This window comes from Anastrepha ludens, chromosome 6, assembly GCF_028408465.1.
Source record: "Anastrepha ludens isolate Willacy chromosome 6, idAnaLude1.1, whole genome shotgun sequence".
Lineage (NCBI taxonomy): Eukaryota > Metazoa > Arthropoda > Insecta > Diptera > Tephritidae > Anastrepha > Anastrepha ludens.
The window spans coordinates 11,210,582-11,353,718 of NC_071502.1; the positions used below are offsets into that span (position 1 = coordinate 11,210,582).

At 38.0% G+C, this 143,137-nt stretch overlaps 3 protein-coding genes across 4 annotated transcripts; 2 read left to right on the top strand and 1 right to left on the bottom strand.

Moving 5' to 3' along the window:
• The first annotated feature begins 51,968 nt into the window (after window positions 1-51,968).
• Window positions 51,969-83,078, top strand: LOC128867338 (endoplasmic reticulum metallopeptidase 1). 2 transcript variants are annotated; one of them, XM_054108472.1, is made up of 15 exons: window positions 51,969-52,355; window positions 70,648-71,134; window positions 71,235-71,284; window positions 74,317-74,441; window positions 74,830-74,914; window positions 75,025-75,145; window positions 78,963-79,117; window positions 79,216-79,599; window positions 79,688-79,868; window positions 79,930-80,114; window positions 80,180-80,323; window positions 80,415-80,514; window positions 80,579-80,681; window positions 80,745-81,027; window positions 82,691-83,078. In XM_054108472.1, the coding sequence occupies exons 1-15, from the start codon at window positions 52,323-52,325 to the stop codon at window positions 82,856-82,858; spliced, it is 2,604 nt and encodes an 867-aa protein (XP_053964447.1). In that variant the 5' UTR covers window positions 51,969-52,322; the 3' UTR covers window positions 82,859-83,078. The 2 variants fall into 2 exon arrangements, with proteins under 2 accessions (XP_053964447.1, XP_053964446.1); XM_054108471.1 differs by lacking the exon at window positions 51,969-52,355 and adding an exon at window positions 57,332-57,722.
• A 1,583-nt stretch (window positions 83,079-84,661) lies between these two features.
• On the top strand, window positions 84,662-106,244 carry LOC128866710 (endoplasmic reticulum metallopeptidase 1). The gene is made up of 10 exons (XM_054107625.1): window positions 84,662-84,795; window positions 89,525-90,206; window positions 90,306-90,666; window positions 95,025-95,414; window positions 95,518-95,698; window positions 95,762-95,946; window positions 102,235-102,378; window positions 105,315-105,520; window positions 105,652-105,934; window positions 106,000-106,244. Exons 2-10 carry the CDS (start codon window positions 89,527-89,529, stop codon window positions 106,165-106,167), a joined length of 2,598 nt encoding a protein of 865 aa, XP_053963600.1. The 5' UTR covers window positions 84,662-84,795; window positions 89,525-89,526; the 3' UTR covers window positions 106,168-106,244.
• A 655-nt stretch (window positions 106,245-106,899) lies between these two features.
• Window positions 106,900-119,732, bottom strand: LOC128866286 (endoplasmic reticulum metallopeptidase 1). The gene is made up of 10 exons (XM_054106888.1): window positions 118,995-119,732; window positions 118,724-118,929; window positions 114,618-114,772; window positions 114,106-114,489; window positions 113,855-114,035; window positions 113,592-113,776; window positions 113,388-113,531; window positions 113,099-113,313; window positions 112,733-113,015; window positions 106,900-107,527 (listed from the first exon to the last, which is right to left on the bottom strand). The coding sequence occupies exons 1-10, from the start codon at window positions 119,678-119,680 to the stop codon at window positions 107,360-107,362; spliced, it is 2,607 nt and encodes an 868-aa protein (XP_053962863.1). The 5' UTR covers window positions 119,681-119,732; the 3' UTR covers window positions 106,900-107,359.
• Between the last annotated feature and the right edge of the window lie 23,405 nt (window positions 119,733-143,137).

The following is a 143,137-nucleotide window of genomic DNA, read 5'->3' on the forward strand; positions in this document are numbered from 1 at the left end:
CAAATGCGCCGTTTCAGAACGTATTCTATGCAGTACCAGCTGGTGGTAGCAGAGGAAAACGAAGGCCTCCACTACGTTCAGGTAGAGAAGGACTTGGCTTCTTTAGGTGTATCCGACTGGTACCAACAAGCACGCAAAAGAAACAACTAACGCGATTTATTAAGTTCGGCAAAAATCTCTTAAACGGTTATACTTGTAGTGCCAATCAAGAAGAAGAAGGAACCGAATAAAATAAAAAATTTTGTGATTTATTAAATATTGGAAAATTTGGTGTGGAGTTTTTTGAAGTGAAATATTTACTAATAACCATTTTTAGTTAAATAATTTTATTAAAATTTTTGAAAGAAAATACCCTCCAAAGCGTTACTACCCTAGCATGCGTACTTTTATAAAATATTATAAGCCCAGTTACAAATCGATCGAGACATCGCTAGCTACATAAATAAGCAAATAATGTCATTCCCATGGCAACCGGTTCTACGTGCTGGAATGACTCGGGTTTTTTCTGACCAGGAGCTGCCGCCACCCCTGTCTAGTGCGCTGAACTTCACCTCTCGCCTATCGTCACTTGAACCGATCAAGCACTATAAACAGAACCTCTACAGCTCCTCGGGGCTCACCAGAGCAATATTAATCCTCCCTTTTCTTAACTCAATTCCTATCCCCAAATCACTGCAATTCCCGTAAGAGTTCCAACTGGCAAGAGCTCTTGATACTTCACATTGTCTGTTCTGTGTGTCAAACCAGAGTATCTCGGAACCTGACATCGGTCACATGCAATGCTTACACTTGGCTGGTAACATCTTGGAAGATGATCTGGCCTGCGCACCAGGCTACGCAAGTGACTACATTGTCCCTGTTGTAGTATTTTGTTGCACCCGCAATTACCCGGTTTTGGCGAAGGCGCCTTCAAAAATAGGGCTTTTCTTCTCCGAGAAATCCTAATCTCTTATAATTTAACTGCAATGGGCTCTCGAGCAAGACTGCCGAGAAAGCCAGTTTTATGAGATGGCATGGAATTTTGATAACTGTGCTCCAAGACACAAAACTGCTCTATAGTGCCGCCCTGTTTACCAGTGAGGGTTACAATGAGCACCCTTATGATCGCGAGCGAGACCGTGGTGGCGGCCTAGCGTTTATATTTCTCCATATTGTCTTATCGATGTAAACATCGACTGCAGGAAGAACATTAAGGTGTAGCTATTCGGTCAGGCGATGCGGAGCTCGAAGAGCCTTGTAGAGCCTTGCGTGCTGCCTGACCTTCCAGGCGAGTCTGGAGGCGTTTCTTTAACTGCACTGACGAGATCCAGTACCGGTCATCTAATGAACCAGGCAGTACTAATACGTATGTAAAGCAGGCATTGAACGACATTCAACGGGAGTCTCTCCTAAGCTCCCATTCTCGAAAGCCGTCAACCGAGGCCAACCATCACCAATCGCAATTCCGCTGTCTCGTAAGACTCGCTTTATCTTGGTACAATCGCGTTCAGAGTATTGTAGTAGGTTAAACTCAGCCTTGAAATGCAACGGATAATCTTTCTTGCCAACAAGTGCTATTTGGATTAAGTAGGCAATTTAGTAGTAAAGTCCTCTGTCGACGAACAAAACTGACACTCTAAAGGATCTCATTATACCCGTCCTAACGTATGGCGCAGATGCGTGGACGACGACAACATCCGATGAAGCGACGCTTGGAGTGTTCGGAAGAAAGATTCTGCGGAAGATTTTTGGACCTTTGCACGTTGGCAGCGGCGAATATCGCAGGCGACGGAACGATGAGCTGTATGAGCTTTACGACGACATAGACATAGCGCAGCGATTAAAGATCCAGCGGCCACACTGGCTGGGTCATGCCGTCCGAATGGATACAAGCGCTCCGGCTATGAAAGTATTTGATGCGGTATCAGCTGGTGGTAGCTGAGGAAGAGGAAGGCTTCCTCTACGTTGGAAAGATCGGGTGGAGAAGGACTTGGCTTCACTTGATGTGTCCAATTGGCGCTGGTTAGCACGAGAATGAAACTACTGGCACGCCTTGTTAAACTCGGCCAAAATTGTGTAAGCGGTTATCGTGCCAATCAAAAAGAAATACTTTTACGACAACATCCACCAACCAGCCGGGAAGAGCTATCATCCCCATTAAGTCTGCAGACATTCGTTAATCAATCTTAGTTCTTAAAATGATTTCATCGCAGTTCTGTTGCCACTATTCATTGGAAATTAATTTTAGTCAAATTGTCTTATTTAATTTGACTTATTTTAAAGCCAACACTGTAGTAGTTGTAGTGTAGTTATATGTCGCTTACTCATGACTAATGCCTGCTTGCAGGGACCTGATGATCCTTCAAACCAAGTATAACAGAGTGGCTCCACCACTTTGTCGCTCTCTGATTTTAACCCGTCCCCAAGTCGGTGTTTGGTTGTTACCTACAACCTATTTTCCTGAAAATTTCGGAAATAGTGCGGGTTGCAATATTGCATATCTGATCGCTTTTAGATGAATAGTGGTCCAAAACTAACACCAGTCAAAAATTCGCAGGGGAATCACACTTTCTATAAAATAATGGTGACACCAATTTCTGTCGACCTCTATTTATGCATGTAAAGGGAGCCTCTGTTCTTTCCAGCGAAGCTCTGCTTTGTAATGAAATTTTTATAAAGCAATAAATAAAAAGCCCTTTACAAATTCTCTGGATTTTGCGCGGGCTGCATATTCTTCCATTAGCATTTTTAAATTGAGTTTTGTACATTTTACATCAATATTCTTGGCGAAAAAAAAATGCAATCACAACTCTTAAACTTTCTCTATGCTAGGTCGCAGCAACAAAATTGGAATATCGTAAGCGACTATTACAAAGTACAGGCAGCACTTCAACTGACCTTCTACGTTCTTGCGCTGCTTAGTAGTTTATGGAAATTTCACTACATTTGCGCTGATTGCCCACTTCCACAAATGTGCATTGCTACTTTTACATTTTTTTCCATTCTTAATGTTCCCTTATCATCGTACTACACGTACATATACATAAATATTCTTAGTGCAGCAGCTCATCGCAAATTTGTACAAGCGTATAGATGACCCTTTTGCCCTCGCCCTCGCGCTCACGGCAATCCGCTTTTGAGGTTAAGTGCAACTGTTGCCACAACCGTTGACCCTGCCCCGATTGCAGTGGCTACAATAAGTAGCTATTTCGATGCTCAAAGCATACAAGTTGAAAAGTAGAAAAAAATGATTGACTGCTTTCGCTGGCGCAACAAGTTTTACTATAAGAATTGTAACTGAATATAATTTAAAATTTGCTGCGGCATTGACTTTGTAATTTCATTGAGTATCAAAAGGAATAAAGAGAACAAAAAAGTTATAAAATTATGAAATGCTTTTAGAACAGCGTGATTCTTCATCCTTTTGTCATTTACCAAAAGAAAAAATGCAACCTTTATTCAATCACTCAATGCTCGTTTCGATCTACGTAAATGAAATTTCCAACAGCATTTTGGCAACAGCATTTCTGTTAATTACAACCAAACGCCAATATTGATAATTTTTGTGTACTCGCCAATCCTCGCTAAAATTGTCTGGGAAATATTTGTATGGAACATTTCAATCTACAATCAACGTAAAATTTTTGGTATTAACATCAGCGTTTTGTTCAGTACTGTGAATGCGATATCTGGTAGTCCTACTTCCGTTAAAACAGCTTTTGTTGGAGCTGTGGGGAAAGCCCGGATACATCTTCTAGCGGCTGTGTGATATGGTGTTTGCAGTAGCGCTAGATGATTTTTGGCGCAGTGACCATATGCGAAATCAAATTGTGATAATATCTTACGGGGGGAGCCTGCTTTAGAGGCTTCAAACAATCGAGTTTTTCCTGAATTTTTTTAGGAAGGAAAGAAATATTCGATTGAAACAAACCTTTCAGATTCTATTGTTATATATTTCAACAGTCTTCTCAAATTTTTTCATTAAAATATATGTCATATTATGCCAGATACAAGCATTTTGCCGAGGCGCCTCGAGTGTGCATGTGTCGTGCGGCGGGAAAGATGCAGGTCACAATTTTCATCAGAAACCAAAAACCCAAAAAAAATTTTTTTTTAGTGTAGTATAGCTTCTAGTTAAACCAAGAAAATTAAACAAAAAGTGAGAAATTCAACAATTTTCGCTAATTAAAAAAAATACCAGTCTAACGGTTAGACGCGATAGAAGTGAAACCTTCCGTAAAACAAACTGAGAGAGAATGAGACGAAAGCAGCATTAGGAGAGGGATAATTATAGGTTCATTATAATATTGCTATAAAGTTCATATTTTATTTTCTTCATTTTATGATTATTCATCCTCAATGTTTTCAATTTCAACAAATGATACGAGTGGCTTCCCAACGATTCTAAAGAAGTTTTCACTTCAAAATACGGACGCAATACAGCACACGCGGTTGCTATTATGAGCGTCGTAACGCGTATATTACACAGACGTACTAACATACACACAAACATTCGTAGGACGCTTGGTCTAAGCAAGTATTAGGTAGTGTAGTATAGGTATACATAATGCCTTCTCGCTCACCGCGGCTCCGTAATACGCAGGCGCGCACACATACGTATATCAACATATAACGCTTCGTAACTAAGAGTAGTGTCGTTTTTTCGTTTCATCGAGTCTTAAATCACTCCCAACGATTCTAAAGAAGTTTTAACTTCAAAAAAAATCATTTTTTGGAAAAACAAATTTCTCTTTAGTTTGTTTAAAATGTGGGTTAATCATAACTTTCTTAAGGTTTTTTAGGTTCAACTAGAAGAGAATTTAATTCCGAGTACAATCAATGCTATCTCGTTTCGATAGGAAAAATCGTAAAAATAAAAAATCGAGAAATTGCACTTCGAGCGATCCGGCCGCTCGTGTACCTGCTCGACGCTTGCTCACAATTTCTTCTGTAACTCCGAAAATATTTTGAATTTGCTTCTGAAATTTTGAGGGCACATTCTTGGATAATTTGGGAAGACATTTATGCAAAAAAAAAAAAAAAACAATCGATTTTTTGAAGCCTATAAAGCAGGCTCCCCCCTTAAGCAAATAATCTAAGATTATCATAGAGAAAGTTTAAGAGTTGTGATTGAAATTTTTTGTACTAAGAAAAAATTTAAATTGCTAATGGAAGAATATGCAGCCCGTGCAAAATCCAGATAATTTGTAAAGGGCTTTTTATTTATTGCTTTATAAAAATCTCAGTAAAAAGCAGAGTTTCGCTGTAACGAATAGAGGCTCTCTTTGCATTCATAAATAGAGATCGACAGAGATTGCCGTCACCATTATAAAAAGTTTTCCAATAATAGGTGTTATTTTGAAAGTGATTGCGCTATCGACCAACTATTACCAACTTCACACTGGTTGTATCTGTAAAACAGCTCATGACATCAACGTCAAAATTGTTCTAATGACAGTTCAAAATATTGTTTATAAGCCATCAAAAGCATTTGCGTCTCAGTTTTGTTGAATTTTTTTTTCTGTGATGGAATTCAAACGTACTAGTGTGATTGCGTTAGATTTGGCTGGAAAATAACAACCAGCCATTGTTCGTGAGCTCAGTCACCTCAAAGTGAATAAAGCGTTTGTGTATCGCACTACAAAACATTACAATGATACTGGCAGCATTGCAAAATGCTATGGAGGTGGACCAAAAAAACCGCAACAACGCCAGAAAGGGTTCGGAAAGTGAAGGCTCGACTTGAACGAAATCCACGTCTAAACATTGTGTTTTCTGATGAAAAAAATTTCCCAATTGAGCAGTTCACAGAATTTGAGCCTACGTATGGCCACTCTAAGCAATTTCCCATCGCAACTAATGGTTAGGGCCGCAGTGACCGCTGATTGGCGCCCTCCAATCGTTTTTATCGAGCCTGGTGTTAAAGTGAATGCAACTTGTTATCGAAAAAATGTTTCAGAAACTGCTTTAGAGCCGTGGACACGCAAACATTTCGGTCGCAGACCATAGACGTTCCAACAGGACTCGGCACTGTCTCATAAAGCTCGTGTGAACCACACTTCATTGCGTCCACACAATGGCTTTCGAATTCGCCAGACATAAATCCTATGGACTATTCAATCTGGTCCGTTTTGGAGAGCAAGATGAGGACTAAAAAATATACCAGTATGAATGCGCTGAAAAAAGCGATTATACGAGAATGGGCCAAAATACCTCAAGATCACATTCGTGCAGCATGCAACTCATTTTTTGACCGTTTGAAGGCTATAGTCACGGCAAAAGAGGGTTATATAGAGCTAAAGTGAATATATGTTAAAATTGTAATCATTTTTGAACAATTTTGTCTTTGAAATTAATAAAAACTAATTTCACACAAAAAAGTTATGGTGTTTTGAACACTTCATATCGTCCACCCTGTATATACGAAAAATATGTTGCATGGAAAACATTGCGAATATTTTAAAAAAGTATTTGACTTAAGCGCTTGTTTTTATATATAGTTCCTACAACAAAATAAAAAACAAATTATTAAATTTCTGAAAAAATTTCTAAATCTTTAATTTTTGGTTTTTTTCCTGGTATGCAGGTTTACAGGTATAGCTCATTTATGTTAATTGTAGTGTAACAAAGTGCAAGCTGGTTTTTTAATGTTTTGTTTTTTTGTTGCTGGCGACCTTGCACATGCCCTTCCGTACAACGCTTGAACTCCTGAAAAATCAAATGGACTCGATGAAATGAGCTGTAAAACATTGAAAAATTTTGATGAAATGCTGATTTCGTCGTGTTTTTTTTTTTTACAAAGTTTGAAACTTCGATTTATATGGCCTCTCGATTTATATGTGTCATTAAAGGCTTTATGGATATTGTATATTAAAAAACGAAAATCACCAACCTTCTTTTATTAACTGTAGCGCGCGATTTCAAATTGCAATTACTTTGGTAGGCGCATTATAACCAACATCACACACACATGCACACTAATCATGCCATTAATATTTCATTAAATTCAGCGCAAAAGCCTGCTTAAAAAATCAATCCATGGTAGATATTAAATAAACAGCGAGAATAAACGAAAACCTTTTTTTAATATTGTAATATATTTTTTACTCATAATTTCATGAATATTTTACTCACTGTTTGCTCATCAGCCTGCGCTCATAAACGGCAGCCTACGAGGTGTTAATATTTGAAAAGCACAGAAGCTTATTATGCCACTTTTGTGGCAAAATAAATATAAAGTTATTAATAAAAAAAAATAATAATAATAATTGCTTTTACGTACTCAATCAATTGCCTGTTGAGCAGCAGTTCCACCTCTGTCTGGCGTATTAAATTTTCCTCAAGCTCTGTAAATCGATGCCGCCTTTATTCATTTTTTATTATCAGTCACTTTATGTACTCAATCAAGTGCTTCCTGCCTCCGCGTCCACCAATTCATCTCACAAAAGCGGCCATTTATTATGCAAAACGAACAAAAACCATAACCATAAACACTGCCACTCTCACCAATGCGTAGGTGCATAAATTCACATGCATATGCATATGTAGTAATGTGTGTGTGTGTGTGTGTAAACAGGTGAGTATGTTTGCTCATTGCATTGGTTTTAAACTTTTTAATTTAGTTGTTAAACTAGCAGCTATCAATTCCAGCGAAGTGCTTATTTGAAAAAGCCATACAAATATGAAAATTATTTATCACCTCGATTTCTCTACCATATTTTCTCTTACCAATTTTTAAAAGTGAGTTGATCCTGTATTGCATTTTATTATTTAATAACACTTAATAAATGCAAATCATCGGCTATCGTACGGCATTTAAAAGACAAAAACCACATTAATCGCATTTCAAATAAAGCTGCGTATTTTTATTTTTAATGAAATAAAAAGAAAAAATTTTCCATACTAATCAAAATTCATACCCGATTGGCATAAGCTTTAAGCACAGCTAACGCCAATTACTCAATTTGAACATTAATTGACATTAACAACTGACTAAATTGAATCAGGTGAAGGGCCAGAAGGAGAATGGTTCCATGTATAGAAGTACACGCAAGTGGGGAAAGTTACTGATCGCCATTCACTTGGGAGTGGCCAGGACGATTCTTCTGCATATGGTTCAAGCAGCTCGCAACGTCCGGGTTTAGCCCACGTATCCTCTGGGTAGCTTCCGAACACCCGTTCGGGAGTGAGCTAACGTGAGAAGGCGAAGCATTCCAGGATAGCTGGTTGTGCGCTGGGTTTGGGACCCGCCACTTAAAAACAGCAATAAAGCCTCGGATGAGAACTTCCAACACTGATGACGACCCCTGCAAACGAAATAAGGAATACGATTTGAGGGCGTGCACCTGAATGTCCGGTCCCTTAATGGGGAAGGTGCCGCTGCCCGGCTGGTTGATGTCCTCGTGAGAGTAAAGGCTGACATCACTGCCATCCAAGAGATGCGATGGACGGGGCAAGGCAAGAAAACCATAGGACCTTGCGACGTCTACTACAGCTGCCAAGTAAAGGAGCGCAAATTCGGTGTCGGATTTATTGTGGGAGAGAGACTTCATTGCCAAGTACTGTCGTTCACTTCGGTGGACGAACGTCTCGCAATAATACGCATCAAAGCGCGATTTTTTAACATCTCGCTAATTTGCGCCCACGCCCCGACGGAAGAGAAGGACGATGGGACCAAAGATTCCTTCTATGAGCGCTTGGAACGTTCCTATGAGCGCTGGCCCCGCCACGACATAACAATCAAGCTGGGCGACTTCAACGTCAGGGTGGGCAAGGAGGGAATTTTTGGTCCCACAGTCGGAAAATTCAGCCTGCACAACGAAACATCCGGTAACGGACAAAGGCATCGGTTAGCATGAGAAAGAAACTACTGACGCGCTTTGTTAAACTCGGCCAAAATCGCGTAAGCGGTTATCGCGCCAATTAAGAAGAAGAAGAAGAAGAAGGGTCAGAAGCGGCCAAATTGGAGAAGAAGAAGGACTTTTAACAGTGCGCGGCAAACTCCGAGAGTTTGATAGAGATGTTCCATCACATACACGGCAAAGATCACACCTAAATCTAGGCCGGTCCTTACTATCCTTTGAAGGATTTTTGAAATTTTGGCCTCGAGGGAGGTTTGCGAAAATGAGGATTTTAAGATCCGATTACCAATGGGGACAGGGACTTCTTCAATCGTTAGATAAGATGAACAATGACGACCGGTGACTACATCGTTTTGGCAGAGCTTGAGGAAATGCTACAACAACAACAACAAAAACTACTTCGACCGCGTGATAATGAAATTCACTGCAAAATGGATGAGAGAAAAATACAACTTTATTCTGAAAAAATAGTTAAAAGTGAATCATTGCAGGTATTCCCCCTTCGCTGGCTACTACTTTTTCCCATCTTTCTGGTAGCTCTCGTATACCGTCGAGGTAAAACTGTTCAACTTTTGAGGTTATCCACGGATCAAACCATTTTTTGTTGTCTTCGTATGAATGGAACTGCTGGTCAGCTAGACGATTTGCCATCGATCGGAACAGGTGCTAATTGGGCGACGCAATATCTGGAGAATATGGCGGGTGGGGTAGGATTTCCCATTTCAGTGCTTCCAGATAGGTTTTAACGGGTTTGGCAATGTGAGGCCGAGCGTTGTCATGCAATAGAATCACTTTTTCATGCCTCTCCGGGTATTGCGGCCATTTATCGCGCAGTGTTGGGGCCAATCGCATCAATTGACTTAGATACCGATCACCAGTGATGGTTACGCTTGGTTTTAACAGTTCATAATAAATAACACCAACATGGTCCCACCAAATACATAGCATAACCTTCGCAGCGTGAATACTCGGCCGAGGCGGCGACGTAGAAGCATGACCGGGCAGTCCCCATGACTTCCTTTTCTTTGGATTGCTGTAATGAATCCATTTTTCATCACCCGTCAAGATGCGATGAAGAAAACCCTTCCCTTTTTGCCACTGGAGCAGTTGTTCACAGGCGAAAAAACGACGTTCAACATCCCTTGGTCTTAACTCATAAGGAACCCAAGTCCCCTGTTTCTCTTTTGAGCAAAAAATTTATTAAGACCCTGAGTTATCGGAGAATAAAAGAAATATGTATGAATGTAACAAGGCTTAGGTTAGAGTAAATGGTCGCCCAAGCAACGACCCCTTGGACAAAGAATCAAATTCGTCCACTGTGATGCCATACAGAGGAAGAAAAACAAAACAAAAACCGAACAGGCGAGAAGAAGAAAGAAGGGGCTTCAAGCTGCTGATCAAATTCACCAGGTGTGTAATGTGTAAACCGAGATATCTGAATCTTGGCGCGACGAAAGCAGGGCTGCTGCGAAGAAGGTGCTGAGTTGATTCCATCTGAATGGGTGTAACAAACTATAGGAATAAAATTCATATATTTCATCGATCTCAAAAAGTATTTCTTTTTATTTCCTAACACCGGAATATTAAATAATAAATAATAATAAGCAACACCGTGTTAGTTATGACTGTTGTTGTGATCTATTAGTGTCCTTAGTCAACATTTTCGCAGCTCACAATAAATACAAAGAAAAAATATCCGTTTTCAGGTTGAGAACCTCATAAAAATGTCAGAACAAAAGCATTCACGACAACAATTGCCTTTGTCCAACGTCTAATAAGCGAGGACAAAAATGATAACAAAATACAACCACAAGAAGGAGTGTTGCACTGCAACAAAATGTACATGAGCATGCATACATACAAACATACATACACACACACATGAATGCATGTTTTCGTATTTCGCGGGCAGCACAATGACATTTTGTCTAGCAGCAAAGGGCAAAGTGTGCAACAAAATGCGGTGCATAATTGGAATTTTTTCCATTACAAATAATGTTTTTTCCTTCGACTTTTTTCGCTCACTACTATTTATCGCTTGCTTGGCATCAACCTACCACCACTACTTTGTGTGTGAGTGACTTTTCGCCCTTCATTGTTGCAAAGCATTTAGTTCTTTCATGTATAAAAACAAAAACAGAAAACATAGTGCTACTTGATTTTGTTCCTTTTTGCTGGCAGCTTTCACAACGCCCCTCTGCCACAAATGCTGCTACTTCACCAGACATTATGCGGTGCATTCACTTCGGTCTGCACTAACCTTTGGCGCCATTGTGACGCTACGCTTGTCGTAAAACGGCCAGTGAACTAACAGACACCGGAAGCGTCAAATATGCAATTGACTGGAGTGCTTGACTTGAGTACTTAAATGGAAATGAATACATATAAAAATGGCATTTATTTGTGGAACAATTGCCAGAATAATTGGCGTTTTGTGGAGGAAATTACGATTTATAGCAGTATTAAAAAATAACCAATAAATATAAAAAGCACTGCATTTCAATATCCATGACCACTTTTAAAATTCATTAAGAAATTTAGTTTCACTAATGATACAATAATTTCAATTAGTTGCACTTCTTCTCCTTGACCGACATTGTCGCCATTTGGCATAAACTGCGCTTTGAATTTTCCTTTGGACTTAATTTATTTCTGCATTCATTGCGCATCAACAAATGTTTCACAACTCACTCCAACACATTTTGCATAAAGAAAGAAACAAAAACGCGGATAGGCGTAGTTGCAGTTCTAATACTTATAAATATTTTTTAATCAGAGGTTTAATGCAGTGTGCATAGGTTATTTAAATAGTAGATAGAGTGTTTCCCACACACCCGATACTGTGCGAGGACCAAGACCCCCAAGGTGACGAGATACTCCCATCCTTTACTAAGGAAGAGTTCGAAACCGCGGCAAGAATCTTCAAAAAGAACAAAGCTGCAGGCCCGTGATGGCATCCCAGCTAAAACTCTTAAACTTGTGGCTAAAAGCCGACCAGATGTGATGCTTGAGGTCTACAATGCATGCATTGCTCGAAGCATCTTCCCCAAGCTGTGGCAAATACAATAGCTGACGTTGATCAGTAAGGATAAAGGCGAACTAGCGCAACCGTCAGCCTGGCGTGCGCTTGGCATAAGGGACAGCGCAGGAAACTACTTGAGAAACTGGTACAGCGCAGGCTGTATGAGATTTCAGGAGGATTTTTAGCAAGGCTTTTTCCGACAAGGACAATAATAAAGGAGACAATAAAGAAAGTCGTAATTAGCACTCAATGTAGACGCCACTTCCCGTACCGCATCACTGGCAATGCTTGATGCACGAAATGTCTTTAACAACCTACGATGGATAAACATTATAAAGGCACTACGACAAAGGAGCATAAACTGCTGTACGACACATCAACTGACCTGGAAACAAAAACGGTAACATCTGGCGCGGCCAAAGAATCTATTATCGACCCTGATATCTGGAATCTGAGCCGTGACAAGATCTTGAGCATAGAAATACCAGAAGATACATATCTCGTGAATACGCGGACGATATAACGGCAATCATACCAGCCCGGGACACTGAGGGCGTTAGGATTAAGCTGAACGAAATTATGATAATGACCCAAATATGACTTGAGGACCATGACCTAGAACTCAACCAACATACGACTGAAGTCATCCTGATGATACAAGGTCACATACCACTTGAGTTTACCATACACATAGACGGCACCTCTATAATGACTCAAAAAACAGTAAAATACCTAGGGATTCAACATAAGTTCGAAAAGCAAAGGTCATCCGCTGAACAGATGATTTTTAGTTGTGACAGATGGCCACGAAAAGGGATGCTCTGAGGAAGCAGATTGGCGACATTACGCCGAGCAACATAATCAGCAAAATGCTTGAACGCGAGACCGGCTAAAGAGATAATTGAGAACGGAAAAACAGATAGACCTGCACACAGTGACGAGACGAGACACAAGAAGACGAGAATATAGCATGAAAGCTGGCAACAAATACAGTGAACCCAGACGTTGGGGAATAAAATTCGTTGCTTAAGGATACCGTTCTGAGCCCTCCCGAAGAAATGCAGAAAGTAGTCCCGCGAAGGGAGTCTCCGCAGAAGGAGAGGAGGTCTTGTTTTAGTGGTCACACCACTCAAAGCAGTAGACGACGGTCGCTGTAAGTGGGAAGGCATTTTGAACTCTACCTCACCCACCAAAGGGCAAAAGAAAACAGATATTTAAGAAAAACCATAGTTTATTATGAGCATAGTCCAGTTCATACCTCGATTTAACTTAGAACCAGGTTTAATTTTATAGCTGGTTGGTTTGAAGCAAATTAAAATCAAATGGCATTTACGGCTGTCTGTACACCTAGAAAAATTCTTTATTTTCAAGATATTAAAACTGATTTTGATATAAGAAAAAAGTAAAAACAAATGATGCAAAATTTTAAGATACGCTAAGCCATTGCAGTTAGATGAAAATGTTTTCAATCAACAAAACAAACACTATTAAAAATAAACACGAATTTTTAACGTCTGTCACCTTAGGCTAGCTAAGCAAAATGGCAACCTAAACTAGGACCCATATAAAAAGAAAAATTCGAGCATTCGTTATATGGAACAAAACTAATTAACACAACACAAGGGTCGTTTGAAAAGTCTGTGTATAACTTTTTTGCCTTTTCGATCTTAGTCTCCTTCGATAAATTACTTTTTTCATTCATTAATCCTGTGCTTTGGAAAAATCAGGGGGAGAAGGACTTGGCTTCATTTGGTATTTCCAACTGGCTTCGATTAGCAAGAGAATGAAATGATTGGCGTGACAACCGCTTAAGCGATCGCGATAACAAATTTAATATCCCGAACGCGGTGAAAATCACTTAATCGGTTGTCGCGCTAATCAAGACGAAAAATAAATCCATTATAGATTTAATTCCACATAACCATTTTTAACAATCAAATATTGTGAGGGACCTTTGAAAATCCCGTACAAAAAGAAAAACCACTTGATTATTTAGGGTAAACCTTTTTTCTTATTTTTCACCTTAGTCTCTTTTTAGACTCATACACTTCGTCCAATGCTATTCTCGTATTTTTTATCCCTTCCGAATAATAGGATTTATCCAAGTCTGAAAAATAACCACTCGTTTCTGCAATCACCTACTCGTTTAAATAAAATCTTTTCCCCGCCAGTCTTGAAATTGGGAACGAATAGTAGTTCGAGGGAGCCAAATCTGAAGAAAAAGGAAGATGTGAAACGGGTTGGAACGAATGAATGAATTAAATTTGAAAAGGCCGACCCATGGAGCACCAGGAGATTTGGCGACTCCTAAAACACTCAGGCTAAAAAGCCCATTGTATTTAAAGCTCTGGAAATGGGGTAGATAGTCAAGGAGGGAAGGAGAAAAGTATCAGAGAAAGAGAAAGGAAAGAATAGAGACAGAGACAGAGGTAGTTAGTCCTGTGAGAATTTTGCAGACTCTTTAGCAAATCTGTAAATATCCTCCAGTTTTAGAGAACGAATATTACTCATTCTCATGACATTGGAACCCAAAACTCGTAGCCGTGCTCTAGCAAAGGCAGGACACTCACAGAGAAAGTGCTCAGAGCTATGCGCCTCCTCCAAGGTGGTCATATGCTGATACCGACCATCAACCGAACGTATTTCCTTCTAAGTTTTAGTAGAAAGTTTGACAGTTTTCTGTTCGGACTTGTCACAAAACACTTTGCAGTTCTGCAACATTCTAGACCGGACCATAGCTCTTTATGTAGATTGCCTACTTAATCGCTGATCCAATTAAATATTCCTGCGGAACTGATTCCGATTATTGGCTCTGGTCCTTGTGGAGGAACCGGTGATCCACGGTTAACCAATTCGTCGGCAATTTCGTTTCCTTCCTTCGAGTTGGAACACTATTTTCATGAATTTTGCGACCACCATTGCTGAGGCGTGAATTGGTGCGTTGTCGTGATGCAAAAGGAAAATCACTCAACCTCATCGATTCAAACGAATGCCAAAAACTAAGAAGTAGACTCATTCGGCTGAAACTTGGTGTGCGTTCTTCTAAGAGACTAGTCTGTGTTATTCTTAAATAGACTAGATTAGGTTCTATAGGAGGCTTGCACTTTAACCTTATGGTCTTTTGTACCTCTACTCATCACAGTATCTCATCCATTCCTTATTAAACTTGGGTTGGATTGAGCGTAAGTACCCTTCCTCTAGCTGCATTTGGCCAAGATGAAGAGATGCTACTAACTGAACATAACCTCGGTACGCGCCAGTAGTGCGATCTTTCTGACTATGCACGAACTTTTTAAACGACCTTCGTATTATAATAAAATTTAATGAGCTTTAGATAAATGCAAGCCAAGAATTTTTCTCAACAAAATTTCAAACTTTGATGAAAATATTTTTAATTTTTTTTTTTTATTAATTTTTATAGTGATTACTTTTGCTTCCCTTTGTGTAAGGGCTGGTATTGTTTGTAGCACTTTTTATTTGGGATTAATTTCAAGTGTTTTCTTTATTTCGCATTGATTACCTTAAAAAGGTTACCACAATAAAAGACTCTCCAGCACATTTTCAGGGGGGGCCATTGAATTGAAAGCGACCACATTTGACTGATCCACCATAACAATGCACCGTTGAGCCATCGGAATAGGGTAAAATATTGAATAAATGAATGATTCCTCCAGCCAACGCATAGCTTAAGCTACGTGCGTGCCGACCAACAAAAGGATTTATAATACATATAAAAAGAAATCTGCCCAATAAGAGTACACAGTACCTTTGCTCATCTAATCCACAGTGTAAACTAGAGTTGCCACAAACTTCGACCGAAGAACACCTAACCCTTTGCATGTCGACTGCAATACTCAGCAAACTGCTCACATTTCAAATAACAAATTTAATATCCCGAATGCATTACAGCTGAGTAATAAACATATTAAATTACTAAACTATTTATTTTTGCTTGCGCGCATGCAATTGAGATACCAAAAGACAGCGACGACAACGCGAATGCACGACAAGTACAGCAATAGCAAAAGCAACAATGACGGAGGCGAGAAAGTATGTCGTAGAGGGAATTCGATAAAGGTGGTTGAGTAGAAACGCAACAGCAGCCACAGCAGCAGCATCGGACAGACAGATGGAGGATTTGCACACCACGTTGGCATTGTGAAGAGTGAAAGAAATACAAATCTAATTTTCAAACCAACTGACACCAACTGACACCGATTGCAGCTGCGAGGCTACATGGCAATGACAGCGGAAAAGCGCAGTACTCTATACAGTAGTACTGGTGCATATTTACACTGCGGCGCTCGAACGCCATTGGCATGGATGCTGAATGCGAATTGCTTTTCTTCCGTGCAAATGTAAATTCATTTTCTCTGCTTTTCAACGAGGTAAGTTAAAATTTCAAGTTGGCTTTAAGTGTACGCGTAGCAGGCAATGCACAACTGTGACTAAAGTTGCAGACAACTCAAATTGTGTCAAAGCAAACAAGTTTGTTGATAAATGATGATGGCATTAAATATGCGTGGCAAGCAGCAAATTGACTATGTTCAAGCAACTAAGTGCAAGTGGCGCAGCGTTTGAAGTGCTGTGCGCAACTGGTAAATGGCAACTGGTTATAAATAGTTTTGAAGAGTCGGTAAGAGAGCAAAAACGTTTGGAGTGAATTGGAGTAGCAGAAACAAAATGTGCAATTAAAGGCTAATAAACGAGAAATCGGTAATAGATATATAAGAAAACAAGTCTCACACATGAATCATTGAAAATCGCCAAATTACCTCAAATGATAGAAGAGGTTAAGCTTAAAAGTTATGCTAAAAATATTAAAAAAATTTCATCAAGGGAACCAAAATAATGAAAATCTTTACGCTATTTGTTACTTTTTTGGATGAAAAATTTAAGAAAAACTGAAAATATTTTTCCTAAAAATCGCCTCAAATGATAGAAGAATTTAAGCTTAAAAATTGTGCTAAAAATATTAAAAAACGGAATGAAAGTACTGAACTTGTTTACGCTATTTTTAACTTTTTTTTTATTTGGATAACAAGTTTAAGAAAGTCTGTAAACATTTTTCCTAAAAATCACCTCAAACGGTGGAACAGTTAAGCTTAAAAGTTATGACAAAAATATTTAAACATTTAACCAAAGTAAGAAAATATTTTTCATAAAAATCACCTCAAATGCTGGAAGAGTTTAAACGTAAAAGTTAATGCTAAAAATATTAACAAAATTTCATCAAGGTAATCAAAATAATGACAATTTTAAAACTATTTTTTATTTATTTTTTTTTTTTTTTTTTGGTAAAAAGTTTAAGAAAATCCCAAAATATTTTTCCTAAAAATCACTTCAAATGATGGAAAAGTTTAAGGTTAAAAGTTGTGCTAAAAATATTAAAAAAATTTCATGAAGGGAATCAAAATAATGAAAATTTTGAAACTTTTTTTTATATTTTTAGATAAAAAGTTTACGAAAATCTGAAAATATTCTTCTTAAAAATTACCTCAAGTGATAGAAGAGTTTAAGCTTAAGCTTTTTTTTGGTGAAAAGTTAAAAAAAAACTTAAAATAATTTTCCTAAAAATCGCCTCAAATGATAGAAGAATTAAGAGTAAAAAATTTGCTAAAAATTTTAAAAATTTTAACAACAGAATCAAAATAATGAAAATTTTGAAATTATTTTTATTTATTTTTTGTTTTTGTTTATGTTTAAGAAAATCTGTAAATATTTTTCCAAAAAATCACCTCAAAAGATAGAAGAGTTGGAGCTTAAAAGTTATGCTAAAAATGCTTAAAAATTTCATCAAGGTAATCAAAATAATGAAAATTTTCAAACTATTTTTTATTAATTTTTTTTTTTTTTTGATAAAAAGTTTGAGAAAATCTGAAAATTTTTTTGCCAAAAATCACCTCAAATGAAAATTTTTAAGCTATTTTTGACTTTTTTTTTTTTTTTTTCAAATGACAGAAGAGTTTAAGCGTAAAAGATTTGCTAGAAGTAATTAAATTTTTCACGCTATTTTGTGCTTTTTTTTTAGATAAAAAGTTGAAGAAAAACTGAAATAACCCAGGACAATTCTTTTGGAAAGGTATTTCTTTGCTTTTCATGGAAAATGAATCAATTGATATCCCAAAATATTGTTCTCAAATATTAGCACAGCTCTGTTCCGTTGATCCTGTTGATATAGTTTTTAAACATTTTCATGTAGACCTTTTAGGCTTACACACTTCCAGCATCTGAGGTGGTTTGTTGAAAAAAAAAACAAATTTTACCCAATTTCCTTTATAAAAACTTAATTTTTAGAGGAATTTTCAAATCCGTCCAGCTCACGTCAGCTTTTACATTTTCCCGAAATTTTTATGTCGCAAGTCTCGGAATATATCACTTTTTATAATGCCCATAGGAAAACCGCAACTTTTTTCGCTAAGCCCACTAATACATAAACATGCACACATCTCACACACCAACGCAGTAAGAACTGTCGCTTTAAGTAAAAGGTCATTCCACTTTTATTTCACTCATTACACGCATATTCGCATAGCGCTCTACGAACGCATTCATAATAGTAAGCACACACACACGCACATATAAATATGTAGTATACTCGTATAGCGCAATTGGCTGTCGTTATTCAAATCCATTGCTGAGGCAATATTAATTGACAAACATGCTAATGTCACAATTCATTATGAAACACATTTTTTTCTTTTTTTTCCTTTTCTTATTGCCTCAAGTCGCTGTCGCTATTGAGGCGCCATTGTGGCTGCGCTATGGCCTAAATATTATATTAATGCGCTTTGCTTATTATTTGCTTGCCAGATCGCCTGCTTCCTGCCGGTCTACTTGCAAGTCCATATCTCAGCTACGCGGTCGTCCTTAATATGTCACTCAAATGCCTGCCGGCATATTATTATACTTTATTTCATTACTGGCATGAATTCAAGTGAACATGAATGCCTATTGTACTCGGTGGAAATCCATCCGCAAGTCATTGCGGCACGGAAATGGCACAACTTCACAGGCGAGTTAACACATACAAACACATTTCCTCTTCGGGGGATCTTGTTTTAAACAACGTGCAGTAGTGCGGCATAATTTGTTACTTATATTTTTTTATTTGGCATATTTGTCCTTACTCTACTTTGTTTTTTGTACCCTTTCTTCGGAAAAATGTTTCTTTTGTATTTAATATTATTTTTTCTTTCTATTGTTTTTAATTTTCTTTCTTGGTTTTTTTCCATTTTTTTCACTTTTCTCTTCTTTTATTTTCAATATTTGAAAATTCTGTTAGCGAGTTTGTTAGCGATATGTAAACGTACAACACGTGATGCGAAACGTGCTTTGTTAGCTAAAGCATGCCATATGCCATATTCTACGCGCCTTGATGTATACTACAATTTTTAAGTTTCGCATGTTTGTTGAGTAAATATGGCTGACAAAGAGCTCAACGCACATAGAATTCTATAAAAAGCACAAATACAAAAGTGACACACTTTTTCTTCATAATGCACGTATGCACGCCATATATTTTCGGGGGTATAAGCATCGGAATAAAAAGAATGTAGCAGTTTCATAATATTCTAGTCCCATTCCATACACTCCGTGATTTGCTCCAAGCTAGTGCGAAACGGAGGCAGTGCTTGGACTTTGCGCTATCAAAGCCAAAGGTTGCTTGCTGAGAAGCAAGAGCGCAGAATTCATCTTCTCTTGCTTGACGAGTGCGTGACATGAGTTGGGTATGACTTCTGATATAGTAGCGGGCGTTTATATTACAATGAAATCGGAGTTCATACTTAGACGCTAGCTGCAAACGTATGAATTCTCGAATTACACCAACCAGGTTCGATCATATCAAGTGATCCAAGTATTTTAATATGTTTCCTAATTTCTTCTAAGCCTTGATTTATGAGTAAAATACAAAGTGAAGTGGTGTAAAGTTTGGCAACTAATTGTGGATGCGACTTAACCCCTACTAACTGGGCAAAGAAGAGGCCCCGATAAAACTGAACTGATTCTCATTACAAGGAAACATCGACTGCCTATAGTCTCCACGCAAATTTTCAAGGAAAGTGCTAAAGAGAGTGTTAAAAGAGAGTGTTAAATACATACTTAGCACTCATATTAGGCAGTAAACTTACATGAAAGTCTAATTTTAAGAGTAGGATTTAAAAGGTCAACATTGCATTGCAAATATTCTGGCCAAACACCATCAATAACAATACACTGTACAGATTAACGAACGAGAAACCCATCCTTAGGCAAATCAAACGCAGAAAGTGGCTACGGATAGGTCACACATTGAGATAGCATCACACACCAGATAGCATCACGAGAAGGGCACTGGACTGAGACCCGTAAAAGAGCAGAGGTCGCGGTCGACCAAAAACTACTTGAAGAAGGTCGATGTTGCACGAACTAGCAGATGCCGACATCTCATGGGGCGGTGTAAAAACAGCAGCACAGAACCGTGTACGATGGAAGAGTCTTGCCGAGGCCTTATGCTCCCGAGAGGAGTGAAAAATGAAAACAAATAAAGTTGCATTACACACATGCAAAAAAGGGGTCGGAATCAAATGGGGATTAACAACTCGTATCACACACTGGCTTTACACTTCTTATATGGAAAACATGTTGGGGTGGCCATCAACTCGAATCTGCTCGAGTTCAAATCACTGCGTCTTTAAGCCTCATCGGGGATTTAAGAACTATCTCTAATGAAGCGCTCGAGGCGCTAGTCGACTTACCTGCTTTAAAGCTGGTAGGAAAACACGTGTCCGCCGCCTTAGCGCATAAACTTAATATTATGGCGCTTTGGAAGACCCGGCGGTTTGGCCACGCTGCTATACTACATACTACGAGTAGTTATAATCAAAAAATCGTCTACTCTTTCACTAAACCCACCTTACACAGGCTCTTCAAGACTAGCTTCCCATCGAAAAGAGAGTGACAAACTCGAAGATCATAGAGAAGAAAGGAAATAAATTAAAAAAAGCTAGAAAATAAAGTAGGCTGTGCAGTTTTTTTTTACCTTAACACACACACCTTGAATATCATCTCGGACAGCCAGGAAGTCATCAAATCTTTAGAGGCTGTTATACTATATTAAGATCAAAGTTTACTCAGGTATGCCTGGCAGCTCTAATTGATATTAGCACCGTATTCAAGGTCAGTTTTAAATGGGTTCCGGTGCATAGAGCTATTGGAGGATATTGCAAAGCAGTTGAGCTAGCCAGAAAGGGTACTAATCGTGCACTGAATGGAAACAGAGGCAATATTGGAATTCCTATGGTGGCTTGTAAATTAAGGATAAAAATTATCCAGGAGATCAATAGGTCATACAAAGAAGAAAATGCTTGTGTTAGAACCAAGCCAATTTGGCCGCAAATAAACAAGAAAAGGTCAGGCTCAACAGAGAACATCTCGAAGATGCTCGATTATTGCCTGTTAAGTACCAGCACTCTCCTATGTTGGGGGTATTTCCGCATAAATACTACAAAAGTTTTAGAGACGAGGAACAAGAAGAGGAGGAAACAGTAGAACACTTCCTCGGTAAGTGTCCAGCCTTAGCTGGGAGTAGAGCAAGATTATTAGGAAAATACTCTTTTTACTCTTTTACAGAAGTGTCCGGTGTTGGTGTGAAACCTACCCTAGGCTTCATAGGAGCGTCTAAACGTTTCCATGAAAAACAAATAGTAAGGTTTCCGTGTCCAACAGGTGTACCGCAACGGGCCTGCATGGTCTAAGTTGGCCACTCACTTGTAAACCACTAAGTAAGCCGACGGCCACAAAAACCTAACCCAATCCGTTGATGTAACTTGGAGGTAAAGGGAAAAAAGGCGCAAGCTTATCACCTTCCTGAAAAGGTATTGCAAAATGAGAAGGGCCGTTGTAAGCCATAGAATAGTTTTGTATTACTTTATGCATGGTACTAAATTATTTATATTTTTAACTTAACTACTCCCATGGGCTTGTCACATATTTAGCTTCTTTAGCTTTTTGGTGATGCTACGACTACTAACGAATTGTTACGATGATATTTTTTCATCTTTTGGAAAGATGAATATCTTAAATCGCAATATTCAAAACTATACAGAAGTAAAATACAACTTAACTTAGTATTTTCAACTTCATTGTTCAATTTTTTTGAAACATGCCGTGCATTTCACAAAAGCTTTGGCAACCTATAAGTACATCTCAACAACTATAAGTTTCCCACAGAAAAATATATTTTTCCTATTCTCAGAAGACCTATGTCTTAAGCCCAATGAGCTTCCAACTTCTTAATCTGCCCCTCAGAAAGTATTTGACTGACGTTAGATTTGAATTTATCCAGTTTCACAAGTCGGTCCTTAAGATGGGCCAATTCTTTTTCTAGGTGAAACACGTGACAAACTGTGTATAAACTAAATCATAATTCGCTTAAATAAAAATACACCTTTTAATTAAAAACAAGATTTACTCTGTTTGCGTGGAAGCGTCAACCGAAGTATGTACCAGCCCATCTTGACTTCCATCCAGCCAAATTTCGAAAGGCAACGGAAGAGCATCACTAGAACACTTTGCCCTTTTCGATCTGGCCCGATCTCGAAATCCGGTGCAAAAAAATGATGACGCAAACTTTTTATCTTGGTTTCAGCGAACTGCCAAACGATTTGACCCAATATTTAATTTTCATTTTGTGGGGTGAAAATTAGCCATTTTACATCACCTTTAATTATTGATTCCTGAAGTGAACTGATAAAAAATCCTTCAACATAATTGGTTGAGAAAAAAATTAAATCTTTCTGGTATAAATTTCTAGAAAATTGGGTAACTTTTGGGTCATTTTGAAAAGACATCCCTCGGAATTTTTTGTGAGTGTGAGTGTAGCGTAATACACATAACAGAAGTGAAACTCTCATGGCAGATAAAGAAAAAGGGAGAGATCCGAGAGAGAATAAGAGAGAGAGAGATAGAAAGAATATATATCTAAATAAATTCACAACATTTGCAGAGAATACAAATAGACAAAATTTACAAAAAAAGGAGAAGGGTCGACTGGTGTAGGTAAACCCCGGACACAAACCGTGGCAAGAACGCGCACTACTCACCCGCACAAACGCAGCGATTCCAGGACCGCAGCAAAGGCACAAATTACCGCAAGGCAATACCAATAAATCCAACGCCGGAATGGATAGCACTTTATAGTACGCACAAGCAATAGCCAGGAAACGGAAATAAGCGCTAAAAAGTAGGCACCAAAAATATATTTCCTACAAGTTGCACCAACAAACAAGCGCCAAAAAGTAGACAGTGTTATTTCTCACTAGAAATTTGCAATCACAAGGAAAAACTCAGTAAAAATATCCAAAAGTCTATCCAAGATATATGTATATCTTGTAAGGTATAGCTCTCTCTCGCTTTTCCCTCTACGTTATATCTTTTTCTCTCTCGCAGAACGAAAATGCCCAAAACGTTGCATGGCCTTGAAATTTTACTTTCCATTCTCACTCGTCCATTGATGCCTAAGAAGTTTTACTTCAAAATGATTTCTACATTTCACAAAAATTTCCAAAAATGTTTTTTTCAAAATCACCAAAAAACTTTTCAAAAAATGTGTTGTTCAAAATCACCACAAAAATTTCCAGATATGTAATTTTCAAAATCATCACACAAATTTTCAAAAATATGTTGTTCAAATCACAACAACAATTTTCGAAAATGTGTTTTTCAAAATCACCACAAATGTAATTTTCAAAATCATCACGAAAATTTTCAAAAATATGTTGTTCAAAATCACAACAACAATTTTCGAAAATGTGTTTTTCAAAATCCCCACAAAAATTTCCAAAAATGTGTTTTTCAAAATCACAACAAAAATTTCCAAAAATGTGTTTTTCAAAATCACCACAAAAATTTCCAAAAATGTGTTTTTCAAAATCACCACAAAAATTTCCAAAAATGTGTTTTTCAAAATCACAACAAAAATTTCCAAAAATGTGTTTTTCAAAATCACCACAAAAATTTCCGAAAATTTTTTTTTTAAATCCCTACAAAAATTTTCAAAAATGTTTTTCTCAAAATCAACACAAAACTTTGAAAAATATGTTTTTCAAAATGACCACAAAAATTTCCAAAAATGTGTTTTTCAAAATTCCTAAGAAAATTTTCAAAAATATGTTTTTCAAAATGACCACAAAAGTTTTCAAAATATGTCGCTCAAAATGACCACAAAAATTTCCAAAAATGTGTTCTTCAAAATCACCACAAAAATTTCCCAAAATGTTTGTTTTTTATATCCCTACAAAAATTTTTAAAAACATGTTATTCAAATGACCCGAAACTTCCAAAATTTTTAACTCAAAAACATATATTTTTTTTTCAACAATTTTTTTCTACTTTTTACCTTTTTTCCAGATTAGTTTTTTTTATGAAAATTTATTGGCACACCTGTCCAAACAGACGCCACTAAACTGTTCATCGCAGTTAAGCCCCACATTTCTGAATACTAAACCAATTTCATGGTTTTACGCCTGTTAAAATGCCACTTTGAACGGGGATGGATAATAAAACTGGTTTCATAAAAATGCAATGAATCAATCATAAATTAGTCACCGTAGTCGCCAGCTCTGACCCAGCGTGGCTTTTCTCTTTTTTGCACAAGTAAAATTAGCTGAGCCCATAAAACGAAATGGAATGAAAATGCCGTGGGCAAAAGGGCTTTGCATGCAGAAGCAATAAATTAGTTCAAGTAATAACATGAAATTTCTGTATTTTATACACGATTTCCCGGTAAATGTTAAATCAAACTTGCAATGCCCAATGCCTTAAAAGGAGGAATTGCTCGCATTGGCAGTTGATCGCCAAATCGATGTTATGTATTTGTCCATGTATATATTTATGTATTGTATATATGACACGCACACTTTTTTTGCGGTAAATACCAGACAAAGTGGATGACGAATAGTCAGTCATCCATAACCTAAGGCAACACTGACGTCACTTTGACAATGATAAATATTTCTTCTATGAGAGGAAACTAACCAACTTCTTTCCGCCGCTTTAGTTTTACGGCTTCCGCCCCATTTGGCATAACCCAACTGAATTTAATACACTCAGTTTCTTGCGGCTGATAGAGTGAAATAGAGAAATGATTATGAGTAAAATTTTTGTGCTAGTCTATTTTTATTCTTTTGAAGAAAAGCCATGTAGCTAATCTGCATGACTGATTCCTTTTCGCTTATCCCTTCGACGGTCGAAGTTCTGCTGATAGCAAAGCTCAGATTAACGAGGGCTCCCATACCAGCAGTATTTGGTTGTATTTATGTTAGAGCAGCGATAAAAGCAGAGAAATTTGTAAAGTGTCTTACCGCATATGTATGTGTTTATGCTGTAGTAGAGCTGTGAACGACATGTGGTGACTCTGCTCAACTTTGGCACTGAAAATTTACGAGTGAAATTTCCTTTATAATCTCAAATTTTTCAAACGAAAAAATTTACGAAATGAAATCAATTTTTAAAGTTTTTAATCATAATTTTCAGAAAACTTTTAAGTTTAAAGTGTTAAAAAATGGTGGTTTCTTTTATCATTTCTCACATACTTTCTTCGACCATGTTGATAATATGATTGATGGATAATATATCACAAATCTGGCATCACCTATATTACCCAGACTTAATGTCAATTATGTCAGTTCGTTGAATACACATTTTTTCACTTCCTGTTTGATCGAATAAAGAAGAATACGTTCAACAAGACTCGAAAATATAGCATAGAATAGATTTTGAATATTCTTAACAATAACTATATGTACCAATTTGTAATTCATTGCATTGAGCAATGATGTATAAATATATGTAAAACAAAAAATAGAAAGAAATGCGTAACTAACTTAAATGAAGAAAAAAATGTCACTTTCTTCAGCCTGATTTGTAAATTTTGCTACTTTAACGATTCCATGTCCCGTGATTCAAAGTTTATTTGCAGGCTGGAGTATAAAACCAAATAAGCTGGAAAAGTTGCATGATTTTGAAATTTATTCAATGCAGAAAATTTTGAGATATTTTATATATTTTTTTTTTATTTTATAATTTTTCTTCTTAAATTTTTAGTATAAAATATACTTTTTAAAAATGGTTTTACTACAATTTTTTATACAGGGTGACAAAAAATAATTGTATACAACATTTTTTAATCAAAAAAATTTATCATTTATAGTAGCTCTAACAAATTGGGAAATGTTAATAGACAATGTTTGGGTAACATTACATTCAGCCAGTTTCGAAGTGGTCACCTTTAGCACGAATACGGAAGCTCAAACGTTTCAAAAAATTTTGGGCTATAGGCCGTAGTTCGTCTACCGTTATGCGATTCCACTCTCGACGCAACGCTTACTTCAGGGACTCCAAAGTTTTTTGGCATTTGCAGAGGCCCTTGCTTCCAAAATCGACCATACCCTGTAAGCTAACGGATTCAGATCCGGTGAGTAGGGTGGCCATTCTTGGGAAGTAATGAAAGAGGGGAAATTGGCTTTGCACCACTCTTGGGTTGTTTTTGCTCTGGCTGGTTGTTTTTGCTCGGCTGGTGCCGAGTCCTGTTGAAACGCTTACTCATCGTCTAGGGGCTTCAGTAGACCAATTTCCGTCGTTTTGATGATTGTGAGCTTGTTCAACGGTGAACAGCTTCTCATTCGTAAAGACGATTTTTTCCCAGCCCGTACATGCGGCCCGACGTTGGACCGAGTAACATCTTTCCAGTCTTACTTTCTTGTTTTCATCCGTGAGCAGCTGGCATTTTTGTAGTTTACAAGGCTTAAGTCCAAGTTCTTTTTTTGCTATAAGGCGAACTGATTCATGATTGATGCCTGTCTCACGAGCAATTTTCCTCATCGAGACCATAGAATTTCCTTGAACTCTTTTTTTGATGATTTTTCGGTTGTTGGAAGTGTTAACAGTTCGTTTCCTTCCTCTTACAGAACGGCACCTTCATTACCAAGCTCCTTAAATCGTTTGATTGCACGAGAAACCAATGCACGTGCATTTCCAAGCATCCGTGCTATCTCGCAGTTGCGTGCTCCTAGCTGAGGCGGGGCTATAATAGCTAAGCGACTACTTGACATCGTTACACAAAGTATTTAAAAAGAGCTTTTTTTTGTACTTCAGAACACACACAACAATCACAAAATAATAGCATTCGCTAAAAAAAATTTACATTCATCTAATTGCACAGAGCAGTACAGTCATTTTTTGTCACCCTGTATTTTTGGTCAAAAACTAAAAAAAATGTGTTTCCTTAATAATAAAAAATCCAAGGAAAAACAATCTCCAAGGGATCCCTGAGAAGTATCCCATTTGAATGTTTTTTTTATAATTTATCTTCTTTAATTTTTAATATAAAATACACTTTTAAAAAATTGATTTTACTATATTATTTTATATATTTGTGCTAAAAATTTGTAAGAAAATTTTTAAGAAAAATTTCAAAATTCAGCAAAAAAAATTCTCCTAGAGATCCCTGAGAAACATTTCCTTTAACAAATGCATTTTGTGTTTTTTTTTCTCTCATAGTTTTTTTTTTATTTAATTTTTTAATTTTAAAATAAAATATGCTTTCTAAAAATTGGTTTTACTACATTTTTTTATATTTGTGGTAAAAAATTTAGGAAATATTTAAGAAACATTTTTTTTTCTTTAATAATAATAAATCTAACAAAAAAATGTCTGCCAGGACTTCTAAGAAACATCTCTTTTAACGAATGCATTTCTTTTTCTTTTTTTTATATATTTTTTTTTTGTTTTTAATTTTTAGTATATAAATAAACTTTCTAAAAATTGGTTTTACTACAATTTTTATTTCTGTGGTAAAAAATTTTAGCAATTTAGCACTTAGCAATTTAAAAATAAAAAAAAAACAGTTCTTCTAGATATCCCTCAGAAACATTACCTTTAAAAAATGCATTTTGTGTTTTATTTTCTTCTTTTATATATATTTTTTTTAATTTTAAAAATTGCTTTTACTACATTTTTTTTATATTTGTGGTAAACAATTTTTAGAAAATGCTTAAGAAAAGTTGCTAAGTGCAAACATCTCATTCAACATATGCATTTTATTTTCTTCTTTTATCTTTCATAATATTTAATTTTCTATATTTGTAGTGGAAAATTAAGGAAATATTTAAGAAAATTTTTTTTGTCCTTTAATGATAAAAAATCCAACAAAGCAATTTCTGCCATGGATCCCTGAGAAACAACTCCTTTAACAAACGCATTTTGTTTTTTTTTTCTTCTTTTATATTTTTTTTGTTTTTTGTTATTAATTTTTAGTATAAAATATACACTTCAAATATTGGTTTTACTATTTTGCAATTTTTTATATTTATGAAATAATTTTAAGAAAATGTTTAAGAAAGTTCTTTCGTTCCTTAAAAATTTCAAAATCCAACAAAAAAAAATTCTCTTAGGGATCTCTGAGCGGCACCTCATCTAACAAATGCATTTTAATTTTCTTTTCTGTTCTTTGCTAATTGAAAATAACTCTATTCGAGGTTATGTTGCACACCGCAAAAACAACTTTTTCGAGGCTCTTCGGAGGCTCTCTCTGTCACTCGCTCAAATTTTAATATTTTGCGTTTAAAATGTTCAAATCTTTCACTGTTACTTATATAAAAATTCAGTTTAAAAAGCTAACAGTAAACCGTTCCCGAATTGAACTTATCCCACCTTAATGATGCCTCCACAAGAAATAGTCTAACGGAAAGAAATTGCACTTCCTAGGCGGTCATTTTATATTACAGTTTCGTGATTCAATATTTGATACTCGCTTTTAAACTTTTCTGGCTATGATAAGTGGACCACTTTGTAAATGTCCAACCATAAAGTAAATTTCTGACATACCACGCATGTTATTTTAGCTGCCAAAGTAAAAAAAATTTACTAATTTCAATTTCAAACACCTCTTTAGGTTTATTGTTGAAGCTTTTCGGATTATGATTTTTAATTCTCTGAAGTAGGTAGTTAAAGAAAAAACGATACCGAAAACTCGCAGTGGCACCAGAATTTTGCAACTAGCTTTTTTTCGTTTGAAACTCCAATCTAAATGTAAATTGAATAGGTCCTTCAAAAGGAAACCGCATATCTTTCAATACGTGCAAACCAAATCTCTTCAGGCCGATAGAATGGTGTTGCATAGACGTGTTATCACGAATAGCGGCTACAAATTTATCAGTTGGGTGGCTGTTATTTCATTGCAAAAATGTTTTAAAATAAACAATAAAGGCTTTCCACTAGCTTATTGATATTAAAAGTAGCGATTTCTTGCGTTTTCCTTATGCATACTCAGTAAATCAGTAAAGTAAAGAAAGAGTAATCCCCATGAAGATTTATTCAATATAGAAATATTTTTTAACGAATTAATATAAAAAATACATCTTTCGCACCATGAAATAATTCGAAAATAAGAAACTAACTCTAACGGCTTATACTTGATGCATGACTTCCTGCTTCCAATTAAACGTAACTAAAAAACACCATCGTTCAACTTACCCAGTTTGTCCATTTTGCGCCATCGATAGCAAGCAGCTCAAAGTTCGTGGCAAGTAAGTTTTTCTCAGATTTAGTGCAAGCAAATGCATATGGCAGGGATAGCAAAATAGCAGCACCAGCATCAACAGCAGCAGCGGCAGCAAACGCGGCAATCTCAATTTTTTGTCATAAAATAATTCCGACACTTACGTAGTGAATTGAAAGCATATTGAGTATCGGAGCTGAGCAGAGTGAGAAAAGGGTTTGAAAGGAAATTTCATGATTTTATCAGGCAGTTAGTAATAGAAATATGAAGACTTAAGAATTTTGAGTAAACCTACAGGAAAGAAATGCAGGAACTTTAGATGGGCACTCAGCGAAGTGCAATGAAATGTTGTTGTATTTAGTAATGAGGCTCATTTTAGTTGAGTAGCTTTATAATGCAGCTGAAAATATGTACATAGTTTAGTGCGGAGGATTCAACATTTTTTTAGTCCATACTTTTAACCTAGATCTGTCATCCGGTCATGATGAGGTATGAAATGTTCCCTAGAGCGAATGCCGATGCTGGCACAGCTACCGGCAGGGCCACCCAAATCGATGAGGTGAAGGGTGAGCATAGGAGCTAAATGGAATCCACATAATATTATACAATTCTGTGGCAAGGCAGAATATAGTGTCTGTCCACAGGCCAGTAGCGGTTACCACGGGCGTCTGTCTTATAGCAAGCGGTGCCCTATATGAGCCTGCACCATTGGCAAATCCGAAGACCAAGTAGTAGATATATGCTATCAAAGGTAACAGCACTACCATTGGACTTGAAATCTTGGGTGAATTCCCTATCTTTTCGAAATAAACTGCCCACTACGACCAGGCTGATCCTGTGCTCTAACTGGAGTTAGGGATTATACATAAAATATATACAGCCTAGGCCAAAATTTCATATCAATTCCAGTCAGCAGCGATTGTTGCGACGGTCGGTTCTACGTAATCGGAGCGACCCGGACTTATATCCAGCCAAAAATTGTCACTTCATCAGCATTTCCCGTATATGTATGGCGAATGTTTATGCTGCTACAACAACGACAGAGAATCAGCAGTCGTTCGTAAAGTGACAAATTCAGACAATTTTTTATTTCCTTATTTTATTTTAACCATTTTTTAATTCATTCAAAACCCATATAAATCAAAGCTGCAAGATTTGTGAAAATTAAAAAACTGTACAACAAATTTTCTTCAAATATCACAGCTTTTAGTTAAGGTTTCTGGAAAAATTTCATGTATGCGGTTTTAGAGCTCATTGAGTTTTTGTTCAATAAAATGCAAGTTTAAAGTAGTTTAAAAATCGTGTTGAATTAGAAAATTCAAACATAATTAAGAAAATTTAAACTGAACGAGAGTTGAACAATTTTCCAAATATTCTGATTAAAAACTATGCAATTTTAATGAAAAATTTGCTAATTTTTCAAAAAAAAATGTACACTTTCGATGAAAATTTGTTCATTAAAAAAATTTTAATTTCCAATTTTAATGAAAATTTGTTAATTACAAAAAAAAAAAATGTATTTTGATGAAAATTTATTAATTTTTCCAAAATTTGCAAAAAGTTTGAAGCATGGATTTATATGACTTTTGCAGAAGAATGCACTATATTTTCATTAAAAATTTACTAAAATTATTGTAAATGAAATATAAATAAATCGTCGAATCTTGTAAATAAGTCTCTGCGCTATAGAAAAACAAAGTACGTAAACATTTAGAGAATTTCATGACATTTCGAGTAGCAAATCATTTGCAAAACTTCATCACTCCGCTTATTGTGGAGTTACAAACATCCTTTTTATTTCATGAATTGACGAGAAATTTTAAATAAATTAGTTTTTTCTTTAATACAAATACGAGTTTCATTAGTTATAAAAAAATCCAAAAAAATTAACAAATTAAATTAAAAAATAAAAATTAAATGAATTAGTATTTCGGCATGGGTTTGTATTAAAGCACGGACAGTCTGGAAGATTCCGGCTGAGCCACCTTTTTTACGTAGATGATTTTAAACTCTACGCCAGCGATTCCAAGCAACTAGATAAGCTTTTGAAATGTGTCGAAACCTTCTCCAATGGCATTAAAATGCCTATTGCACTTGATAAATGCCGAAAGATCACCATAGTTAAAGGGAAAGTGGTTTCTCGACATGTTAGTGCGGAAAGTAGCGGACTCAACATAACAGAAATGGAACCAGGAGAGGTATACAAACCAAATCCACGCTATTAATTCATTTCTCGACCCGGTGGTATCGTATATCGTATCTAGTTTTTTAATTAAACTTTATATAAAAATGGTAAGAACATTTTCGAAAAAATGCATGGAAATGGCTTGAAATACCTTTATTTTCAGCGGGACATGGACACACGTCATACTGTTCGCGAAAGAGTAATTGAAGTAAGAGTTTAAAAAAAAGGTTTCTAGAGGGCGATCTGCTCTGCTTTCCTCTGAAATCATGTAAACTGACAACTTCGGCAGCCCTAAAAAAAAAAATCAAGCACAATATTATTTACATATGACCTTAAATGTTTGAAGGAGTACTCCAGGAATATCAATCTTGGACGTGCCCATAGTACAGGGTTTTCCCATAACAGGTGTTATTTTGAATAGCAGACTGTTTCGGTAGATGTCACTTTTGAAGCTGTAATTTTTTTATATTTGACAAGTAGAAACTACGCCATTAATAAAAATGGAACGATACACGCTCAAACAACGCATTCAAATTATTAAAATTCACTGGAAAAATGGTGAAAATTTAGCAGAAATCAGAAGGTTCGTAACACTCGAACATTTTTGCGTCATTGCGAAGCACCTTGTCGGACCGCAATACAAAAATTGGTGAACAAATTTGAGCTGTTGGGACAAGTTAGTGATGAAGAATAAAACCCGTCCACGTCGCCCAAGAACAGTTGAAAACATTGTGGTTGCAGCCGAAAGTGTTTAAGAAAACCCAGGTATGTCCATTTCTCGTCGATCTCTGGAATTATGCATTCCACAAATGTCATTACACTGTATTTTGAATAAAGTTTTGGGCCTTAATGCTTATAAAGTCCAGTTAATACAAGAACTCAAGCCGGCAAATCATCAACAACGTCGTGTCTTTGCTGATTGGGTCATTGAAATGCATGAAAATGATGCGGAATTCAAACGAAAAATCATCTTGAGTGATGAGGCCCATTTCCACCTCGGTTGCTTCGTCAACAAGCAAAATTGTCGGATCTGGGGTCACAAAATCCAAGAATTATTATTGAAAAGCCTCTCTAACTACAACGAGTGACTATTTGATGCAGTTTATGTTCCGGCGAAGTCATTGGAACTTACTTCTTTGGAAAATGAAGCTGGAGCAACAGTTACGGTGAACGGATTGCGCTATCGAGAGATGATTAACGATTTTTTATGGCCGGAATTGGATGGTATAGATCTGGACAACGTCAAAGTTTATTTTCAACAAGACGGCGCTACGTTCCACACAAGCTATAAAACCATTGATCTTTTACGGGAAAAGTTTCCGGGCCGTGTTTTCTCTCGAAGAGGTGATCACAATTGGCTACCGAGATCTTGTGATTTAACACCTTGTGACTTTTTTCTTCGGAGCCACGTGAAAGAGAAGGTCTACGCCACAGCCCAGGATCAATTCAAGACCTCAAACATGGAATTCGTGAGGCTATCGGGAGACATAGGGCAGCCACTTTGCAATTCGGTTATGGAAAATTTCATGAAAAGGATATTTTCCACTATTAAAGGCATACCTTTCACTTTATAATGAAATAAGCATCCGATCATTTATATTAAAAAGTAACATTTTTCTTTGAATATTCAAAAAACACCTCTTATTGGAAACCCCACTATATATAAGCCCGAAATCTTTTCCCCTAATACTTGTAGTTTCAATTTGTATGCCTACTGCCTTTTCCAACATTTTTTCTCCTTTTTAATTTTCATATTTTTATTTTGTGAATAAAATTTAATTCTTAAGCGATTATTCCCGCTCTACAACTAAATACCAACTTTCTAGAATCGAAAGATTTTTTTGTAAATTTTTAGCTACTTCGAATTTCGCTTATATTTTATGCTGACTCTACTAACCATTATAAAACAAAAATTTTATTCACGGAAATTTTCTTTCACAAAACTCAACATTTTGGAAAAAAAGCATTTTTATACAGCTTTGCGACTCATTTTCCTAGCAAACTCTGCCTAACAAAATTTAAAAAAAAAATATATACATATATATACCTTTTAAAGTAAACATTTTTTTCGAGCAAATTTTCTCTCACAAAACTCAACATTTGGGAAGAAAAATCATGCTCAGACAGCTTTGTGACTCATTTTACTAGCAAACTTTGCCTAACAAAATGTCCCAAAAGAAATATATCCATGGCGTATGAGTAACCTTAAGCAGACAAGTGGAAGTGGATGCAATGACAAGCAGTTCAAAGCAATTACGCATCATCAAAGCGCAGGAGCTTATAGCTGGACGACTAAATGGACGCCTAATTGTGCACTGAAGTGTAATATTTACATATATGAGAGATGCACAGACGTTCCCACTTACATATATGCCGACATGCTTAGATACTTATAGACAACTGTGCTGCGGCGGGGTGCCTCGACTTTTTCAATAATCAATAATGGTTAGAAAAAGCCTGTTGAGCTGGTAATATGGTGGTGCATACACACATACATATATATAATTTTCTCTTTAACAAAAGCATAAAAATATCCATTCGGAAGCACCAATGACAATCAAAATTGGAACAAGAAAAGTCGAGGTGCATAAATTTGTTTTCAAGTGAAAGGCAAATAGCAGTTTAAGTAATCAAATAAGCAAAGTAATGAAAACCCAACCAAGAGGAAGTGAGTAGTTTGAAATCTGGGGTGCGCTGAAAACTTTGTAACGCTGTAAACTGCAGAATTTCAATAAAAAGAGGCCATTTTCTACACACACACCCACACACAATCGCTTGCCACTTGCCAATACTTGCTGCCAAGCACTTACTTCCTGTGGCGATTGCCAGTAATAAGTGGCGCTGTTGCCATCCCTGCCACTGTTAATGCCGGCGCTTAACACAAATGCGTAGACACACACACAATTGCCGTTGTTTTTCTTTTTGCTTGTAATACAACAATTTTTTTTATTATTTTTTTTTTTGTTGTAAGGGGAAGTCCATCGATAAGCGTCACTTGTAATAACAACAACCAACTTCAGACAAGTGTCTTTGACATCGCAAGCGCCAGTAAATAGAACACGCACACACACAATATTACACTACAACAGTGAGCGTACACGCAGCCAAGTCGGCAAATGCTAATGTCCCTTGCGAATTTGAAGCATTTCCAACAATAGCAACACACAGATTCATGAAATGTGTGTCACATGGCACATAAAAGTTGAATGAATCCGTGTTAATGCTTGTTCTTCTCCATTACTTACACACAATTGTAGGCAAACTTTGATTTTCATATTCATATAATTGTCCTTCGCATTATTTGAAATTCACACTTTTTCCTAACTAAAAAACGCGTTTGTCATTCTTCCACGGTTTTCATACAGCGCAATTCCTTAAAGAACACACACTTTGCAATATTACATTTTCCGAATGTTTGTTATATTTTCTATTTATTACGCAAAAGTCCTATGGCAGTTTTTGTTATTTTTAATTCTCCCATTTTTCCACTATTGATTTCTTTGATATTCGCATTGTACACTTCACAAGGCGCTCTAATACACACGCACACACACGAATTCAAAAATAAATTTACTTTTATTACTTATTCTACTAATTCGCCTCTAAGCTGCCCTTTATCCGTTCCAAACAAGCGATAACGATGAGCTCCTGCGACAAACTGAACTCAGTGCATGGCTCTGGAAACAAGATGAACCTCTTTGCTTGACATTCTGGCAATGACAGTGTACGAAGGCACGAAACGAGCACAATAACATGAAAAAAAAAACAAAAAACAACTTAACTACCCTATATTGCAGCTGATACTATTTTCATTGTTGTTTTTATTTGTATATTTTCCGATTTTCCGCGCCGACTACTATTGCACGAGTGCAAAAAGCGCATGTTTATAGCAGATACGAGTGTGCAAAACAACGAAGGCAAAATCATAACAAAACACACAATCACAGTAACATACTCGTGCATGCACATTTCAATGACCGAGAACATCGTATGAATAACAGTAGTGTTTTAAAAATATATGTACAAAAAGAGCGCAAATACGAGTACGTAGCATTGAACTAACTGCTCTCAAGTTCTGCGGTTTGTTTTCAAGTTTTGCCATTGTGCTCTCGCATTGCTCTTTACATAACGCAAAAACAGAATGTACGAGGCCAGCGCAAGCATACCCCCCGCCCCCATTACGTATCATCACAATGGTTTGTGTGCATTGCGCGTTGCATGTAAACAGTTTTTATTTGCCGGTAGACGCTTTGCTGTTTACATGCATACACACTCTCTCTCTCTCACACTCTGTCTTTCTCTAATTTGTGTTATGTAGTCATGCTCAACGATTCTGTTTGGTGCTCAATGCTTTTCATGCGCTTAGAGAAAAGTACATAACAGTTTTTTTGTAACTGTCTGGCGAAAGTTTACGTATGGAAATAATGAGGGGAATTTCACGTAGAGTGGTACTTATGCAATTTATTCAATATTTTTGGTTATTTATTTATTATTTAAACATATATTTTTAGGCATAATTTTTAACAAGCTTTACATGTATTTGTGTACTTTTTTTAAATAAAAAAATCGATATCTTACATTTCCATAACATAGTTAATCCTATTAACAGAACTATTAAGAACTGCTAACTATTAACATAAGAGTTATCCTATTCGTGCTGCGCTTATGTGTGTGAATAAGTTCAAATTTTGTAAACTAATTTCAGTTTTTACATACATATTTAATAAGAAGAAGTGAATTTAAAACAAAAACACAATAATAATAATTGGCGCGTACACTTCGGTTAGGTGTTTGGCCAAGCTCCTCCTCATATTTGTGGCGTTCATCTTGATGTTGTTCCCCAAATCGAGGGATCTACAGTTTCAAGCCGACACCGAGTCCCAAATGGTTTTTTAATGAGGAGCTTTTTCATAGCAGGAAAACACTAGGAGGTTTATCATTGCCTACCAAGGGACGACCGCTATTAAAAAAAACTTTTGCTATTAATTAGTAAAAGTAGTGAGTTAATCAATTATATTTCACCGCATATTTACATCTAATTTTATGTTCTAGTACTGGAAAAATTAAGTAAATGTAAAAATGTTTACTTTGTAGTTACTTTTATTTTTAATATCAACCCGACCTGGTCTCCCAAAAACAATAAAATTTTACCAACATATCATTTTACGCCCTAACCCATACGACTACTCATCTAGACAATAATTTCCATAATGATATGCAAATAAAATCTTTTTTTTTTTTCTTTTAATATGTTTTTCACCTTAGCTCCTCATTTTGATGACATAAAATCTCAAATTTAAATTTAATTGCAGGGTATACTTCAACTTGGCCTAATGCCTATGGATAAGTGCCCATCGTTGTAACTGTTTACCAAAAACTACGTCTCACACACACTTACATACACCCATATACATACCCGCTTTACAACTGGCACAATGTTAAAACTATAGGCATATTTGTCTATGTGAGTATGTATGCAAATGTAGTACAAGTGTAATTGTAAGAAAAACACGTGTTCCCGGTGAAAACATACAACAAATGGGCGAAATAGATGAAAAGTAAATAACAGTTTGTATGCAGTTAGTAAGGGTTTTCAAAAGAGCGAAAATATATTGACTGCGCAAGAGCGTAAGAGCAAAAAATAGTAGAGTTACTTGTATGTGCTAGTACATACATACATATGTAAGTACATAGGTGACGAATATGCGTGAGAGCAAAAGAGGGGCGCTTAAAAAATTTAACATTTTAAAAACAAGCCACACAGAGAAAATTGTAATTTTTGAGAGCCAAACTGTTTTGTAAAACAGACTGAATCATAGAAACACATATGTATGCACCTATCTCTCCCCTACTCAAACATAACAAAAACACGGAGAATTCTGAATTTCCTTGCACTAGTCTCTCCTAGCGGCAAAAACGTATGTACATTCTCGCTCTGCTCATTCAATGTCAATTTTGAAATACTCTCACATTCATTTCTATTGATTTTCCTCTTGACCAAGTTTTGGATGAACTCACAGTTGTTTTTTGTTTTTTTTTTTGCTTTTTTTGTTTTTTTTTTTGTTTTTTAGTGTGCTCGTTCAATAAACTGTGCTAAATGTTTATCAATATCTATATGCAAGTATATGTCTTTCTATACATAATGTATAATGCAGACTCCACACACATACATACATACACGGATGTAACACACTCGTATTGAATAACCTACGAGAGTTATTTGCTTGCAGCCTGCAGGGTGCCCACCTCTGACTTATCTGATTCACGCTATGCCCACTGCGATTTCCTTTTTGTCGAAGTTGTTTGCTGTCAATTCAATAGAGCCATTACGACTGCGAGGGTTTTTTTTTTTTCTTATGGTGCTATAAATTAGGAAATACTTATGTACATACATACGATATAAAGACAAATTGCCTAATGTAATGTGAAAGGCACCAGAACTAATCAGAAGGGCCACAGGCTAGAAGCACTACTCCTACTCTATATTCAAAAGTGAGTAAATTGTTAAGATGAACATTGTTATTATTGCATGATTAACACACGTACATACATACGTTTTAATACTGCTTATATATGTATATGTATGCATGTGTGTGTATATGTATAAGAGTATGAATTCAGAGGCGGAAAAGTGTTCACACTCTCAAGTTGAATGACACTTTTAAGCGAGTGCTTATGCCGCTACTTAAGCTACTTCCAACTGTGTACTTTTTGCTTCTTTTACTTTTACTTTTGCGTTTTTCTTTTGTTGTTTTTATATATTTTTTTTTACTTTTCGTTTGCTTTTCACTTTGCTTTCTTAGCCACTTAATTTTCCTTTTCGGCACTTTTCTAATGCCTCTGTACTTTTGTTCTTGTACGCTGTAAGTGCACACGCACAAACGAGCAGCTGTTTTCTTTGCTCTTTCGTGTTTGCTTTCATATTAATTGTTGTTATTATAATTGCTAAAATACTCACACTACCGAGTAGTAAGTACTCAGCTTAAAATTAGAAGCATTAATACTGTTGTTATTCTTATTTCGCTTGCTGCTGCCGCAGTAAGAGCTTTCTTTACGTTCTTATTCTTATTGACGCTTGCGAAACAAAAACACAACATTGGAAAGAGGGTGAGGCAGCAAGTGGTTAAGCCAGTACCTATAGCTGAATTAGCTTGTACGTAGTACTTGGCTGTTTATCTTGATTCCACACCCCCATTTCAATATGAACAATGTCAAGTTTGATTTTGGAATTTTTTGTGCATTCACTTTTAAGGAATGGGCACCAGTCGCACTTGCAGAGAGGAGAAGAGAAGTGAGCGCCACTACTAGAGCGCCACCCCAGATTAAATATTAAAGGTGGGGGTGCTGTAAGTGTATTTATTGGGCTAGACAGGGTAGATAGATGGTGTTTATTCATAACTAAGTGGCAGTGATGGCTAAGGTTTCCAAATATATTAATTTATGCGTGAGAAAGTGGAATAAGGGGCAGGGTTCATGGCACAAGTGAGCAACTAGTCTGCGTATAGAGTTATTTGAGAGGTGAGAGAGGTTGCGGTTAGTAGCGGGAACATAAACATATATCGGGAGTATTTTTCAGCGGGGCAATGAAATAAAGCAAAATTGGAATGATTTTCTTGATTTTTTTTTTGTTTTGTATACAATAATAATACAATAAACGGCATACATTTTTGTTTTGATCAAAATTATAGGTATAATTAGGAAAAGCTGTTCATTTTTTTTTTTTTTTGTCAAAATTATAGGCACAATTAGGAAAATTTACGCGGAACAACACAATTTTTTCGCTTACACGTGGGAATAACTAAAGGTGTAAATTTACAAATATGGAACTCGAAACGTGGATTGACTGTAATGGATTGAGTCATAGTTAAAAGAAAGACACCAAATAACGAAAGTAAATGGGAATATACCAACCTTTTCGCCCTTTTTGTATCCTAATTATTTTAAAAATTAAATTTTAAATCGTCCGAAAAAAATTTAAATCATGGAAAAATACTATGAATATTTCAAAATTAATATTTAAGGGTTAGAATAAAAATAAATCCATTATTTTCCCGGTAGATGACAGTAGAGATCGATATCTCGTTTTAAAGTTTAAGGGCATTGTGGAAGTGAGTTACAGGGTGGTAACAATGGAAGCCAGAAAAGTAAAAAATTCGGCACATTTTACAGCTTTTCTCTGGTAAAGGCGAAAATGCAAACCTGGTCGCTGAAATTGTGAATGCTGTTTATGGTGACGATACTGTAACAGCAACGGTCATTTTGACCTCATCATTTCATGCCGAGTGATTTTAATACTGAAGGCAGACGCCATCCAATGGATGACGAAACCAACCGTCACGTGGTCCAGTAGCGGTGGGTGAGATGCTGCGAAACGTGTCGAAAAACAATTTTTAACCACTCATTTAATACCGGCTGAAAATTTTTTGTGTATTGTTGTCATTTATTAGAATAAAAAAAATAGTCAGCTGCGCCGTAGAGGGGGGAAAATACGTCAGCTGAACAGGTGAACTAGTAAAAAAAATTGAAAAGTAAAACTATTTACTTTATGCCGATTGAAATTTTTTGACATAATTTTGGGCACATATGAAAATATAAATTATAGCGGTGGGAAGATCGTCAGCCGAAGCAAGAATGTATCATTGCGTATAAAAACTCAGGCCAAAACCGACCCCTGGCTCCCGGACTATTCAGGCATTTTTGATGTTAAAAAAAATGTCGAAAATATTGATAAAATCACAGAAATAATCGGAGTTGGCCAGCTTGCCTAGAGTCGTAGAGTGGCCAAGTTGCCAAAGATCGACCAAAAAATAGTTTTAAACCATTTGCGAAAAATAACGGACTTGTTTTGCGCCAAACTAATATTTGAATTTAATTATAAAAGCACAGCATACAGACAAATTTATACTACTTTTTTATTAATTTTGTACAATTTTTTTTTATTTTTTATTGAACTAATATATATTTCATTTTATAACAAGGCCCGTATTGAATCAAGCTTCAAACCATCATAAAAATGCATAAAAACTTGAAAAAATTTCCAGTTTTCTTGCCAATTTTTTTGAGTATAATAAAGTACAAATTGCCTTCGTTGCAAGTAGCACGTGTTGATATTTCATATTTTTTTTTCACGGAAGGCGTCCAGCATTTTCTCTTTATAACGAACTCGCAAAACTTTTTATAAAAGGAAACGGGCGTCACATTTCACTGATCTAGACAACGTTTATTTTCAACAAGACGGCGCTACGTGCCACACAAGCAACGAAACCATTGATCTTTTACGGGAAAAGTTTCCGGACCGGGGTATCTCTCGAAGAAGTGATGACAATTGGCCACAGAGATCTTGTGATTTAACACCTTGTGACTTTTTTCTTTGGGGCCACGTGAAAGAGAAGGTCTACGCTATAGCCCGGGGTCGATTCAAGACCTCAAATATGGAATTCGTGAAACTATCGGAAGACATAGGGTAGCCACTTTGCATTTCGGTTATGGAAAATCTCATGAAAAGGATATTGTCCTGTAAGCGTGGTCGTGGTGGTCATTTGCCTGATGTTATTTTCCACTATTAACGGCACACCTTCCTTCTTCTTTATAATGAAATAAGCATCCGATCATTTATATTACATTATATATATATATCCTATATTAAATAGCATTTTTTTTTTTTTTTTTTTTTTTTTGAGTATCACAATAACCTCTTATTAAAAAACCCATATCATAAATTTCTTCATGGTACATGAGCGATCAACCAAGTCCAACCTATAATCAAATTCAAGACATCGCTCAAGATTTGTTCGAGCTATGAATCCAGCCGTGCAGTAAAATGTAGTTTAGGAAAAAATGTGCGTGAAGTTTTCGGTACAATACGCCAAAACTCCAAAAAAATGTATTAAGATATCTCTCTCTCCTCCTCCTTTATTCTTAACATTTGTCATATTGACGGTATTGAAGCATTTTTTAGCAAACAAAATAAAACCGTATGTTTTTTTTTCAAAATTTCCCCTATGACCTAACCCCTGAAAACTTTAGCAGCTGACACTCCAAGGATGATAGATTCCAGGTTACTGTTGTGGTTGTTGTTGCTGTAGCAGCATAAACATTCCCCATACATGTACAGGGAATGCTGCTAAAGTGACAGTCCTTGGCCAGATATAAATCCGGGTCGTTCCGGTTTCGACTGTCATGGGAACGATACCAAGTTTGCTCGTTAAGAGTGGGGGAAAAAAAATTTTAAGGGGAACTTTGGATTCTATGTCATTCGTTATGTGTTTCACAAAATTTAGCTTTAACTTAGAGAAACACAAACAACGAATGACGTCGGCATATCAGTCAAATTCGCTCAGAGCCGAACAAAGGTCTGCTAGGTAGTACACCTCTAAAAATCTTTTCCCCATGCTGACACTCGCATATTCTGAGAATTGCTAAAATACCAAAATCAAGGCCAAATTGTTACTTTCATGCGTAGGTTGCCACCGCGAATTATTTTTACGCTTTTTTGCACCATTTTTAAATTGTTCAACGGAGCAAATGCGCTTCATTAAATATTTTTTTCGCTGACGTTAATTCGTTGCGTGGTTGAAAATAAAGCGTTTTTTACAACACTCGTACATTCGTGCAAGGCTATTTTTGTTTTCTTTTTTATGGTCATCGTAATATTCGATTTAATTTACAAAACTTCAAAACAATTTCAAATGTTGGCATGAAGCCTGATGTCTATTTTTAAATAATGAAATTCCTGCTAATGGCAGTTGCTATAATAACTTACTTTTTGCGAAACTATTTAATTTTTACACCCAACGAATGAGAGTGGAAGAACTTTGGCCACGTATGCGTTATTAATGGGAAGAAAGAGTTTCATGTGCACGTCTATTCAGTCAAATTACTATACTGAACTGCTCAATATTCACTGTGCTTAGGAAATTGAAAACTTAGTTTGACATCTACCAAGGTAAGGTCAGGTTACGGTGAGGAAACTCAACACCCACCCAGTAACAACTAAGTGGAGCGAATTATTCTCAAGCGCCCTGTCCTCTATTAAGCTAGGCATTTACGGAGAAGCCCCGTGCCAAGGTATTAATGTCCAGTCAGAAGGAAACGACCCTCACAACTTGGCGTGGATTTCTCCAAGTTATAATTTTTCCCATAGTTGCTTTTAAGTCAAATATGCCAACTAAAGGGTTGTTAAGTTTTAAGGGCCGGTATTGATTTTGCATAAAATGCAATTTTTTTAAGAAATTATTATCAGTTCTCTTTATTATGATAATATTGGTATGATTCAATTTTGCATGGAATAATATATTGGCCAAATGGTCGCCGCGGCCTCGGCGGCACACCTCCATCCGATGGTCCAAATTTTCGATTCGCTCCTTTCCTCAAATCGTCCAAATGTGCGTACAATCGGAAAATTTGTGCAAAAGTTTCAGCGAACCGGGTCTGTAGGAGATGTGAAAACACCAGTGCATGCTCGTACAGCTCGTACTGCAGAAAATATTGCTGCTGTTCGCGATAGTGTGGTTGAAGAGTCGTCCACCTCAACTCGTCGTCGTGCCCAACAATTGCCCCTCTCATGCTCGTCGTTGATGAAAATTACGCATAAAGACTTGCATTTACACACTTACAAGGTGCAATTGACTCAAGAACTAAAGCCTCTCGACCATTTCAAGCATCGTCAATGGTCAGAATGGTGGCAGGAAATGGAAACAGTGAATGACCAATTTTCGAAAAAAATCATCTTCAGTGATGAGGCACATTTTCACCTCAGTGGATTCGTCACAAAGCAGAATTGTCGCATTTGGACGAATGATAATCCAAGAGTGATTGCCGAAAAACCAATGCATGCACAAAGAGTGACTGTTTGGTGTGGTTAATGGGCCGACGGCATCATTGGGTCGTATTTTTTCCAAAATGAGGCCGGTCAGGCAGTTACTTGGAATAGTGTTCGCTATCGTGAAATGATAACGAAATTTGTATGACCCGAATTGGAAGATATGGATGTAGACGATATGTGGTTTCAACAGGACGGTGCCACTTGTCACACAGCTAACGAAACAATGGCTCTTTGGCACGAAAAATTTGATGTCCGAATAATCTCACGTCGCGGCGATGTCAATTTGCCGCCAAGATCATGTGATTTGACACCGTTGGACTTCTTTCTTTGGGGTTATTTGAAAGAAAAGGTGTACATCGATAATCCAGCAACAATTCAAGAGTTAAAGGATGAGATAACATCCTCATTAACGGCATAGAACCTCAATTATGCCTCAGCGTCATCGAAAATTTGGACCATCGAATGGAGGTGTGCCGCCGAGGCCGTGGCGGCCATTTGGCCGATATTTTGTTCCATACGTAATGAGCCATACAAATATTATCATAATAAAGAAAACTGACAATAGTTTCTTAAAAAAATTGTATTTCATTCAAAATTAATACTGGCTCTTGAAACTTAACCACCCTACATGAGATGAAATAATCAAAGCGATTAAGGCACTTTTCTTGGCTATACTTTCGAAAAAATCGATTTTATTTTCTCATTTTATGGCAGTTTATACTTTCAAAAATATATTTGCAAATTTTTATATTGAAATTTTTTGTAGTTTAGACGTTACAGTCCTTTAAAACGAGGCCGGTTTGGAGTACGACGCCCAGGTATAAGCGCCTCAACCCTGTTTTTCTCGAAACTATGTTTTCCGAGTTGGCGTTGGTAATTTCTCGAAAAGTGCTGAACCGATTGATTTGAAATTTTAATATGTTATTGAGTGGACATTTTTATGATCAATTTTTTTATTTTTTTTAAAAGCAAGATCGTGAAAAAATCCTTTTTTTTTTGTTTTTCTAATAAACAGATAAAATATCTAGACACTTTTTTTTTGGAAATTTGTCAATCTGCTACCCACTATAGCGATATATCTTCTGATGAATAATCGACCGAATTTTGTTTTTTCTTCAGACGTAACTGAGCAGCTCCATGAGTTACGCCAGTGGCAAGTGTTATGTCAGGGGAAGCAACTTTTGTCATTGAAAAAAAAAACTTTTTTTTTTGTGAATAAAGATTTGATCTTATGAATAAAAACGATTTTCAATTGATACCGATTGTTTTTCATCAATTTTAAACGCCTTCAATTTTCACGTCACAAGACCAGAAAGGCGCCTTAAATGTTTCAGAAATAAAAATGGGGAGCAAAAATGTTTTTATCAAGCATTTGAAAATATTTTGTTTTTAATTTTGCAAAAATCTTTCTTTAATCTTTAATCTTCTAAAATCTTCTCAATTTAAAACCTCCGTTTTTTGTGGTCATTCGTAAATTTTCCTACTAAATTGCCCGCAAAGCTACAAAACTGTTGATATGCATCGTTGTTGAATTTGAACAATGTCGAACCTCATCCCTCTGAAACATTCGACACAAAATTTTAAATTTTGGGAGATTTAAGGCACAAGTTTAGGCAGGGCAAGTTTTTCTTTTATTTTGACGTAGCTGCCCATTCGAGCGTAAATAATTCAGGATTGTTTCATCTTACTTCAACTTAACTCAGGCCTATTTATATTTACTTACAAAGCTGACAAGTCACCCTGACCCATTTAAATATTTGCATAGATATAAGTTAATATTTTGTGTACTAAAGTTTGAGCTATGCATCGTCATGAATTAGAAATTATTTTTGAGTACGGAAATGTGGGCTATGCGTTGTTATAAGTTATTACGCAGCGGAGAAATAAACAAAACTAGAAACACATACATAGACTTAAAATTGTATACTTTGAATAGAGGAGAGAATACTAGCGCAGGCCAACATGTGTGAACATAAAATAAGTGCAATATACGAAAAGCTATAAAGTTTATTTGCTATTAAAAACTGCCTTTAAAACTTTATAAAATTTTAGGTGTCGCCTTAATTGCTCAAACTTTGATTACTAAGCGCTTTAGTCATGGCAAAAATATGTTTCACACCTACGATATGCCAACAAATTCGCAAATTCCAGCATATCTCTCTCACTCAACGTGGCGTATGAGCAACCTGCATTTGCGAACGTTTTTCATGCATTTATCATACGCCACGGTGTGCTCGCTGACACGGACGAGAAGCGCTCCCAAACATAGCCGGAAAGTAGACCTGATTGTATGTAAAATAAAAGAAGTCGATTCTTGCCACACGAAGTTGGACATGGAAAAACTGGTAGCATTTACAAATGTAACGCAGTCGACTTGCAAGAAAAAACAGAAAATAAGCAAGAATCGAAGTTTGAAATTCTTTACAGTTGACTGAATTCTTGGTGGTATATATGGCCTGTGGCGTAAAAACAACTCCTATATGCACACATGAGATTTCGAAATTCATCTCACATAGGACCTTATCGAGACAACAACGCACTGTAGTCATCTGTTGCGTCGGAGCTTCAGGCCCGACATTAGATGTTCTGATTAATCTACCACCACTTGATGTTTTCATCCAAGGGGGGCCTTGAATTGCCATTGAGAACTGTCGCAGTTACTCCTATCACTAAGTAGAGGGGACTGTAGGAGGCTGGTTGGACTGATGACGGACCACTTTCTATGGGTAAAGCACATGGAAAAGGTAGGCATCTCAGACAGTGTACTCTGCTCAGCTTGTGAAGATGAGGATGAGACAGCGAACTACTTCCTATGCGCCTGCCCCGCCTTCACTCGAATCAGGTTTGAGGTCTTTGGCACTGATGTGTTAAGACGCGACCAGCTTGGCTCCTTTGCGATCGGGTAGATTTAAAGAAAATCAGAAGGGAATCCGAGTGCAGTACAATAAACTTAATTGTATCTGAGTGCTATACTTGCTAGTCTGTCCCGACAAAAAAAAACAAAACAAAAGAAGTGCATTCGGATGCTCCTTAGGATTCTAAGAAAAAGTGGATTTATTATTATTTTTTCTTTTTTTTTAATAATAATTTAAAAATGCAATATTTCTTATAGACTATGAGAAACAGATTAATGCCAAACAATTCAATTAAAAAAATTCAACATTTTACTTATTTTGTTTTAATTTAGACAACATTTTTTTCATCCTTGTTTACTCCTCTTGGGAGCATGGGGTCTCGACGAGACGATTCCATCGGTCACGGTTGTTGTTTTCACACCGTCCACCATCCCATGAGATGTCGGCATCTGCTACTTTACGCAGCATCGACCTCTTCCAAGTGTTTCTGGTCGAGCGCGACCTCTGATCCCCAGAGGGTTCCAGTCCACTGCCTTTCTCGTGATGCTATCCGGTGGTTTTCTCAATGTGTGACCTATACATCGCCATTTTCACGTTTGATTTGCCTAACGATGGGTTGATTGGGATGTAGACAACATAACATTTCTTCAAGCTTACGAAGAAATAATTTTAGAGAAAACAAAGAAACTATTAGAGCATAGTTTTGAAGTAAATTTCGAGTCCCACAAATTTTAAAATATATAGTACAGTGGTCTGTGACAAGAAAACGGGCACACTTAATGCCACTGGAAAGGATTCAGCGACTCGCTGCTCTATGCATAACAGGAGCGATGAAAATTACTCCAACGGCGACGCTGGAAGTGATACTCAGCATGCCACCTATTGATCTTTTGGCGAAAAACCTGGCAGCGAAATCCGCGAGCACGTTAGTGGTAGCTGGAGTATTCACCTGTAGAACCTTCGATCATAGCTCAATAGGAAAGTGGAGTTCAAGTTGCACAGACTAGATGACTCCGTACTTCAATTGGGAGAGAAGGTTTCGCACTGCAATTGAAGAGGAGGGATGGCACAAAGGCATGAAGCCTGGCCTTAGAACTATTCACATCTACGCAGACGGCTCTAAAACCTTAGACGGAGTGGGAGCGGGCATTTACTGCTCGAAACTAGAAATTAGACAGCCTATCAAGCTGCCAGATCACAGCAGTATTTTCCAAGCGAAAGTTTTTGCTGTGGGGAAGGCCGCGGAGTCAGCCTACACTAGAACAAGAAAGAACTGAACAATTAATATATACGTGGATAGTCAAGCAACAATAAGGGCAATAAGCTCATATTGTATTAAATCCAAAAATGTTCAACGAAGCAGGCAGGCCATAGAAGGGCTAGCCGCAAAGGCTGCATATCCATTGGGTGCCTGGTCACAAAGACATTATGGGGAACGAAATAGTAGATGAGATAGCAAAAAGTGCTGTTGACTACCATTTGAACAAGAGAATGTCATACCAAAACCGCTAAATACAATATACAACGAAATGGATGACTACATGAAAAGGCAAGTGGAAGCTAGGTGGACTAATTTAACCACATGCAAAAAAGCAAAAGTAATGTGTAGAACTAACGACAAAAAACAGACTCAATTCGTAATTACGCTTACGCGAAAGACTGCAGAACTACTAAATTCGGTTGGCAACTACGTAATTGCCGATTTTTTGTTAGAAAATCAAGACAATTTTTTCATGGAACTAAATAACTTTATTCTGTAATGTATTACCCATTTTGATCAATGACCTTTTGCCACCTTTCAGACAGTATCACAATCCCACGTTCATAAAACTTCTGGTTTTTATTAGCAAACAACTGAATCAGGTACGATTTGACATCATCATCGTTATTGAAATGTTTACCATTCCAGGAGTTTTTTAAAGATGGAGACAAAAAGTAATCAGATGGTGCAAGGTCAGGACTATCTGGTGGATATGGCAAAACATCCCCACCAAGCTCCAATAATTTTTGTCGAGTGGTCAAAGATGTGTGTGGCCATGTATTGTCTTGATGGAATGCAATACTTTTCGATTTGTCAATTCAGGTCACTTTTCTTCAACTGCATTGTTTAATTTCGTTACTTGTTCAATGTAGACATCAGATTTGATCGTTCGGTTGGGTGGTAAGAGTTCAAAGTAGACAATTCTTTTGTAGTCCCACCAAACTGATGACAAAACTTTCTTTTGATGATCATCAGCTCTTGATGTTGCTTGAGTTGGTTCACCTGGCCTGCTCCACGATTTGTCCGCTTGATATTGTTTCAAACAACCCATTTTTCATTTCCAGTTATCAGTCGTGTTAAAAATGGATCATTTTCATTACGTTTCTTTAGCAAATTGTAGCTGCTAATGCGTTGCGTTAAATGCGTTTCTTTCAGTTCGTGAGGAACCCATGTATCGAACGTAGCCAAGTTGTTTTAAGTGATTTTCAAAGCATGTATGTGACTCATGAAGCTTCTCTGCAATCTCACGTGTTGTATGTGACTATCCGAATCTATTATTGTGACGAAAATGTTGCTTTTGATTTTCCATTTTTCAACGAACGCCAAACGAAAACTACGCAACCGATTAAAAAACTTTTTTTACTGATTGACAACTGAATTGCCATCTATGGAATAACGAAATGTGTTTTGCAATTGTACTACGTCTGCAAACGTAAAAATTCAACCGAATCCATCTATGAGTGAAATCCGCAATTACTTAGTTGCCAGCCCAAAATATTTAACACGGTCCCAACAACTCTGCTAACACTACGGACCCTTGTGGTCTTTGTGCGATCTATTCAGACCAGCCAAATATACCTAACCTAACCTTTTGATTTATTTTGATATAATATACCAAGCAATAATAATCTAATGGCTTGCGGGGGTTTTCGTAAAAGTTTTCTTGTTAAAAAAATAATTTAAAAAACCTGAAATCTTTGAAAAAAATAAAAATGTAAAATGTAAAAATGTAATCCCATTTTATGTGAATTTTGCGATTTGAAATTGAAACGTATTTTCTATTTATCGAAATTCATTCTTTTTTTTGAGTTGTGTACTAGCTCCGAATTTTCTGAATGCAAAAGCATCAGTGATTTCTCCTATGGATTTGCCAAGCAAGTATCACCAAAAGCTTGTAGAGCAAATAGCCAGCCATAAAACTACGTTAGTGTCCTATGATTAGATTTTCCTGCTGGGTATTTTTTAAATTATAAATTCATGCATGTCGTTGTACATTTGCTCAGTCGCCGGCTTAGGCGCTTTAATTCTTTTTGGCGTGCTCGCCGCGATCTCTGAACTCTTCGCATTGAATGAACTCTTGCCGAACTGTCGTTTACTGACTTCTATTTTATAATTTCCTATGTACAATCCGACGCACAAGTATGCGTAAATATATATGTATTACTATATTATGTCATGCAAATTAGTGTTAATCACTTATGCAAAGATACAAAAAACTTTCGTGCGAATATTATTTTTAATAGATCGCGGTGAGGCATTTAAAATAAGGTTGAAAATAATTCAAGTGACTGCTTATACTCGTTAAATTGAGTAGAAGTTGCCAGTGCGGAACTACTTTTATATGAGTACTTTTTTAGTAGCAAATTTAGAGAAGAGTAGGATAAAGACTAATTTGACTTAATTTCATTTTCACCAGCTGGTTACAATACAGAGCTCTATTGAAAAAGTAATTCCGATTTTTACATGCAGTAGTGTGCAAAGAATATGCCACCGGGGTAGGTTAGGTTAGGTTTTTTTGTTTTTTTCCTTGGTCTCTATGCGCTAAGTGCGTTTCGAGTAGTTTATTATTTCAATTAGTTTGTGTTTTAGTGCAAGTATTTTCATACATATGGCCAGTATGACATTTAGACAGATTACAAATATTTTTCCATTACATATTTTATAGTTAACAAAACCAACTGAAATAAATGCCTGCGATTGGATACAAGCAGTTAGATAGTTATTCCAGTATATTACTATTACGATTAAGACATGAGGCAAGAAGGTTTGAAGTATTGAAGTTTATTAAATTGTTAATCACTTTTTGATAAAATTTTTAAATGATGTTATCAAACTAGGTTACTTTAAAATTGGTTTAATATTAAATGCTGGAATATCATATTGTGCACAGAATGTTTCGTGTCTCTGTCGTGCACTGTGAAAGCGTGGGCAGCCGTGCAAAAGATGATGCATACTTTGCACAGTCAGTTGGTCACACGGGCACCAGTCTTCGTCAAAGATTTTGAATCGCTTTAAGTATGCCTTATTGAAACCATGGCCAGTAAAGAGCTATATCAATTCGAATGATATCCCAAAGAGTTGTCGGTATAGTTGAGTATATTAAACAATTGGGAAGAAAGTATTTGTAATGGAACCAGTGGTGTCGTCGGCATACTCCTGCTGCCATGACTCGAATATTTTAAGACGTATTTGCCGTATAGCATAGACAAAAGGAAATGCAGTGTATATTAGATCGACCCCTTGATCTGCAGCTTCTTTTGCCTGCTCAACTGCGCACTCGTTTCATTCAACTCCGATGTGTGATTTGACCCAGTAAAAGTAAATTGTGTGTCTCTGGTTAGGTTAGGTTAGCCTGGTTGGCAATAAGCCACGCATAGACATTTTGCTCCCTGGCGATACCAGACGGAGACCGATCTCTATGAATACTGAAAGTAGACATCATGTAGGATGTCAGCGGTTTTGGCGAATCTAAGGAGAGCTGAGAGATCCGCTTTTGAGATGTCCCACCAGACTCTCTAACAATGGGGCTCCCAGGCATTTTAAACGCGTTTTTAATACTGCCGGACACAGAAGGTATTCTAAAGCTTCCTCTACATCCTCTCTTCATTTCCTGTATTTGTCCGTGTTAGCAATCCCTATCTTGTATGTATGTGCAGCCCCTAGCTTATGGCAACTAAGTAATTACAGATTTCACTCATAGATGGCTTCGGTTGAATTTTTAGGTTTGTAGACGTAGTACAAATGTAAAACACATTTTGTTATTCGATAGTTGGCAATTCAGTTGTCAATCAGTAAAAAATTTCTTTTGATCGGTTGCGTAGTTTTCATTTTGCATTCGTTGAAAAATTGGAAATCAAAAGGAACATTTTCGTCATATTCTTCTTTTTTATTTCTGCAAAGGGAAACCACATCGCAAGCTCATAAAAACTTATGTGTTGTTTATGCGGTCGAAGTTTAATACACACAAATCATTTTTCCGTTGAGTACAGACTATTATAGCACAGTGTAACATACATTTGGGAGGCTCCACTTAAGTAAAGCTAAAATATCTTTAACCAAAAAAAAAGGTCAAAATCTGAGCATTGTGTAACTATGTAGCTAAAAAATATGAAAAGTATAATTATAAATAACGCAATGCACAAAGCAGACTTATTTGCCCTTGCGTAAATCACCAAGAAAGAGAAATTCCAGATAATTTCATTTAGTTTTTCCTGCAGGGTCATGTGTGTTTGCATGTTTATCGCACATACCCACACGTATGTCCGTATGTATGCCTCATTTAACTTTTTTTTCTCAAACATTTCATTGTGGGCTCACTTATGTTTGCTGTTGTTGCATTTCATGTGAAAGATCCGCTCTGTAAAAAGTCAACAATAGCAGCGGCAAAAGCAAAGTCCAAACTTTGAGCCGCACTCGCAATTAGTCAACGCGCAGCTCTGGCAACTTCATGCCGTTTGTTGATTGAAAGGCTTCTCACTTCGCCGGCTTCGTTGACCAATGTTTACTTTTATTACCGCGCTGTGGGATTTTTCTTGGTTTCCACTTACTTCTTTTTAATTTGTGCTATTAGTTGTGGCTGTTCATTTTTTTGTCGTGCTCGTATTACAATTTCAAGCCGAGGTGAAATTTTCAACTAAAAGCGTTTTTAAGTTAAGTCAATTTTTGAGTTTGTGTGCGCGCAGTCATTCCACGTAGCGGATTCTCTCCAAATTCAGTGGAATGTTTTGATTTCGCTTTGCGAATTGAATTGTAGTGCATGTATTGTATTTATTGGCACAGTGATTAATTTGGCGAAAATGTGTAGTGAGGCGAGATGGAAGCAGGAAAAGGTGAGTTAAGTTGATGGACTGCCAAATAGTGCAAGGGGCATAAGTGATGACGAAAATATGCATTTGTGTCTGTGCGAATGTATTTGAGTGCAATTAAGTAGTTATGTTTTTGGCTATGAGACTAAAGGGTACGTGCGAATTTATATACAGATGCACTGCCAATGTGAGCACAGACGTACGTATACCCACACCTAGAAATTTAATCATCATAAAGTTTTATTCGTTTACCCATTGCCGCGCAGCTTTTTTATAATTAAATTTTAACAAGTGAAGAAGTGTCTAAATATGGTGTGTAGAAATTATACAAACATCAAGAAATATTATACGAGGGTTGCTACTTATATTTCTGACGATCTTACACAAGTACGGATTATGAACGACCTTCACGGAATTCATCGGTGAGCGGCCAGCGACCACGAAAAAATTCATTGCGCCAGTTCTTGTTGTTGTTGTTTTTGTTGTAGCAGTTACTTTGCCCAGTTAGGGTAAATCACCGACCGTCTTGGTCTAGATCATCTAAAGGTTGGGTCTAGATCGAGAGGGGTGTTAGATGAGTAGGTTTTAACGGGCATGTGAAAAGATGCTTAGTGTCGTGCGGAGTGTCTTCACAAGCCGGATATATGTTTGGTATGTCGGATTCAATTCTGGATAAGTAGGAGTTTAACCTGCTACAATATCTAGATCGTAATGGTGCCAAGGTTACACGGGTCTCTCGGGGAGCTGGAGCCCTTCATCCGCTGTAGATGGTGGTTGCACTCCGATGACGGCATTCGGTGGTCGGGATCTTAAGAAGGCGGTAACAACGGTCTCCCGATGAATGTCGTTTATTGTCTGTCTAAACACTGTCTGGTCCAGTAAATGTCTGTTAGTTTTGTCCTGGATCTCGTCGGCGTAATTGAGGAGGTGTCTCTTGACGTGCCTGGGAGGCGGCTCTGGCTCAAGCAGGTGTCTGCAAGGGTGAAACCTGCGCTAGCACCCAAGCAGAAACTGTTTGCTGAGTAATTCATAGTGCTCCTTTACCGGGAGCATTTGTACCTCGTTGTGAAAATGTTGAAGAAAGGATCAGAAAGTAATCCGTCGCTGACCTAATAGCAATGTTTTGGCAAGTCTGGAGCTTTATCCACTGCGTGTCACTATCTCCAGGCGACCAGACAGGCGCAGCATAGTTTAGAACCGGCCAGCCAATTGCCTTAAATGTCGATAGCAACAGTTCTTTGCCTTTGCCCCAAAGTGCTGCCGGCAAGCGATTTGAGGACCTTGTTACGATTTTGGTCTTTAGTGGCAATTGCGGTTGTGTGCCACACAAATGAAGTTGGTTGCGAAATGAAGTTGGTTGCGGTCTTTAAGAAAAACGTATCACGAAATTCGTTATGTTTTTTTTTTTGTGGAAATAATCAATCAAATCAGTCGACAATTCAAAGGGTGCGGAAAAATTTCCAGAAACTGGTTCTGTCATGGATAGAAAGATGACTGTCAAACTGGACGTTCTGTTGAGAATGTTGCTGATGTAGTGCAAAATGTGGCTGAACAACTTTAACCCCTTGCCGTGCTTTAACTCGTGATGAAAATTTTGGTCCAGAAATGAATATGACGAGCCAGGCTAGTGAATAGATCGTCGAGCCAAACGTAAATATCACGAGGAGAGGTCGTGTACAGATAGTCTGATCAAACATAAACATCACTAGCCTTGATCGTGATTGAATGTTAGTTCCTATCTGTACGCCACCAGAGTTAGTCACGAGTCTCATAAATGCTATTGCAAAGTAGTTTTGTTGTTCTAATATATTTACCACGTGTTGACGCATAACATTTGGGCCCGAGCTTCGTCGATCTAAATGGCACGGCTAGGGGTTAAACAACGATACCGCGACGTTCTCCAGAATTAGGCATTCATGAATCGACTGTTTGACGGATTTAGACGCGCTCATGGTCGATATTTCAATGATGTCATTTAGCTTTTTAGTTCCTGAAGAATAAAATGATCACGAGCTTCAGATTGCTAGCTCATATTGCCCTGCACAAGCAAAATCACCCAAAGTCGATGGAAATATCTTTCATTATTATTGTCTTTAACTCTCTCGTCTTTCTATTTTATTTATTTATTTATATTTTTTTGTTGTTGTCATAGTCATACTATTTGCCTAATTTAGTCCAAAACAAATATTTGTAAATTCACAAATTCCCTTTATTCTGCGAATATTTCATTAATAGCTAAGCAAACACCAGACGAGTAAATTCACAGCCGAATAGTTGTTTAGGTGCAAATAAATAAAGTAAACTCAATTAAGTTGATTATGAGGATGAATTAGCAAATCAAGATCTTGTCTTTCTTTCTGTTCTTTCAATTATTTATATAACCAAATCTGCTTAACTTCAAACAGCACATCGATTCATTAGCTAGAACCTGGTTTTTGACAAGAGCAGATTGGCTGAATGCTCAGCAGATGCATACGCAGACCAGTCCTGCTACACGTCAATCATTGCCCACTCTGGAAGCAAACGCTTCTAAAATAGAGTTGGAGCTCAATTTAACTGGATTTATACTTTTGTTTGTTTATACAAATATTATAATCGCAATTGTCTTCATTATTTTTCAAAATACTGCGCGTCAACATCGACACACTTTTGTTTGCGTTTGAAATAACTTTCAATGCAGCTTTCCCATTGATTGCATGAAACGATTCCTCAGTCATCGTATGCCGCTAACCTTAGATTATATCTTTGACCTACAACAATAAAAAGAAATCATTGGGTGCATAGGCTGGACTATACAGGCAGATGACCCACCGATTTGATATTTCGAATTCACAAAACTTCACCTACCTAAGGCTATGTATCAGAGTTTGTAATTTCGAGATCGAGGTTTCGTCCGATTAGGCTCTTTTTTTTTGTCGGGACAGACTAGCAAGTACAGCACTCAGATCCACTTAAATCTATTGTACTGTACTCGGATTCCCTTTTTAATTTTCTTTAATTTTCCGACCTCCGAAGAAATCTGTCCATTCAGCTTAATGACAGGAGGATCTGCGGCAGTCGGTCGGACTTGACAGGTAACATAAGTTTTGTCCATCTGCAGCCTCTGTCAACCTGACCACCTCGCTTATTGATTGAAGTAACCCGTTTGCTAACCGTGGCTTTGATGGCTGCAGAAGGAAGTGGCAGAACGGGGTCCGGCCTCAGAGCCCATCCTAGTTAAAGAGTCGCTCGCAATACGCACGTGTCCCGGGATATCATCAGGCTATTATGTCTACCGACATAGTTCAGCCTGGATTTACAGGACTCGACTACCCTTGAAGTGGTTGAAGGGCTATCTAAGCCCATGAGCTCAGCTTTGCTGTAGCGGCAGACACATAAAGATTTGCCTCTCCATCTGTTTTCCACAGCAAAGTTCATCCCTTCTTGAATAGCATACACCTCCGCTTGAAACATAGATGCATTCCATGTAGATCCCAGAGCCGAAGCCGTGCTTGGTCCTGAAGCCATCCGCAAAAATGCGAAAACAGTGTTTTCCGGGCTCATTTTCTCAGTTTGCCCCAACTAAGCCTCTGACAGCACCACTCTGTATCTCTTGTCAAGCACGACTCTGGATGGCATGGTGTCAAGGGGCATGGCGAGGATCGTTGGATCGAAAATATTGGAGTTATAAACGTATTCAAAATAGTTGTTGCACAAATAAATTTCTTTACTGCCTTAATAACAATTTTTGTTCTACAAACTGAGAAAGGCTAGATTTTAAAACTCATTCACAAATGTAAATATTACTTATATTTTTAGGAAAGTCCGTTCAAAATTTATTGAAGAAAAAGATATTATTTATTTACTTACTTCTATTTATTTTTTTTTTCTTATTTATTTGCATATGTAGCGAATTAAAATTTTAATTTTAATTTCATTTAAAATTAAAACTTCATTTAAAATTAAAACTAAAATTAAAACAGAATTAAAATTAAAATTGAAATTAAAATTAAAATGATTTAGTACCCATAAATTCAGAATTTTAACTTCAAAATGGAACATGAACAAGATTCTAAATCCGATAGAACCGAATATATTAACTTTTGAAAGTAAGATCACAAAATTTTCAAAATATCAAACCAATCCATTTTCCAAAATATAAAAAAAATAGTCGAAGGTATCTCTTCTTTTCGATATAAAGCCTGTAAGTACATTTTTCTGTTGATTTTGTTTACTTTGCTCGGTTGGCTCGGTTGGAGGAACTCATTTGAATGCAATTACGCTCCATATTTAATGAGATGGTTTACTTTTTCCACAAGAACAACAATGCGTCAGTGCTAAATGTTACTTCAATGGGCATTATTAACCTCTCGCTCAAATTCTGCCACCACTATGTAGAAAACGATTAACGATAACATTTACTGTTTCTCATGCAGAGTTGCAATTTTTGCTGCCAACTTTGGAAAACATTACTTTAGCGTTCCCAAGCTTAATAAAAGATAAACAAAGTGAGGCAATGTCGTCAACACTGGCTTTGCGCTATAAATAATAAGCGAAATTGCTTCAATTTCTACATAAGTATATGTATGTATATACACATATATAAGTAATAATACAAATTCAATAACAAAATATTTCTCTCTTCTTCGAGTATAAACGCAACAGAAGCACTGGTTCAACTACCACCTTAGAATCGATCGCTCTCTCTCTGCTTTCTCTTATGTATTACCCGCACCATACTTTGTATCAGAAGTATGAGTACTCGCTGCAAATATGTACATTTCTGAGAGCACTTGCACAACACTCAATATAGCTACCAACAAGCATACTTATACGTGTATCAGAGTGTAGAGAATGCAAAGGTGACCACATACATGAGCCGCTACTTTGTTCTTGTACTCATATTCTACCATTCATGCCCATATACTCTGGTGCAAAATTTTATATGTAGATATGTAGGTAAAAACGTGCATTTCTATCGATAACACTGAGCATGATTTCTCTGTCGGCGAGCACACAGTTTGAGAATAATTACCACCGCATTCGGTTGATTAGTGATTTGATTTGCGCTGAGTGAACAGTGAAATTTAATAAATAAATACTTAGCAATCTAAAAATTGAGAATGAGTTTACTGTCATCGGCTACACACTAAGTAGTGTCAACAATTCATTTTTTATATTGCGATTTGTACTCTTTTTTTTCGTGTGCAGTTGTTATGATTAAATATAGCCAAAGTCTACCTATTGGCTAGTTGATATTTAGTGTTAATCGTTAATAATATTTACATAGTCGGCTCAGTTGTTTGTTATACGATGAGCAGTAAGGGTGAAATCAGACGCCGTGTGATGACACCTAATCCGAATACGCACACCACCGATCCGCTGCTGCAGCAACGCAGCGCAGACTTCCGAGTAAGTATTGCTGCTGCATTTTGTTAAGCGATTTTTGCGCGGAACTGCTTGAGTGATTGCACGCTTATAGAACAGAGGAAAAATAACGAAAATTTATTTAAAAATATATACATATAGAGATGTGCATATGTGTATGTAAGCGAAGTGAGTGGTCAAAGTGCAAAACAATAATTTCTTAATTAATTTGTGGCAATAAAAAAACACTTTATAGACCCCGATTTGCATAAAAAGGTGAAAAGTAAACAAATACGCTTCCCGCTGCTCAATCACAACACCCACCAGCCCATCATTTGCACCAGCAACTAATTGAACTGCTGGCAATGCTTTGTATTTAGATATTTTAAATATTTGTAGAAATCTAAATGGAATACTCAAACATGATGCTAAGGTGTGAATTAAAAAAAAAGAAAAATGTGTTAGTAATAATATACAAATATAAGGTCAAGAAATGTTTCGACTCTTTGGGAATATTCACCAAAGTGATTTGTTAGTGAATGAATAATCACATTCATGTATAAACATAGAAATTTCAGGTTGCCAATTTTACATGGATTATAAAATGAGCAGCAGTCTTAGCGAAGTTTAGCATTCGCAAGTATACGAGATGTTTTTAAAAAACATATCCAATCTTGAACTTATCTAACACTAAACTACCAGAGCGGTCTAATGACCGCTTTTGAGATTTTGATCAAAATTATTAAATTCCAGTTCTTGTATTTTTCTTGAACTTATGCACGACTTTTTCTATAATATATAGCTGTTTAATTTTTCAATATATATTTCTCTTCTTTCGTTTTTCCTGATAATAATATGTACTCTACCGTTGACTACCCTGTCTACGGTGAGGCTAGCGATCATTCAAATAAGACTACTTACTGCCTCTGTACTCGGCATTACAAGTAAAGGGTGGCTAAGCTTGAAGGGCCGGTGTTGATTTTGGATAAAGTACAATTTTTTCAGGAAATTATTGTCATTTTTCCTTATTATGATAATACTGGTCCGGCTCAATTACGTATGGAACAAAATATTGGCCAAATAGTCGCCGCGGCCTCGGCGGCACACCACCATCCGATAGTCCAAATTTTCGATGACGCTGTAGCATAATTGAGGTTCTATGCCGTTAATATGCCGAATGATCTCATCCTTTAGCTCTTGAGTTATTGCTGGCTTATCGACGTACACCTTCTCTTTCAAATAAACCCAAAGAAAGAAGTCCAGCGGTGTCAAATCACATAATCTTGGCGACCAATTGACATCGCCGAGACGTGAGATTATTCGGCCATGAAATCCGCGACTAATTTCGAGCTCGCCAACAACGCGCCCAGGACTCTAATTGCCACTTGGCTGTCAAAGTAAATGTTTACCTCCCTCACAGTAGTAGTTTGAGTAAAAAGGAGTAAGCAATCAATCCACTGTTGCTTTGATTGCAGCTACCTCCACTTGGAAAACACTACAGCGCTACGGTTTGAACTTAAAGGGGAGCTCCTCGCAGAATACTTCTCAACCAACTCTTCCGTCTAACTTCGAGACATCCGTAAACATGTCACCATACCCTGTCTCCAAAAGATGTCTCTCTAACCACTCCTTCCTTGAGGGAGTATGAATGGAAGAAGACCGCTCGGATCCAGTGCGGATGTGCATTGCTGAAAAAAAAGATTAGAAAATTTTAAGAAAATGTACGCCCTGTGAGGAAAAAGTTACAAATAGCAAAAAATTTCTTATTACCACTTGCCTTTTAAAATAAGAAAAATAAATAAGTAATTGGCGCGTACACCCTTTTTTGGGTGCTTGGCCGAGCTCCTCCTTCTATTTGTAGCGCGCATCTTGATGTTGTTCGACAAATGGAGCGACGCACAGTTTTAAGCCGACTCCGAACACCAGATATTTTTTATGGGGAGCTTCTTCATGGAAGAAATACACTCGGAAGTTTGCCATTATCTGGATAGGCGCTACTCCTATTAGAAAAAAACGTTTCCTATCACTTTGCTCTTTCATGCACGGACATTCGAACCTACGCACTCGCGAAGGGTATTCACGCACCAACCGATTCCACTAGAGAGGCCGCTGCATTTTAAAATGCTCCTCTAAAAACACGAATACAATTTTTTGTATGAATTTTTGCTCTCTTAGTCTGTAAATGGACTAATTTTCGTTGAAATATACAAACTGAACTGAAAGGATCTCTAAATTTTAAAATAGAGAATTTTTTTTTCCAAAATTGCAAAATTTGATTCAATATCCATGGTAGGTTGTATGCACTCCTTCACCTCGTTTCGAACTTAATATCCCATAAAATGGGTCTCACAAAGCAGCTGAAGCTTCTCGTCTGTAATGATCCCGATAAGGACATCCAGGGGGTAAGAGTTCATGAAGCTGATTCAAGTTTTCCACATTAATATATTTCCTGCAACTTTTATCTCTAACTCTACGTAACTGGTACTGCTGGAAGCAACTTTGGTGGTTCAGCAAAGTTAACCCGTTAAAAAACGTCATTACTGCTCTCTTTCAGGTTGGGGAATATGAAAAAGAGACAAGGGATGCTGTTAGAGCTGGTTTATGAACCTGTTGTTGTTGTTGTTGTTGCTGTAGCAGCATAAACATTCCCCATACATATGCGAGGAATGCTGCTGAAGTGCCAGTCCTTGGCCGGATATAAATCCGGATCGTTCCGGGTACGTAGAACCGACTGTCGTGCGACCAGTTATTATCGGCAAGTTCGGTCCAAACAACGAAAATGAATAGCCACCACCATTGTATGATGCCAGCATAGGTTTGTCCAAGGGCTGCCTATTCGGCTGGAACATATGAACTTAGGAACATGATTGAAACCTCGAATTTATAAAAAAAGTATTAACATTGCCAGCATTCGCTAAAAACTACTGCCATTAATCAGCTAATGGAATTTGAAAGAAAAATATTTCGAAACATATACGGACCTGTAAAATAGCAAGACGGCACCTATCGAATTAGATATAATCATGAGCTGGTACTATTAGCAAAAAACGAAACTGTGATAAGATGTAAAACAAATTTCAGAGGATACGATGGCTCGAACACGTGTTCAGAATGCCCAAGGCAGTTGAATTACGCCCTGTTAGAGGCCGAATAAGAGGACGTCCCAGAAAGAGATGACTCGAAGACGTGGATGTTGACCTTCAACAGCTAAAGGTGCGACGGTGGAAGGAAGTAGTCTTAGAGAGAGACAGATGGCGCAAAGCTTTAAATGAAGTAATGGTTTACCAAGATCTGTGATGCTAAGAAGAAGAAGGAGAAGAGGAAGCAATACTTTGCGTGTTCTTCTTTTTTGTTGTTGTTTTTTTATACACTTTTCATTTAAAAGTAAGCTGTTTTCTTTTCCTTCAGTTACGCTCACATTTTATATATTTTTTTATCAGTTTTTTCAATCAGTTCCAAAATAATTCCGTCAAACCTCGCCTTTAATTCTCACTCCCCTTAGAAACGATAAGTACAAAAACTACCCATATTTTCTTCAACCAAACATCAGAAGTATGCATCATAAATTACCTTCAAGCACTACAAGCTGCCTCCTCCCATATACCGCAAACGCTCATGAATCCGCCCACAGTCTTATCGTTATTTTTTCACTGATAACATCGATAAGCCATTAAGGACTAGACTTTTATTTTTAGTGCTCAAAAACATGTACATACCTACATTAGGGTGCCTTAGCAAAAGAAGTAGAGGAAGAAGAAAAATTTAATATTTAAGACTTTCTCTAAAATATTTTGGAAAAATATTCAGATTTACGTAAGTTGGACCAATTTGAAAGTATCAACAAAAATCAAATTTTTATAAATATAATTAAGTTTAAAAAAAATTGTTCAGGAAAATCATCTGAAATCATAAAAAAGTAATAACCTTAAAGGGTTTGCATAAAAATTGTTTTGAAAATTTTCCAATGGAATCAAAGGAACGGAGGTGTGCTGATGAACGATAGTTTTTCAAGAAATAAAAAGGGTGTGAATGATGCCTTGTTATCGCGCCAGTGAAGAAGAAGAAGAGTAATACCTTAGAAGTGTAAACTCGTTATTAGCTGAGTTATTCATGTTTTCTTTGAACCTTTCTTACAATAGAAGGCAAGAGAGAAATAAGACAACCAAAAGATACAAGTTGGGTTAAATTAGCAAAGTTATTTAATCACTCAATATATCTTCACTATATTCCAAGCCTGTGGAAAGTTGCAGAAATGATTATAAAGCCAAAACCGTGGAAAGATCTTATTTCCTCATCCCGATCAATCTGGTTCCTGCCTCAAAATGGCACACTGTTTGAAAGGTCCATCCTCAACTGATTCACATGAATTTGGCTTTCACTTTAAGCGCTCAGCCATCGACCAGATGCACAGAATCACAGCTGAAATAGAAAACTATTTTGAACAAAATAACCTGAAGATCTGTAAGGTCGCTGAAGAAATAAAAAAAGCAGAAGCCCACTCACTCAGGCTTCAAAGGCTTCATCCGAATTAAACCACTTCATCTGGCATGACGAATGTTAGGTCAAGGAAGCGAAAATGTCTATGGGAATGTATTCCAAAATTGTCTTTATGTTACCAAAATTACACTGCTCGTTAGTTTATTTACAACCAGTTGGAAAAAAACAACAATATAAGGCAAAAAAAGTCGTCAAAAACCTCAATACGTTGATCATTTTTTTAATATTGTTGCAAACCTTTTAAGCTAAGGTGATTTTTTAAAATTAATTTTAAAGTGAAACTTCTTAGGCGTCGATGGACTAGCGAGAATGGAGAGTAAAATTTCAAGGTCATGCAACGTTTTGGGCATTTTCGTTCCGCGAGAGAGAAAAAAGATATAACGTAGAGGAAAAGGAGAGAGAGAGAGCTATTCCTTATATACCTGTATATATACACTTAGGCTATTTTTCCTGAGTTTTTCCTTGTGGTTGCTAATTTCTGGGAGAAATAACACTGCCTACTTTTTGGCGCTTGTTTGTTGATGCAAACTTGTAGGAAATATATTTTTGGTGCCTACTTTTTGGCGTTATATTTCCTTGGTGCCTAATGTATGGGACGTTTTTTGGACCCAATTTTTTTGGCGTTTTTTTTGGTGCCTACTTGGTGCCTGGCTAGTGCTTGTGCGTACTATAAAGTGCTATCCATTCCGGCGACGGATTTATGGGTATTGCCTTGCGGTAGTTTGTGGCTGCGTTTGTGCGGGTAATAAACGCTCGGAGTAGTGCGCGTTGTTGCTACGATTTGTGTCCGGCCTTTACCTACACCGGTCGACCCTTCTCCGTTCTTTGTAAATTTTGTCTATTTGTATTCTCTGCAAATGTTGGGGATTTATTTAGATATATATTCTTTCTCTCTCTCTCATTCTCTCTCGGATCTCTCCCTCTTTCTTTATCTGGGGTGAAAGTTTCACTTTTGTTATGTGTACTCCGCTACATGCACTTTTTTTATTTTTTATTTATTTTTTTTTTTAATTAAATTAAAATTTTGACAAATTAATTTTATTTGTTAAAAACTCAGACTTCTTTTTATTTTACGCTTAAGCTCCTCTATAATTTCAGGTTTTTTTTTACTAATTTGATGTATTTATTTTTATTTTTTTAATTAATTACAATTTTTTCAAAATAATTTTATTTATGAAAAAACCCGATTTTTTTTAATTAAATTAAATTTTTACAAACTAGTTTTATTATTAAAAAAACATTTTTTTTTTTGTTTTACGCTTAAACTCTTCTATCATTTCAAGTGATTTTTTCTTAATATAGATAATTTTACAGTTTTTTTTTAATTAATTAAATTTTTTAGAAATTAATTTTATTTATTAAAAAATCCATTTTTTTATTTTTAGCTTAAACTCTTCTATAATTTCGGGTAATTTTTTCAAATTATTTTTTTTTTATTAAATTAATTTTATTTATATAAAAAACACAATTTTTGAAGGTACTTTCCCATCAATTCTGTTCACGTTAATCTTTGCACATAAAAAATTGAGAATTCCGATAGAAAAATAGTACGAATTTTGTATACAATGAATGATGCACCCTAATGTACATATATACATATGTGATTTCGGCTCTATAAGTATGCGCTCTGTTGCTCCCGTTTTTGCAATATAAACATCCATTCTGACAACAAATTCATTTGTAACTCTTTTGAATTTGCAGTTGCACGCTAGGAGATTTAATTGTCATGCAAGTTATGTGTGCAAATAAATATGTGTATCATTTTTTATGAATTACGCTGACAAATTTTATCAAGCGACTAACCTAAATTTGTGTGCGATATCAGCTGGTTGAATCATGGCAACACATGGAAATGATAAATCAAATACATGGATTATTATTTTTATTCAAATATCAGCACGAATGCTATTATTACACACCTTTTGTTCCAAGAATACCCGAACTTTTAGCTATATTTTGGAAAATTGTTTAATATGACAAGCCAGCTCACCAATGCCATACTGTGAAATACTCTCTAGTCAAAACAACCACTTCTGCACTACCTTGGTTTGCTTTGCAGCTGAAGTAATTCACTTTTTTAAATGCTAGCAATTGGATTTTTAACATGACTGTGTCATACGAAATGTCGAGTTAATGAACTACCAGTTGATGAACTAGTCCATTATGGTCAGAAAAAGACCTAGTCCAACTTGGTGCAAAAATCATAAGCGCGTTGACCGAGTTGACGAAATAAATAAAAATTATTACGAATTAAAATACTAGGCTGTTCAATAAGTTTTGCGGTTCGATAAGAGGGGCCTGCCGAAATTTTTTTTTTGTTTTGTTGGAGAGATGGGTTGCTAAACTTAAAAGTGGTCGTACACACCTTAACGTCCAAAACCAGCAACAGAGCAGAGCTCGTAGAAAAATACAGGATACCATATTGGATTTAAGGATTTAGTAGAAGCCCTAGGCATCTCATTGGGCAGTTTAAGCAATATCTTGGCTGAAGTATTGGGTTTCTGAAAGCTCTGTGCGCAACGGGTGTCGCATTCGTTAAGGCCGGCGGGCCAATTAAAAGGTCAAAAAAATCAATTTTTTTTTTCCTGAAATCAATAGCTTAGATATTCAAGAACATGAGACACAAATTTTCAGAGTTAAATTCCAAGTACTTGCAGAGCTACAGAGCCGAGCGTAGTGCGGCGTCGAGCAACCGTGCGCTTATTGTTGTAGTGTATTGTTTCTGTGTACGTCTCTTTGAAGCGCGTTTTCTCGGCTTTTCATTTCCACGATTTTACCTAATTTATGTACATGATTGCAAAAAAACTAAACGAGCTATCCATTTCATTCAAAATGCGTTATCTTCAGTATTGTTTTCTCTTCTATGTGAACTAAAAAAACATCCAAAAACTTTTTTTAAGCGACTTTTTTACCCAGTTGAAGAGTTTTTTTTTCCTTGAAACACCACTTTTTTTCTACCTTCCCCAAAATTTCGAATTTTACGTGTTTCTCCCAATTTTCTTAGTTCACATCGAAGATAATTACATCAAAATTAATAATCTTTTTTTTTTTTTGTTTTCAGATGAAAATTGCAAGTTGTATCTTGTACAGAAGTTGGATACTTCAGTGGCAAGGCGCTCTGGGAATCTATTGATAACTCGGCTTACAATATATTGTTGGAGATTGTACAAATTTTTTTTTTTAGTTCAAATATATATTAAACTATCCCCAAAACTTCATTTGGCTAATTGTTTTTTTTCTCATCCTACAACGCTTCGCGAAAACTACTGAATTTAGGACATCTAATTGGCCCGCCGGCCTTAAGAATGGAACAAAAACTCATTCGCATGCAACTTTCTTCACAACATTAGGGGGTCCCGGTGGTCTAGAGCTCGAAAATTGAGGGTATTTTCGGGAACTTTTTTTAACAATAAAAAAAGCAAAAAATGATATTTAAATTTTGTAAGCTTTTTATTTAACTTCTTTTACATACAAAAATGAAATTTAAATTTTTTTTAATTTTAATAATTTAAACACTGGCGCTGAAATTGACCGTTCCGCAAACTTGGACCTCGACGGTGTTGTTCATTTTGGCTCAGCTATTTATCTGAAATACAAAAACCAAAAATATATATTAATCAGTATGACAGTAGCTATGTCCCACTACTAGAATACAAAAAACAAATTTGCCAAAATGGCGCACTTTTGAATTTGACACTCTAAAAGTCGGGGTTTTTCAATTTTTTAATAAAGAGAACACGAAATAATTGAAATAATAATAAGATTCTGGTATGGGCGATAGCTATTGATGTTGTGAACAACATATTAAAATTTCAGACGAATCGGTTGAGGGTTTTTTTTTTTGGACAAAACCAGGCCGAAAAAAGTCGTTTGAGTTTAAAGTTTAGATACAGGAGCGCGCGGACCGCTCTCTACCTAGTTAATAGGCTGTAGCAGCTATAATATTGGGAATTTCCGCATAAAAATTTCACAGTATATTCTTAAGGGGGGAAACCGGTTTAGGAGGCCAAAATGTTTGGTCTTTTTCGAGAATTTTTTGAACAAAGAAGGAATAATCAGAAATTGTTTAAGTTTAGAGGATATTTTATTTATATTCTTAGGTACACTTTTAAATTTTTTTGAAGCTATTTCCGCGGGAGATAGTGGCGTTAGAGCGTGCTTGTTTCCTAAGAATATGGGCACGACTCCGATCCTTCGGTAAGCCTTTCCTACAGCAAATTAAGGAGATCGCAGACATCGAGATAAAGGATTTGCTGCTATACTTGGACCTCACTAAATGGATCTGACTTGGAAACAAAAAAAAAACAAAAAAACAACATCACCATCACACGAGATAGTGGTAGTAAAACGGTGCCCTTCACTAATTAGGAGCATTTCAGCTCAGAAATGTTCAACCACCTCAACAACAACAAACACAACAACAACAATACGAACCTAATTGTGGTAAAAAATATTGAAAATTGCATGCTTTTGAGGCGCTTGAACACAAAGTAGTTTTTATAGCATATTTTTTCATCTATTTTGCTTAAAAACGCATATTTTAAATAATAATATAATCGCAGAATAAGGTTCATATAGATTAGGATTAAATAAAGAAAAAATCCCGAAGAATTTTAGAACGATTGGCTGATAACTTTTTAAGCTAGAACTGCCACCAGTTGATAAAAATTGTTTCGAGAAAAACATCGAGCCGACTGGCAGTCACTTAAGTGCTCATAGAATCACGAATAATGCGAATTTCGCTTTAAAATTTTTACTACATATTCTTGAGTAGTTATACTAACGAGTTATGCAATAAAAAGAAAATCGATTTTTTGATCGATCTAAACCGGTTTCCCCCCGATTCGATTTTTTTTAATTTCTAGACCACCGCGTCCCCTTAAAAGCGCTTTCGAAAGTGGATACAGTGGATTTTGTGCGTCGATTCATCACTATGGATAAGACTTTGGTCTATCACCATGATTCTAAAGCAAAACAAGAGACTGAAGAGTGGTGTGCTTCGGATTCTTCGGCTCCGAAACGCGCCAGCTTCAATTTTTTTAGGATGCGAAAGCAATTTTGTTTGTGGATTGCTTGCAAACTGTTGAACCACTAAATTCTGAACATTCCTTTTAGACCAACTGTAGGAAAAAATTCGTAAAAAAATACCCAGTTTGCCAACGTAAAAAATTATTTTTCATCAGGACAATGCACCGTGTCACAAGAGCATTTTCACGTTCCCACGACAGTCGGTTCTACGTAACCGGAGTGACCCGGACTTATATCCGGCCAAGGACTGCCACTTCAGCAGCATTCCGCGTGTATGCAGGGGGCTAAAATCCACGAATCCATGCAATGGCTAAAATCCATGAATTAAAGTTCGAATTGTTGGTGCCTCCACCGTATTTACCAGATTTGCTTCCTAGTGACTTCTATTTCTTTCCAAACCTAAAAAAATGCATGCGTGGAAAGTGTTTTTTATCAAATGATGAGGCCATTACAGCTGTGGAAGCGTATTTTGCAGCCCTTGTTGTTGTTGTTGTAGCAGTAAGTTGTTACAGCCCTTCCACATTCTCACTACAGGTATGAAAATCATAAGTTGGCATCTCGTTGGAAGAAGTGTACTGATGTTCAGGGAGACTACATCATAAAAAAATTTATTTCACGCCATAAATTTGTATATTTTCTTATTCGGCTTGTTTTAAACTTTTTTGACGGTGTACATCATAATTCCCAACAGAGGTCTCTGAAAATAAAAAACTAATTTGTTTAAGCAAATGTTTCTTGAACTATGATGATGGGATGATTTTTTACGATTTTTTTATTTTATCGAAGAACTTTGAGGCCAAAAAACCGACTGTCGCTAAAAAAAAAGAACCAGGTAACAGAGTCCTCTGAAAAAAAAATTATAATACATTTGTTAAAGCAGATATTTCTCAAAGTATGACTTGGAAACCAAAACACCAGTTTTCGTTAAAAAAATCAGCTAAATTAATATTGCACGATTATTAATTTTTAAATAAACAAAAAAAAAACTCTCAAATATAATAGTGGAATTATGTAAAAAAAAATGATTCGAGGGTCCTTTTCAAAAGGTTATATCCATAAATCGGTAGAAGCTCAAGTTCTTAGCTATAATAGAAATATGTTAACTTCACGTCCAAAGCCGAAAAAGTCGGGCCAGACCCGGGTGCCTAACAGATGGTTAAAGCCGCGAAGGTGTAGAAACGAGGTCTCGAGCAACGGACACTCAAATACTCAAAGGTTAGGTTAGGTTGGTATGGTTGCCCAAGGAATGACTACACTTGGACGAAGAAAAAAATGGATTCGTTCTTTGTGGTACCATTATGAAGGAGGTGAGGTGAAAGAGAAAGACCGATGGGATACAGAGAGAGGGCGGGGAGAGGTGGTGCTGGGATGGTTAGGAGCGTGTGGATTACGAACGATGAGCTTTGTGCTGCTGATGAAATTCATCAGATTTTTAATGTCAGCGCCAGCTGTATCAGCAGGTGTAGCAAAGAAGTAAGTGTCAAGATGCCTGGATCTTAGTCCCGCCAGAACAGGGAGAAAGGAGAAGTGCTGAGAGGTTCTACCTCATCCTCCAACGCTCGCTGAGTTGGCGCGATGCCCATCTTTCCAAGAGCAAACCGCAGGTAGTCAGGGGGATCCGAATTCTCTCCCTTCGCAGTGAAATCACCTTACATGTCCCTTGTCTAGCCAGCTCATCCGCCACACTGTTTCCTGCAATGTCACTGTGACCAGGAACCCAGTTGAGGCTTATGGCAAAGAATTCGGACGCAGTCGAAAGTGAGGTCAAGCATTCTTTGACCAGTTTCGAATGCACGGTCACTGACCCGTGGACCCTTATTGCCGCTTGGCTGTCGGAGTAAATATTTACTTTCTTGACTGTTAGTACGCAGTTGAGCAGCCAATTAGCTACCTCCTTGATTGCAGCTACCTCTGCCTGGAGCGCACTGCAGTGGTCCGGTAACCTGAATTTGAGTCTGATGGGGAGCTCCTCGCAAAAGACTCTTCCGCCAATCTTTCCTTCCAACTTCGATCCATCCGTGAACAAGTTCACCAGGCCTTGTCCCTAAGTGTAGCCCCCCGTCCACTCTTCCCTTGACGGAATATGAATGGAGAAGGTTCCGGTTGAACAAAACGAGGGTATACACTGATCCGTTCACAAAGGGATGAACTCGAAGTTTCTAAGGACGCTTGAGTGCTCATAAGTGAGGTTAAGCTTATAGATCGAGCCCCTCAGTCTAATTGCGGTACGTGTAGCCTGCGATGTCTACGGGTACCACATTTAACATTGCGTTGAGCGCCAGAGTAGGAGTCTTTCGAAGCGCCCCACTGATTCCAATGAGGGCCGACCTCTGAACTCTCTCCAGCTTCTTCACAAATCGTCTTCTCTAGTGAGTTTCACCAGACTATGACTCCATGTAACAACTTTTTTGTAAATTTTCTTTTGATAAACCGAAAATTTTGACATAATACTCTGGAGATGTTAAGCGTTCATTTAAAAGAAACGCAGAAACTAAATACCGTACTTTCCCTTCCTTAAGTTTACTGAGCACTTAACACAAAGACTAAATACCTCACTTTCCCCTCCTTAAGTTTGCTGCGCACTTAACACAAAGACTCAGTGGTATCACAACGGACCTACGAAAAGTCTAAGTGTCTCTTTGCGAACGCCACCCTACCCACCTACACAAAGACTAAATACCTCACTCTCCCCTCCTTAAGTTTATTGAGCACTTAGTACCGAAAATGTTAACAATGAAAAAGCATTTATATCTCAAACATATTTATGGGCTCTTGAACTTTAAAAAAAGATTGGGATACAGTAGCAAAATTATTTCAAATCTTATCAGTGGTACGCATAGTTCAGGCACAGCTGCAATGTGAAAGAATAAAGTAGGCCGATTGTGTAGCAAATACATGTTTATGTACTATATGCCACACTCACACACACACACGCATGTGTAACTTCGAGCTTCTCCTACAATTTATGGCTTACACCTTGATCGAGTCGCTTTACAAGTGGCTGTTTTTGTGCGAAGCTTTCTCAACGCAGATATGCATTCGAAGGTCTGCCATGGCCCAGAATGGTAGTTATGATATTACAACAAAAATTGTATACAAATTTTTAACATTGCCCACTCGCAAGCCAAAGTCTACCAAAACACCAGATAAGATAAACCATAGAATTTATGACAAATCGATTATAACTCAATGCCATGCAGACTGCGTAGAGTAAGTCAAGTGCACGAAAAGGGTAGGCCGCATCAAGGTTAGTAAAGCTACACTGCACAACATAATGAGAATTAATTAATTAAATATAAAATAGAAATTCATTAAATATAACATAAAAATTAATTAAATATTAAATAAAAATTCATTAAATAAATAACATATTTCAAAGCATTTTTTAGCTTCATTCAAATCCTTCACTCTAATTTATTCTCCATACAAACGACATTTTTTACAGACAAGAAGCTGTTGGCAGCGTATCTTCGTTGATCATGGCAAAATCAAGTGGTATTGGGCGCCTGTTTTCCTCTCCTTTTGGGTGCTTCTGTATTTCTTCATTTCCATACCCGCCTATCATCGCTTGCCCAAGCCGATTAATATAGCGGACGAAGCTCGTTATCCGGATCGTTTCATAGCGGAGAGAGCGGAACAAAATCTGATCAAACTCGTAGAGCTGGGACCACGCGTGGTGGGTAGTGTAGCAAATGAGCAAAATGCTATCCAATATTTCCAGGAAAAACTGAAAGATATTCAAGCCGGTGCAAATCCTTTACTTGAAATTGAAGGCGATGTGCAATTGGCTTCCGGTAGCTATTGTCACTGGGACATGGTCAACATGTATCAAGGCATACAGAATTTCGTAATTAAAATTGGCCCCAAAGACACGAATAGCACCTCGTATTTATTGGTAAACAGTCACTTCGATTCCGTGCCGCATGGGAAAGGTAGGAAAATATTATTTTGCGCAAGGAATTTAGTGTACGAAATTTTTCGTTTAAAATTATTGTAAAAATTGAAAAAATTTTTTTGTTGCTTTTCTCTCAGGCGCTGGCGATGATGGCACAATGGTGGCCATTATGTTGGAGACCGCACGCGTAAGTCAGTTGGATTTATTTTATAATTTAAAAAAATACAGCCATGGACAGATAAATAGCACAAATGTGAACCTTATAAAATATGTTAAGTTAAGTTTTTAGTATGAAATCTGCTTTGATCAAATAAATTGGTTTGTTTACATTTATTACCGTTATTAAGCTTATATATATTTGTGCGAGGAATTTGCCGTTTTTTTCGATGGAATTTTTCGCATTCTATTTTATTTATACTTATTGCTGTTTTCAAGTGCTTAATTTAGTTAAGAAAGATTCATCCTATCTAAGCAAAAAAACGGAAAGAAAACCAAAGCCGCGAAAAACTGAAACTTAAGGGTACCCGGTGGTCTAGAGCACGAAAATTTCATCTATTTTCACGATTTTTTTTTTTTGCCATTAAAAATTTTAAAAACGATGTTTCAACTTTTCGAGCTTATTAGTACGTTTATTTAGCATACAAAAATTTTTTTTTTTACTTTGGAACAATATTTATTATTATAAAAATGCCGCTGAAGATGACCCTCTCGAAAAATCGAACCCGGACGACATAGATGACTTCGAGACTTCTCATCACATCTGAAACACAAAATTCAAGAAGATTCTTAATCAGAAAGAGTGCAGTTATGGTCGGAACTAGAACAAATCGAAAAAATGAAAAATTGACAAAATGGCGCACTTTTGAAAAAAAAAGTTCGTAAAATCGGGTTTTTTCACTAGTTTTCTAGTTTTAAAAATAGGAAATTATTTAAATAAAATTATGATTCTAGTTCCGACGATAGCGATACATGTTGTGAACAACATATCCAAATTTCAAGTGATTCGGTTGAATAGTTTGAATAATCCCCGCAGTGCCGAAAAAAGTCGTTTCGAGATAAATGAGTTTAGAGTTTGAGGTACAGGAGCGCGCGCACCGCTCTCTACCCAGTTAATGGGCTGTAGAAGCTATAATATTAGGAATTTCCGCATGAAAATTGCACAGTATATTCTGAAGATATTATACTTTCGAAATATCGAAAAAAATCGATTTTTTGCCAATTCTAGACCACCGGGTGGCCTTAATCTAGATAGAGCTATAATACGCAAGAGCAAAGCAGATCCTTTTAAGTCGGCACGGCAAATAATGCTTGAAATAAACCAAGAATCTGATCTACAGTTGTCCAGAAAGCTTGTAGGAAGGCGACTTAACGAAGCCCAGCCGTTTGGCCGCATAAGCAGAAAAAACGACTCCTCTCAAAAAGACATAACAAACACCGTCTTGCTTTTGCACAAACTCCCACTAAGACAAATCTATTCAGTTTTGGAAAAACATGCTTTGGACCGCCGAAACCAAAGTAAATAGGATGGGACCAGATAGGAAAACTATTGTACGTCGTCCAAGAAATCAAGCGCTAAATCCCGGGTACACAAAAAATACGATTAAACGCGGCGGCGGAAGCATCATGGTTTGGGGAGCTTTTTCCTGGCATGGTGTTGGGCCGATTGTTCGCGTGGTTGGTAAAATGGTTAGATTTTAGTATCTGGATACACTACAGAATAAAATGGAGCCATTTTTGTTTGAGTTTTTGCCATTAAATTGGACATTTATGCAGGACAATGATCCAAAGCATACTGCAAAGACAGTGAAGCAATGGCACAGAAGACAAAAAATTAATGTAGCGGATTGGCCGGGGCAGCGCGCACTGATCTCAATCCAATAGAAAATTTGTGCAGGATCAAAATCGCTAGCAAACATTTTTAAAAATTTTGATGATTTGTGGGTTGCAGTTGAAGAAGCTTGGTACTCGATTCCAAAGGAAAGGTGCCACACAAGCTTGTAGAAAGCATGGAGCGCCGACGGCTTGAAGAAGTAATCAAAAACGGTGGTAAAACAATATTATTACTTAACTATTACTTTAAAGTGGAAGTACAGGGAGGGCCATATAGCGTTTGCTTTTTGAACCACCTATTTTTTTGAGAATGGTAACACAAATGACATGTCAAATGTGTTCATAATTTATTTAAAGGTTTGACATTTACGAAATGGGACGCTATACGCTTAAACAAAATTGGGAAATATTGAAAACCTATTTCCAAAGTGGTGAGTATTCTTCTTCTTTTCTGATGAAGCTCATTTTCACATCGGGGGCTACGGCAAAAAGAAAATTGTCGGATTTGGGGCTCAGAAAATCCACACGTTACTGTAGAGAAGCAAATTCATCCGCAACGAGTCACTGTTTGGTGCGGTTTTTGGTCTGGGGACATCATGGGCCATTTTTTTTCGAAACTGAGCGAGGAGCCGCGGTTACAGTAAATGGGGAGCGTTATCGTGACATGCTCAACGAGTTGTTTCCAAAAATTGAAGAGGATGGCATGGACGACATTTGGTTTCAACAGGACGGTGCAACTTGTCACACTGTCAAAGTTACACTCGAAATTTTGGCTTCCGTTTTTGAAAACCGAGTAATCAGCCGAAATTCCGATATCAATTGGCCGCCTCGGAGCTGTGATTTAAGCCCGTTGGACTATTTTTTTGTGGGGAGACGTTAAGGACAAATGCTATGCGAACCATCCAGAGACGATTGATGCTTTAAAACACGAAATCGAAATTGCCATTCATGAAATTGGAGCCCAAACAATCGAAATTGTGCTTAAAAATTGGGTTAATCGAATGGCCTACTGTAAAGCCAGTCGTTGCAGTCATTTGAACGATATTATTTTTCATCCATAAATGACAATGTTCAATCTTCAAAATAAAAAAAAAAAATTAATTTTTTTAATTTTGATTATTTTTTTTTATGGCCGATTCAAAAAGCAAAATTTTACATGGCCCACCCTATACAAAAATACTAATCTGGTAAAACAATATTATTACTTAACTATTACTTTAAAGTGAAAGTAAATAAGTTTTTAATTTTTTATGTTGCTTTTTTCCCAGTAAAAGATAATTATTTAAAAACATATTCAACGCTTTACTTTCAAAGTCTAAATGTGCTATTTATATGACCAGGGCTGTATATGTACGTAACAAAAATATTTAAACGACTACATTCACATAGGTCATCTCCAAATCGAATGAACCACTGCTCAATCCAGTTGTCTTCCTCTTTAATGGCGCCGAGGAGAATCCACTTCAGGCTTCACACGCTTTCATTACACAGCACAAATGGGCGAAATACATCAAGTACGTAACACGCTGCCATACATCCATACATAGTACACATACAAACATATATACATCCTTATACATCCATTTACATTCATATATAAACATACATATATCCTTATACATACATACATATACCTATATTCAAACAAAGGTCGCACCTATCACAAGCGCCAGCTTACACACAGCATTCCGCACTTCCTCTTAATGTAGCCGCATTTCCCCTTTCCTTCTCTCTCTCTTCCTCTCTTGTCTCACACCAAACTGACTATGTATCATATCTTCCATAATCGCTCACTTAAATTTGCCCTACTTCAACACGTCACCACACCACATCAACCTTCTTTCTATTCACTTTCACCAACTCATTAAAATATTAATTACTTTTTAAATCTTCTATCAACAGAGCTTTAATAAATTTGGATTCAGCAGGCAATGGTGGACGCGAAATTCTCTTTCAATCTGGCCCTAATCACCCTTGGTTGATGAAGGTAAATAGTGGTAGAACAAAAATGAACGAATTGGCGTGTACTCATTGTGATTTGAATGCGAAAGTAATTTTATTCAATATTAATTGGCGTCATTCTATTGATTTACGCAGCATTATCGTCGTGCTGTAATGCATCCATATGCCTCGACGGTGGCGGAAGAAATGTTCCAGCGGCAGTTTATACCATCAGATACTGATTTTAGGATATTCCGTGACCACGGTCGTGTGCCTGGTAGGTGCTAAACAATCATGATAATAATAATAATAGTCTGAAACATATTGACACATACACATCTATGTACATGTGAAGTAGGGAACACTCAGGGGAAAGCATATACACACATACTCATACAATTGTGAAGTAGGGGAAAGATAGATAAGGTAGGTAAAATGGTTGAAGTGCACCTGGCACTCCTCAAGTAGCATTAAAGCGCCGTTTTGATACCATTATGAGACCTCCAACAGGTAGATATCTACAGCCAACCACAGCTGTTGATATAATGGAGAAGATTGATTGGATTTATGTAGGTTGGATAACTGCCCCAGGCTGTCGAAGGGAGGAGCTCCCAGTGACCTTAGTCGTCTAGCTGCCAAACCCGGACATTAACAGAGAAAATGCTCTACAGTCTCCTTCTCTGAAAGGCCCCCACAGCTTCTGCAATGGGGGTTAAATGGTAACCCTAGCTTTTACCGCGTGTATACCGATCGTCCAGTGACTGGTAAACACAGTTTACTAGTTTCGTTCTGCACCATGACGTCGTCAGAGCCTTGATCGCAGCTTGACTATCGGAGAAAATCTTAGTATCTCCCTCGCTCCTGTGTTCCCTAAGCATTTTGCATGCCTGCAGGATCGCAAAGACTTCTGCTTGAAAAACACCAGCAGTATTCCGCAGTTTAAAGGAGATAAATAGGCTGATTTAGAGAAACCCCCGCTTCGACTCCCGATTCTATCTTGGAACCGTCAGTGAAGACAGAGGTTCTACGACAGTCGGTTCTACGTTACCGAAACAACACGGATTTATATCCGGCCAAGGACTGTCACTCCAGCAGCATTCACCGTATGTAAGTATGGGGAATGTTTATGCTGCTACAACAACAACAACAACAGAGGTGCCCGTTCCCCGGACAGTCGGTTCTACGTTACCGTAACGACACGGATTTACTATATATCCGGCTAAGGACTGTCACTCTAGCAGCACTCCCCGTACATGTATGGGGAATGCTTTTGCTACAACAACAACAACAACAGATATGCAAGCTTCGATGCAGATTTTCCTCTCGATCGAATCCTGCCTATTTGGAAAGACTGCTCTAGCACGACCTTCCATGTCCCTTGAGAGGTTGTCTCCGGAGGTCAATCTCTTTTAACCTGATTGCACTTTGAGCTGCGATGGAAATGACGGAAAAGTCGATGGGAAGTAAGTGCAAAAGGACACTCAAGGCAGCACTGGGACACATTTTACATGCTCCGGTGATGCCAATGCATGCAGTCCTTTGCAAACTCCCCAGTTTAGTGATATTATAGCCCTTCCGAAGGCCTCCCTACCAAACCAGGCATCCATACGTTAAAATTGGCAAAACCACTGCGTTGTACATCCATGTAGAAGTAGGGAATACTTAGGGGAAAATCGTAAATTCAATATATTTACTAAGCAGCGATTTTTAACTATCAGAGCTCCGTTCAAATTTTATTGCTGATTTTTATTAATTGAAACTAAAAGCAAAATGCTATGACTCTTAAAATAACATTAGACATGTCGGCAAAGAAAAAATATATTTTAAAATAATTTCTAAACACGAAAATCGAAAGGCTTAAGTAATAATGTCCTTAAGTGTCTAGCGCGACTTTCACCTCTAACCCTGTACATATAAAATAGGCACTTACACTCTTTGTTGGTGTCCAGGCCGAGCTCTTCCTTTTATTTGTGGTGTGCGTCTTGATGTTCCCCACAAATCGAGGGTTCTAAAGTTGTACGCCGCCGCAGAAAGGCAGGTAATTTTTATGAGAAGATTTTCCATTGATAAAATACACTCAGACGTTCGCCACGCTCAAATAAGTTCCAGGATGACCAGTCCACATAGAAGAAGGCTTTCTTAAGGGGTTATACGCAGTTATGAAGCAAATAAAAGACGGGTTGTCAAGGATTTATCCTGAAGAAACTTCAGAATATTTTAATTTGAAAATTTTTGGCGGTTATAAAAGCATCCTTCAAGAACGTAACAAAATCTTTTACTTATGAAAATGTTGCTTATAGAGCGCGTTGCAGCCGATTTCTGGAACCTCCTTTAAAAAAAGACGATTTACGGTGTACATCGTAACTCAGGATTAGATTATCTAGTAATTAATCGTTCGGCTAATCAAAATAGTGAATTTTCACAAAATGGCAGCTTTTAAAAGAAATGATTTCGATTTTTACGTTAAAATTTGGCCGTAAATTGATTATAAAATGGAAAATAAGTATCAGATTTACAAAAGGAACGATTAATTACTAGAAAATGTATCTTTAAAGATTGAGTTAAAACGGTTGACCGATCAAACAAGCCGTTTTCGAGATATCGTGTACACCGACTTGAAAAATGCCTTTTGAAAAAAACACTTTTAAAGTTTCAATACCTACCTTAAAACGTGCCGAGGCATCTCTACATATTTAGGTATAACTCCGAAAGTATTGCTTAGATCTACTTCAAATTTCGTGCATATACTTTTGAATATATGTACTTTACAAAAATGCAATAAAAAAATCGATTTTTTTGAAAGTCATAACTGCGTATAACCCCTTAAGTGTTCACGCCGTTTTCAATAGCTATATATATATTTATATATATATATATTAGCAAAATTGGCAGCCCACCATCAAATTATGGATTTTACTTTTGAAAAAAATTGTGTACCCGCGTCATCGATCAATATGGACAATGGTATCAATACAAATACCAAGACCAAATATTGCTACCAATACCAACAGATACCAATACCAATACAATACCAGTAACATTGGCAATACTAATATCACCACCACTACCAATGCCAATATCAACACCAATACCAATAATAATAGCAGTACTCGTATCAATAACAATACCAATACAAAAAACCTATAAAAATCTCAATACCAGTACTAATACCAATACAAGTATCAATACCAATACCTGTACAATTGGTAATGCGAGTGCTAGTACCATTACCAATACCAATAATAATACCAGTACAAATAACAATACCAATGTCAATACTGACCTCCATCCCAGTACCAGTACTAAAGACAATACCAATACTAATAACTACACAAATATCAATACCATTACCAATACCAGTACCATTACCAGTACCATTACCAATGCCAATACCTATAATAATATCAATGCCAACACTAAACCAATAACAATGCCAATACCAATACCAACACCAGTGTCAGTAACATTATTAATACAAAAATCAATAAAAACCAATACTACAATAATACCAATACTAGTGCCAGTAATAACAAAACCAATACCAATACTGACCTCCATACCACTACCAGCACTAATAAATATACAAATATCAATACCAATACCAATACCAGTACCATTACCAATGCCAATACCTATAATAATACCAATACCAATACAAAAACCAATAGTAATACCGATACCAATGCCAATACCAATACCAACACCAGTGTCAGTGACAATACCTATACAAAAACCAATAAAAGCCTATACTAATACCAATACAAATATCAATACCAATGCTAGTGCCAGTATCATTACCAATACCAATAATAATACCAATACCAGTGTCAGTAGAAATACCAATACCAATACCAATACCCATACTAATACTGATACCAATACCAAAAGCAATGCCAACACCAACAAAAAGTAACTAATATGCGCAATTTGAGTTTATAGAGTAAAAAATTGTCCTAGTCAATCATAATTCGGGATCAAACTTGCATTGTAACTCTACAACTAACTCACCCTTTCGGTTTTAACCACTCAATCTTTCTATCTTTTCTATGTTTTCATTTTTTTAATTTTATTCTAATTCGCTCCCCTACTCTTAGGACTAGACATGGCGCACCAGTACAACGGATATGTCTATCACACACGTTTCGACGTTCCAGACATCGTACCGCGTGGCACCTTCCAGAATACCGGTGATAATGTGCTCGCGCTGGTACGCGAAATCGCCAATGCACCCGAGCTGGAAGATCCCTCGGTAAGCAGCTATCTAATAAATATGTTTTTGCCTACAATTTACTTTTCCCTTCTTTAATTACTTTTCCCACCTCCCCTACTTTTACTTTCGTACATTAGCTCTACTCTGAAGGTCACACAATCTTCTTCGATGTGCTCGGCCATTCACTGGTATTTTACAGCGAAACTGAAGGCGTTATTGTGAATGTATTCGTCTCCTTAGTCGCCATCATCACCTGTACGTATTCCTTTAAGCAAATGGCACACAGCACGGGCACGAAGTTTGTTAAAGTCGTAAATCGTGCCGTGACTCTCTTCGGTATTCAAGTGCTCGCCGTAAGCACTGCAGCAGCGCTCTGCTTCTTGATGGCCGTTTTACTGGATCTACTGCACATGCCAATGACGTGGTTCACCAACTCGTGGCTGATTATGGGCTTGTATTTCTGCCCGCTATTCTTCGGATTCGCCATTGTACCGGCGATATACTTCAAATCGCAAGGGAAGGTGAGGTCATTTGCAGATTAATCTATTCTATTGAAATTAGTAATCTATTGTAATTAGTATTCTATTGAAATTTATTTGACTTTTTAAGGATCGCTTCCCGCTTGGCTATCGCGTTCAAATACTACTGCACTGCCATTGTCTCTTCTTGGCTTTCGTCACGCTGATCGCTACTATTGCCGGCATACGTTCCGCGTTCATGCTCATGATTGCAGTTCTATTCTACACTTTGGGGCTGATCGTCAACTTGAGCACCAAACTGCACAACAAATGTAAGTGAATCACTGCAGTTAATGTTTTTCATTTGACAAATCTTTGAAATCCTTACCACAGCACTGCCTTGGCTTATTCCTCATATCATCTGTAATATTCCGCCATTCCTATTCTACGCCTACCAGGCCCACGGCTTCTTTGTCACCTTCATTCCAATGACGGGTCGGTTTGGCGCCAGAGTTAATCCTGATCTGATCATCTGCGGATTTACAATTGGTGTGGGTATACTCACTGGTGGTTTTATGGTGAGTTACAAACTTCAGTCGGATTTCATCTCAAAGGCTTTGATTTTTGATTTTCAATTTCCTAGATTCCAGTCTTGAATCTGTTCCGCAAGTCCAAGACAATAATTTGTTCACTGCTCGTATTCACTGCCCTCTTCCTGATACTCGCGGTGACCCCGATTGGCTTCCCATATCGTCCAGCAACCAACGTTCAACGCTTCTCTGTGCTGGTAAAAAATAAAAAGACTATTGCGAATCTCTGTTTTCAGTGAGAAAAGGTCATAACTTTTACCAGCTAATATTTCTCCATATCACTTTTAGCACACTCGTCGCGTCTTCCACGATGAAACTAACGCTGTACGCCGCCTAGAGACTGGCTACTTCATCTTACCGCAAGATCGTCGCATTTATTCCGTCAAAAGTAAAATACTTGACACCTCTCCTACTTTTAATATCTAGTAACAGTTGTTCCCTCTACCTGACAGATCAGTTACTCAACATGTCTTTGGCTCAAACCCTTGACAAAGATTGCGAAGAGGAAATGTTATGCGGTCTGCCGCTTTACAATCATCGTTGGCATAAAGCGCGGTAGGTAGCAAACAACCAACTATTTCATGTGTGTGATAAGTAATTTCAATTTTCTTGCTTCAGCGCCTCAAGCATTTGGATACCTGGTCCAGATCCCCAGTTCGATAAATTGCCACAAGTGAAATTAATTTCCAAGGATCAATTGAGTAAAACGTCAATTCGCTATAAGCTGGAGTTGAGTGGCCCTGACCATATGGGTTTATATATCAACCCCTTAAAGGATCGCAAAGTCAGCGCTTGGTCATTCCATTATACGCCACTGCGACTTGGTTGGAATACGCCGTATTTCATTTATTTCTCATACGGCAAGGATAGTAGCCCATTGAATTTTACATTGGAATTTGAGGTGAGTAAGAAAATTAAAAATTGTAAGAAATAGTAAGAAATACTTGAGACAGAAAATTATTTCCATTTACACTTCTCACTCTCAGAGAGCCCTGGCAGAGAGTAATTTTAGTCACAACTTCATATTGAGTGGACTATATTCGCTCAATGTTTTAGAGAGTAACCCTCAATTTTACTTGTGATGCATGGTGAAAAGATTTTTAGAGATGTATTACCTAGCAAACCGTTATTCGGCTCTGAGCGAATTTGACAGATATACCGACGTCATTCGTTTTGTGTTTTGCTAAGCTAAGGCTAAATGTTGTGAAATACAAAACGAATGAGGTAGAATCCAAAGTTCCGCTCAAAATTTTTTTTCACACCATACCTAACGAGCAAACCTGGTATCTATCATCCTTGCTTGTGATGAAACCCGGTTAAGAACTTTTCACCATAACGCGTGTTTTTCAATTAGAGATACTTTTCGGAACAGTTTTGTGACCTTTTTGATTTTGAAGTTCCCTATTTGAAGCCTAGAGGAAGAAAAAAAACGCAATGAGGGCTTAACTTTTATTACACTTTTTCTAATTTTCAAATCCGCCTCAATAAATCCGAGAAATATGTCGAGGAATGTCGAATGTACTTATAAATTGTCTATCTAATAAAATTTTACCCAAAGAAGACCTCAATGTAGGAAACCCTGGAGAAGAAAATTCCCCATAGTAGGGGAACACTAATATGTTACAAGCATATAAATGAATTTCTCCACACTAAGAAGTTATACGGCGGCCGCCATAGCCGAACGGGATTGGTGCGTGACTACCATTCAAAAGTGCACAGGTTCAAAATACCGACCATGAATCATGAATCTACCAATTAGAAATTTTTTCGTTTTAATAGTTCTCGCCCTTCAACAGCCCAAAGCAAACCTCCGAGTGTACTTCTGCCATGAAACAAACTCCACATAAAAAAACCATAATACGTCCCAACGTTTTAACCTTGCATCATAAGGCATTTTTTGTCTAATATTTTGTTGGTATATACTCCGACAGTTCAAATACGATGTGTTATTGTGTTAGTACAACTGCCAGTCACACTGCTACTATTAAACTCTCTGGTTTTCTCCCAACACTCTCACTGTATAACAAATGCGGTGAAATCATCATATGATCTCACTCTCCAACGAATCATATGACAAAATATCATGTCGTTTCCATGACAGTCAGTTCTATGTTACCGAAACGACCCGGATTTATATCCGGTCAAGGACTGTCACTCCAGCAGCATTCACCGTATGTAAGTATGGGGAATGTTTATGCTGCTACAACAGCAACAACAAAATAGCATGTGCTTTTTTATCACATCATCACAAATACTAAATGTGCAAATGAGGTGAAATCATCGTATGATTCCACTCTCCAACGAATCATATGACAAAATAGCATGTGATCTTTCGTCACATCATCACAATTGCTAGATGTGCATATCAATGAATCATATGCTAAGACATCGCATGACCTCAACTCATGTCAATATGCTTCGCATCAAATAAAATCAATAGAAAGCTAACGTAATTATCAATCGATTTTTAAATTTCCGTGTAATTAAATATTAAGTTTAATTAATTCTGCCGCCAAATACAATATCATTACTAAGAATAAAAACTATTTTCTTCCCTTCCACAGAACCCCTCGGAGGATTGGAGTTCACCAATATTCCAAATTGGCATCGCGGGCCATTGGAATCATGATGAGAGCACGCATACGGAAGATTTCAAAAAGTTCCTGAACAGTTTCCCCAAATATGTAGACGCAATAGCATGGCCAGCATATTATGAGACGCGACTGTTCTAAGTCCTAGTTGAACTTATGCGCACATGTATAATATATTTGTACGAGTATGTGTGTGTTTCAATCCAAAATCTACTTAAGCAAACTTATAACATAGTTGATTGTTTTGCGAATAGTTTTGCTATAATTTTTTATTTATTTCTCACTCTATGTAAAATTATAGGTTACTAAAATAAATAAATTAGTAGACAAATATTTTTTAATAAACAAGTGAAAAATTAAACCTCTTGGTTTTTCTGTATTGGGTTGCCCATATTCGACGGACCCGATGGATTTCGATGACTCTTTGGGCCCATTCCAATCGACGAGGCTTGTCCGCAGGCAACAATCTTTGCGTCAATTGAATCTTATACGGAAATAAATTCAAACTAATGCGGATAATTCGTTGTAAAGTGGTCCGAGTAATGCCCAACTGCTGAGAACGGTGATTTTGGGATGTTCCTGGCGACGTCTCAACACTGGCTCGTACAAGAGCAATATTCTCATCCGATCGCCTTGGTCGGTTTTGATTTGGCCTCTTTGGATTAGAAAGAGCATCGCCAGTAGAAAATCTTTCGTACAAAAGTTTAATGGTGTTCTTAGAAGGCGCACCTTTCACATTATTTAATTTTTTATACGCACGTTGAGTTTTCACTATTGAATTCTTTTGTTGAATGAAAATTTCAACAATTTGGGAGCGCTCGCATGGCGTGTACTGTTCCATGGTAAAAATTTGCTTGGACTGACGCTCCCAACGCGGTATGTCATTAAGCGATCTGACGTCTCAATCAAAAGATATAGAGTTGGCAGATGGGTCCGTCGAATATAAACAACCCTGTAGTTTTTTGAAATTTTTGATTTTATCATTCATAAATTTTGGCGATGTGTTTGTATTTCATGGTATATAGGACCTTTCACTTCATTTTCTCTGGAAACTTCGCCATGGATTGTAAGATCATCAGATGTGTCTGCTGGCATCTGAGATATACCTAGACGTCAAATCGTCTTCTTTTGCAATATTGTGCAAACCACAACAGGCCCATACAAAGTAGCAAATGTTTTCTATCCCTCGTAGCTTGCAGTAATACAGCTGATTAAAACATTGCTTCAAAATGTCCAAACTATGTTCTATGGCAATCCGACCAGAGCTGAGTTTTCTATTAAAAAGCTGTTGTGCACTTTTACAACTTTAACCTAATTCGCTAATTTTAACTATTGTGTATGTTTACTTTGCGATCAGCTGATTTTCTCACTTGCAAATTCTTAAAAGTAAAAATTTATCCAGTAAAAACTTTCGACTTCCACTCAAAATGTCATTATCATTTCATATCAAATATCATTTGCTCACTCACTTTCCCCTACCTTGCAAGTTTTTTGGGTACATGAGCACCCAACAATGTTTACAAATTATTTGCTTCGTGAACAAATCTGTATATATTTTTAACTATTTTGAAACTCTCTTCTTGATTCCATCACTCTTGGTGATAACAATTTTCTCCGTTGTGCTCGTTTCGCTCTCTTCGATCATATCGCACGGTATTTTATTTCTGCAGCTGTCGTTCTCCTGACCGTCAATCTTGTAACTCCCTCTTCCATTTCAAAACAGTGCCAGCCTAATAGAAGTAGAAGTGGACTAAATTATTTTAAATGAGCAAAAATATCTGCACGTGTGTTTTATATACATATTAATATATATGCATACACATATTTTGTATGTATATTAGTATAAATGAAAACTCAGTGTTGTAATCTTTCATATCGCTTATCTGTAATAAGATACGATTAACGCAAATAACCAACCATCTCTTCCTACCAGTAGCCGAAAGACCATCAAACAGAGTGTTAACAGGTGAAGGGGCACAATGTTTGTGCTATTTTCTATAAATTCAATTAATTGGTATTAAGTTAGTTAACTAAATAAATTTTTTGAGCAAACAGCCGTTTTCAAAGCCAAAAATTAGGTAAGTGTAATATTTTTATAAGTGCATAGACGTACGATACGGCGCGGCGATTGTCTCGAAGGAGTTAATTGAAAGGACAACTAGAGACTCAGACAGAAACATTTTGAGTACAGCGTTGGCTGGTGATTTAGCAGAGGGAGTAAGGAAGAGTCGCTGGACTTTTTCTTTTGTTGCTTGTGTTTGTGTGAATGAGGAGAAATGGCCTGTTGGTTACCTGTAGAACTCAGCCGAAATGATTGGTTCGTGTTTTAAGTGCTACTCAAGAAAGTGTTTCTGAATATAATTTTATTTTCGTGTAAATATACTACTATATAAAAATAATATTAAGGTGATGGCCTAGCCGCTAATGCTTTTAAAATCATTGTGATTGTCATTCATTACTTTTCCAATTATTAAATAAAAAAAAAAATATTAGTACAGCGTGTGTAATCATGAAATATGTTTCGAGTCAAGCTCTGATTTGTGGTGTGTATGGTACAACCTTTGTTGTTAAGCTGGTTTTATGTAGCCCTTTTACGGCGTTAATGTACTCGGTGCCTGGTTGCTTACCTGGTGATGAACGCTGGTGGAAAAAACTTTTTTTTTCATTTTGATATTTTATATCCGCATATTGAAATATGAAAGCATGTTCATAATAAAATTTTACTTCCAGATAATTCGCCCATAATAAGTTAATTGGTTTGATAAGCTGAGTTGAGTGCAAATTGAACTTTGATAGCAAACGCAAAAAAGCCAAAAACATACATATTTTGTTGCTTAGCTACCATAAATACCGTAGGTTAGGTTAGGTTGGGTTGTGGTGGCACTCGGTCCGTATGACCAACTCACTTAGGCCTCACAGGTCCGTTGTAATACCACTGTGCGACACGGGAACCTTGTTTATTTATTTTCGTGAAACCATTTTAAGACTCTTATGAAGAGCAGGATTGGTCTAATCCCCGCGCCAGATAGTTCTGTAAGAGAATTGAAAAAGTGTTTACCTAGGCAACCTGCTCTGGTTTTAGCTAAGGCTGGACAATTGCAAAGGAAGTGCTCTACTGTTTCTTCCTCCTCCTCATCTCTGCAGCTTCTACAATATTCATTCCTTCCAAATAGCCAGTGGCCGGTGACACAAGCCACGACCTTCGAGATATCTTCTCTTAAGAGGCTAAGCGATTCCTTTGTACTTTTCTTATTTATTTGCGGCCATAGTGCCTGGCTGTTACGCATATATCTTCTTCTTCCTATGACCTATTGGCCTCTTGGATAATGTTGTTTTTTACTATTAATTTACTCGTGGCCAAAGGTATTCCAATGGTACTTTTATCACAGAGCAGTTGAATAGCAGTACCTTTTCTGGCTAGCTCATCAGCTTAACAGTTTCCCTCAATATCTCTGTGTCCCGGAACCCAAATAAGGCTGACCTTGAATACGATGCTAATATCATTTAGGGCTGCTCGGCATTCCTGTGCAACCTTTGATCTTAGTATAGCCGCATTCATTGATTTAATAGCCGCTTGGCTATCCGAGAAAATGTTTATAGTCGTTTTTGTTACGGCATGCAAATTTAGGTATGTAGCCTCTTCTTTTATGACTAGAACCTCTGCCTGATAGACGCTGCAGTAGTCTGGTAGTCGAACGGAAAGTTCCAGTCGTAGTTCTTTCGAAAATACTCCATAGCCAACTTTATCGTCTAGCTTGGAGCCATCTGTATAAAAATTTAATTTCCCCCCTTCTCAATGGCCTTGGTGTTTGCCACTCCCTTCTTGACGGTATACTAGTCTTGAAGAGCTTGTCGAAGGTAAGTCTAGGAGTAGAATAGTCTATTTCTTGTTTGTGACTGTTCAGAGTGTGCAAAATACAGGCGTGGCCAAACCGTTCTTTCCATAGCGCCATATTTTTGAGTCTAAGACCGAGGCGGCGGCCACGTTTTTCCCTACGAGATTTAGTGCAGGCAAATTGATTAGCACTTCTAGCGCTTTGTTTGGGGTGGTCCTTAAAGCACCAGAGATGCATAAAAGAGCTGTTCTTTGGACCTTACTTATGGTTTTAGCGTAACTCGCCTTTAGAGTAGATGGCCACCATAAATACCGTTGGCGATATCTATGTATTAACACTAGACGCCATCGATTCGCCACTTCTCTGCTTGATGCTTGATATCTCTGGGCTCTGCTCAGTTGAGAAAAAAATAGCAACAACAAAATTATCGAGCAAAATTCACCGCTAGCGCGTGCGGTTATACCTCATAAAACTGGTATAACTCACAAAAAAATTGCTTCTCATGACTATTTTGGTGTGAATTAGTTATTTTTGAAGTGAAAACTACTTTAGAATCGTTGGGAGGGATTTGAGACTCGATGAAACGAAAAAGCGACACTACGAAGCGTTATATGTTGATAATCGTATATGTGTGTAACTGCGTACTGCTGAGCCACGCTAGTATAGTGAGTATTGTAGTATGTAGGTATACTACACTGCCTATTACTTGCTTTGGTGTTTAGTTCAAGCGTCATAAGTATGTATGTTCGTATGTGTGCACGCCTGCGTATTAGGGAGCCACGGTGAGCGAGAAGGCATTATGTATACCTATACTACACTACCTAATACTTGCTTAGACCAAGCGTCCTACGAATGTTTGTGTGTATGTTAGTACGTCTGTGTAATATATGCGGTACGACGCTCATAATAGCAACCGCGTGTGCTGTATTGCGTCCGTATTTTATATTCGTAAATATTTTCATTTTTAAATATTTAACGCAATTGCAGGCGGTGTTGCAATATACCACAATCAAAATGACGGTACTCGTATTGTAACTCCACAGATAGATCTGAATGCACAGCAACTAGAATCACTGTCTGTTCAGCTCTCTAAAGTGGGAGAAATATGTGCATGCGAAACCAGATTGAGCAATGAAAAAACAGTTTTACTTGTGGCAATTTATATTTCACCGAATCAATCAATAAATAGCATCACGGAATTCATTCACGAAAATTTAATAAAGTATACACCAGAAGTATCGCGGATACTTAGAAAAGATTACGATAAAGTTCTAATGATTTTAAGTGGCGCTTTTAACGTAAATTTTGCATTGGACACAGAGGTTTCTTTAATTGACTTTCTCAATACAACATACAATTTAAAAATGTGTAACAATCGCACTGAATAGACAACACGATCAAAAACAACAATTGACGCGGTGTTTCAAAGATATGTTGACAACATCGAAACCAAAGCATTTGTATCATATTTTAGCTATCATAAGCCACTCATATCATTTGTTGAAATTGAAAACATTGAGGATGAATAATAATAAAATGAAGAAAATAAAATATGAACTTTATAGCAATACTATATTATAATGAACCTATAATTATCCCGCTCCTAATGCTGCTTTCGTCTCATTCTCTCTCAGTTTGTTTTACGGAAGGTTTCATTCTATCTCGTCTAACCGTTAGACTGGTATTTTTTTTTCTAGTCAGTTGCTTTAATTTACAAAAATAAAAACAAAGCATTAATACACCGTTCGACTTGCTTGGTTGGTTGGTTTTAGTGGTGATTCTTCCAGAGCAATTGTACTCTTGACTGCACGTATTGCTGTGAATACCGATTCTGCAAGAACGTTATTCATGGCAAATCCCCACAATTTATGTGGTACCCAAACAACGAGCTTCTTTTTGTAACCAGCCTTTTTTAAATGTTTCAAAACCATTTGATGATGAATATTTAGTGCCTTGGCGATGTCATGGCAGCTTATGTGACGGCCCTTGTCAATCTTTTCCATAATTTCATCGACTTTTTCAACGATAGGTCGACCGGAGAGAGGTGCATCTTTCACATCGAAATTTCCAGAACGGAAGCGAGCGAACCATTGTTGTGCTACACGAACTGACACAGCATCGTCTCCGTAAACTTCGCAAATTTCATTGGTGGCTTGCGTGGCATTCTTTCCTTTTTATACAAAAATTTCAAAATATAGCGAATTTCTTCATTATTTTCACTCATTTTTGAACAGCTATAACTTTTTTTCAACTTGTCCGAATTTAATTTTTGGTTAAATGAAGCTTAAAATGTCACCTTTCTAACACTATATGATATGACACATTGTGATTGGTAGCACTGGAGATAGATGACTCCAATGACATCTATTGACAAAATACGAAAAGACTTTTTCGGCTACCCAATATAATATAAGAAATACTTAAATTTACGTTCTAAAAAGTGTTTGACATAATCTTAAAGGATTACGAGTATATTAACATTTTATGAAAAACATTTTTTTTTTTTTTTTAATTTTACCAGGTATCTGTCTCCTTAAAAAAATCGAAATTTTGCAAAAAAAAAACTTTCGATCAGGCACGGGATTTGTATGTTTTTTCCAAGCAGTATACATTTTATTGAAGTCTACCAAGCGGATTTTAAGTTACAGTGAGCAACAGTTCAAAAAACATACTTTTGAGAAAAACGCATTTAAAGTTTTGCTACTTGCTCTCGAAAGCTCCGGAGCGCCGAAGCATCCGAGCGCCCCTGTTAATTGTTGAGTAACTCGAAAAATAAAAATCAGATTCACTTCACATTTTCACGCAATATTTTTAAGATATTATACTTTAAGAAAATTGAAGAAAAAAATCAAATTTTTTGAAAATTCTCACTACCCCTAACCCCTTAAAATAGCCTAACTGCAACATTTTCCTACATCACGCTCCTAAAATTATGCTTCAAATAATAATTACATTTCGTTATTTTCCACAGCAATGGGCACCAAAAAGCTGGAACTCCGCAACCAGAATTTCGAGCAGAAGCGACATGAATACGAGTGGTATTGGGCACCAGTCTACTGCGCTGTCTGGTTTGCCATTTTCTACGTCGCTGTCGTTCCTAGTTTCTACAATTATGCGCAAACCATCCCTATTCAAGATGAAAGTCACCACCCTGATGAGTTTATAGGCGAACGCGCCGAGTTGCAACTATCGACATTGGCGCATATTGGCGTCAAACTTATTGGTACCATTGAAAATGAAATTTTAGCGGTCAATTTTTTGCTCGGCGAAATCGAAAAAGTCAAAGCACAAGCACGTCTTGATCTCTACGACATTGAAGTTGAAGTGCAATATTCCTCGGGAAATTTCGAATTATGGGGCATGGCCGCCAGTTACCACAATGTCTCCAATGTAGTGGTGAAGTTAACGCCAAGGAATGTGACAACCTCAGCATATTTGCTAGTGAATGCCCACTACGACTCCGAAGTGCACTCGCCAGCAGCGGGCGATGATGGAGTGATGATTGTGATTATGTTGGAAACTCTCCGAGTAATTTCGCGCTCAGAGAAACCGCTTTTGCATCCCATAGTGTTCCTGTTCAACGGTGCCGAAGAGGGTAATATGCTGGCGTCGCATGGCTTCATCACACGTCACAAATGGTCGGAGTATTGCAAGTGAGTCATCGTGTGTTTACTGTGATTTTCGTTACACATGAGAATTAATAAAAATATATAAAATAAAAAATCTTTAAATAAAAACACTTCCCGTTTCAGAGCAGTCATCAATCTGGACTCGGCCGGTTCAGGTGGCCGCGAAATACTCTTTCAATCGGGACCCAATCACCCGTGGCTCGTGAAGTACTACAAACAAAGCGTGCCACGCCCCTTTGCCACCACAATCGCCGAGGAGTTGTTCCAAAACAATTTCATACCCTCAGACACAGATTTTCGTATATTCCGTGATCATGGCAAGCTTCCAGGCCTGGATATGGCACACTCGCTGAATGGTTACGTCTATCACACCAAATACGATACCTATGCAAATCTCGAGCGACGCACCTGCCAGACAACTGGTGAGAATGTGCTGGCACTAACGTGGGCGTTGGCCAATGCGCCAGAACTGGAGAGCCCTGAGGTATAAAGATGCGTGTAAAATATTCAGGGCCACTAACATATATACTGAAATTATTATAAAGGGTGATCAGCATGTTAATTGACTAGTTTTGAGGATTTACACATTTATTTTTTAATTTCAATTATTTTTCATAAAATATAGTTGGTTTTATAACAATTACCGCAATAATCCAAGTTTCATATTTCAAGATTTATAAAATTCGACAAATATTCGTTAAAATTTCAATATTTTTAAACAAAATAAAAAAATAGTGTACGCAGTTTTATAGCCCATTAAATTTTAGTATAACAAAGTGCAAATTTCAAGTCGCTCAAAATTTTCGTTAATTTTTGATAATTCTTTTTTGCCCTGAAGCTGTTTCCCATATTGTCCGTATGAAAAAATATTCGTGTGGGAATAAGTTATCACAAATCAACGTGGAACTTGAGCTGCTTCAAACATCCATTTTATTAAAAAAAATTGTATGGGCATTGAAATTGCGCACCCACATTTTTTTTTTTAATTCTAATTAATAAGTTGGAGAATTTGAGAAAACTTTGTCGAATTTTTATATATTATTATAATTATAAATATTGCACAAAGTTCAAGCTTGGATTATTATGACCTTTGATTGACCTCAATTTTTATTATTTTTTTTTTTGTTGGGAAAAACTGGCAAGAATAACACTCAGATAACATTAATTCCTTTGTACTGCACTCGGATTCCCTTTTTAATTTTCTTTAAATCTACCCGACCTTCGAAGAAATCTGAGTAGATCTTGTCAAAAAGCCAAGGAGCCAAGATGGTCGCTTCTTAACACATCAGTGCCAAAGACCGACCTCAAGCCTGATTCGAGCGAAGACCGAGCAGACGCACAGAAAATACAAGTAGTCCGCCATCTCATCCTCCTCTCCACAAGCTGGGCAGAGTACACTGTCTGAGATGCCTACCTTTTCCATCTGCTTCGCTCATAGAAAATAGTCCGTCATCGCTCCAACCAGCTGCCTACAGTCCATTCAGCTTAAAGACAGGAGGATTTGCGGCAGTCGGTCGGACTTAACAGGTAACATAAGTTTTGTCCATCTGCAGCCTCTCTCAACCTGACAACCTCGCTTATGGATTGAAGTAACCTGTTTGCTAACCGTTGCTTTGATGGCTGCAGAAGGAAGTGGCGGAACGGGGTTCGGCAAAGAAGTTGGCCTCAGATCCCATCCCAGCTAAAGAGTCAGAGATCTCGTTACCCACGTGTCGCATGTTAGCATCAAGATATTATGTCTACCAACATAGTTCAGCCTGGATTTACAGGACTCAACTACCCTTGAAGTGGTTGGAGGGCTGTCTAAGACCATGGGCGCTGCTTTGCTGTAGCTGCAGACACATACAGATCTGCCGCTCTGCCTTTTTTCCAAAACAAAGTTCTTTGCTTCTTGAACAGCATACATATACATATATATTTACTCCATCCGCTCCATAGTGTAGTGTAGAGCCACAACAAAACTCTTAAATCAATCCGTATTCAAAGGCATTATTTTTACTTCGCTCCAGTTCAATTCACTTGATATTATTTCCTTCTCTAGTTGTGTTCTCCACGTATGCGCTGGATGTCCCCTTCTGCGTGATCCCTGTAAGCTCCATTCGATGATTTGCCTCGTAGTATCTTGAGCGGGTTGTCTTAGTGGATAGCCGATCCAGTTCCATTTTCTTTTCAGAATATTTGTTGTAGTGCGCGTAGTCAATACCCACAGCCTATCATTGGATATAGTTGCTGGCCACCTTAAAAAATCTCTGGAATACGCCTAAGGCAATGATTTCTAAAAGATTTCTTGCGTGGTATAGCCCGTAGTGCAGCATTCCATGTTTCGCATCCGCACCGGATATGACGTTGGAATTAAATATCCTTACTTTAGTACCACGCGACAGGAATTAGGAGCTCCAAATGTTTTTTCAATTGCAAGGGCTGCGACTTATTTATTCTGTTTTCGATCTCTTCGGCGCAGCCGCCAGAGGTTGCACAAACTTTGAACGGGGAGCAGAGTGGAGGTGGCACAAAGCATTGAAAGCCGAAAAGTGTGAGACATGCCTTTCGGCGCACCCAAACAAACCCCAGCGCTGTTTCACTCCCACTACGGAACAACCGTTAAGTATCACTTCACGGGAGAAAGGGCGGCCTATTATCAATGCATGAAGATTTGTGCTGTTTTTCAGCGCGACAACAACCGTTAATTATCACTTCATGGGAGGGAGAGCTGTCTATTGCCGATTCATGAAGGTATTCACTGTTGTTCAGAGCGACGCAATTTTGCGATAATACTTCTTGCCATATTACAGACACCTAATCAGATTTCTGCCGAGTCAAGCATAATATCCACTAGGTTAAGAAGTGTAATTGGTTTCCTAACCACCCTAACGCTCAACTCCTCCCTTTCGGAGGTGTGGTCTTCTACAGTTAGCACACAAAAGGTGCAGTACGGATTGTCTTCGTGCTCAAACCTATATAGACAGGATTTGAATCACACATGCCCAGTTAGTACTTGGATCAGATAAAAGTCTTACTATCCATGTTTTCTGTTAACCCATTTGGAGTTGATTGCAATCAAGAGGCACGTCCTCCACCCGTTAGGGGACGAACTCCATGCCATGTATGCTTACTACAGTCTCTTGATTCCTTTTGTATAACCAGCCGTGCTGTACCAGCTTTGTTTTGGTAAATTTTAGCGCACTTATTTGCCATTGACCTGATTTGAAGTAGTCCCGCAATAACCATAATGGCCTCCTCTACAAAGTGCGCAGCAGACTCTGAGGGCACTCTTTCGGTACACAGATTCCATACACCTTACATATGAGCTGTAGTTTGTGGCTTTCGCCCATTTTGGAGGTGCATACAGCAAAATCGATGAAGCAACGGTGTTAAGTAGCCTCCTTCGGTTTGGACTAGGACCTCTGGTGTTCATCATGATGCGTGTTAGTGCCGTTACTGCCGTGGCCGGGTGCTCTTTGTATTTATGCGCATGACCTTGGTTTTAGTGTTGAAATGATTCGGGTTTTCGTGCCTAATATCGTCGGCGCAATCGAGGTCGTTTGAGGATCAACGAAGACCCTATGCGATGCCTCTCTGATTAGCTAGAATCCGACCTAAGATGGCATCGCCTTTTGTTTTTTGTTTTCCTTGTTCACTCCTCTCGGGAGTATAAGGCCTCGGCACGACTCTTCCATCGTACACGGTTCTGTGCTGCTGTTTTTACACCGTCCCATGAGATGTCGGCATCTGCTAGTTCGCGCAACATCGACCTTCTCCAAATGCTTTTAGTCGACCGCGGCCTCTGCTCCCTTGGGGGTTCCAGTCCAGTGACATTCTCGTGATGCTATCTGGTGGTTTTCTCAACGTGTGACCTATCCATCGCCACTTTCTGCATTACTGATGGTGTTTGGCCAGAATATTCTGCAGATGATGCGGAGGCATTTGTTGATGAAGGATTGTAGCCTCTGTGTGATGGTGTTAGAGACCATCCATGTTTCGCTTTCGTACAACAATAGAAACTTCACGCATGAGCCGAATATTCGCCTGGAAATTTGCGAACTCCCCCATCCTGTACGCATTCGCCCGAATGCCGCCCTTGCTTTATTTAGCCTGCAGTTGACATATTCATCTGCTCCACCATCTGCCGTGATGATGCAGCCGGGGTAGCAGAAGCTTTCGACGAACTCCACCGGGCATCCGTCAACCAATATCTGCCTTGCGTTATTGCGGATAACTCTCATAACCTTGGTCTTGGCGATGTTGACCTCCAGTCCGACAGTGCGGACCAGCGCGATTAGTTTGTGCGCCTTCGCTTACATGTCAGAGAGTTTGTGAGAGACGGGACAGATGTCCAGGTCCTCAAGATGTCTGGTGAAACTCCATACGATGCCTTTTTTTATGTGTGCAGGGTCAGTTGGCTCATGACGTCATCAATGACGATGGCGAAGAGAGATGGCATCTAGGACAATGTTAAAGAGAGTTGGAGAGAGCAGGCAACCTTGCTTAACTCCAGAGTTTACGCTTATTGGATCGCTTCATTGTCCCTCATGCAGAATTCGGCAGCGTGCATCTACATATAAGCTTACTATGGGCCTAATTATTTCTTCGGGAATGCCTTTACATCGGAACGCGGCCCAATTAGCGTCGAGTCGAAGAGTAGCGAATGCCTTGGAAAAATCAAAAACTATTAAATAAGGCGGTGTCCAATATTCCATTCCTTGCGTCGCTATTTGGTAAAAAAAAAAAATAATTGAACTAATAAATAAATAGTCAAAAGTTATCAGCCTACGTATTTTATAATAATTATAATAATTTAAATTGTGCCATATTTTCTAACAAATACTGACGTTGCATGCGTAGGATTATTCCGAGGGCCACACTGTTTTCTATGACTACCTCGGTTGGTTTATTATCTGCTACACCGAAGATGCTGGCATCGTTATTAATATCACCACTTCAGTTTGCGCTATTGTCGCCATTTTCGTATCGGTTTACCTCATGTCACGCGACGATGATGCGGATACAGCCAAGCGCGTTTTCATCCGTTTCCTTGCCATACTTGCGGTGCAAATTGTAACAATTCTGGTAGCTGTAGCTCTACCACTCCTAATTGCGCTAGCTATAACGGGTATAGATGCATCCGAGTGTTGGTACGCGGAGTCGTGGCTGCTCTTCGGCCTCTACTTTTGTCCCACGTTCTTTGCAATGGCCTTGCTGCCGGCGCTGTACATACGCTGGACCCAAGAGGGGGTGAGTACGGAGCAACAAATAATAAATTTAATATGCATTTATATTTGAAACAAAAAAAAAAGAACAAGGTTATAATTCATCTCGAAATGTCCACCACCTGCAGACCAACATGCGTCGAGATGACACTTTAGCCTGTTTCATGCATTCGCACTGCCTCATTTTGGTTTGCATTTGCCTGACTATGACTGGACTCAGCATACGTTCCGCCTTCTTTCCGATGATTGCCATTTTCTTCTACACAATATCGGTCATAGTGACTACCATGAACCGTCTATGGGGAAGGAGTAAGTTGTTAAGCCTATAAAAATAAAAATATCTGCCTTTTCTTAGCATTCGATTTTTTGCAGAATATTTATACCTGCCCATTCACCTGCTGTGCCAGCTGCTGCCGTACTGGTTCTATACCTACATCACATTTATATTCCTTAAAATGTTGATACCAATGCAGGGACGCGATGGACCGGAGAGTCAGCCAGACTTGCTGATTGGTGGCTTGTGTGCCATAATGGGCGTACATTTTGCGGGATTTATTGTAAGTACTACACCTCGCGTTGAAAGGTTAGTTAGAGTCTCGAAAGGAAGAAAGTCACCTCCGAACACGAGAATAGTAAAGAGATCTAGAGCGGCCCTAAAAACAGATTTGCAATCTCTCAAAAACTGTCCAGAAATGTAAATCGCTGAGATACTACCTCGAATGGAATAAGCTTGAACTTATAGGAATAGGCAAGGGGATATTGCGGTGTTCAGGGGAACGAATATGCTGACGAATTGGCAAACCGCGAATCTGTAGGTAAACCGATGAGAACCGAACCAATTATATTTACAGGGTCCGGCGCTCGAAGTGCGACCAATTAAAAAGGCCATAAATTTAGTTTGGAAAATTACTTTTATTAAATTCAAAGTAAAAAATGTGTGAAAATAATACAAAATTAAGAATCAATTTAGTTTTGCTCGATATGACCACCTTTTGCCTGGAATATGGCCTTGAGACGGTCCCCAAACGAATAGCAAGCTGCTCGAATGTGACTTGCAGGTATTTTGGCCCACTCGCGGATAATACCTTTTTTCAGCCCATCAAGCCTGGTAAACCTTTTAGTTCGGACATTCTTCTCCTAAATGGCCCAAAGAAAATAACCATCAGATACGCGTCTGGTGAATTTGAGAGCCGTTGTGTGGTCATGTTGCATTTACACAGAAACTCTGGTGGATGCTCTATTCTTCGCTCAAATAGTTATGAATTTATTCTTGGGTGCAAGGCATTGATGGAAATGCAGCAAAAAGGCATCATTGCACACAAATAATCGCCGCTTTGTGTGGATTCGGAAATATGTATATGAAGTTGCAAAAAATAGCTGTCGGGTGAAATTCTGGGAAAAAAATTAATAAAAATAATATAAATGATGCAACTTAATTAATCTAATAAGCGCATGTTGTGAGTGTTCATGAAGGGCAAGTTCAAATGGATCAAGGTCTGGTGTGCTGCTGCGTTATTGATGTGGAAATATTTTATTGTAAAACAAAATGTAATGATTTAATATTGATTTTATTTATGAAAGGCCTTTTTTATAGGTAAACAACACTTATTTATTATTGACTTCAATAACTCACAGAATTCATGGAATTTTGCGTTGATAAAAAATTGCGACTACTTTGGCTGTGTGTTATGAAGAGTAGGTCATGAAGGACATGAACGAGTTGAATACCGGTAGCTGCTTTTACAGCCTAAATCAGTTACTTCACTTAATCCAAAAAAAGAAAAATAGCTTACAAAAATCAAATTACACACCAATTTTTAAAAAGATTCGTTAACTAAAAAATTGCCACCTTCAAGTGAGAGCCTCAAGTAGTGTACGGCTTGCTGCGCTGACTTGTTGGAACCGTTTAGCACTTCAAGAATTTGTATTGGCATGGTAAGGGAAGCGGCCGCCGTAGCCGAATGGGTTGGTGCGTGATTACCATTTGGAATTCACAGAGAGAACGTCGGTTCGAATCTCGGTGAAACACCAAAATTAAGAAAAACATTTTTCTAATAGCGGTCGCTCCTCGGCAGGAAATGACAAACCTCCGAGTGTATTTCTGCCATGAAAAAGCTCCTCATAAAAATATCTGCTGTAAGTCCCTCCATTTGTGGAACAACATCAAGAAGCACACCACAAATAGGAGGAGGAGCTGGGCCAAGCACACAAAAAGGGTGTATGCGCCAATTATATATATATATGGTAAGGGAAGCATCATGAATTCTTTTCTATAGCGCTTCTTCTTCTTAGCGTCACAGTCCTTGGTAAACCATTACTTCCTTCTTCCTTCCATCACAGCTTCTTGAGATCGGTCCCGATTTATGGTACAGCCACTTCATTCACTTCAGCCACAAAAATTGCACGCGCATATTCCTAAGATCAATTTCACCATCTTCTTGACACCTTTTCCTCGCGCGTCCCCTTTTTCTTTTTCCAATTCGGCGAAGATCTAGTGCCTTTCTCGTTGATCGCTCCCTTGGTATTCTAGCCACATGTCCGAGCCATCTAAGTCGTTGAGACTTAATACATCTTATTATAATACTTTCTTTCTTAACTATGTCTTCCAGTTCGGCATTGTGCCTAATGCGATAAGTGCCATCTGCCAGTCTAAGCGTACCATAGATCTTTCGGAACCCTCGTCTTTCAAAGCACATTAGCGGGTTTGTCTCGTTCGCTTTCATAGTTCACAACCAAGTGTAAGCACAGGTCGTATCAGTGCTTTATACATTCTTAATTTTTGCTCACGCGACAATATTTTAGATCTGAGCAATTTTAGGTTAGCATTATATGCTTTGTTGGCTTCCCGTATTCTGTCATTGATTGCTACCGGCATCTTTTGGTTGGCTGTTAATGTAATGCCTGAGTAGGGGGACTCAATTCCACATTGGAATGTGTATGCCCCACACTCCGGGTCATTGGATACATATTTGGACCATATATTTACAGGGTTTGATTGAAAAGTAATGGTCCTTATTTTTGTAAGCAGTTTTATTAAACCTTTTGGCTTATACAACTAATATTCTTCAAAATAGGAGCCCTTGAGCGTCAATACGCCGGTGGTAGCGGTCCTTCCACTGCCGGAAACAATTTTTAAACTCTTCCGCCGGAATCGAGTTCAATTCGGATCGCCTCGATGGAGTCGAAACGCCTCCCCTTCAGCTTTATTTTCAGGCGCGGGAACAAAAAGAAGTCCGGAGGGGGCAGGTATGGGCTGTAGGGAGGGTGGGGAAGCACCGGAACCCCCATCTTGGCCAATGCAGAGCTGCAGAGGAAGGCGGTGTGCGCCGGCGCATTGTCGTGATGAAGGGTCCAATTGGCCTCCCGGCCTTGCTTGAACGACTTGTGCCACTGTTTTACCTGGTCACTGGACAGAGATGGGTCCCCGTAAGCCTCCTTGAGTAGCCCAATGGTTTCGGTACTCGTTTTGTTTAGCTTTACGCAAAATTTGATCGAGTAACGTTGCTCCACCGATCGCTGCATTTACGCCACTGCAAAATCCTAACACACTTTTGAAACAGCTTTCACGCGCGGAGCGAAGTTGACTGCACCGCTGTTGCCAGCGAACTGGGACCGGTTTCTAGTGGAAGGGGAAGGTCCAACGATCATTTTCCCCCACCAGCCGATTCGGTTGATCCCTTGGCAGACGCTCCGCGCGGGGAGGCTCATTACTTTTCAATCAAACCCTGTACAGGGTCCGGCACTCGAAGTGGAACCAATTAAAAAGTCCATAAATTTAGTTTGGAAAATTACTTTTATTCAATTCAAAGCAAAAAATGTGTGAAAATAATACAATACAAAATTAAGAATCAATTTACTTTTGCTCGATATGAACTCCTTTTGCCTTGAGACGGTCCAGAAACGTATCGCAAGCTGCCCGAATGTTGGTATTTTGGTCCACCCGCGGGCAAAGGCTTTTTTCAAATCGGACCTTGCTCTCCGAAACAGCCCAAAGCGAATAGTCCATCGGATTGGCATCCGGTGAATTTGAGAGCCATTGTATGGACGTTATGAAGTTCGGAACGTTGTTTTTTAGCCACGACGGTGCCGAGCCTTGTTGAAACGTCCATGGTCTGCCACCGAAATGTTGTCTGCCCACAGCTTCAAAGCAACCTACAGATAATATTTCGCATTTGGGCGTCAAGGCAGGCTCGATGAAAACGGCTGGAGAGCGCCCATCAGCGGTTACAGCGGCCCAAACCATTACCTGTGGCGGGTGCTGCCTCCTGGTGGCTAATCAATGACTCAAATTTTCGTATGAACGGTCGGTCAAATAAACCCTATCGTCTTGGGAGTTTACGAATTGCTCAATTTGAAAAATTTTATCCTCAGAAATCAATGTTCGGGAATTGACTGTTTTCGGTCAAGCGAAGCAACTCCTTCGCTCTCCAAAGACTGACCTGTTGCTGCTTCGGTGTGAGATCACGCGACTTTTGAATCTTGTAAGACTTGAATTTGAGATCATCTTTCAGTATCCGGCGGATGCTACGGTCAGATATTTTCAGTCCTTAGCATAATTTTGGCAGTTTTGCACGGGGTTTAGTGTTCCCAAATCGATTGCGTTTCCAGAGCTAGCTGCTCAATCAGTTGCGTTTTCAGAACGGTGAGTGATGGGTAAAGGTCTGACGTGTTCAATCTCGGCAAGCAAAACAGCTGTCTTATTGAGCTCATAGAGTCTCTCATTTCATTCTATTCCTTTGTGTGCTGGTATCCAGTAAATAGTGAACTGCTCATTTTCGCAGAGTTCATTCATTTTTGGAACTGCATTGTTGAACACATTTCGAGTTAGTTCAAGGAGCCATAATTTTTTTAATAGGCGCTTGGCTTTCATTGGTAATGTTTTTCCGAGTATTAAAAGCAGTTAATTCCAGAGCTACCTCAGCTGCTTTTGTTGGGCCCATCAGTAAAAAAATTGTATGAAGGATATGTGGATACTAGATCTTTTTGCCATCCATTTGGCTTAATAATTGCGTTAAGCTCTAAGCCATATTTAGCTTGCGCGATTACGTAGTCTGACCTTTCGGTCGAATCCAGAATGTTGCTGTGGTCAGAAAGCCTCTATGAGAATTGTCTTATAACAGATCTTTTGGCTGAGTCTTTTTCTACTACTTTGATTGGGTGCCAGTTGAGACTTCCTTCTATTCTAATTCTGCTGTTGGAGTTGTGCTCATAGCACTGTTAACGTATTTTCCTGCAATCCCTTGCACGCTTTTCAATCTTTTAACGCAACTCACTTTATCGCACGCCGTTCACCATACCAGCGATCCACAGAGCATTATTAGTCTAATGACCGCCCATTAAAGCCATTTCTGCTCAGAGCGCTATTAGGTTGAAGGAAATAGGCCTGTGGAGTCAACTTCCTGTAGGACATGGTAGCATCTTAAAGCAGATCTCCCTTTCCTTCTCTGTACTTTGTACAGATCTGTCCATCCGCAAACTGGGCTTTGAAGTTGTGCTAGGGCTATCTTTCCGAGCAGGCAAGATTGGAAGGAGGGGAGAGTCGGCACGGATATAGGTGCCTCTGTTTTCACTGACGGAGCTAAGATGTAAGCTGGAGTGGGAGCGGGGGTTTTCTCTAAATCAGCCAATATTTAAGTACCCTTTAAACTGCCGGAAACGAGCAGCGTTTTTCACGCAGAGGTCTTCGCTATCTCTCAAGCATTCAAAACGCTTAAGGATCGCTGTTGGAAGGGAAACATTAACATTTTTTCCGTTAGTCAAGCTGCAACCAAAGCCCTGTCATCGCCCTGTTTTGCAGCTCCTGTTAGGACGAACTGAAACGTCTCGAACGTGCAGGAAACATTTCCCTTATCTGGGTTCCTGGGTCCTGAGGGGCAGGGGTGATAGATGAGTGAGTTTGATAGGGCATGTGAAAAGGTGGTTAGTGTCGTGCGGGGTGCCTTCACATGCCGGACATATGTTTAGTATGTCGGGGTCGATTCTGGATAAGTAGGAGTTTACCCAGCTACAGTATCCAGAACGTAGTTGTGCCAAGGTTACGCGGGACTCTCGGGGAAATTGGAGCTCTTCGTCTGCGATAGGTGGTGGTTGGACTCCGATGACGGCATTCGGTGGTCGGGGGCTTAAGAAGGTGGTAAGGGTCTTCCGATGAATGTCTATACACTGTCCGCTCCAGTAGCTGTCGATCTGCTGATGGTCTGTCTCATCGCGTGCGATTTCAAAAACACTATGGCCTCAATACGATAGAAACAGGACGCTTAAGATGATGGGAATTCCCCGCCATTCAATTTGCAAAGTCATTGCGGTGTTTACTGGTCCCTGGGTGATCGGTACCCATGCGGAGAAGTTTGGAATTCCGTACAACTCCTATTGCAGAAGCTGTGGGGATCCTGCAGAGAAAGGGACTGTTGAACAGTTTCTATGCAAATGTCCGACTCTGGCGGCTAGGCGTTTGAGATACCTTAGCGTGCCCTTTGAGGATGACTTAAAGAAATTCTCTAGCCTAGATCCCTTTTCTCTCCTCCACAACATCAACAGTACTGGATGGCTGTAGATGGTTTTCTCTTGCCTAAATGTTTTTTTTTTCGCAGGTAATGGTCCACATTATGGTATCAAAACGGCACGTAAGTGCTACTTGAAGTGTACCTGTGGTACTCTTGCCATCTAACCTACCTACCTAATGGCCGCCGCGTATATCCAATGCCCCTTACGATACAAAATTTTATCGGACACTTGATTGCATTTATTTATTTTTAATATTTTTGATATTTCTGTTTTTTTATTGTAGTATTTTTGAAAAATTCTTTCAATTTCCGTATTAATTTTCCTTATTTCTTTCTTCACAGTTACCTGTCTTGCATAAGTTTCGGAATTCCAAAGCTTTTATCAGTCTTTTTGGCGTAATATGTTTGGTTTTCATTATGTTGGCTTGTCTGCCCGTTGGATTTCCCTATAAGAAGGATGTGGCCATGCAGAGGGTTTACGTTTTGGTAAGTAAATGAAACCAAGTACTTGGGACTAAAAATAGATAGGAAATGGACTTGGAAATTAAACATCTTAGAATGAGTTAGGAAAGCGTGTCTAGCTTTTTATGCCTGTAAGAGAGCTTTAGGTAAGACCTGGGAAATTAAACCTAAGGTTGCTCATTGGCTTTATACTGCTGTCGTCAGACCCATTCTTCTATATGGAAATGTTGTCTGCTGCTGTGCTATGCGCAAAAAAACTTATTCCAATTCATTGAATAAGGTGTAGAGATCAGCGGAATTAATAATATGTGGCGTCATGAATTAGTAATATGTGGCGTCATGAAACTTGGATCTCTTCTGCAAATACTCAGCGGCCTATTCCGCTTTAAGGCTCAGAGCGAGCTCACAATGGAAGACACATTCATGGACATTCAACCATTTTAGACTCCTATACATATATCATTATCACCCTCCCATTCTCTGTTTCGAAAGGAATTTCTCAATGAAAATCCCTTGGAGAAGATCCGTCACTCAACACACCCGTTGAAAACTGCACCGACGGATCTAAAATGGACACCGGTGTAGGATCAGGGTTATATTGCGAAGAGCTTCTAATCAGCTTCTAAACTACCGGTTCACTATAGTGCGTTTCAAGCAGAAATAAACGCTATTCAGGAAGCCTTAAGATGGTTAGAGATAAACAGAATTTCATCAACAGATATTTGCATTCTATCAGACAGCCAAGCTGCCCTACGGACCCTGGATGCATTTCAAATAACATCAAGGAGTGTCTTACATTGTCGCCAATCTCTTAATGAAATGGCGAAACAATATCGTATTACCTTATGCTGGGTTCCGGGCCACAGAGATATACCAGGGAACTGTAGGGCTGGCCAACTTGCAAAAGAAGGTACTTGTATGCCAAACATAAGTAATTTTATGGGGGGATCTCTCGCAACTTGTAAGCTTTTTGTTATGGGCGAATTATCAGTTCTGTAAATCAATGATGCGTTAGTGTGAACATCTGTGAAATTGCGAGGCAAACATAGCCAAGACTACATCTACGATTGTACTAAAATATCATAAAATTGAGTAGACTTCAAATTAGGCCCTTAGTAGGGGACCTCACAGGACATTGCCTCATAGCAAATCACGCAAGGAGATTAGGCGTTTACATGCACGCTTTCTGTCGTAGCTGCACATTTCCGGCTCTAGCCAGAAGCAGGAATCGATATTTAAGATCCTACTTCTGAATGAATATAGATAATCTATACAATTTAGGTATCAACAACCTTTTACGCTTTGTCAAAAACTCAGGATCGTTCAATCTGGAAGAGGAAATGTGGCCCAGTCCCTGTGGCTCACAACGGATCCGTTTCGCTGTCAAAGTGGCATCGCTGTCTCTAAGTGCAATGTGGCTGCCAAACCTAACCTAACCTAAGTAAATCATTTTTATTTTTAAGTAGATTTTTTTTAATTTTTTTTTTTAAGTAGATCAAAGTGTACACAAATCCAACAAAACTTTGAAATCTTTCATCTCCAGACAGAAAGTAAATCTAACTGGATTTTTTAAGTGAAACTTCTTAGGCGTCGATGGACGAGCGAGAAAGGCAAGTAAGATTTCAAGGCCATGCAACGTTTTGGGCATTTTCGTTCCGCGAGAGAGAAAAAAGATATAACGTAGAAGAAAAGGAGAGAGAGAGCTATACCTTATATATATCTTAGATACACTTTAGGCTATTTTTCTTGAGTTTTTCCTTGTGGTTGCTAATTTCTGATGAGAAATAACATTGCCTACTTTTTTTTTTTTTTTTTTTTTTTGGCGGTGAGGTTGGGTTCAAAATGCCTTCGCACCATATAGTAACCGTCTCTATTACCTGTGTGGTGATTCCACTAAAAATATCCCTCCTCTTATCTTTTCCCTCCACCCCGGGACTGCTAACACATTGCTTCGAGGTAGAGGGCCAAGACGGCGTCCTAAGAAGGACACTTACTTACTCACCCTGCGTCCAGGGTCGCCTGTTTTGAGAAGCCTATGCTCAATGCTTTTCAGCATAACTTTCCATTTCGCGCTTCTTTTTTCGGATAATATCCTCCACAAAATTTGCGACGGCATTCCATTTTTCTTCGTCTATCATCATTTTCTCGATAATTTCTTCAGGTGTAAATGCACCAATAGCTCGCTGCAGACCGGTTCTTTCTTCCACCTCTCGCATTTAAAGAAGGTGTGTTCCGCATCATCATACTCAGTATCTCCAAATATGCAGTTTGGTTGGCTCACTTTTCCCATTCGCCACAGATACTTACGAAAGGACCCATGTCCGGACAAAAACTGTGTGAGGTAATAGTTAACCTCACCGTGCTTTCTTTCTACCCACTTTTTTAGAACATTGCCTACTTTAAACGCTTGTTTGTTGGTGCAAGCTTGTAGGAAATATATTTTTGGTGCCTACTTTTTGGCCTTATATTTGCTTGTTGCCTGTTGTTGTTGTTGTTTGGGCTTTTTTTTGGTCCCAATTTGTTGGCGTTTTTTTTTTGGTGCCTACTTTTTGGCGCTTGTGCGTACTATAAAGTGTTATCGGATTTATTGGTATTGCCTTGCGGTAATTTGTGTCGTTGCTGCGGTCCTGGAATCGCTGCGTTTGTGCGGGTGATAAACGCTCGGAGTGGTGCGCGTTGTTGCCACGGTTTGTGTCCGGCGTTTACCTACACCGGTCGACCCTTCTCCATTTTTTGTAAATTTTGTCTATTGGTATTCTCTGCAAATATTGTGAATTTCTTTAGATATATATTCTTTTTTTCTCTCTCTCTCTCTCTCTCTCTCTCTCTCTCTCTCTCTCTCTCTCCCATTCTCTCGCGAGGCCCCCACTCTTTCTTTGTCTGCCTTGAAAGTTTCACTTCGGTTATGTGTACTACGCCACACGCATTTTTATTTTTTTTTTCTGTTTTTCATCCTTAAGCACACCTCTCGCACCTTCTACGATGAATATGGTTTTGTATACAAAAACGAATCAGGCTACTATCTTCAGCCAGTGGATGCACGCATTGACACATTGGAGAGTACAGTTCTTCAAACTGCCGAACCAGAGTCAACGGTTAAGGAATATTGTGACACTGAACTCTTTTGCGGATTGCCATTATACAATTCGCGTTGGCTGAATTGGAAGTAAGTGGGCGTAAACTTATTTCCTAAACAGACGCAGGGAAGGTGATAGTATTTTAAATATTAATACCTTAGCTCTCAAAAGTGATGTGCACTTGTATGAGTATATTTTGGATTTACCTTTCATTTCACAGAAACTCTTCACGTTGGATATTGGCAACAAGTCCGCGATTGCCTATACCTACGGAGCTTAAGCTAACGTCAAAAATTTACGTAACCGCAACAAGAGTGCGTTATGGATTTAGTTTGAAATCTGCGGATCGCGTGGTTGTCTATGTAGAACCGTATCCAAATACGAAAGTGATTGATTGGACCTTTAATAAGACACCATTGAACGAGAATTACACAACACCCTATTTTATATATCATCTCTACTCGATGGATGAAAGACCAATGACATTTTGGATAGAAGTGGATGTGAGTATCAATCGATGAATGGATAATTGAAAAATACTTAAAATGCACCATTACTTAATCTCCAGCGAGGCTCTGCAGACTATGAGGGTGCTACGCTACGTCTGGGCGTGGGAGTGCATTTTATGTACCACGAAGCTTACTACACCGATGAGTTCAAAGAGTTCTTGAACTCATTCCCTGAATGGTCCTATCCCATACACTGGTTCGCCTCGTACGAAAGTCGCAGTTTTTAGTGGTTTTGAATTTTTCTTTTTTTAATTTAAATAAAAAAATATTTTGTAATATTTATTATTGATTGGCTATTTGTGCACTGCGACCTGAATAGATCTATTGTGCATATTTAATATTTTTAATATTTTTTAAATAAAATAATATAAGGTTGTCAAAAAGTCTTGCGGTATTTTCATTGAATTTTCAATTGTTCATAAAATTGGTTTTAATAATGCGATTTAAGTCAAATATGCGCCGTTTTGTTCGATGACGAGTTCCCAACGAGATGCCAACTTCATAATGCCCCTCTTATAGAAGCTCGCTTCCCTATTGTCAAAAAACTCGGAGAGCCAATTTTCACAGGACTCTCTTGTGGACAACTTCCGACTACCAAGCTCGTTCGCCATGGACAGAAATAGATGATAATCACTTGGTGCGAGATCCGGACAATACGGTGGATGCAAAAGAACCTCCCATCCGAGCTCCCGGAGCTTCTGGCGCGTCACCAAAGATGTGTGTGGCCTGGCGTTGTCCTGATGGAAGACAATTCGGCCTCTGTTGATCAAAGATGGCCTCTTCTGCATGAGTGCTGCATTCAAGCGGTCCAGTTGTTGGTAGTACAGGTCCGAATTGAGCGTTTGGCCATAGGGGAGCAGCTCATAGTGGATGATTCCCTGCCAATCCCACCAAACACACAGAAGAACCTTGCTGGCCGTATTTTTTCAAAACAATTTATTTAAATTTTTATTTCGCTGATAACTGCGTTTAGTACAAATTTTAAAAACTAATACATCGAATAATAAATATTTTTTTACAAAATTAAAAATATACAACAAAAAGTCTTAGAAATATTGCTTATATAAATATATAAATGTATATATCGGCGTTCTTACTTTCCTCTGCAAAATAATAAATTTCACAAAAGAAATTTTCAAACACTTTGTTCGTTGGTTTACATTCCCTTAAAAAATATAGTTTATTCCAAACGTCATAGTAATTTTTATATTAAAGCTATGGCATCCATAAAGAATAATAGTTCAGGATTTGATCAGGATCATCTTCATCATCATCTAAATCAGCATCATCATCAACATATTAATCAACATCATCATCCTCTCCATATCCATCAGCTTCATCATCATTTAAATCAACATCATAATCATCTCCATATCCATCATCTTCAGCTCATCATCATCATCGTTTCAATTCATATTTTTATAATCGCCAACTCTCGTAAGAGCTCGTCCAAGCGCTCACTGTCGACCAGGCTGGGAATTCAGCTACGAAATCACGAAAGTCGTCGGTGTTGGAGATATCGTCGTGAATTTTATGGCCTATAACGCCAATGTCAAAAGTCGTTCCTGACCAATCGGCGCTGTCATGCTGGATGAACAACAAAAAAAATTAATAAGCAAAAATACTAGACGAACAACAAAAAAAGTAATCAGTAAAAATGTGAAAAGTAGACACAAATCATATTTCAGCTACTAAGTAGACAAGCACTTGGGTAATTTGTGATGCTCAGAATCTGTAAAGTCCAACTGTTTAACACTTTGGGGTTTAAAGTCTTAGAATAATGAGAAATGCTGCAATGATGCAATAGCAGAAGATGGAGAGAGCGAAAGTCACACCTGCAAGAATTGTTTGGCCGATGTATCGGACGTGAAATCTATAGTTTTTAGTTGTTGTTGCTGTTGTTGTAGCAGCATAAACATTACCCATACATGCACAGGGAATGCTGCAGGAGTTACATTCCTTGGCCGGATATAGATCCGAGTCGTTCCCATAACGTAGAACCGACTGTCATGGAACGCTATAATTTTTAGTGATTTTGTTGCTTTGAGGTCTTAAAAAACCTTTCGAAATATTTTTTTTCTTATGTTAGGATGTTCAGACGCTTAACATTTACCTTCGCGGCATCTGTCAAAGCAGCTGTACAACAAAATTCCATCAAATGCAAATTTTCAAATTGACATCGAAATTCCATAGGCGAGAACCCTTTTGCGTGCTTACCAAAGCACATTCGAAGAAAGTTATCAACGACTGGGAGAAAATATGGAGCTCATATGCCACAGCATAGAAAGTGCGAGACAGAAGCAGGCAAAACAATTTATTCCTCCTTACAGAAGAGCATCAAGTAGGCTCACAAACCTGGATAAAAAGTACTCGACTTCTCACTCTATACTATGCAGGACAGAAAATCTTCGTTACCATTTTAGGAAACTAGGAGTAGCGGAAACAATCATTTGCCGTTTTTGCGAGCTTGGCCACCAAACACCTGGAAATATCCTCTAAAAATTTATAGATCGCGAAGAGCTAGCGAAGACTCACTCACTTATGTATGTAGGGACTGGACAATTGGTGACATGGAACAAAAAGCGCAATAGATGTCATCAGAGGTACAGTGTAGCAGTGTAGAATGGCCCACTAAAACAAACTAGCGACATAAATAACTGTCAAAATACTATCCAGTATACTCGAACCACAACTTATAAGTCGCGGTAAAAATCAGTGGCTGGCGAGGTTTGCATGCTAGCTCTATATGAGCAAACTACTTCTTTTGGACGATCTAAGCAAGTAAATAAGAACCCAGACATCGCTTCCAACCAGTCTGTGCCCAGACTATCGAGGTGCTCGAAACCCGTTTTGCACTATGATAAGCATTTGCTTAGAAAGTTTTAAATGGATTCTGTCTCCTCTTCATCTATAAGTATCCTCTTATAGCTTCGAAATAAATCATTATTCACCTCTCAGTAAAGTCCTAGTTCTTCGCTCATGAAGGTGACAATCAAATTGAACTATACACTCTGAGGGCCAATTTGGATAACCAGCTATCTGCTCCAAAATAAAAATTTGAAAAAGTCGCGAGATTGGTAACTCCTAAAACTCTCAGGCTAAAAATCCCATTGTATTTAAAGCTCTAAAGCGTAGATAGGCAAAGAGGAAAAGAGAGAAGTAACAGAAAGAAAGAAATAGTATAGAATAGAGACATAGAGATCGCTAAACCTGCGATATTTTTCCAGATTCTTTGGAACCTATTTCATTTCATCGGTAAAGAAAATGTCCGCAAACTTCGTTGAATGCACTCTTGATTACTCCATTGCTCATTGACATCAAATTTCTTTCCAAACGAAACTATGAATATAAGGCCGTTCTTAGGTGCCAAAAACAGTGGATACAGTGGATTCCTCATCAGGTTGGTATACTTGCCGCGGGGATGAGGTTTAAGTGGTAGTTTAACTCGCCTTTCATTCGAGCTAATTAACGAACCAAGGGGGAAGCTCCATATGGGGATTGACTAACCATACATCCGCGCAACGGTGGCCACTAAATCACCGTACGGAGATTACCGTATCAACGTCTCCCTGTTATTCCCTACCCCAGCATGGGATGCATGCCCTTTCATCCAACTTAGAACTGTACAAATGATGATCCAGATTAGCCCACCTACTCTTAGTTGTCATTTATTGATTTTCCTTAACTTGTGCGCGGTTGAGTTCTTGAATTAGGTTGAATAAATTGTGTCCCAGGTCTCATGCACTCGTCAACTTTTTCGTACCCCGAAACAACATTATGTTCCAAAAACCTGTAAAAATAGACGATGTGCTGTCGATGAGGTTGTTGAAGGTGTGACACTCTTCAATGCATTTCGAGGGCGCCGTTACTGAGCTAAAGGCCTTGATAGATGCCTAAATCTCCACGTTTAAAAGAAAAGACTAAACATACGTCGAATTTTATCTAAAATTCACATATGGGGATATTTTTAAGACCCTATTGTCAGTAATGTCAATGTGTGAAAGCTTCGTTGAAGTACTGTCAACGATGAGTGCTATAAGCACTATACTCAAAGCCAAGGAAATAACAGATTGAGGTTATTTTTCTACCTAGTAATCTACGGCCGCCAGCCTTGAAATCCAACGTAGAATATCGCTTGCCAACAAGCGCTTCTTTGGACTAAGTAGGCAACTGAGCAGTAAAGTCCTCTCTCGACGAACAAAACCAACACTCTAAAAGGCTCATATCACACCCGTCCTAACATATGGTGCAGGAGTTGGGACAATGTCAACATTCGAGGAGGCATCCCTTGGAGTGTTTGAGAGAAAGATCCTGTGGAAGATTTTTGGACCTTTGCGCGCTAGTGACAGCGAGTACCAATGAGCTGTATGAGGTTTACGTCGACATAGTTATAACGCAGCTAATAAAGATCCAGTATCGTTGGCTGGGCCATGTCGTCCGAATGGATACAAACGCTCCGGTTTTGAAAGTATTCGATGCGGTACCAGCTGGTGGTAGCAGAGGAAAAGGAAGGCCTCCTCTGCGTTGGAAAGATCAGGTGGAGAAGGACTTGACTTCACTTGGTGTTTCCAACTAGCACCGGTTATCAAGAGAAGGAAACGACTGGCTTTGTTAAACTCGTTCAAAATCACCTAAGTGGTTATCACGCCCACTAAATGCATGAAACGTCAAAATGATAGAGAGGATTTTTTCTAATAGCAAAGCTAGAGTAGCCTATTTCACGAGTGCGCATTTTAATATAACTCGAAACGTTTTAGGAATCTCTTTATGAAACTTGCAGGGCTTACTGATCATAGTCTAGGCTATTATTGAAAAAGAAATAAGCAAATCATCTGAAGGGAGTTTTTTCAAAAATTACAACAAAAAATGACTACCCAAAAATGTTGTGTTTTGCAAAAATTAGAACAAAAAATTATTACCAAAAAATTTTGAGCAAAAAAAATTAATTTTTTAATTAAAAAAATTGTCTTGTCTATTAATAAAAAAATAAGCAAATCATCTGCAGAGGATGTTTTTCAAAAATACAACAAAAAATTACTACCCAAAAATGTTGAGCATCAAAATATATTTTTTCTAAAAAATTTTATTTTTTTTTAATAAAAAAAATTATTTTTCCTAACAAATATTTTTCCTAAAAAATTTCTTTTATAAAAAATAATAAAATAATAAAAATAAAATTTTTTAGAAAAAATATATTTTTTCGCTCAACATTTTTGGGTAGTAATTTTTTATTGTCATTTTTGAAAAACGCAGATGACTTCTTACTTTTTTTTAACAGTCTAGACTCTAGACTATTAGTAAAAAATATTTTTTCTAAAAAATTTTTTTTAAGTAAAAAAATACTCTAGGCCAAATAAGCAAAGCATCTGAAGAGTTTCTTAGAAAATACAAAAAAATGGTTACCCAAATATTTTGAACAAAAAAATTTGTTTTCTCAAAAAATATTTTTTTTTTAGTAAAATTATCCGAAGTTCTTTTGAACATTTTTATGCATTTTTGTTTTAATTTTTTTTCTTTCTTTTGTTTTATTAACAATTTAATTTTTTTTTTTATTTTTATTAAAACTTTATAAAAATGTCCAAATAAACTTCAGACATTTCACTATAAAAAACTATACACCCAAATTTTCAACAATGAATAAATCTCAAAATTATTAAATGTTTTCAAAAATTTTCAGTTTACTTCGAATTATAGTCAAGCCTACAAATAAGCCAATTCTTAGAAGAGTTGACGACAACATCCAATATACAAAGTTCGAACACTTGAAAATTCTCAAAACAGTTGTTTGGTTATCGTTTGGACTATTAGATCATGCAAGACCCCTGTTAGGTAGTACTCCTCTGCGCCAAGTAAAAGTGGATTTAAGTATGGTTCAAGCAAAGAGTAGAGGACATAGAAACATTTTTAAAAGAAAAGTGTATAATTTAATTGCGAGAAATGGGGAGGCTCTTCAGAACGTTTTCGTGCGCTTAGCGCGAGCTACAAGACCAGCTGGCCTCAATATAAATGAAGAAAAGACAATTGACACGATCCTTTCCTTATACTCACATCAGTATCGGATGTTATGTTTTTGACTTCATGCAAGAGTTTAAATACTTAGGCGTAGTACTCAGCATAAATGAGGATACGCCCTTATCTACAAAAGACCGTATTCAGGCAGCTAACAGAGCATACTTTGGCCATATCAAACTTATGAAGTCTTCATTGATATCAAAGGAACAAAAAAGGTTCTCACTTACGGCTGTGAAACATGGGTCCTTAAAGTTAATGACGTAAATTTACTTATGTGATTTGAAAGAAAAATTCTTAGAAGAATATTCGGTCCTATACAATTAGAAGACGGTACATACTGTATCGGTATAACTACCAGCTCAGTGTTTTACTCGCGGGTGGAAATGTAACGCGGTTTATTAAGTCCCAAAGATTGTGGTCGTATGGACACATTTTAAGAATGAGCAGCGAAAGAACGACCAAAAAAGAATTTGAAGCAAATCCTGAAGGAGCAAAAAGGAGAGGTCGGCCAAGGAGACGATGGTTGCTAGACTTAGAAGAGGATTTACGAAAGATGAAAATCTCACAACATAGAGCGAAAGCGGACTGTCGAGAGAGATGGAGACGTACTGTAGAGAGGGCTATGGTCCACCCCGGACTGTAATGTCAATATGATGATGTATTATTTATTCTCAAGGACCAACTGCTTGCGCTCGCTTCTACTTTTTTTGCTTTTTGTGTAACGCTTCTTTAAAATTAAAAAAAATATATAAAGTACTTGCATTTATTATTTTTATTTACCTCAAATTCCAAATGAAATCGGAACGGCGCCGGATCCAAGGCATATGAAAGATATATAAAGTATGGCGCCTCAAAGTTATCCTTAATTGGCGTACGATCAAATGACCAATCCACCAGCTTAGTGTCATTCATGGGATCTATGAAAACGCTCATGTGATCAGGACCCGAAATCTCTAGACTTATAATCAGATTCGTCAATGATATCCGTTCTTTGCTCAGGATTCTCATCTGCGGCCAACCACCTGCTCTGGGTGCTGGACCATCAATCCAATAACTCTGACCACTATGGTAAAAAAATTAAACATATTATATTACAGTAACCTAGAAGATTCGTTCCGAAGGAAGTGTACGCTCTTTAGTGCTTACCGCCAGCCCAACCAGCGCGTACTATAGATTGGATAGCCGCACATCAATTCCGTGTCACAACTCACGCCCAGTCTGCTGGATTTGGTTAGATTCATATTCTCGAACAAGTAATCGACAGAGTGGGGATGACGATCAACAGGCACGACATAGTAGCCAGAATCGTTGTAGCGGACCGACATCGCAGAATCGGCATCGTGAAAGGTGCGCGTCGTGTGCTAGAAAACAAAAGCATGAATTTATAAAAAAAAAATGTAAGGTATGCCTACTCGTCTTGATTCCAACTACTTACAGCAACATAGAAACGCTGTGGTGCATCGCGCTCCCGATAGGGAAAGCCAACCGGAGTAGCGGCTAATATAATGAATATCAAGCAAATCACACCGAACGTAGAGATGATGATCTTCGATTTGCGGAACAGGCATAAAAGTGGCACCTGTGTACAAATATGAGTGTTTACAGATTTTTTCTTGAAATTTAGTTAAGCCTGTAATACCAAGAAGGGCGCCAAAAGCAAGCACGCCAACACTGTAAATCCACCAATCATAAGTTCAGGATTTGTATTGGCGCCGTCACGGCCCTGCATCGGTATGAAAATAACATAGAAAGCATAGGCGCAGTAAGAGTAGAAGAGAAAGGGCAGTATCTGACAGACTGTGTGTGGTATGAGCCAGAGGAAAGCTGTAAGAAGAGAAAAGAATTTAACAGAAATTAGTTAATCTCACCAATAGAGAGAGGGAGAGAGATACTCGTACTTACTTGTCTTGTGGAAGCAAGTGATCATATTCAGGATCACCGACAATACATAGAAGGCAATGCAAAGCATTAATGCGAATGCTGAGCGGGTATTGAATGAGATCATTACTATGCAAAACACAGTCAAAATCAGGCAGTGTGCGTGCATGATGAGCTGTATGGCATAGCCCAATGGCAAACCATGCTGCAATCGAAATAAACGGAACAATAAATGCATACAAAAATACTTTCACATCAACTTGTAAAGCACTCACCTCCTTCGTGCGACTTAAGTAGATGGCCGGTAACAAGCCCATCATAAAGAACATCGGGCAAAAGTACAAACCGAAAACCATCCACGTCTGTGAGAACCACGCCATGGATAAGCCAACAGAATCCAAAAAAATCGCAATAGTGCCTGTCAGCAAAATGGCCAGCAGCACAGCCGCGAATTGTATGCCCAATAAAATACCGAATTTGATAAAGACGCGACGACGAAACATGCCTGTCTGGTGTGCCATATTCCAGATATAGGCCAGTATAGTGATAATGGCTACAACACACACCACGACATTTATTATAATGCCAGTTGTTTCGGAGTAGTAGACAATGAACCAGCCAAGCACATCGAAGAAGATGGTATGACCTTCCGCGTATTGCTGAAAATTGTGATGGTTAATAACTCAGGAGTAGGTGAAATGATTGAAGTGCCAGTCTGGCATTCCTCAAGTAGCACTGAAGCGCCGTTTTGATACGAGAGTAATGAATGCAATAATTGAATACTTACCGACGGGTCTTCCATTTCAGGCGCATTAGCCAAACCTTTTGCCAGCGCTAAAACATTATCGCCAGTGAGTTGATATGATTTGCGTGGTATGAGATTGAAGCGATCATACTTTGTGTGGTAGACAAAGCCGTTGAGCGTGTGAGCCATATCCAAACCTGCAGAATGAAGAGGAGTAAGGGGGTTATAGAAGTTTCAGAGATTGTAAGCTAACAACAAAATTACGGTTTTTTTTTTCTTTTTTAAGAAAAACTTATGATACGTGGAAAAAATTTATGTACCAAATATAGAAATGTTTATTAGCATGTCTCACAAAAAAGTGGTGTGGTGTTTCTACTTGACTAATGAAATTTATTATATTTCAAGACCTCCGCCAAAGTATTTAAGAAAAATATTTAAAATTACGTGAGCTGGACTGATGCCAAGTACTTGCAAAAATCGAGCTTTTTGTAAATAAATAAGTTTTCAAAAATATGTCTCCCAAAATATCGCTTCAGCTGATAGAGAATTTAAGAGGTTACATACGTCAAGAACTTTCTAAAAAATCGGTTTTTGTTTTTACAGATTATTGTTCTTTATAGTTTTAGACGTATTTCTGTGGAAATCGATTGTAAAAATTCGCCATAGATACAAAGTTATAGTCGAAAATGTAACTGCCCGATGCGCAGAGGTAGCCGTCCTTCGTTTGAGGCAGCTGGCCGTTACTTTTAGAGCCTTTCTGCCTGTCGGTTCTTTTATTATTCTCAAGTATGTATAGGGGCATCTCTAAAATATTACGAGAGTATGTATAGGGTCGATATGCTAAGGTTTATGAAACAAGAGGTTAGTTGTTTTTGATCATTCGAAGCGATCAGTTGTGTGCCTTATTTATGATTTTCGAAAATGTTAAAACGTCGTTGTATAGATCGTAAAGGCTGTAAGAGTGAATGATGTTCACATCCTAGAAAAAATAAGATCATATGGAGGTTAAACATGAGGTTTCATTCGACCCAACGTTCTCATACTGTATTTTATAGTTCACTGAGGTTTTTACAGCTATCTCGTATGGTCTGTCGTGTATGGTCTGTCGTGCATGTGGTGGAAATGTTGAGCCAAGTGGACTTGGTTTCAAATGAATTGTTTTTTGTACAGCGTGTGACGCTAATATCGAAAGTATTTTTTCATCGGCTTTGATAAACACTGCATACGAGATAAATCGACGCTTGACATTAGCTTTCCGAATGTTAGGAAGAGGATTGAAGGCAACGCACCTTTTTTGTGGTGTCATGGACTTGTCATCATATATCGCACAAGCAGGCTTTGATTCAATTATGAAAAATATTGAAGAAGCTTAGCAACCGTTGCTAAAGCATCCATCTATGAAAGTTGCTGCTGAAGAAGAACTTTATGAATCTGACAATCAAGATAAATTACAATTATATAAGGATGGAATTATTTTATCCGGAAATGGCACTTGGATGAAGGGAGGCTTTTCTTCGTTTATCGGAGTCACAACATTAATTGGTTATTTCTCCGGAAAGGTTTGGTAAAAAGCAGATATTGCAAAGAAAATGGAGCGGGATAGTGCTGTGGAAATGTTCCGGAGATCATTAGAAAACTATGGGGTTAGATTTGAATATTACGTAGGTGACGGTGATGCAAAAACTTTTTCTAGTATCACGAATGCTCAGCCGTATCCAGACCCCAAAGTAAAGAAGAAAGAATGCGGGGGTCATGTCCAAAAACGTATAGGTAAGCGTCTTCGCCAAGTCGCCAATGACAGTAAAAAATCGACTTCAATCACGAAAAAAGAGAAACCAACGACTACGAAGGAAAATTCAAATACATCGAATCAAATCAAACGAGTTAATTTGGGAGTAAAAGGAAAATAGACTAACTAACTATTTATTACGGTTTGATAATTAGAAATAATATAAACAACAACAATTTCGTACTGATCAGGAAAATTCATTTCAAGAAATTATTGCTTTAAACGCGCGCGACCTCGAGCGAAATGTAATTGAAAATTTAAACTCGTTTTTCGTTTCGTTTTTCATCATGCACGTGGTTTTTTGTTTAATATTTTAAAGTGTTTTCTCTATAGTTTGTCGAGCCGGATTTTTCATATTTTTATAAAAAAAATGCCGTAAATTGAGAGATTTTTCGAAATTCAACTTTATTTTATGATACAAGAATTTTTTTACTTTAGACCGTGGAGCAACTTTTTTTCATTGTACTTTGGGTCACGTGATTTTTTATATACTAATTTTTGTAAAAAACAAATATAATACATTTTTTTATAAAGTTTAAATACTAATAAACAATGTATACAATTTTTTTATATTTATTTCTATTGTTATCCTTTCTAAAAACATTTTTTCTTTTAGCGCATTTTTGACGCTGCTGGACGTATGTAAGTTTAAAGGTCTGTATAATTTTTTTTTTTTTAATTTATTCTTATCAAAGCAATCAACGGAATAGAAAGCTATTGATATATGCCAAACAAAACTTGGAACGTGAAAGGGTTAGTCTTGCCAGAAATAAAAAGCGCGAGATATTAATTTCCAATATAACCGTTGTATTCTAAATCTGACAAGATTTCATTGAGCTATCCAAGTTTTGCTTAAACTTATCTTCCAAAAAAAGTTAAAAATATCATCAAACATCTCACTACGCTGATTCTGATGACACAATTTTTAAATATTTTTACGCAAATGTTTAAGCTTAAACTTTTCTATGGAGATGGTTTTTTAAGAAAACTATTTCTAATTTTATTTACAATAACTCGATTTTTACTTTTAAACCAGTTCAGCTCACGCGATTCTTAATATTTCTCTGAAGTATTTTATCGAATGTCTTAAAGTAAAAAAATAAAAAAATATAATAAATGGGAAAAACAAATCAATTATATTTCGTAAAGTATCGATCAATTAATTTAAAGTTGCTGCTCGCTGCAAAGTGACATTTCACACTAAATAAATTCTTTTGCTGTTTTTGTTTGTTCCACTCAGTTGTGAGTTACAGGGTGTTAACAATGAAAATGAAATGAAAATGAAAAAGAAAATTCGTAACATTTTACAATTTTTCTTTGACAAAGGAGAAAATACAAGTCAGGCCTGAACGGCTGAAATTGTGAATGGTGTTTAAGATACCGATATTCTAAGAGCTAATTCGGTGCAATTTTTGTGCTCGTCGGTTCTGTTCTGGCATTTTCGATATTAAAGATGCACCTCGCTCAGTCAGGCCCATCATCGAAAGTGTCAATGAAATCATAGAAATAATCGAAGTTGATCGGCAGGCTAGTAGTCATAGCATCGCCCAGGATTTTTAACCACTTGCGTAACTGTAAGAGTTTCTGCACCCGCTTGAATCGATTTTTAAAGCAATGAATTTTCAAAACTTGTGAAAAGTTGATGTGCTATCGTGTTGTCGCGGCCGCCGTAGCCGCATGAGTTGGTGCGTGATTACCATTGGGGGCTGCGGAAATTCAAATATCCGTGCATGAAACACCAAATTGATAAAAAAAGTTTTTTTCTTATAACGGCCGCCCCTCAGTAGGTAATGGCAATCCTCCGAGTGTATTTCTGCCATGCAAAAGCTCTTCATAAAAAACCATCTACCATTCGGAATCGGCCTAAAACTGTAGGTCCTTCCATTGGTGGAACAACAACAAGACGCACGCTACAAATAGGAGAAGGAGCTCGGCCAAGCAACTAACAGAAGTGTGCGCCCCAATTATTTGTTTATTTTTATCGTATTGAAGCGGGAGGTACCTCTTTATAGTCGAAGCACTATTCTTTGGACGAGCAGTTTAAAAAATTAGGAGCTCAAGCTCTAAAATGTAGACAAAATCTTAAAAAATGCCAAATAAATGAATCTGACTTTTTGAGTCTTTTATGAAACCGGCGTAAAACGTTTTTAATCTTTGTGGTGAAACTTTTATTTCTCAATTAATTTTCAGCATTTCATTCAAATGTCTCATTTCTTATTTAAAAATTTAAAATTGTTATTTTTCTAGTGAAAGAGACAAATACAAAAATTACTGCAAACGACTTTACAAAATATCAATTATTTATATAAATTCACATATTTGCTTATAAACATTTATAAATCACCAGTTCTCAACTCACCAGGTATATTTCCAAAATCTCTGAATATCCTAAAGTCAGTTTCCGAAGGCACAAAGCCATTTTGGAACAACTCTTCGCCGATGGTCGAGGCATAAGGATGTACGATGTGTTTACCGTAATAGTTCATTAGCCACGGATGGTCTGGCCCGGACTGGAACAAAATTTCGCGTCCACCAGAGCCTGCTGAATCCAAATTTATGAGAGCTCTGTAAAGTTTTAAAGCCAGTATTTAGTCACAATGAGAAAAAAAAGTACAATCACACGAACTCACTTGACATTGCGTGCCCATTTGTGTTGCGTTATGAAAGCATGTGATCCCTGCAGGGGGTTTTCCTCGGCACCATTGAATAGGAATACAATCGAATGCTGCAGTGGTGTCTCATATTTCGAAAGTACACGCAACGTCTCCAACATGATGACAATCATAGCACCCGAATCGCCCGCACCCGAGCTACCTGGCACCGAGTCGTAATGACTGTTGATCAGCAAACTGGACGTACTATTTGTGCCACGCGGCGTTAACTTAACCACCACATTTTGTATGCTCTGATAGGTGTTCACCATTTGCCAGAGAACATAGTTGCCTGAAGCAATTTGCACATCCTGTTCAATATCGTAGAGATCTGTGCGTGAGTCCTGCACTATTTTGCTAATTTCGCTGAGTAGAAAATTTACGGCTGTTTGTTCATTGGCAGCGCTGCCCACCACCTTGGGACCGATCTTGGTGAGCCGCAATAGCGTACTCTCAGCGCGTGCGCCAATAAAACGGCCCGGTTGTGTGACTTCGTCTTCAATTGTTAGCAGATCGGGATAGCTGTGGTAGCTGGGTATGACGGTGAGGTAGAAGAGTAGAAACCAAAATGCAACAAACAGTGGCGCCCAGTACCAACCAAATTTGCTGCGATTGTAAATGATTTTCATATTCTCATATTTGGATTTCATGTTGAGCTCATGCATGGCGACGATTTACTCTGAGCGCAGAATTGATGTAGGTAGGAGATCAAAGTGGCTGTAAAGAGATGAAGACGATTAGAATAATGAGCCAGTCTAGTAAAGTGATATTTATATAAGCATAATTTTTTTTTTTTTTTTTTTTATCTTTAAAATATTTAATTTTAGTCGAAAATGAATTAAGGGGATATTCTAGTCTAGAAATTTGAAAAAATCAAAAAAATTTTTTTTTTCAAAATTCAATAGTTTAAGTATTCCAAAATATCTCCCTAAAAGGATTTTTCAAAATTCGAATTATTTTCGAAGTTACAACTATTTTAGTGACGCGACAGCTAGACTGGTTTGAGCGGACGGCACAAATAGCGAATATGCTTTGAAACAAGAGTGCTTCGAAATATCTATGGTCCGCTTTGACTGACAGATGGCACTTATCGCACTAAGCACAATGCCGAACTGGAAGACATAGTTACGAAAAAAAGTATTATAATAAGATGTATTAAGTATCAACGACTTAGATGGCTGGAAAAAGTGGCTAGAATACCAAGGGAGCGATCAACGAGAAAGGACTAGATCTTCGCCGAATTGGAAAAAGAAAAAATGGGGCGCCCGAGGAAAGGTGGCAAGAAGATGGTGAAGTTGATCTTAGGAAAATGCGCGTGCAATGTTGGAGGGAAGTGGATGTGCCATAAATCGGGAACGATGTCAAGAAGCTGAAGGAAGGAAGAAGGAAGTAATGGTTTACCAAGGACTGTGACGCTAAGAAGAAGAAGCGCTGTAGAAAGGAACTCACGATGCTTCCCTTACCATATGTGTATATACAATATAATTGGCGCATACACCCTTTTTGGGTGTTTGGCCGAGCTCCTCCTCCTATTTGTGGTGTACTTCTTGATGTTGTTCCACAAATGGAGGGACCTACAGTTTCAAGCCGACTCCGACGGGAGATATTTTTATGAAGGGCTTTTTCATGGCAGAAATACAATCGGAGGTTTGTCATTTCCTGCCGAGGGACGACCGTTATTAGAAAAATGTTTTTCTTAATTTGGGTGTTTCACCGAGATTCGAACCAACGTTCTCTCTGTGAATTTCGAATGGTAATCACGCACCAACCCATTCGGCTACGGCGGCCGCTTCCCTTACCATGCCAATACAAATTCTTGAAGTGCTAAACGGTTCCAACAAGTCAGCGCAGCATGCCGTGCAGTACTTGAGGCTCTCAATTGAAAGTGGCACTTTTTTAGTGAACGAATCTTTTTAAAAATTGGTGTGTAATTTGATTTTTGAAAACTAATATATTTTTCTTGGATTTAGTGAAGTCACTGGTTTAGGCTGTAAAAGCAGCTCCCGATATTCAACTTGTTCATGTCGTTCATGACCTACTCTTCATAACGCACAGCCAAAGTAGTCGCAATTTTTTATCAACGCAAAATTCCATGAATTCTGTGAGTTAATAAAGTCAATAATAAATAAGTGTTGTTTACCTATAAAAAAGGTCTTTCATAAATGAAATCTATATTAAATCATTACATTTTGTTTTACAATAAAATATTTCCACATCAATAACGCAGCAGCACACCAGACCTTGATCCATTTGAACTTGCCCTTCATGAACACTCACAATATGCGCTTATCAGATTAATTAAGCTGCATCATTTATATTAATTTTGTTTCCCAGAATTTCACCCGACAGCTATTTTATGCAACTTCATATATTGTACATATTTCCGAATCCACACAAAGCGGCGATTATTTGTGTGCAATGATGCCTTTTTGCTGCATTTCCATCAATGCCTTGCACCCAAGAATAAATTCATAACTATTTGAACGAAGAATAGAGCATCCACCAGAGTTTCTGTGTAAATGCAACATGACCGCCAAACCCGTTAAAATTATCAATAACAACCATCTGCGGCGGCACGAAATCGAAAAAAAAATGCGTTCGAATGGCAGAACAAAGAACAGATGGTGAAACATTAATTGAATTGTCTGCAATTGGATGGCATATCATATTTATGGGGCGAAATGGTGGTGCATACGCAAGTAAATACTTGGTTTTTTTCTTCATTTTTTTTGTGTTCAGTTTTATAGCAGTGACAAATGTTTAACGCCACGCAATCAATTGCGCTGTGTTAAGCGGTCAGTGGTTTCCACAATTGATGAACTACATAATTAATGTTTCTTTTTTTCTTTCACTTTTCATTGAGGAAAAATGTTTTGTTTATTTTATATATTATTTACTTATGCAGTTATTACGTGTGAAGTTATTGACGCGCACTGGCATTCAGGCATTCAAACAAAGCAAATAAAATAATTGGAAAAAGGAAATGCAACAGATTAAAGCTTTGGTTCAGCGGCGGTCGAAGTTTTCACCCATTTACACATTTTTATGGTAAATCGGTGCAGGCGGCTATGTGATTCTTTCATTTTAGATGTACAGGGTCCGGCACTCGAAGTGGAACCAATTAAAAAGTCCATAAATTTACTTTGGAAAATTACTTTTCTTCAATTCAAAGTAAAAAAATATTTGCAAATAATACAAAATTAAGAATCAATTTACTTTTGCTCGATATGACCACCTTTTGCTTTGACTATGGTCTCGAGACGGTCCAGCAACGAATCGCAAGCTGCCCGAATGTGACGTGCAGGTATTTTAACACACTCGCGGACAATGGCTTTTTTCAGCGCCTCGAGGCTAGTAAATCTTTTAGTTCGGACGTTCTTCTCCAAAATGGACCAAAGAGAACAAACCATCGGATACGCGTCTGGTGGATTTGAGAGCCATTGTGTGGACGTTACGAAGTTCGGAACGTTGTTTTTTAGCCATTCTTGGTTCACTCGAGCTTTGTGCCGACGGTGCCGTGTCCTGCTGAAACGTCCATGGTCTGCCACCGAAATGTTTGTCTGCCCACAGCTTCAAAGCAACTTTCAGAATACTTTCTCGATAACATTTCGGATTTACCTTGACGCCAGGCTCGATGAAAACGATTGGAGATCGCCCATCTGCGGTTACAGCAACCAAAACCATTACCTGTGGCGGCTGCTGCCTCCTGGTGGCCAATCGATTACTCAAATGAGCGGGCGGTCAAATAAACTCTGTAGTTTTGGAAGTTTACGAATTACTCTATTTGAAAAATTTTCTCGTCAGAACACCCAATGTTCGGAAATTGCCAGCTTTCGGCCAAGCCAAGCAATTCCTTCGCTCTCTCAAGTCTAGTTGCTGCTTTGGTATGAGATCATGTGCCTTTTGGATCTTGTAAGGCTTGACTTTGAGATCATTTTTGAGTATGCGGCGCTTCGTCGGGGATTTTGCTCGCTTATTTACACACATCAAGTACAGCCAAGTCCTTCTCCACCTGATCTTTCCTCTGCTACCATCAGCTGGTACCGCGTCGAATACTTTCAGAGCCGGAGCATTTGTATCCATTCGGATGACATGACGCAGCCAGCGTAGCCGCTGGATCTTTGTTGGCTGCGCTATGTCTATGTCGTCGTAAAGCTCATACAGCTCATCATTCCATCGCCTGCGATACTTGCTGTCATCAACGTGCAAAGGTCTAAAAGTTCAAAAATCTTCCACAGAATCTTTCTCTCAAACAATCCAAGTGACGCCTCATCGGATATTGTCATCGTGCAAGACGGGCATGATGATAGCCTTATAGAGTGTTAGTTTTACTCATCGAGAGAGGACTTTACTGCTCAGTTGCCTACTTAGTCCAAAGTAGCAGTTGTTGGCTAGATAGATTCTACATTGGATTTCCAGGCTGACATTATTATAGGTGTTGATGCTGGTTCCTAAATAAACGAAGTCTTTTAACCTCGAAATCATAGCTGTCAACAGTGACGTGGGTGCCGATATGCGTGTGCGCCGACTGTTTGTTTGATGACAGGAGGTACTTCGTTCTGTCCTCGTTCACCACCACACCTATTCGCTTTATCTCTTTATCCAGTTTGGAGGAGGCAGAACTAACAGCACGGTTGTTAAGGCCGATGATGTCAATATGAATTTGAATTTTTCGAATATTGGTGCCCCAGTTGCTTTTTTATTCCTCTTAATTTGCTTTATCTAAAATTTTAATTTTTTAATTACTTCTCATGTCCTTTATAACAGCAGCGATCATATTTCATGCCCTGGGAAAAAAATTTGGCGGAGGAGATAATTTACTTCCAGCTTTTACTCGTATAATGTCTTTCATAATGAAGCTTGTTGAATAACGAATTAAAGGAATCACCATGTGTATCTGTATGTGTATGTATGTACTATAAATATATAAATATTTATACACTTCATATTTCAGCAGTTGACAGCAATCGATAACTTCAACATTAACGCACGCTTCAGATAATCAATTACTTTTCTTCTGAAGCCAATTTTATAACTCACAGTTCTATTTTTTTGTACAGTTTAATTACTTGAATTTTATGGCTTTTCAAGCAAACCGCCACAGAAACAAAGTCGCTGATCGAAAATATTTACCATCCAGGTGGTGCTTGTAAAAGGAACCCCAAACAGCAAATAAAATAATTACAGTTGAGCAGTGATAAAACTCGATTAAGCGAAAGCGCATACACTTATCAAATGTATGTGTAAATATCTAGAAATGCATCCAAATATTTAATAACGGGTGATTTTTTAGCTTTATCTTTTTAAAAAGTTGGTTTACACAGCTGACGTACGTTTCGTGTTTTGTCTCACTGTCAAACACCCTCAGTTTGGTCTTTAATTTAGCCATGAATCGTCTTACAAACGAACAACGCTTGCAAATCATGGAATTTTATTATAAAAATTCGTGTTCTGTTAAGAAAGTTTATCGCGCGCTTCTTCCATTTTATGGCCAGTTTAATCGACCCACCGAAGCGGCTATTCGAGTCATTGTGACTAAATTTAGAACCAAATTTACATTATTGGACATCAAACCACCAACACGCTTACGAAGAGTGCGAATCCGTTCGCAGCAATTGGGCCTCTGTTACTCAACAACGTGGAAAATGTTGCGAAAGGATTTAGGTGTGAAGCCTTTCAAAATACAGCTGGTGCAAGAATTGAAGCCGAACGACCTACCGAAACGCAGAATTTTTGGTGAATGGGCTCTTGGAAAGTTGGCCGAAGATCCACTTTTTTATCGAAAAATTGTTTTCAGCGACGAAGCTCATTTTTGGATCATTGCGTACGTAAATAAGCAGAATTGTCGATTTTGGAGTGAAGATCAGCCAGAAGAGTTGCAAGAGCTACCAATCGATCCAGAAAAGGTCACACTTTGGTGCGGTTTATGTGCTGAAGGTATCATTGGACTGTACTTCTTCAATGATACTGCGAATCGTAACTTAACTGTGAATGGTGAGCGCTACCGTCAAATGATATCCAACTTTGTTTGCCCAAAATGCAAGAGCTTGACTTGCATGACATGTGGTTTCCGCAAGACGGTGCCACATGCCACACAGCACGCGTAACAATGGACTTGTTGAGAGGCGAGTTCGGTGAACATTTTATTTCACGTTCGGGACCTGTCAGTTGGCCACCCAGATCGTGCGATATAACGCCTTTAGATTATTTTTGTAGGGCTGTGTTAGAGCTCATGTCTATTTAGACAAGCTTGCTTCAATTAACGCATTGGAAGACAACATTAAAGCATTTTTATGTGAGATACCAGCCGAAACATTGGAAAGAGTATGCCAAAATTGGACTACGCTGATGGACCATTTGAAGCGCAGTCGCGGTCCACATTTGCATGAAATAATCTTCAAACATTAAATTATATGGATCGATTTAAATAAAAATTTCATGCATTTTTCTCAATTTTACGTGTGTTTTTTTGAAAAACTTTTCTATAGCTCTTAAAAATTCACCCTTCACTAGGATTGCTTACACCAGTTTCGTTACCTTGGCGGTTAGATAGTTGGCTGTTCGAATTTTTTGGACTTATTTCTATTTATATTACCAACTTTTCGCACCAGCATTATATTATATTATACTTAGATATTAATTTAAAACAGAATACTAAACATGCCGAAATATGCGAGTAAGCAAAAAAAATTATTCAATTATAAAAAGGGGTGCGGAGCAAATAACTTTTATTGAAGGTAAATAAATTTGTGTACCTCAATTGATTGTGTATAATCCACCTAACTGTGCATTATTTATGGTGGTAAAACGGTGCTGGCCACTAATTAGGGTTATTTCAGTGGAAATCTTCAACCACTCCAACAACTACAACAACGTAGGTATTTCTGGTGGTACTCACACTATACCGAGCTAGGTCTTAAGAGTTTTTTTTCTTTTATTTAAAAAAGTTACCAGCTACGCTTAGGCGGTTGCATGCGTCCAGAATTTTCAAACAATCGATTTTTCTGTTTTTCGATATTTCAAAAGTCTTCTTCGAAAGTAATAGGACTATGAATAAGTTCGTGCGGTTTTACAACAGATGGCGTAACTTGATTATTATTCCATCGATCCACATTTCCAAACATTCATTGGAGAGCTACTGTCGTAAGGCACAAACGTCAGTATAAGTTTTTTATTTGAAGCGTAAACAACAATATTTTTACCACACTTGAAAATGTCGAATTTCGTGCCAAATAATGTGTTTTTGCGGGGAATTCTTCTTCATTATTTTAATATGAAGAAAAAAGCAGCCGAAAGTCATCGTATCTTGGTGGAAGTTTATGGTGAGCATGCTCTATCTGAGCGAACGTGCCAGAAGTGGTTTGCACGCTTTAAAAGTGGTGATTTTGGCTTGGAAGACGAAGAACGCGAGGGTGCGCCGCCAAAGTTCATGGATACCGAATTGGAGGAATTGCTCGATCAAGATCCGGCTCAAACGCAAGAAGAGGTTGCAAAAACTTTGGGAGTTGATCAATCAACCATTTCCAAACGTTTAAAAGCCATGGGAATGATCCGAAAGGTAGGCCATTGGGTGCCGTATGAATTGAAGCCAAGAGACGTTGAACGCCGTTTTATGGCATGCGAACAACTGCTTCAACGGCACAAAAGAAAGGGTTTTTTGCATCGAATTGTGACTGGCGATGAAAAGTGGGTCCATTACGACAATCCAAAACGTCGGGCAACGTATGGATACCCTGGCCATGCTTCAACATCGACGTCGGCGCAGAATATTCATGGCCTGAAGGTTATGCTGTGTATCTGGTGGGACCAGCTGGGTGTTGTGTATTATGAGCTACTGAAACCGAATGAAACGATTACGGGGGATGTCTACCGACGACAATTGATGCGTTTGAGCCGAGCACTGCGAGAAAAACGGCCGCAATACGCCGATAGACACGACAAAGTTATTTTGCAACATGACAATGCTCGGCCACATGTTGCACAAGTGGTCAAAACATACTTAGAAACGCTCAAATGGGATGTCCTACCCCACCCGCCGTATAGTCCAGACCTTGCGCCATCCGATTACTATCTCTTCCGATCGATGCAACATGGCCTGGCTGACCAGCACTTCCGTAATTACGATGAAGTCAAAAAATGGATCGATTCGTGGATTGCGGCAAAACCGACCGAATTTTTCACAAAGGGAATCCGTGAATTGCCAGAAAGATGGGAAAAAGTAGTAGTAAGCGATGGACAATATTTTGAATATTAAATTTGTAACCATTTTACGTCAATAAAGTTTCAAATTTCGAAAAAAAGCCGCACGAACTTATTCATAGTCCTATTATCTTAAGAATATACTACGAAATTTTCACGCGGAAATTCCCAATATTATAGCTTCTACAGCCCATTCACTAGGTATAGAGCGGTTCGCGAGCTTCTGTACATCAAGCTTTAAACTCGTTTTTCTCGAAACTTCTTTTTCCGGCACAGTCTGCATGATAACTCATACGGTTTTTAATATTTTTGAGGCGGTTTTTTTTTAATATTCGAAAGTGTTTTCTCTATAGATTTGATTTTTGATATTTTTATTAAACAATTTTATAAGGATAATTAAAGTGTGAAATTTATGACGTAATACGCATAATTTTTTTTTTAAATACCGTAAATGCCAAAATTTTTCGAAATTCAATACTCCATCTCGACAGACTATAACTACAACTTCATTTTACAAAATTTTTTTACTTTATACAGATCCATCAACATTTCAAGGAGAAACGATGCAGACCGTGGAGGAACTTTGTTTCATTGTACTTTGGGTCTCGTAAAGTAAAAGTTTTTGTAAAGAAAAATTAAAATAATTTTTTTTTTATAAAGTTTAAGTACTAATAAACCATATATACATTTTTTTTTATATTTATTTCTATTGTTATCCCTTCTAAAAACAGTTCTTCTTTTAGCGCATTTTTGGCGCTGCTGGGCGTATGTAAACCTTTAAATTCGGTAGAAAAATTTCTAAGCTACTTTCTCTTACAACATAATTAGATTCCTTGCGTTGTAATTCACACACTTCCATAAATTACTCCTTTAATCCATTATAAACTTAATGACAGATAACCATATTCAACAACCAAATATTACGAGGGTCGTTCGAAAAGTCTGTGTAAAATCAAAACTACTTAAAAAAACTCAAGACCCTGCAAAAATTATTTATTTATTTATTTAATACACAAACGCCAATCGGCAATACGCAACTTGGTAACAATTAATGAAAAGAGAAAAAATTATTGTAATTTTGAGGGGAAAGGTTTAAACAAATTAATTGGGTATTTGTAACAATTAATTGTTTCAAAAAAAATGTTCGAAATGTTGCTTGACCTAGAGGTATAGTAATAGACGTGATTAATATGTGGTACGAAGGTATTGAGTGATCCGCTGTAAAAGTCCACCTCGTTGTGCAGAGAGTTGACGATCCTAGCTATTCGTTATGTGGACCGTTAAAAACATATTTTTTATTTGTCCTTGTGGTTTTTAGCAGGCGATTGCGTCTCAGTGGAAGTCCAACAGGTGCGAATTCAAAGCAACTATTGATATCTGGGGCATCGATCACTAAGGAGGAGAAAAGGCTCAGTAAGGTGTTGGGATTTGTGAAGTCATTGCTGGTTTTAGTAATAAAACCAAGAGTTTTAAACGCTTGGGGAATAATTTTGTTAATATATTTGTTAAATGTCAATCTGTTGTCTATGATGATACCTAGATCCTTTATGGTGTCATTTCACTTATTGTCTCGTTGTTTAAATTGCAGTTGGTTGGAGTACAGACGTGCGATCTTGTGAAAGATACTGCTGCTTTGATATTCAGGCCTAGTTGGTTTCTGCTGCACCAGGCCGACAATAAGTCAATATTACTCTGGAGAATTTTGATGTCTTGTACACTAGTAATCGATCTGAAGATTTTTAAGTCGTCCGCATATAGCAGGTACTCAGACAGTAAATGATCACCAATGTCGTTAACGAATATGTTGAACAGAGTTGGACCCAGGTGTGATCCTTGGGGCATACCCGACGATACATCATGCTTGGTGGATAGATGACCATCCACCCTCACTTGAAATTGCCTTTCAGATAGATATGAGTGGATCCAGCAAAGAGCATTGCCTTGAATACCGTATCTGTGGAGTTTATTTATCAGAATACAATGATCGACCCTATCGAATGCTTTGCTAAAGTCCATGTAGATGATGTGCACTTCGTGTCCTTCGTTTAGCGCTTCTTGGAGGTAGTTGACATAGAGACACAAATTCGAAGCAGTAGACCTCCCGCCAACAAAACCGTGCTGCTTGTTGGTGATAACGTTCGAGAAAAATGCTGTGAGTTGCCACATTATAGCACCACTTCTTCCCCACACTGCATTAAATTCTGCGTATATATTTCCTCTTTAACTTTTATTATTCGTCTCACACTGAAAAACACTAGTCATTCTTTGGCTATAGAGAAAAAAAAATGCTAAAATTTTGCAGTGCATACATAAATTTAGAAATTATCAGCCACTCCAACTAAACAACAATTCCCACTCGATAAACTTGTTAGCAATTGCAATCACATTTAGAACGCGTACACATACACAAACGAGTATATCCAGCTAAGCTGAATAGTCTATCATATTAGTATTTGTGGTCGGGCTTATCACAACGGCGCCCCCAAGTGCATTCAGGTTCATTGCCGACGATAAAAACTAATATAACTGTAGACGAAGCGGATAAATAAAAAAGCAATAAAAATTTGTGCATTTACACAAGTGTGTGTATGTATGTTTGTATGTATGTAGCCTACAGTACCCCTTCCATATAGGAGAAAATAGAAATACATAAATACGTTTGTATGTATTTTATACGGATACTTTAGACTCACTGCAATTTCGTTTATTGTATTTTTTTAGTTTCATTATTGATATTGATATTATCAACCCGCTCGCTGTAGTCATAAATTTTTAATCGAAAAACAATTAAACATTATTTTATTACCCCTATGAATCGTACGGCTCTATAAACATATAAAACTCAAACCGTAAATTGTGAAGCAATGGGGGTTGTTCACTCAAGTGAAGTGCACAAACCAAAGGTAAAGAAGGAAAAGCTTAGATTGCAGGGCACTTTCTCACGTGAATATATCCACAAGCACAATGTGGCTAACCCAATGGAGTTAAGGGATCTTAATCCACTGAACTCTATGGGTGTTAAAGTCCAACCACAGTTTATGCTCAGCTGAGAAATTTGAGTGCAGATCGCGCAAAAATCCCTAAAACTTCGGAGCACTTTTAAATCGAACATTTCAAGACGTATTTCATTTTTTTTCTTATCTTAACCACCCGGGTATGGCCAGACTGGCTTTTCCAACTTTGGACATGAATTTAGCATATATCTATTGTAGCTAACGACTTTAGCTTCCATCCTAAAATTTAATTTTTCATCGATTTATGGATATAACCTTTTAAAAATGATTCGCGAACAGGACGAAAAAAGGCCAGACCCTGGTGCCTAACTGAAGGCTTTAAAAAAGGTGTCCAACGAAGGGTTAAATACTCAGCTCACAACAGTAATTTCTGAAAAGGTTTCAAAGATATCCAAAGCGAATCTATTAAAGCAGATAGGCCTTAAGCAGCAACAACATTTATTATGTGCCATGAGTTTTGTTCTTGTAAAAGATATTATTAATGAAAAATTTCCGTGGGAATATCAATAAACAAACAAAACAGCAACAAAGAAGCAGACCACACTGCTCTGATATTGACATCATCGGCCTTAACAAGCGCGCTGTTCTTCTTCTTCTTAATTGGCGCGATAACCGCTTACGCGATTTTGGCCGAGCTTAACAAAGCGCGCCAGTCGTTTCTTTCTCGTGCTAACCGGCGCCAGTTGGACACACCAAGTGAAGCCAAGTCCTTCTCCACCTGATCTTTCCAACGCAGAGGAGGCCTTCCTCTTCCTCTGCTACCACCAGCTGGTACCGCATCGAATACTTTCAAAGCCGGAGCGTTTGTATCCATTCGGACGACATGACCCAGCCAACGAAGCCGCTGGATCTTTATTCGCTGCGCTATGTCTATGTCGTCGTAAAGCTCATACAGCTCATCGTTCCATCGCCTGCGATATTCGCCATTGCCAACGTGCAAAGGTCCAAAAATCTTACGCAGAATCTTTCTCTCGAACACTCCAAGCGTCGCTTCATCGGATGTTGTCATCGTCCACGCTTCTGCGCCGTACGTTAGGACGGGCATGATGAGATTCTTGTAGAGTGTTAGTTTTGTTCGCCGAGAGAGGACTTTACTGCTCAGTTGCCTACTTAGTCCAAAGTAGCACAAGCGCGCTGTTAGTTCTGCCTTTTCCAAACTGGATAAAGAGGCAAAGCGAATGGTTCTAGTGGTGAACGAGGACAAAACGAATTACCTCCTGTCATCAAGCACACAGTCGTCGCACTCGTACAAGGTTCTCAACATGCCCGTCCTAACGTATGGCGCAGAAGCTTGGACGATGACAATATCCGATGAGGCGTCAATTGGAGTGTTCGAGAGAGAGATTCTGCGGAAGATTTTTGGACTGTTTGGCCTTTGCACGTTGGTGACGGTGAGTATCTGCCAATGGAGTTGGGTAATTGTGGACAGCCGAACACTGATTGAATTACGGTTGTATTAACTGCGTCATGCTGCTAACGAAATGTATCAGCTTGTTAATATCAAGGCCTAATATAATATCCGCAGGCGTAGCAAAGAATTGAAAGCCGAGATTCCTAAATTTTAGCCCCGCGAAAGCAGAGCGGCTAAGAAGAAGATGCTGCGATAATTCCACCTCATCCTCTATACAACTAATACAAAAAATGACGCGAAGTAATGCCGAATCTCACTGCATAGAAACCTCGCAGAAAGTGTCCTGTACGGGAACCCACGAAATTCAGCAGCTGAGATTTTGTCAACCTCAGAAAATCCCTCGAACGCCTGCGATTTACACGAGGCCAAAAAGATTTCGCGACCTTACTAGTTTGTGTAGTTTGAGTTGACGCGAATCCCAACCTTTCAGAAGCAGACCGCAGGTTGTCAAGCAGATCCCAATCCTCTTCCTTCGCGTGAAAACTATGTCACAGACCTCTTGCCCAGCCAGTTCATCCGCCTCACAGTTTCCTGCACTGTCACCAGGTACCCAATTGAGCGTTATTTCAAAAAATTCGGACGCGATCGAAAGTGGAGTCAGGCATGCAAATGTCATCAAGCGCAGAGCCATAATTGCCGGTTGACTGTCAGAGCAGATATTTACTTCGATGGCAGTTAATACACAAGTAAGTAACCATTTAGCTGATTCTCTTATGGCGGCTACCTCTGTTTGAAACGCACTGCCGTGCTCCGGTAACCTGAACTTGAGTCTAATAGAGAGCTCCTCGCAGAATACTCCACCACCAACCCTTCCGCGTCCAATTTCGAGCGATCAAGTTCACAAGAACTAGCTCAAAATATTGCACTCCACCCACTCCTCGTTTGATGGAATGTGAGTGGAGAATGTGCCGCTTGGACTAAGCGAGGGTGCACATTGATCAGTCGGTGATTACAGTTACAGCGCCCAATTATTCACACCGAGTTTGATTTGTAAGGCAAACCGCTTGCCAAGAGTCAGATACTCGTTTGTAACCAAACAGTCTGCTTAACAGTCACTGCAGACTTTGGTGGGCTCTTTAATCAAATAAGTTGGACTGCCTCCACTGTTCCTTCCTCTACTTTTGTAGAGGCTACCGACGTAGGAGGCTACCGACTCTTGCTCTTGGATTTCTAGATTTCTTGAAAATACACAGAAGTACTATTACAGCTGATTTCAAGTAAGTAAACGAAAAAAATATGCACACTCGATCATACTGAAATTTTTGTAAATATCCTAAAGCAAATGCAAGTTTGATCTATGACATGTCGAGCATTTTTCTCCTATATAAAAGGCTGCCGAACTTGTGTTTCATATGGAAGAAATTTCTCAACATTGCATTGAAAATAACTTGTCTAACATCAGAACGATTTTTGAGCGACTTCAAATTTTCATCTCATTATAGGCACTAAAATTGAATGGAACTGTATACCTTGAAGCTTTCCAAGGATGATGATAAATGAGTTGAAATTTTTAATGAACATTTTCTGAAATTTGTTATATTTTTGAGAATTTCGTACAAAATTTGCAACTTGTATTTATTTCGTTTCACTCAAACCTATTTTTATTTCCCAAACGGAAATCAAAAAAACAATTATTGCCACCAAAAAGCTACAAAAATTTGAAAGGATGAAAATTTTGACGGACTTAAGGGGAAAACTGTCATAAAATCGCATGCAAAAACAAGAAGAAAATCTTATGTTTGTTTTTGGAACAAGAAAATACAAAATTAATGCACATTTTTATGTCGCTTGGCACAAAACGAAAGGCTCCCTGATTTTAGTCGAAGCAACAGTCGCAGAAAGATAAATTAAAGCGTGAAAATGCAAATATAATTTTTATGAATGTGCGTATGTAAGTATGCAGAATTTCGCAATTTCTCAAGACAAGCAAACACATACATAGACTCATTTCAACTGAATACAAAGTACTGATAATCTTTGACAATTTTTTTGTTGAAGCTGCTAGGCTTTTTCTTCTTAAAAAAACAAAAGTAACGCAAAAGTAACCTTGCGATGTTTTTGGCTGTAATTTAAAAAAAAAATGAAAAACTTTGATTCTTCTTTTGGATTATTTTTATTTGGTCTTTTAATTTTTTTTTACATCAAGTCGAGAATATAATGTCATGTAAATGGCCGCCACCACAGTTGATTGCCATTTGAGCCCTTTTTATGGCATTTTCCATCACTTTGGCCAAAACTTCCGGCGATAGGTCCTCACATTCTTGACGGATATTGTCTTTAAGAGCTGCAAGAGTCTGAGGCTTGTTGACATAAGCCCGCGACTTCAAAAAGCCCCACAAAAAGAAGTCTGGAGCGGTCAGAGCAGGCGATCTTGCTGGCAAGTGCAAATCGCCAAAACGGGAGATTAGGCGCCCGGGAAATGTATCCTTCAGCATATCGGTTGTGGCACGTACAGTGTGTGCCGTTACACCGTCCTGTTGGAACCACATGTTTTCCAATCCCAATTCATCAAGTTGCGGCAAAAAGAACTCGTTGATCATTGCTCTGTAGCGCTCACCATTCACAGTAACCGTTTGGCCCGCGACGTCTTCGAACAAAAAAAGATCCGATGACTCCTCCAGCGAAAACAGCACACCATGCAGTGACTTTGAGCTGGTGTAATGGCTCTTCGTGGGTTACACGCGGATTTTCAGTGCCCCAGAAGCATAAATTTTGCTTATTTACATACCCGCTAAGATGGAAATGGGCCTCATCACTCACGATTATTTTTGATGAAAAATCATCTTCCTCTTGGTGGTGATTAAGGATGGCTTGAGCGTATGTTAGACGCGATTGGCGGTCAGCAGCTAACAGCTGATGCACCGTCTGGACTTTGTACGGAAACATCTTCAAATCTTGTACCAAAATTCGCTGTAAAGGCCGTCGACTGATACCCATTTGCGTGGCACGTCGTCTGGTCGATGACGACGGCGCTTCCATGACATCCTCGGCTACAGCAGCTATATTCTCTGCAGAACGGCTACTCCGGGGTCTGCCACACCTGGCAGCATCTCGTGTTGTGCCAGTCTCTTCGAGGTGAGCGGCTAAACGTCGCAGTGTTTCACCAGTAGGCCTTGGATGGCGAGGAAATCTGCGACAAAATTCACGTTGTGCCAAAGTAACCGACCGATTATTGATCAAATAAATAGTCAGCAATATTCCGCGTTCTGGAACAGTGTAGCGTAATATTGTTTATTAACGTGTATTTCGCATGTGTTTACTACACAAATGTCAAAACAGAACTGACATTAGGGGCCAATCGCAAAATTTGTAGCATTTTCCGATAGGAGGATTACTTTAGCGCCACCTGTTACCTATGAAATGAGACTTTCAGCTATTAGTACATAGATGTCATAGATGTCGCTAGGAGTATTTTTAAATCTTCCCAAATGTCTTGTTTTTTTCGTCTGTCATCTGTCAACAATATTCAGTTCATTGTTTGTTAAAAATGTCGAATTTCGTGCCTTCAAACTACGATTTGCGGACATCGAGCTCATCAAATGCTTATAGAAGCTTATGGTGATCATGCTCTAAGTAGAGCAGAGTGCCTCAAGTGGTTTGAAAAATTCCGAAGTGGTGATTTTAGCGTGCAGAACGAGGACCATGGCCGGCCACCGAAAATGTTTGAGGACGCCGAATCGCAAGCATTGTTGGATGAAGATGTTGGTCGAACGCAAGAAATGATGGCAGAGCAGTTGGGAGTGACCCAAAAAACTATTTCCAAACGTTTGAAAGACATGGGCATGATTTAAAGGTCGGAAGATGGGTGCCGCATGAACTGACAATGTGACAATGCACTGCCACATCGAACAAGAGCGACCCGGGAAATGGTGGAGACGTACGATTGGGAACCTCTGGTGCATGCGGCCTACTCACCAGACTTGGCGCCTTCCAATTATCATTTGTTTGCATCGATTGGCCACGCACTTTTTAAGCAGCGCTTCAATTCTCTCGAAAAAGCCAAACAATGGCTCGATGATTGGTTTGCGGCCAATTTTTTTCGCGCGGCATCCACAAAAAAATGTGTTGCTGGCGATGGCTATTATTTTGAAGATTAAATTTGTAATCATTTTTGTTAATAAACATTTGAAATTGAAAAAAAGTCTTATTTCATAGGATGCTTTCCATTTCAATTCAACCGGGCTATTCGGGTCATGTTCTTCGATTTCGATGTAACTGAAATATGTTGCTCTCTGGTGAACCGATTTAAATAATTCTGGGTTCAAAATGATCGTAATTACTTACACGAGCGACTTCATGTAGAAACAATTGCAAAAAAGTAGTTGAAAATTTTTTATTTAGCAAAAAAGAAAAAAAATTGAAATTTTTTCAAAATTCAATATTTCAAAAAGTGTATTTTTTTTTTTTATAACTTTTTCCAAATCAAAAGGACATCTCAAACTTCAATTAAGCTGAATGCCCAGTAGCTAAAATAAGTTGTTTTTGAGTAATGAATTTTTGAGTAAAAAACCTGTTTCGCACTTTTTGTTTATTGCAAAATAAAAAATTTGCAACTACTTTTTTGCAATTGTTTCTACATGAAGTCGCTCGTGTAAGTAATTACGATCATTTTGAACCCAGAATTATTTAAATCGGTTCATTTTTGACTAAGTTATGGGCATTTAAAAAAAAAATTTTCTTATAATATATAATTAAAAAAAATCGAGTTTGAGGCGAAAAAAAAAAATACGTGTCTCATTATTTTGACCAGAGAGCAACATATTTCAGTTACATCGAAATCGAAGAACATGACCCGAATAGCCCGGTTGAATTGAAATGGAAAGCATCATAGGTATATAATTAATTATATTATAAATATATAAGAAAAAGCGTGACACATCAGCTAAAAAATTGTCAAAAATCAAGGAACGTTGTTGGAAATTCAGGAAAGGAAATTCGGGTAAATCATTTTGCGTCGAAATAGTGCGGCGCATACTTCGTGGACAGGACTTCAATGGGCGAGTAGCACGATAGAAGCCCTTTTTAAGCAAAAAAAAAACAACCTAACTGAGCCCTTTCCGTTTGCCAGGGAGCTAGATTTGGAGGACAGTAATTTTCTCTGACGCCAAAACTCAATATCTTCGGATCAGAGGGAATGGCTTACGTCTGACGACAACCCAATACCGAGCTCTATAAAAGTAACATAAAGCCAACTGTGAAACATGGTGGCGACGATGTAATAGTATGGGCGTGTATGTCAGCAACCGGCATCGGAAATTTAGTCTTCGTTGTAGGTATTATGGCTAAAGTAATGTACCTCAATGTGCTAAAAGATTACCTACGCCATTATGCCGAGAAACTTGAAATACTTGAAGATTCCCGTTTTTACCAGGACTACGATCCGAAACATAAGTCGGTGGTTGTGCAGACATGGCTCATATGGAACTGTCCACATTTAATGCAACCACCGGCCCAATCACCGGACATGAACCTAATCGAAAATTTATGGTCTTTATTGGAAACGAAAATCGGCACACACCACAAAAGAAACCAAGATTAGCTGAAAAATATAATTTTGGAGGTGTGGAACTCGGAAGTGGAAATCGGAATTAATGCGGGAAAGCCAGAAAGTTGTAATTAAGACCAAAGGATGCTACACAAAGTACTAAATACTAGCTAATTCAACTTATTTTTAATGAAAACGTGGTCTTATTAAACTTCCTTCCGGTAGACCTGCAGTCATCGCAATACATTGCGCGCAGTACGGCAATAAGGCTGAGCACTTTAAGTGAGTGGTCAAACACAACACAACCTAAAATATTTTCCAAATCTTAACATGAAAGCGCCGCAAAAAGTGTTTGATAAAATGAAATTGTCTGCGTATCTTTCAGTAATCAGTAAATTTTTATCAAACTTTGTCAAAGAAGATTTATGTTCACTATTTGTTTTTCTGTGCCTTAGCAGATCTTTTTTAAGGCAGCTATTAATTGCAAAAAACATAAGCTGGATTTCCAAAATGCCTAGTAAATGCTTTCAAGCCAAAGTATCCAATTTAAATTAAAACACAAAAACCACAAAAAAAACAATATTTACACACAAAAATATGAGTATTTCACATTCTGCCTTACTTATGTAATCGTGTAAATTTAAAAGATGACAACAACCCAAATTTTCGTTTTTAATGTTGCTATAAATATGGGTAAGTATATGTGTGGGTATGTATGTATGTATGGATGTATGCATGTATGCATTTTGCTATGTTTTCATTACAGCTAAACGACAAATGAAGAAAGCTGTAAATTTAAAACAACAAATGGGCAAACAATAATTTTAGAGAAAAAAATGGCATAAGCCACAAATTTTGTGTATCGTGTTTTGATAGAAGATGGTGTGTATTATGAGTAAGATGCACACTTGTGCACAAACTCATGAATGCGTATATATATACATTTGCACAGCTATTCTTCTTCTTGTTGTCAGCAGTCTTATGAGCAGGTTGATGTTGTTTTTATATTTTTTATTTTTATTTTTTTTTTCGAATATATTTTAGGCGTTTTCTCATCGCTTTCGCTTCAGAATTAACTAGATTTTTGCTTATGGCAACAGCGCAGGTTGTATCTGAAAATGTCTCTACGTGATGAAAATTGTATGACTTCGAAATGGAAAAAGAAAATTGTTTATTCGCATGACTCAAACAGCACCGAACATCAGAAAGTAATAAAAGAAAACAAATATTACTATTTGCAAAGCATTTTAACATGCAGATCTACAAACAAACAAACATACAAAATGAGTGCCTGTATGAATAGTCGGCTAAGTGCCCGCAATTGTCAAGCGCTTTTAACGCTTTCAGAACCAATTATTGTTTTCTAAATGGTTCAGCCGTTTGCTACTGTCTTTGAAGAAAATATACACTTTTCTTTACAAAAATATTTTTCACACGCCATTATGCAATAGTCAGTGAAAACAGAAGTACCCGCATAGGTACAGAGTTTCATTTCGTTTCAAACCTGCCTACTTGGAAGGATTGCCCTGACATGACCCTCAAACACCAGTTTGCGGATAGAGAGATCTGTATGAAGTACAGAGAAATGAGTTGTTAACTGCCTGAAAATGCCACCAGTTGCTTTGAGAGATTTCCTTCAGAGGTCAACCTCCTTTAACCTAATTGCACTTTGATCAGCGATCGAAATAAAGCGAAAGTCAAACGGCAGTAAGTGCGGCACTGGGACAAGTTCTACATGCCGCGGTGATGCCAATGCAAGCAGTCCTTTGTACCCGCCCCCATAATGGAAAGAATAATGAGATGGCGCCTATCGTGGTCCCGTTACTGTGCTCTCAGCGAATTTGACAACGAGTTACGTGATTTTAGCTCCAGTATGGCCAGATTACCATTTTCGTAACTTGATTTAGCATGTTTTTTTTTGTTATTTAGTCTGAGAGTTTTAGTTCTTTCTTCATGACATTTTTCTAGCCTGTTCTAATTAAAAGTAATGTTTATAATATTGTAAAATATACTTTTTTTAAATTAGTTCAATAATTCACTTAGTTTTATTTGGCTTTACTTTTTTTAACATCTGGTGGCATTGCCCGCAATTGCAGGTGTTGTTGGTGTTCTTCTGCTTTCGGCAGTCAAATCTCTCTCTCGCTACTGCAGTATTGCCTACCTTTGGATATAAAAACGCACTAAAATTCCCATTCAAAGAAAATAACACAACAAAGTTTTATTGAATCATTTAAAGAATTTTGTATGCGTGACAAATTGTCTTTAGAATGTGCGTTTTTTTTTAATAAATGTGTTATGCTTATGTACAATTTAATTTATAATTTTTTTTTGTTACGCGAGACTCTTTTGTTAAGGGAACGACTTATTTGCTATATTTGAGGTTAAGTAACTAGATAAGGTACTCTTTTTGTAAAAATGTCGGTATGGTTTCTTTAGTATTTTCTGGTATTTTGTTGCTTATTTTTACAATGAATACACCTCTTGATGCCCTATGTCCCACTAAGTATTGATGGGCGGAAGAAACGATTACACCTCTATGGTTTTAATCCGCATTCAGTAAACTCAAACGCCTTTTAAAATGTGTAAAAAGGTTTCCAATCTTAAGAAGAGTTGAGAGAGGGGCATTTAATATTCTTGCATAACCTTAAAAGGAGCAAAAAATTAAATTCACACTTTCTAAATATCAAATTTTATAAGAACCAACTAATTTTCATTAGCTCTAAAATCTTCTCAGAGTGGCCTTTTTTAACCTTCTTTTGTATAATAATACAGTTTTTTTGTAACCTAAAGTTTTGGTAGCTTTAAATTGAAAACAAAGAAACAAACAAACAAAGCTTTAAATTGAGAAAAAAGAAACAAACACGAAACTTCAAAATTTTCGCATTTTCGGGATAAAAAAGCACTAAATTTATTGCGAAGAGCAAATGGTTGGCAGTACTGCACAACTCAGCAAACCTGACGTCACGTACTCTCGGATGGGCGCAATCTTCTTTCTATCATTCTTACCCGCCCCCAGTTTTGTGATATTCCAGTTTTTCCAAAGTGTTTCCTACCAAACCAAGCATCCAAAAGTTAAAATTAGCAGAAACACTTCGTTGCACATCCAAAGAACGACTTGAGCCTTGAGTTTCCATTTTTTGCGGAACATACATCGATGTTCAATGTGTAGCTTTCAATCGAGCTTGGAGTCAAGTATCACTCCAAGAAAAAATGTTTATAAAATGCGATCGCATTGACTTAGGATCAGCTGCAAAACGGAAAGTGAGCTCGTAAGGTTTTCTGCCTTTAATTAGGTAGTAAATTCTTTCCTCGAATCTGACACTCTTTCCATTTATGGCATTCACAATTTTATAACAAATCGAATACTTCAGCATATGCATATCAACCTGGCACATTCGAAATTTTTGATATACAGGGTGAAGTCCATAATAAACAAGACTGACATCATAAAAATGTTTTTGATGGCGCCATCTTTCTAATGAGTTAGTGCGTTGGGAGCCACATCCCTAGCCGACTTCCAGTGGAAGCTTGGATACATGCGATTCAGTGAAAGCGAAGTTATTGCGTCTAAAGTGTCAGTATGTTTGTGTCGTCGGTACAAAAATTAGTTTCGAACAAAGAGGTAATATCAAATTCTGTTTTAAAATCGATAAAACGTTTACCGAAACATTTGAATTGATGAGAAACGTTCATGGCGATGAGTGTCTATCTCGTGCCAGAGCTCATCAGGGGTTTACACGTTTCAGAGATGGTTGTGGGGACATAAATAGCAATGAACATATCGGTCACCCACAATCACTAAACACCGAAAACTCCATCGAAATTGTTAGTAAATTTATTAAAAATTAACCGAAATCATCGTTGAAATCGTCGCATGAATACATGGAGTCGGAGTTGAACATATCCAAAACACCGATTTATCGCATTCTAACTGATCAATTGAGCTTACGAAAGGTCTGTGCACGTTTCATTCCGCACAAGTTAACTGAGTACCAAAAATTACACAGAATTCAACATTCGAAAGAACTCATTAAAGAGGCGGAAAAAGACGATAACTTCCTTTACAACATTGTAACTTGTGATGAAATGTGGTGTTTCCAACATGAACCTGTCTATCTCTTTCTCTGATACTTTTCACCTTTCCTCCTTGACTATCTACCTCCTTTCCAGAGCTTTAAATACAATGGGCTTTTTAGCCTGAGTGTTTTAGGAGCCATCAAATCTCCTGGTGCTCCTTGGCTCGACCTTTTCAAATTTCAATTTCAACATTAAGCTTCAAAGTGCCGAATGGAAGGTCCCAGAGGAGCCACCACCCAAAAAATCGCATTGGGAGAAGTAAAACATCAAGTCGATGGTAATTTTTTTTTACAATTCCAAGGGAATTGCCCACAAGGAGTTCGTGTCAACAGGCCAAACCGTCAATGCAATTTTCTATCTTGGCGTTTTGAAGCGTTTCTTGCATCGCATTCGTCGAATTTGTCCTGAATACCGCGAAAGAGGAAGCTGGCGCTTATTGCATGATAATGCACCATCCCATCGATCCACATCATTGTGACAGATTTTTTGACTATAAATCGAATTTTAACCGTCGATCACTCACCGTATTCGCCTGATATGGCTCCCTGTGACTTCTACCTATTCGAGAAATTGCATTTGGCCTTGAAAAGAAAACGTTTTGCGTCCATAGAGGCCATCGAAAAAGATCGTACCGACATCCTGAAGGACATTCCGGTGAATGACCTGAGACTATCTTTCGAAAAGCTTTTAGATCGCTCAAAAAAGTGTATCGAGGCCGGAGGGGACTATTTTGAATAATTCAGAAATTTTTAGAAGAAAGCTCCTGTCGTTTCTATTTTAGCTCAGTCTTGTTTATTTTATATATATATATATATATATAATTGGTGTACACCCTTTTTAGGTGTTTGGCCGAGCTCCTCCTCCTATTTGTGGTGTGCGTCTTGATGTTGTTCCAGAAATGGAGGCACCTAAAGTTTGAAGCCGACTCCGAACGGCAGATATTTTTATGAGGAGTTTTTTCATGGCAAAAATACACTCGGAGGTTTACCATTACCTGCAGAGAGGCGAACGCTATTAAAAAAACTTGTTTCTTCATTTTTCGGCTTTCACCGGGATTCGAACCTACGTCCTCTCTGAATGCCGAATGGTAGTCACGCACCAACCCAATCGCCTATGGCGGCCTTTTATGATTTAGAGCTTCAAAATTCCTATAAAAACCCGTACCCGGAGGCACTCTTCATGGCCCTTCATGTGTGTACGACTAAACTTTGCGCTTAGTTCGACTTGTATTTTCCAAACACTTCCGCATGACTTCCTGTGAGTCACAATCTGCTGGAATATCAGTAAAATATTTTCACACAAAATCAAATGCGCAAATAATAAATCAAGTGCCATAATGAATTGCAATTATTTTGATTAACGGATTGATGCAATGGGACCAATGACCGAAAGTGTAATGTTCATAGCTGATTGGTGCCAAATAAATATGCACACATACATTTGTATGTATGGTATGTAGATGTATGTGCACAATTTGTGTGTACACAAAATGAATTTTAAAATTTAAATTTGTATGGTTACGAAATAAAAAAACAAGTTAAATTTCAATGTAAGTATCGAGACGAGGAGACACAAAGTACTCAAAACTCAAACGCCGCAATTATGGAGTGCTCAGTTGGTGCTATGTGGCAAGGTGAAGTAGTGATAAATGATGCTTGACAAAAAGCTAACATAAAAGCCAAATATTGGGAGGAGGATGAAGAAGGAAACAGTCGCCTTGTATGCCTACAGTGGTCAATTGCTATTTTAAAGCCAAATTCGTTGTATGGAGTCCTCGTCGTCTGAAGAGGACAACCTTGGTTAAGTAGCTGGAGAGAGTCGAAATGTCTGCCTCATTGGAATCAGTGGCACACTTCGAACCACTCCTCCACTAGGCGCTAAAAGCAAAATAAATGTGGTACACGTGGACATCGCAGCTTAAACTTCCACTGCAGAG

Excerpts from the sequence above, each read along its gene's own strand:
- LOC128866286 (XM_054106888.1), bottom strand. The coding sequence starts at position 119,680 with ATGCATGAGCTCAACATGAAATCCAAATATGAGAATATGAAAATCATT. Across the intron at positions 118,930-118,994 it reads AAATGGGCACGCAATGTCAA|AGCTCTCATAAATTTGGATT; the intron begins GTGAGTTCGTGT and ends AAAACTTTACAG. Across the intron at positions 114,490-114,617 it reads CTGAAATGGAAGACCCGTCG|CAATACGCGGAAGGTCATAC; the intron begins GTAAGTATTCAA and ends CACAATTTTCAG.
- LOC128867338 (XM_054108471.1), top strand. The coding sequence starts at position 57,624 with ATGAGCAGTAAGGGTGAAATCAGACGCCGTGTGATGACACCTAATCCG. Across the intron at positions 79,600-79,687 it reads ACTTCAAATCGCAAGGGAAG|GATCGCTTCCCGCTTGGCTA; the intron begins GTGAGGTCATTT and ends TGACTTTTTAAG. Across the intron at positions 81,028-82,690 it reads ATTTTACATTGGAATTTGAG|AACCCCTCGGAGGATTGGAG; the intron begins GTGAGTAAGAAA and ends TCCCTTCCACAG.
- LOC128866710 (XM_054107625.1), top strand. The coding sequence starts at position 89,527 with ATGGGCACCAAAAAGCTGGAACTCCGCAACCAGAATTTCGAGCAGAAG. Across the intron at positions 95,699-95,761 it reads GAACCGTCTATGGGGAAGGA|AATATTTATACCTGCCCATT; the intron begins GTAAGTTGTTAA and ends GATTTTTTGCAG. Across the intron at positions 95,947-102,234 it reads TACATTTTGCGGGATTTATT|TTACCTGTCTTGCATAAGTT; the intron begins GTAAGTACTACA and ends CTTTCTTCACAG.